This window comes from Vulpes vulpes, chromosome 12 (assembly GCF_048418805.1).
Source record: "Vulpes vulpes isolate BD-2025 chromosome 12, VulVul3, whole genome shotgun sequence".
NCBI lineage: Eukaryota > Metazoa > Chordata > Mammalia > Carnivora > Canidae > Vulpes > Vulpes vulpes.
Genome location: NC_132791.1, coordinates 144,053,254 through 144,185,469, shown reverse-complemented (window position 1 = coordinate 144,185,469; position 132,216 = coordinate 144,053,254). Strand labels below are relative to the sequence as shown.

The following is a 132,216-nucleotide window of genomic DNA, read 5'->3' as shown; positions in this document are numbered from 1 at the left end:
CAGTGCTCCCCAGAATCCTCTGAGCATCTCTGCCTCTTGAGGGCTGCCTCCTCCCAGGAGCCTGCCCAGCTTTCTCCTATTACACCTAGACCTCTGCCCTGCCCCAACCCTCAAGTCCAGGGACCCTTGAAACGTGAAATGGACATACTGCATGCACAGTTTAAGCCCTTCCGGGGCAACTGTGAGGACAGAGGCCCAGAGGCCCAGGACCTGCCACCTTCATCTCACCCACACCCCTCAGCCTCCTTGTTCCAGACAAGGTCTGCCTGGCATGTTCATAGCCCAGGGCCTGGCACAGAGTGGGTATGCAGTAAATGTCTGCAAAATGAGAATGAATGGACAAGGATGGAGAGACCCAGATGATCACAGGCTGGCTTTCAGCAGTAAGCCTTGCCTCCTCCTCCAGGTAGGTGGCCAGGGTCCGGGGCTCATCCTGCCTCTCACTCCAACCTCTGAGAAGGGTGAGAGACCCGGGCCCAGCAGGTCTAGGATCTGCATTTCTTATGGGATAGATAAGGCCCTGGCTGGAGGTCAAGAGCCACAAGATTGCATTCTGATGGAGCCAACAGAGAAGGAGAGGCCTCCGACCACCTAGGCAGTGAGCAGCAGGGCAGGACCAGGACCTGGGAGTCCTGCCTTCAGCTCAGTCTCTTCCCTCAGTGCCAGTTTCCCTACGACATCACTGTACTAATGACGATGATGGTGACAATGGCTGCCACTGATTATACTCTTGGCATGTGCCATGCTTTGGGTTAAATGCCCATATGCATGGACATTTAACCCTAGTTGTGGGGCATATGGATGCCACCCCAGTCGGTGGACGCAGAAATGATGCCCAGATAAGTCAGAAGGAGGGACTGCCTGGGGTGGCCGTGAGCTGCTCATGCTAGAGGTGTGTAGGCCAATGCTGGTGTCAGGGGTTCTGGGGAGGGGTGAAGATGCCTGCCAGAGAGGTCGAGAAGTGACTGCCCTATGCCCTCACAGCCACACGGTCCTCCCAGTCCCCAGGCACCTGCAGGCCCTGGGCTGACCCTGCAGCATTGATTTGAGGAAAACAGAACTTCAGGAACGGATGGCAGCCCTGGAAACAGGACACTGAGTAGCTCCCACCCGTCAGGAAGCAGGCATTGATCCACTCAGCCTGGCTGACTTATTCCCCTCTTGCACAGGCTCTGATACTCGCCCTGGCCACCTCGGCCGGCCCCTCCCCTCTGCCTCCCATGGAGCTGCAGCTGTCAGGAGGATGCACTAATGAAGGCCAGGGAGATAGGGCCAGTGACTCTGGCCCTGCTCACCCAGCATCTTCTGGGCATGAGGCTGTTTGGGTCCTGGCCACGAGACTTTAGAGGCCTCCGTGGCCCACACCGTGGTCCACACCCACCCATGATTTGGGCCCCTCTCCTGGGAACCTTGCTCTTGGGGGACCCACCCACCCATGCCCCATATTCTCTTCCCCGTGCTTCTGGGAGGCTGGGACCATCCCCAGGGCCCAAGGGTAGCAAGGGACCTGGCCCTGGCTGGGAGCTTTACTATGATTGGTTGAGGACAGACATGTGATAGAAGTCAACCAATGAGAACTGGCCCTAGGATTTTGGCAGGATAAGCTGGAGAAAGAGCTCTACTTCCCAGGGGCTCCTTGGGATGACTTTGCCTGAAGTGGGTGAGCCACCTGAAAGGAGACCCACCCAGAGGAAAGCAGAGGTGAGATACTGACAGGGAAAAGATTCCAGACATGCCCCTTTGGGGCCCTTAGATCCACCCCTGGACTTCTGAGTTCTGAACTGTTTTTGAAATAATCCTTTTTCTAATTAGGGAGATTTTTGAAGTAGATTCTAATACTCCTCTCCATGCCCTCAAGGGGCTGCTAGTGGAGGTGGTGGGTTGAAAGATCAGCAATGCCTCCTAAATGTCCTCCAACTTTCTAACCCTCTTTCCTCATCTCTAGCGTGGGGTGCTTGAGAGCCACCTGATAGAAGCACGTGGGGGTTAGGCATGCAGGTGCAGGCCGCGTGTTTTCTCCCTCCCTTCCTGTTCACTGTCTCCCTTGCCTGAAAGGGATGGGAGGGCGGACGAGGCCTGCAGGCCCCAGTATGGCAAGAATAAAGGGCAATAAAGGGAGGGAGGGAAGTCGCTTCAGCCTCTCAGAATTAAAAATAGCTTCCTCCAAGGAGGCCTCCCTGCTGGGATAATCCGGCCAATTACTGGCCCCCTCCACCCTGGTGGGCTCAGCCTGCCTCTTCCCTATGTGCCCCCCCCAACCATCACCATCCCCACGGGGCCATCACTTCCCACCCCCATGACCAGCCGCCTTGCCCTCAGCAAGGGAGCAGGGCCTGAGTCCTGGGAGTCCGTTTCCTATTCTCTGAGTAGGGCCTGACTCCGAAAATGAAAGAGATCTGTAGGGGCCGACAATGGAAAACTTATTGGCCACGACATACTGTCTCCCCTCGCCACCATATCACGGAAGGAATCAAGAGGCAGTAGAGGGTCTAGTACATGATCCTATTTATGTCAAAAAAAAAAAAAAAAAAACCTACAGATATTTTTGCGTTCGCAAAGCAAACAATCTGGAAGCTTGGAGGTAAAACTGCTGGCAGGGTGCTCTCCTAGGAGAGGGCTGTGTTCCTCATTCACTGTCATATGAAGGCAAATGTCTGTATCTCCTTCCTAAGGGCTCTGCACTCAGGCCCACCTGGCGGGATCCCTGTCTCAGCAGGAGCTCAGCCTCCATTCTGAGGAATGAGAATAGTTTGCACGCCTGGGACATGTGGGCTATTGTACATCAGGTCTATTTGGTTCAAATTTTGTACAGAAAACACTGATTACTTGAACCTTTTTTTTTTTTTAAGTTAAATTATCTGTCAGTGTAATAAAGCCTGACTACTCAGCAACAGGGAGGACAACCTTCCTGGTGTCCTGAGGTCCATTCCCGGGAATCAGCTGGGCCAGATGCTCCGATTTAAAGAGCATCCACAACCTGGGCCATTCTCAGGGATGGGGCGGGAAGTGAGACTGGATTCCTGGAGCCTCAGCTCCTGCCTCCTCCCCCCGAGCCGCAATTTCCTCAGCTGTAGAATGGGTAGGATGTTCCCCTGTACTGTGCCCAGCACCTAGGAGGTACCCTGGTTATTCATTGGATAAGTGATGTACATCTCCAAGAGGATAACTTCCTAGAAGGGCCCAGCACTGCAACAGACATGCAGCAGGTGCTCAGCGAAAAGACCTCCTCCCCCATGTCCCAGCCTGTGAGGCCAGGCCCCATGCCAACTCTAGGCACCCACAGCCTCCCAGGCTTCCCTGTCACAGCTCTCCTGCACCCTTAGGCCCCACCAGGCCTGCTTCTCCCTCCAACAGGGGACTTCTTGAAGGCAGAAGGGGCTTCTCTCCTCTCCTTCCCCAGGCACATCCCACCTCTGGCCCCCAAGTCTCTCTATCAGCATCAGCACCACATCCCTAAACCCTGAGATTTCAACCACCACCTGGTGATATCTGGCCAAGTTAAGAAGATCCATCCCTTTATCCCAGGAATTCCATGTCTAAAAATTTATCCCCACTGATATGCTTGCACTGGGGTATCAAGATGTATTTCCACGGTTCCTCACCGGGTGACAGTGACAGGCTGCATGACATCCTCACGGAGGGAAAACACAACATGGCATGGCAGTGTGGCAGAGCAGTGCACAACTACGGGAAAGCCAGGCCCCAGCCCCACGAGGACACACAAGAGCACTTAGCTCAAGAAATATTTGCCCAATGGATCTAATGGGAAAAGGTCTTTAAAACAGAGTGGAAAGCATGATATAGAAGAGAGAGGATGGATGACATCGCTGGGAATTTTATTTTTATAAGTAGAAATATACACACATACACACACACACACACACACACACACACACAGGTGTTTGGTAGAATGTTCTGGAAAGAGATACCAGAAACTGGTGATTGGGAGAACTAGGGGCTGGTGAGGGGGCAGGAAGGAGGTGAACAGTTCTGTTCAAGTCTGCTGTATCATGTTCAAGCATTTTATGTGCCTCCCCAGAGTAATGAATTTTTAAAATAGCCCAAAGCTGAGGGGAAAGGGACACTTCCCCATTCTGGGACTCCCCATTGCTCTGGGAGGCTGGTCCAGAAGGCTGTCCTGAACAACAACTCCCTTCCATTTTTCTATGATGACGAGCTCCTTCCGGCTCCGGACTCCCCATGGAGCTGCCCGACCCCATCCTGTCTGCGGTGATTAATAAACACTCCGTGATGACCTGAATCTCACAGAAGCTCCTCGGGGACAGCCTTGCCTTGTGCCCGTGGGCCCGGAGGACTTGCGGGGATGCGACGTTTGCCTGGAACCCCCCCAGAGGTGCGTAGGGTCCTGCCACCAACCCACACTGTTTCTTCGGCCCGGATTGCCCTCCCTGCTTCCATGGTGGCCTATTTCAATCCTCACCCCAGGTTTGGTGCTGTTTGATGTTAAAGAATGTGGTCCTAGAGCTGGACGGAACCCTCCCCCCAGGCAGGCCCATCCACAGCACGGGGGCAATTAGTATCGACTCCATTTAAAATCCATTAACCTGCCTAGGGATAGGGATGATAAATATAGAACCAACTGGAAGTCCAGGGAGCCCAGCCTAGCCCCAGGGAGCAACCCTCCTGATCACAGAGGATTCAGCAACCACCCTTCCAATGAACCAAACATTTGTTAACCCCCAAGTGTTTGCCAGGCATTCTTCTGGCTGGCGGGGTGGACAGCCTGGAGAGGGAGACAGACTGGGGTTCCAATCCTGACAGCAGCACTCACGAGCTGTGTGACTCTGAGCAAACCCCTTAGCTTCTCTGTGTGTCACTGTATTCCCTGCACACTGGGGACTTGCTGGTACCTGCCTTGCTGGTGATAAGGATCAGACATGCAGAAGGTCTTCACCCAGTGTGTAGCACAGAGCAAGGCCTCCCCAAAGAGCACTCGTCGCCCTTTGTCACCGCTATTCGTGGACCGAAGCTTTATGGGTGTTGCTGCTGTCATCTTTCCTGGTGGAATGCAGGAACAGGTGAGATGAGGGGGTCGCCCCATCCAGGCATTGGAATTGGGGGAAAGTATCACTATTTTCAAGAACGTCCAGCTGAAATTTAGTGTATCCTTTAACTATACATCGAGCCAGCAAACCCTGGTATCACCAGCAGGGCCTGGGATTTTTGTCCTCAGGGAAAGTCTCAGATGTTTCCAAATCCCTCTCTCAGTCTTGCAGACCTTTCCAAATATCATGTATGCTCATTTCTGGCCTGAAAGTATGATTGGGATTTAACGGGTCATTCAACTTTATCATCCATGCATTCATAAGGAAGCATGCAATACTGAGTGAAATAAGTCAATCGGAGAAGGACAAACATTATATGGTCTCATTCATTTGGGGAATATAAATAATAGTGAAAGGGAATAAGGGGAAAGGAGAAAAAATCAGTGGGAAATATCAGAAAGGGAGACAGAACATGGAAGACTCCTAACTCTGGGAAACGAACTAGGGGTGGTGGAAGGGGAGGAGGGCGGGGGGTGGGGGTGACTGGGTGGCAGGCACTGAGGTGGGCACTTGAGGGGATGAGCACTGGGTGTTATTCTGTATGTTGGCAAATTGAACACCAATAAAAAATAAATTTATTATTAAAAAAAAGAAGAAGCATGCATTTACCATCCCACAAAACTGCTTTTAATATTTATTTATTTATTTATTTATTTATTTATTTATTTATTTATGACACACAGAAAGAGGCAGAGGGAGAAGCAGGCTCCCTGTGAGGAGCCCACTGCGGGACTCAACCCCAGGACCCCAGGATTACAACCTGAGCCAAAGTTACACGCTTCACCAACCGAGCCCCCAGGGGCCCTTGATGCACAGAAGACCAGAATTCTGAGGGAGGGCCCAGGCACAGAAAAGGGCCAGAGGCCCCAGGGGAATGACACCATGGTGGTGGTAGACCCAGCGACCTGTGGCCCCCTCCGGCAAGACCTTATGACCCCCACCTGGACCTATCAGCACATGCCGTGGGTCCCCACACCAGCTCTTCTTCATTCTGGGTCGTGCACGTCCATCTGCACAAACTCTGGTGTCTTACAACCCCTTAGGGGGATCAGACCAAGAAGGGGATATCTGAGCTCTGGGCCAGGGATCTGAAAAAGGGTGTTGTAGCTGGGGGTGCCTCCACTCCTGTGTGCCCTGAGAGGCCTCATATGTTCACAGCCGGAGGCTTGATTCGCAAATCTGCCTAGAGAGCCCAGCCACTGCCATCTGCAGGCCTCAATCCCTCCCTAGAACCCAGGCTGGGTCTTCTGCAGTCTCTGACCTCTGAAAATGGCCCTCAGAAGATGGGGAGGAGGTGACAAGAAGAACTGGCTGGGGTCAGCACCCTCCCAACCAGGAGGCTGGAAAGGCAAGGTGGGGCAGCAAGGGGTCATCCGCAACAAGGGGCTCTCACATGGGGAAGTAGGTCGCAGGAGAAAGCAGCCATTCCTCGCATCCCCAAAGCTGGGAGCTTTGCTGAACTTGGTGGCAGGAACCCCCAGCTCCTCAGTGTGGATCAACAACCTCAGGGACCAATGAACTGCAGGCTCCAGGCCTCTTTTCTGTCCACACCTCCATGCCCATTAGAGCATTTTTGCCATTTTACAGATGAAGGAACAGAGTCACAGAACACTTTAGTCTGAGGTCACTTAGCCATGGAGTGGCTGACCCTGGAGTATATGCTCATAACTGCGGCACTGTGCTCCCTTCACCTTTGCTGCCCGAGGGTCCAGCATTACAGTAAGCAGGGAGCAGGGAGGACAAAAGTGCTGGTGGTCGGACCCAGGGCTGCGTGTGGCCAGGGCAACCCAGGTTCCTTGGAGGCCAAAGCTCAGCCTCTCTCTGCACTGACGCAGAAGAAAAAAATAACTTTTCCTACCATCCCAGCAGCTCAAAGCCAAACCCAGCTGCCCTGGGAGGTAGGGAGCACCACATCACAAGAGGTGTCCAAGTACCAGAATGCTTCTGTCCCCCGGTAGCAGGCCTGGGATGTCTGGGCAGGGGCTCTGGTCAGCTTGTCCTGTGTGTGAGGTTGGGGGTGGGGGGGGCTGCCAGAGATCAGGCCCGTCCAGCCATTGGCCCTGAGGTCAGTGCCCAGAGCTGGGCCACCATTGTCCCCGGATCCCTCCCGGGCCTTCGGCCTAGCCAGGGCTTAGGCACAAAATGGGTGCAGTGAGGGAAGCAAGATGGGGAATTCGGGGCTTTGTGTCAGCACATAGCTCATGCTGGGAGAGGCAGGCGCTGCCCCTCCTGCCCCCTGTCCCTGGGTGGGGCCCCTTTCAGCCTCTCCAGTCTCAGGGACTCTGAAGATTAGATGCACTGCCATCCCCAGCATTATTTGGGGAACACAGGGGGAGATTGAGGAAGGATTTTTATCATTTTGCTTTTGCAACAATTTCAGTGTATGCCAGGGTATGCTGTGCACATCCTTAGGGGCTCCTGCCTTGGGGAACATGTGGACCACAACCTGCCTCCAATTGGAAAAGATCAAGCTTCTAAAAGTGATGTGGGCAGTGCTGTGGGCGTGGTGCTGAGTTCAGTGGAGCCGCTTTCTGGCACATGCCTTGGTACCCACATTCAGTAGCCCTCTTGCTTTTGGAACTGGGAACCTAGGTTTGGGATCTCAGGTCCCAAGCTGGGTGTCAGTGAGGGAGCTGTCTACCTGCTTGAGCCCCACGTGCTCTTGGGGTTCTAATGCCAGTTCCTGCCCAGATCCCACGAGAAGGAAGTCACCAGCTCCCTGCAGTCTCCACAGGGGCAACCAGGCGGCAGGATGGAGCGGGGCTCTGGGGGGCTAGGGCTCAGCCACTAAAGGGCCCGGGAGAGGCTCTGCTCTGGGGATGAAACCAAATGTGCCCCTTCCTTAACACAGCACAGTTTGGGGAGCCCCTCAAACCTTCCCAAGCCCCCCGGCTGAGCCACAGCTTCAAGGCTCCCCCTTGCCCTTCACCTTATCTCCTATCCTCCTCAGCCTCCTTGCTGTGCCTCAAACACACCAGGTCCTGCCCACCCTGGGTGCCTGCACTTGCCTCTCCCTTCACCAGAATGCTCTTCCTCTAGATCTCTGCAAGGCTCTAACTTGGGTCTTTGTTCAAAGATCTCTTCTCAGAAATATCCTTTTCTGGATAGCTTATTTTAAATTGTGCCCTTCTCTCATGCATCGTCCTTTTCCCAGATTTACTTTTCTCTCTACGGTTACCCTCACTTGATAGGGTCTGTAATTTACGTATTTGTTATGTTAATTGTCGCTCCCAGAAGACAGGACTGTTTGTCTGTTTCACCCACTGCTGTCTCCCTATCATATAGAATGGTGCCCATGGAAATAAATCTTTGTTTAAAGAATAGAATCTTCTTAGCAAAGCTGCAAGGTAGACATCTGCTTTGCCATTTCAAAGAGAAGGGAACTGGGGTGCCTGGGTGGCTCAGTTGGTTAGGCCTCCAGCTCTCCATCTCAGCTCAGGTCTTGATCTTGGGGTTGTGAATTTGGGCCCCGGGTTGGGCTCCAGGCTGGGAGTAGAGCCTACTTAAAGAGAAGAGAACCGAGGCTCAGAGCAGTGACCTGCCTAGGATCCCCTGTAAGGACGTGCCAGAGCTGATTGGAATCCTCATCAGTAGAAGCTACCTACCCTGCCATGTGCCAAGCACTTTGCATTCATCATCCCACTCGAGATGAGGACACCCGGTTTCCCCTATTAGACACCAAGGCTCTAAGCAACAAGGCCTGGGTCTTCAGGGCAGGCTGGGGCATAGGCCTGGGGTTCATGGTGCTGGCTGGATTGGGCACTCTTTGTGTGAAATGAGTCATGCCAACCCACATCCCACCCATACCCCCTGCCCCATAGCGGGGCTGCCGGGTGCCAGTGGCATGTGGAGGACTGTGGCTGAGCTGCTCTGGTCCTCACTTCTCTGGGGCCAAATGTATCTATAAACATCAGGTTGGACCTAACAGAGCTTCATGGATACCTCCTTCTCCAGAGGTGAGCTGGTGGGATCATCAGAAATGCCCAGATGGGTTGCCTGCCCCCAGAGGGTGCCCAGAGGGTGCCTACACATATGGTGGGCATGACAAGGGTGCCCTGAAGGCTAAGCTGACCTGGGTACAAATCTGGCTTCAACCCCTCCTCAGCTGTGAGGACTTAATAAGTCATTTCAAGTCCCTGAAACTCAATTCCCATCTGTAAAATGGAGACACAAATGCTCCTCTCATAAGGTGGTAATAGGAATGAAATGAGATTGGCTACGGATGTGTAGGTAGAGCATGCCAGAAGCACTCAGTAAATAATGGTGGTTTATCATCAGTAGCAGCAACTCCATCGTGCTAGCCATCCACCCACCACTGGCTGATCCATCCATCGATTCGTTTGCCCATACGTCCATTCATGCACCAATTCATTTGCCCATCTACCCATCCATCTGTCCATTTATCCACCCGCTCATCCATCATCCTTCCATCCATCTGCTCCTCATTCATCCTCCTACCCAACTGTTTCCTTTCTTCACTATTTATAGAATCAACATTCTCCCTCTTCTCTCACCTCCAGAGATTTTTCTAGCATCTAATCCCAACCTGCCCAGTACAAACTCTCTCTCCACCTCCCACCACAGACAGAGTCAGACCCAAACTTCAAACTTAGCTGGGTCTTCACCCTCTACATTGGACCCAGCAGAGTCATTGGGGCTTGTGTGCTGGAAGAGGAGGGCAGCTGCTCACTCTCACCCCTTCCCACTCCTCTCCAGCCAAGCCTAGACTGGCAACATTGGAGCAGGGTGCCCTGCAGGCAACTGATAATGCATTCATTCATTCATTCATTCATTCATTCAGGAAATACGTGTTGGGCACCCACTGAGTGCCAATTACTGCATCAGCTGTGGAGACAGAGCAGTCAACAAAACAGAATCCTTGGGATCCCTGGGTGGCTCAGTGGTTGAGCGCCTATCTTTGGCCTAGGGCATGATCCTGGAGTCCCAGGATCGAGTTCCACATCGGGTTCCCTGCGTGGAGCCTGCTTCTCCCTCTGCTAGGTCTCTGCCTCTCTTTGTGTGTCTCTCATGAATAAATAAAGTCTTAAAAAAAAAAAAAAACAGAATCCTTGCCCTTTTGCAGCTGGGGCCCTAATGCAAAAGATTGAATAAACAAGCTAAGTGAGGAATTAGAATATTGGGTGTTATGGAGAAAAATAAACCAGGGCGAAGGGATGGGGTACAGGAGTGCCATTTTTGGTTGGACCACGAAAGTTTCACTGAGAAAACACCTGAGGGAGGTGAAGAAGGAGCCATGAGGCTATTTGGAGAAAGTGTGGTCTAGGCAGTGACAATAGCATGTGCAAAAGCCCTGAGGTAGTAGGACTTATCTAGTGAGTTCCAGGAGAAGCCCATGTAGTTGAGCAGAGAAAGCAAAGGCAAGACACGAGGAGGCTCGTGTCAGGGGGTCATGGTGAGCCTTGAGGTCTTTGGAAGACTTTGCCTTTGTTTCTTGATAGGGAGAGCCATGGGAAGGTTTTGAGCAGGGGGTGCGGTGACCTGAGCTGACTTAGGTTTCAAAAGGGAAGCAGGAGAGGCTTCTGGAGCAAATAAGTGAGCCTGACCAGCAAGCTCCTTTTGCTCCTCCCCCAAGACCGTGGGGTGGCTGGTGGTTGTAATTGTGGATTAATCCTGAGGGATCCCTGGGTGGCGCAGCGGTTTGGAGCCTGCCTTTGGCCCAGGGCGCGATCCTGGAGACCCAGGATCGAGTCCCACGTTGGGCTCCCGGTGCATGGAGCCTGCTTCTCCCTCTGCCTGTGTCTCTGCCTCTCTCTCTCTCTCTCTCTCTCTGTGTGTGTGTGTGTGTGTGTGACTATCATAAAAAAAAAAAAAAATCCTGGACAGTGTTTGCCTCCCTGACCTGACTGAAGGGGCCTAAGGACAAAGCCTGTGTCTGTCCGGTCATCCCTAGCACTCAACATGAGGTCTCGTGCACAGTAGGAGCTGGGGAAACATTTACCAACATCAAGAAGGGAAGGAGGGAGGAAGGGGTGATGTGAACAGTAATAAATGAACTTGGGAATGAATGAATGAGTGAGTGAGTGAGTGAGTGAGTGAGTGAGTGAGTGAGTGAATACCCAAGGACAGAGGCTGGGGGCTCTTCTCCTCTTCCTCTCATTCTCCTGTTTCTTGACCTCTGAGGCCCCCACTGCCCACTTATAAAAAGGGGGCAGTGCCCTCAACCCAGGGCTGCAGGCTTGGGGCCCCTGGCAGCCTCAAGCTGTAGCCCTTGGCTTTCACCACCTCTGAGGATGGCACACCTGTCCTCTGCTGACTCCTGTTCCTGCTCCTTTCCTGCCACTCCAGAAGCTGCCTCCAGATTCCCGATCCTGGACCAGGGAGGGATGTTGGGAAGAACTCCAGGGAACCCATCCTTGCCTGTGAGAAACTGCACTGTATGCACACGTGCTCACATGCACACACCCCTCCACTGGCCCTTCCAGGCATTTTCAGCATCCCTGAGACTCTGTAACAGCAGCTCAGCTCCCTGGGGGCATTGGCTCCAGGACCACGAGGGCATGTCCATTTCACAGATGGGGAAGTGGAGCTCCTGGAGCCAGCTCCCGAGACCTCTCAGCAATGATTCAGCCTCAGGTTCCCATTTCCCAGCCCCTGTTCCATTCCCAGACATACTTGTGAAGGCAAAAAAAAATTTTTAAGTAGCTTGCAATTAAATTTTTTTAAACATAAAATGGACACAGTAGTATCTGCTGTGTGTCACTCGCCCTGACCACCTGCCAAGGGCCAGGCATTGCTGGGGACAGAGTCCCTGCAGGTGTCTGATCTCTGGCCAACTGCTGTGGAAACCTGTTCTGGGCCTATAGCTCCTCTCCGGTCACTGCAGATCCTGGTGCCCAGAGTTCAAGCATTTCAGAATCCCAAAGTTTCAGTCCCACACCCCCACTGGATGGATGAGTTAACCGAGGCCCTGGCAGCGGCTGGTTTGCCCAAGGACAGAAAAGGGACTGACTGCTAGCCAGACAGGCAGAGAAAACACCCAAGAGGGTCACTGAGGAGAAAGCAGTTGAGGCACACCTTGAAAGATGACGTAGGTTTTGCAGCTCTGGACACTAGGAGGGTGGAGGATCCAGGCAGCTGGCAGGGCAAAAGGCGTGGAGGCAGACAGCTCCCAGGCCCAGTTAGGGGCAGCCTCTGATGGGGGCCCAGGGAGGGCCTGAGGAGGGGCCCCAGGCCACAGGAGCTGGGACCCACTCAGGAGAGCAGCGGAAGGAGCCCACCCAGGCCCCAGACAGACAGACAGACGTGCTGTCCTTCCCTGTGTGCACCGGCCCAGCTCCCCGCGTCTACCCCCTTTTCTACCCAGGACAAGAGGGGGCCCGGCAGCGGCTCCTAGATGCACAGCACCACATCCCCAGCAGGTCTGAAGTCCTCCGTGGGTGGCTCCTTGTGGAGGGAGCGAGCAGTGGGGCAGGGGGACCTCCCTGGGCCGCAGGGCGACTCCTCTCCACCCGGAGAAAGAGCTCCCCTCAGCCCCCAGCATCAGCACCCCCTCTCCCTACTGCAGCTTTGCGAATGTTTGTGGCTCTCTCTTCACACTGGCGGGCTTATTATAAAATAATTGAGCACTTGTAACAGTTTTTCTCCTCGAGGATCCCAATTAAGACATCACTTTACGCTCTTCCTCCCTTGAAGACCGGCTCAGTTCCCCTCCCCTCGCAGGCAGGGCAGGCAGCTGGCTAAAAATACCCTGCCAGGCTGCTCTCTCTGCCTGCCTTCCCGCCCTCCTCTCCCACCCTGTCCCCCCAGACTTGGGCCCTGAGGGCACGCAAGATCCATCACTGGGCCTCAGTTTCTTCATCCACAAAATGGGAACGACAATGCCATGCATCTCATCAGGTCCCCGTGAGAAGCAGACAGAGTATTATTGTGAAGGACTTAGAACAGGACAGGCTGACTCGCGGGGCCTCCCTTGCTTCGAGGGATGCTGGGTGACACAGTCTTTTTTTTTTTTTTTGACACAGTCTTTAGCAGCTGGCTCATTAGGGCCACCAAGGCATCTGGTGCAGGGTGGGGTGGCAGGAGCAGGTTAGTTTTGGGGGCAGCTCGGCTGAGATTGTCAAAGCTGGAGCTCAGAGAGGGGCTGTTTTGGAAGGGGGGTACTGAGGCTGCACAAGAGCGATCAGGTCCCCATGAGCTTCCTGCCAGCTTCTAATGCCAAGATTCTATGAGGCTCCTAATTCTTGTTCTATTTAGGAGAGTCTAATTCTAAGATTCATGAGGCTTCTAATTCCTGGTGACTCAGACTGCCAGCAGCTCCGCGGCCATCCCTCCACTGTCCCCGCCCGCCCCAGGCCCAGTCAGAACTCACCCGGACACCACACAGGAGCGGCTCTGCTGCCCTGCACACAGCCAGAGCACCCTCTGAAATTCGAGCCAGATCATGTCCCTCCCTGTCCTGGATCCTCCAACAGCTGTCCTTTGCAAAATAAGTAGAATCCAAACTGCTAGAGTCCCCTTATTACCTCTCCTTGCTCCCCCATCTCTCCTCCACTTCCCGCTGGCTTCCTCTTCCTCACCACAGGAACTTTGCCTGTGCGGTTCCGAGTGAGTGTCTTCACCTCACTCTCTACCCACCAGGCTCCTTCTCACCATCTGCACCCCAGGGCAAAGGCCCCTTCGTCAGGGAGGCCCCCAAATCCTCAGACTACAGTGGCCGTCCCAACCTTGTCTCCCAGGATACTGTGTTTTGTCTCCCCTGTGGCCCTTTCCTTCTCTAAGTGGTCCCATTTGTTCCTGCACGTGTTCACTTTCCATCTCCTCCACTAGAATGTTTGTCTCCCTCATTGCTGCATCTCAGGCCTTGGCACACAGTGGGGGCTCAACCAGTGTTTGTTGGTGAGTGAATGCATTCTGTAACGTGGAGAGTCTAAGTCTTTGCCCTCCTGCCCAAGGTCTGATGCTTTGTGAGCTTAATAGACATTTGTTGATTGACTGACTGACCTGATACAGCTCCTCCTGGGTAAAAGTCTCTTCACATATGTTGGGCGGGGTTGGGGGAAAGCAGAAAAGGAGCTCAGAACTCTCATTTGGCAAAGGGGCAGAAGGGACTTTGTGATACGTGGTTGGGCCCGTGGCCCACACTTCTAAGGGGCCATCCCCACCTGCTCACTGGGTGCAGCCTCCAGCTTCCACCTGCTGGGCTCTCCCTTGCCTTGGACCCCCGCTGGAAGGGCCAGCCACCACCTTGCCCAGGCTGACCAGGCCTTGACTGTGGATGGGGCCTCTGAGACCTGTTGGTGTGAGGGGCCAGAAGCTCGGCCAGAAAGCACAAGGCGAGTCCTGAGGCTGGAGTGGGGGGCTTGGGGGTGAGAGGAGATGGAGCTAATGGGCTGCTAATGGCCTCACAGAGGGAACCCAGTGATCCCTGGCTCCCCAAGGGCTATTAACAGTGCTAATGGGGGCGAGATGCTCCCTCCCACAGCAGGCCCTCCCTCCTGGTCCCAGGTCTTCAGGGCTGTTAAGTGGATAAGTGGCAGGGAGGAAAGGGAAAAGCAAGCTCCCCCCCTCCACCTGGCACTCTGGCAGCTTAGGGAGCTGAGAGACCAGCTCAGCATGCAGTGGAAGGACGTCGCAGGTAGGCAAACTAAGACCTAGTACACGATTCGGCTCCGTTTATCCCCCTTACTTCAGCCCCCATGATCATGGCTTGCCTCTTCTCCTCTGGGCTGCAGAGCCCCAGTCACAGATCCTTGGAAACAGCCTTCACTCTACAGCAGAGGGACACGGCTAGGACAGCTCACTCCCATTCCTATGGTCCCAAGCTGCCAGTATCAATGGTGGGAGCAGTGAGTGGAGAGATGAGATAGGTTGGCAGGGTCTGGAAGCCCAGCTGAGTTTGAAGTTTGGATTGGATCTGTCATCCCTGCTGGGAATTCGAGTCAGATGCTAGGGAAGTCTCTGGAGACAAGAGATGAGTGCAGAGACTGATGCAGTAAGTAATGAAGAATGAAAACAGATAGACGTGGACAGATGGACAGAGGACTGGTGGTTAGATGTGGTTAGCAGGTGGATCAAGAGGGCTGGCTGGGCGGCTGGGTGGGTGGCTGGGTGGGTGGCTGGGTAGACAGGTTGAGTGGGTGGATGAATCAACAGAGTAGATAGGTGGACTGGTGGACTCAGATGGATAGAAGCACACGTGGATAAACAGGTGAATGGATAATGAGCAGATTAGTATTCAGCTTTAAATCCATGCAGTCAGAATATAATTTTTATTATTTTTCATGGAGGAAGGAATTCATGGAGCTCATTAAGAGATGTTGGGAAGAAGACCATGTGACCATAGTGCTTGAAAGTCACAATGTGGCGCTGGGGAAGGCCTGATGACCTACCAGGGGTCCTGTTTTCCCACTCTCCTCCCTCTAGCCTGGCTCAGCCTCTAGGAGGTTTTGTGTTCTCTACCTCCAGGTCCATGTGTCAGGGATACTCCAGAACCCACACTGCCCACAGTCTCTTCCTCCAGGAAGTCTTCCGGGGTTGGCTTAGGGCCTCGTCATCTGCCCATGTGGACCAGAGCCCTAGGGAACTGGGGAAACAGCTCCAGCAATCCTGATATTTCCCAGGCCTTGCCCAAGTGCCAGGTCCCTCGTTACGGTTTCTTACCATCCGTGGGAAGAAGACACTGACACGGTACCCACCCTCCTGATGAGGAGACAGAGACACAACCAGACGATCAGCTTCAGCTCAGTAAGTGGCTGGACCCTTACCCGGCCTCTGGATCCCTGCTCAGAGGGAGTGGGCCTGAGGTCCTGGGCAGCAAAGGAGCAGAGGGGGAAGGGTTTTGAAGGCAGGACCCAGGGACAGTAATAAAAGAGTAACAGAAAGAAAGATGCAGCTTCTACAATCACATCTGCTCTATCCCTTCCTCACTCTGTGGCCTTGGTGAACTTGCTTCACCTCTCTGAGCTTGTTTGTTCACCTGGAAAATAAACCCCAGAGGGCCAGGGGGGTCATGATTAATGGACGTCTGGGTGCTTATGGGACCCTTCCTAATTATCATCACCATGTCCCCCAAGTGGCCTTCTTGGTTCCTCCCAAGTTTGGGCGGCAGAGTTGGTGGGAGACTCCCAGGTTGAACCCACCCAGTGTTAGTCTTGGCTGCGGCACTTGGCAGCCATGTGGCCTTGAGCAGACAGATGGACATATTTGTAGTGAGTGTGAGAGTGGAGATGGGGAAGGGGCTAAGGGTAGGGACAGTGGAGAGACGGGCCATCTGAGGCCAGAGAAAGGCCTTGAATGTCATGTCAAATGGGGTGGCCTTCATTCAGGGGGAAGCGGAGCCACGAGGGGTACAGGCAGGACAGGATGCCACCACTCCTTCACCAAATGCAAAAACAGTGGAGTTCAGCAGACAGCTCATTGGAGGTATTGGAGGCAGGGCGGCTGAAAACACCAGGAATGGTCCTACCTCAGGGCCTTTGCTCTTGCTGTTCCTTCTGCCATGAACACGCTTCCCCAAATGGGTTCTTATTTAATCCTTCACTGTGTCAAGTCTTTGCTCAGCTATTCTCATAGAGGCCTTCCTGGACCACCGGATTTAATACTGCAGTCCCTCCCTGTCAGATCCTAGCAGTCTGGGCCCCTCTCTCCTGCCTTATTTTTCCAAGGCACCACTGCCAACTGATATGTGTCAATCCCCAAACTCGAATGTCAACTCCACAGGGCAGAACCATGGTTTTGTCACCACTGGGTCCCTTGCGGAGGGACTGGCACACAGTAGGTACCCAGGAAGTACCATAGAATAGAAAGAATTGACAGGGGGTGGGTTTAGGGGGCTGAAAGTCAGGGAGTGGGGAACTGGCAATCATTCATTCATCAAATCCACCCATTTAATGTGTTTAATGTGCCTACTATGTGCCAGGCACTGTTCTGGGCATGGGGGCGGGGGGTGAGCAGGTCAGACAGCATTCCTTTGTCCTGGAGGCGACATTCTAACAGGGAAGACCAGTGCATCCGCGAAAGACAGGCCCACTCAGGCAGTGCTCGCAGCCAGGAAGAGAAGAAGCAGGGCACAGGGTGCCTGCTACCCCTTGATCCCACACCAGCTTTGAGTACATGCTCCCTTCACAGACAGAGGTTTCGAGGCAGGGAACCCCCCCTCGTCTAGAGCCTCACAGCTTTCTGGGGCAGAGGCTCAGGATTGGTGCGGACCTCCTGCCTCCCAGTGACCCAGTAACCCCAGTGACCTCTCATTCTTTCCTGGTCAGTGCAAGCAGTGGAGACTATGACCTCGTCCATTCGCCGCTCCCAAGCAGTAGGGGTGATCTGCTCACGCATGTGCAGGGCCTGTGGGTTCCTCTGTCCAGAGTACACCCAGATTTCTCAACAGCCCCTGTGAGACCTCCTCCAGTCCTTAGTGCCCAGAGAGGGTAGGCCTGCTTGCAGGCACACAGGGAGGATGGTTCGGGCATGAGGCATAGCCTAGGCCCAAGGACAGTCAGGGAGGCATAGCAGCCACTCCCCAGCTTGGTCTCTTATTTGTTTGGCCCTCAGACCACCACCTTACTTCCTGAGCTTCAGTTTCCTCATCTTTAAATGTGGCTATGAGGCTGAGCTGCAGAGGTTTGGGATTGCAGGGTTGGGCAGCCCCTGAAGGTCCCAGAGTGGACTTCGGAGTCTCCTGGACCTGGCCTCGAGCACCCCAGTTGGAAAACTTTGGATCAGATCTTGTCCTCTGTGCTCACATCTGGCAAATAGAGATAATAAGTTTCCCTGCCATGAGGTTGCTATGAACAAGGGTGAGAGCCCAAGTGGCAGCATGGGCACCTCTGTGGCCACAGAAGCTTGGAACAGGACATGGTTAAGGGAGGGAGCAGGTGCATGGAGGGACCAGCCATGAGCAAACGTATAGATATACTCTTTAGCTTTCGAGACCTCACTGGCACGAGGCTAGTTGTGACCAGAGGGCTTAGAACAGATCTGGACCCTGAAACATGTGGCTTGTCTTCTTTGTGCTCCCCATCAGCAGAGGTGTGCAAGTACAGACGTGACAACAGACCACTGGGGGCCCCGAAGCAATACAGGCATCAGATGGAGCAGGATTTGCCCTTTTACATCCAATCTTAGAGATGGGGCTAGGACATCAGATGGTGCCTGAACATCCAAGAGGATCTCCACAGAAGTGGGGGAGGGGGCAAGTTGTTGCAGTGATGGGAGGGGGCCCAGGTCGCTGGCCAAGACAGTTCCAGCACCAGGTAGGCAGGGGCAGGGAAGAGATGGTTGGGTGGAGGCTGAGGTTTCCAGCCAGGACAGCACAAGCAATGTGAGCCTTCCCAATGTGAGCCCATCAGCAGGGCCCTGGCTGATGGAATGCCGAAGAGTGACACAGTGTGCCCAGCACAGCCCCTCACACCAGTCAGTGCCCCAGCTCCCCTTTAGAGATGAAGAAACAGGGATCCCTGGGTGGCGCAGCGGTTTGGCGCCTGCCTTTGGCTCAGGGCACGATCCTGGAGACCCAGGATCGAATCCCACGTCGGGCTCCCGGTGCATGGAGCCTGCTTCTCCCTCTGCCTGTGTCTCTGCCTCTCTCTCTCTCTCTCTCTCTGTGACTATCATAAATAAATAATTAAAAAAAAATTTAGAGATGAAGAAACAGGTTCAGAGAAGCCACCCAACAGCTGCCAGGTGGCAGAGCCAAAGCAATGAGCCAGACCTGACTCCAGCTCCTACCCCTGGCTGGCCGGTTGCTTCATGACCTTCCAGAGCAGGAGCTGGGTGGGCGGGTCGCAGGACTGCTCCTTTCTGCTCTCCACAGCCCTGAGGGCCAGGCCAAAGACAAGCCAACACAAGGAATGAGCCAGGGCGCAGGAAGAGAGGGTGCTTGGATGATGGGCATGGAGGCAGGGGCATCCCCTGAGGTCCTTTCCCGAAACCCTTTAGAGAGGGTTTTCATGGCTGCAGCAGAGAGAAAGTTGCACCCCCATTGTTCCATGCACACTCTGGGTCTCTTCCAGGGTTCTGGGATGGAAGGTAGGAAGGAGCCCACTGGGTACCCCGTGTGGCCCTTGGAGGCAGGAGGCAGCTTTGGTGCTACTCACCCAAATGAAATAGCGACCTAGGGACGCCCAGGTGGCTCAGCAGTTGGGTGTCTGCCTTTGGCTTAGGGCGTGATCCTGGAGTCTTGGGATCAAGTCCCGTGTTGGGGTCCCTACATGAAGCCTGCTTCTCCCTCTGCCTGTGTCTCTGCCTCTCTCATGAATAAATAAAGTCTTAAAAAAGAAAGAAAGAAAGAAAGAAAGAAAGAAAGAAAGAAAGAAAGAAAAGAAAAGAAAAGAAAAGAAAAGAAAAGAAAAGAAAAGAAAAGAAAAGAAAAGAAAAGAAAAAAAAGAAAGAAGGAAGGAAGGAAGGAAGGAAGGAAGGAAGAAAGAAAGAAAGAAAGAAAGAAAGAAAGAAAGAAAGAAGGAAAGAAAAAGTGACTTATCCTCATAGAACAAGTTCAGGAGCCTTGGTCAAGGTCTCCAGCCTGCTCCCACCACCTCAGCATGACCATGAGGACCAGTGGAGGCCAGACCCTGCCTGCCCTCCACCTGGGATCACACAGGTGTGCAAGTGGGGGCCTGGTGACAAGACCTCCCCCCTCCCCTGCCATCTGGCCCCAAGTCCTGTGGCCTCACAGTCCCTGCTGGTCATCCACTCGGCTCCAGCCACACACCTAACTCCTGAAGCACCAGGATGAGACACAGCTCCCGGACCAACGAGACACGTCAGAGATGTTGCCATCTCAGTAAGATCTTGCTGTAGAGAGCTGACCATGGAGCCCCACAGCTCAAGCTCCAGCTTCGCCTCACAGACATGGGGCCATCATCACAGGGCCCACACCTGGTGCATCACAAGCACACCAGCCACCCCGGGCACCCGGGGGAACCCTGCTTTGAGAAACCAATAGGCCCCAGCCATGCAGTGGCTTCACAGACTCCTGCTGCTCTGCCGCTCGTTTCACCTCCAAGCATCAGACAGGGACGGTGGCCACCAAGTGGCACAGCGCTTGGCCCCTTGCTTTTCCCAGCTTCCCTCGCCCCTGGGCTTGGGGGCTGGGGTGCCCTGGTCTGGGGAAAGGAGCCCTCAGGGGGTGCCCTCAGGGCAGTGAAAGACCCCCTGAGGGCTGCTCAGGCTCCTCACTGAGACCTGGTGGAGCTGCTCTGAGGATTAGCGGAGGTGCAGCAAGTCCAGCAGCCTGAGCGCCACCCACCCAGAATGATACAACCTCAGTACGGGCTCCCCCACTTTGCCCACCCTCCCCAGGTGCCATGCCGCGACTTTGCTGGCCTTCCCCTCCGAGCTTGGGTCTTCTACTCAGTCCTCTGCCAGGATCCCTGAGGTTCTGGGATTTAGGGGCTCCTCCCATCCCTGTGGGCCCCCTCTACTGTGCTGATTGTGTTGAGCGGAGATGGAGGAGGGGGACGTTCTCAGGCCTCAGCCCCAGTGCTTGACATGGACAAGCGTGGACTGAATGAGGGGCGGCACTGGAGTTGGACTCTGGTCGGAGCCCCAAAGCCTGTTTCCCTGAAGCAGGTTGGCGGCTGCAAAGAGCCTGGGAGAAGTGATGAGAGATGAAAGCAGCTCCGGCTTTGGCCTGCTCTGAACTCACCCCTACCTGGTGCCCACAGTCCTCCACTTCCCTTCGGTCAGATGGGAAGAATAATCTTCCTCACTTCCTTGGTGTGGGATGCTGATGGTGCCCTTGCCCGTCTCTGAACCTGTTTACCCAAATGCTCAGCAAGAATGGACCTGTGGCTTCTGGCGTGTCATTCAGAGCCTGGACCAGCACCCACCCCCACACCCAGGCAGGGAAGGGGCCTTGATGATGGGGGAGCGAGGCCAAGCCCCAGCCCAAAATAGCCTGGGATGGCAGGATGATGGAGGCGGTGCCGGGCCGGGTGGCAGGAGCTGGTAATTGATGGCTCTGCGCCGGCCATGAATAAAACATCAGCCTCTGCTCCGTTCTGGGTTCATTATTTGCTAAGGGGGACAGGCTTCGTTTGTTAGGGTCGCCCCTGCCCGCCTCCTCCTGGGTCCTCCCTTCTCCCTCTCCTGACTTGGCTCCCCAGTGCCCGGAGGACACCCTGAGGCCCTGGAGGAGATGGCCTACCCTCTCCCCGGCTGCTGAGCCAGCTGCCCCACTGCCGCCTGCCCCTGCCCTGACTTCCATCCCTCCGGGCCTGGGCCTGTGCTCACTCACCGGCCTGGGTGCCTTTCCCGGCTCTCCCGCCAGAGGGAATCCTCCAGGCATCACCAGGCCCAGCTATAGTAAATCCTCCAGGAAGTTTTGTCTGTCCTTGACAGGTGCCCTGGACACCCAAGGACCCTTGCGCACCCTGAGCACGGACAGTGCTGTCCTATCTGTGTGAATTTCAAGCTACCTGGAGGTGCCCTTGTCGCCATCAGATTGGCAAAGACTTCAACATAGTGGAGGAACGTGGGCACCAGATTCGTCATGGCTGGACAGCCACCTTAGAGGGCCATTTACGCAAGCTTGCCAGAAATCACTGGCCCCAGGCCCACTAAAGTCTTAGCTCACGGGTGTCCTCCCACATGTGTGAAGCAAGGCTGCTTACTATAGCCTGTTGGCAATAGCACAAGGCCAGACACCAGGACGCCCAGCATGGGGCACCGATGTGATAAATATCAGTAACATCAAACCATAGAATGTTGTAGAGCTGAGAACAAGGTGGCGTGATTGTCCCTGACATGGGACACTTCTATGATATATCATGTTAAAAGAGAAGTGAGGTGCAGAGCAGCGTTCACACGTGCTACATTTCCTGTTAAAAATAAGAACCACGAAAAAGATTTCATATCGGTTCTGTGTATGCGCAGAAGCCTCCAGAAAGACACATAAGAAGTCCAGCAGCTGGCCCCACTGCATCCTACTGCTCTGTGCATAGTGCACAGGACCAATTCCACAGAAAAGTGAGACTTGTGGACCCACCAACCTGGGAATTTTACAACCGTGCCCAAACCCTCTGGAAGTAATTCTTAGGGGTGCTGCAGCAGCATTTTTTAAAAATTTATTTAGGAAACACACACAGAGAGAGGCAGAGACATAGGCGAGGCAGAAGCAGGCTCCTGCGGGGAGCCCAATGCAGGACTCGATCCCAGGACCCCGGGATCATGACCTGAGCCAAAGGCAAACGCTCAACCACTGAGCCACTCAGGTGCCCCTTCTCCATGGTTTTGAGAATGTATCCTGTTGGTGGAGTATAGAGACCTGCCCTAGGCTCACTGCCCTGCCCTGGCTGAGGCAGGACACCCAGTGTACCCTGAGCTTCTCCTGACGCAACCTGTGCTTCGTCGAGGCGCTGGGGGCAATATCTATGAGCTTTTCTGTGTGTGCCCCTGTGTGCATGTCCTCCCTGCTGGCTGCTCCAGGACAGGCCACGTCCCAACGTTGCTGTCCCCACTACTAGCCCATCCTTCAGGTTGCCATCCCTGGAACCAGCCAGTTGGCTCACATTAGCTGCCCTCTCTCTGGACCTAGAGATGGGGGGACCCCCTTTAACCCCCACATAATTGAATGGCTCCCTGACCCATGGTGACAATGGCCATTCATGCTTCTTAGTCCCACACCCACACTGAGAAATCCATGAGGGAGAGACCCAAGGCTCATGGGAAGCTTTTAAAGGCTAGTCACCCCCACATACTGCACTGTACCCCCTCCTCCCATAGACAGGGTCCCACATGGTATCCTTTGAGGCATTGACCCAGCAGAGCCAGCAGATTCTTGTTGCTTGAATTCCCACCAGTTGCTTAGTGCCGTGTGACCATAAGGTCTGGTGTGACCCCAGGCAAAAAGGCCACTTTCAGCTGGAGACCTCCCACCTCATTTAGCCCCAGATCCCGAGATTCTGGGGAAAGAAGGGAAATGGAAAGGAGCAAGGTGTCTAGAAGGCATGTGGAGACTGTGCACAGTGAGGGCAGGTTCTATGTGCACAGTCAAGTGGCTCAGCCTCTCCGGGTGGCCTTTCTCTGCGTGCATAACAGGACCCCATGAGCTTACATGCCAGGCCTTTGCAAGACTCCCAGAGCTGCCTGTGTGAGAAGGCCCTTCCAGATTTGACCACATGCTCTGGTGTGCAGAGTCAAGGCCAGTAAACAGACCCTCTTAGCATCCCCAAACACCTAGCCCTAAGAACAGCCTGGCTTTAAGGAATAAGTCAGGCCTGAGAAGTCTGAGGGTTCTGAGTCCATAGAAATAAGAATGAAAAGGTGCTCTGGGTCTGAGGCCCCGAGCCCTTCACATCTGTACCAAGGGTGGGCAGCAAATCAAGGCCAGGCCCTGGGGTCTGGGCCAGTCCTCTCTCCCCCAGACACTGGAAGACCAGGGGTCTCCCATCCAGCCTCCTTTGCTGCTAGGAGAGCACACTGTGGAACGTGCTCATGCCCATCACCAGTCCTCAGCTGCCCAGGCTAGGGGCTGGAAGGACAAGCCTCAAGCCCCTCTGGTCTCTACACAGTTCTCTGGCCACTCTGTGTCTGTTCCAAGCCAAAGGCTCCAGCTGACTGTGGCCCATGGATTGGTGGCCACACAATGGTGGGGGCGGGGGGATCTCCAGCAGGCCTGGGATTGACTTGGCTGTCACCCTGAAACATGTGCAGAGCCCTGCTTTCTCTCATTCATTCATTCATTCATTCATCCTTGAAGAAAGTCTGTGCCAACATCTCCTCCCAGCCCAGCTGTACGAGCGAGCCCAGGCTTAGATCCACAGCCACCATGTGGTAGCTGTGCAGCCCCTGGCAAACAGTTCATCCTCTTTGTGCCTCAATTTACCTACCTATTAGACACAGGGAGGGCTCATAGAGTACCCAACTTATGGCATACTTGCAAGACAAAAATGATTAAAATATGTAAGTGCCACTCCGTGTCATTCCCGGACGCCGCCAACCCGGAAAGGAAGTGGGCCATCCTCATCCTTGGGATGCTTACAATTCTGAAAAAAAGGAATGAGACCTGGATCTGGACACTCTAGTTTGTGCAGCCAGGATGTGGACCAGGGGAAGCAGGCACGACGAGTCCAGGAAACAGGAGCCTCTCCAGGTCTCCTGGTCACAGAGATGGCTTCTAGGGACTGAATCCTTGGGTAACAAACGCTCCGAGGAGCTGAGTAGGACATGGGACAAGGGTGGAGCCGGGGTGGGGGGCCACAGTGAGGCCCTGACCTCCAGGCGCCTGACACATGACAGGTGCTCAAAGATACGGTTGAACAAGGACAGGAGGTAAAGACCCAGGAGGAAAAGAAGAAAGAAGAGAAGCAAACGGGATGCAGGGCTTCCAGATCCTGGGGTCTTGGATGCCAGGTTGGGTTTGGCTTAAACCTAAAGGCTGGCGTGTTCCCAAATCTTCTCTTTTTTGACCCTGAGTTGAAAATGAGTAAGATTTTTAGCCCTAACATATCAAGGTCCCTGGCTGCTCCTCTTTCTGTCCTGAGCTAGAAAGGTCAGTATTTACACCCATTTTCCATACAAGGAATTGGAGGCACAAAGAACTAGAGAAGCTCAGGTGAGTGACAAGCCTATTGACACAGGATTTGATGGATGGGGCGGCCCAGGCACACGATGGGGCTCAGTCCAGAGGCAGAGAAATAGCCCTGAACCACCAGCAACAGGAAATGACACTGGGTAGACTTTCAGTCCTGCCTCATTTGCTGACAACCGTGCTTCAGTGTTCCAACTACCAATTTCTCCCCAGATGGAATGTAGAGAAATAAGACCAGTGATGGCAGCCCAGCCAGCGTCTCCCAGGGCGTGCAAGTGATCCTTGCCAGGGGCCCACAACTGAAATCCTACGGACTCCGTTGGGTGGGAGAGTGCATGAAGGCAGAGTAGATGACGAGACCTGAGAGTCAAAGGCCTGATGCTGTTTGACCCCAGATTTCCAAACCAAGGGCACAGGCTCTTTGGAGCTTCCGTTTCTTAGGAGAAGCTGGGAATCTGGAGTTTTGATAGGGAAAAGAAATCTCAGATTTTAAAACATCAGCCTTTAATTCAAAACTGCAAAGCCATCATGAGAGCTAACTCTCCGAAGGCCAAATAGAATGTGGCTGTGGGCTGGACCAAGTCCGTGATCTCCACCAGTTCTTAGGCAGCTTCTTCAAACGTGCCAGGCATGGGCCAACCTCCAGGCCTTTGCACTTGCTGCCCTCCTACCTGCAAAGTTCTTCCTTCAGAAGAAGGGAGTCTTCAGATGTCCCTGCTCAAATGTTATCTTCTCCAAGAGGCTTTCCCTGACTTTTTTCAGCCCATTTCTTTGCATTGTTTTTCTTCATGGCGCTTACCTGCACCTGGCATTTTAGGATTGTTTCTTTCCCTGAGGAGAACTCAGCTCCATGAGATCAGGGCCCCTGCCTCAGGCAAACCCCAGAAGCGGAAGGGCTACTAGCACCAGGTTGACACTCACTCAACCTTTGTCAAATGGGTGGTTCATCCCCTCCCCGGATCCTGAGGCACTCACCGGGGCTCAACACAGGAGCTGGTCCTCGTGGGCAACAGGAGACTCCCGATCCAGGACTCAGGAACATGGCAGCACCGGGCCGCAGCCTAATCAGAGGAGGCCAACTAACTAATGCCTGTGCTGGTGTGCTGGTGCCCGATGAGCTGGTTCCCACCCCCTCCCCACCCCCATGGCCGTGGTGGGTAACTTTGGAAAAACCCAACCCCCTGGAGGCCTCCATTTCCTGACCTGCACGGTGAGGGAATGGCAAATACTGCCACCTTGGGGGGGCAGGCATGGAATCCCAGATGGCCCCCATCACCAGCCGCCCAGGCCAGAGGGACAGACCCATTGATGGGGTCAATATTTGTGGAGTGTCCACAGTGCTCAGAAGGGGACAGGAGGAAGGAAAATAAAGCCAGGGTCCCAACAGATGCAAAAGCCAGTGGCAAGAGGGCCATGCCATACACGGATAGGTCTCTTTCCTCGCCACCCTGGGGCTTCAGAGAGTTTCGAGCAAGCTTGAGGCAGTCAGGCAGGGGCAGGGGCAGGAGGTTGCCTCCTCTCTTTGGGAGAGGGAGGGGATGGCAAAGATGCTACTGACACACACACCCTGAGGAGGACTTCTGGGAATTCTGTTCCAATTTTAGAAGGTGTGCTGCTGAAGTGAGCACCGTCTAGGGGTTTCAATCACACCCCTGACACTGAGCAATTGAGGGCTGCAGGCTGTGGGTTCTTGCCATGTCTCCACCCATCCAAGCCGGACTTGTCTTGGACACTTCCGACCAAGGAGGAAAAAGTCTTGTGATGCTGGCATTGTGCTGCAGAATCCAGTCGGGGTTTGTTTTCACATGAAAGTGTCTCATCCTGACTCAGATCTTCAAGGAAAGCTGATGCCCCAAGAAGATGGGATGTGAACATCCTATGGCTCAGTTGTATTCAGGAGTAAAGTCCCCGTATGCAGTGCCATGCAGTGACAGTGAGAACCAGGACTTGGGTCCCGTCGGCCTGGGGTCAAATCCCAGCCCGTGTCCTCCTCGCTGGGCCAGACCCCTTGCCTCTGTGGACCATGAATTTCCACCTATGACCTGGTCCTTCAGAGCCCTGGGCTCCTGGCCAGAGCCCTGGTGATAAGTCGGGGAGGCAGCAAAGCACAGCTTTGGCAGGAGACACAGCGCTGGCTTGCACCCGTGCGGGGGGGACACACACGCCCGGTCAGGTCAGCGAGGGGAGGAGAAGGGAGAGGTGTGCTTCCAGCTGAGCTCCGTACAGGTGGTGCTCAGGAGGATTACTGCCAAAGCCTCAGCCAGCAAGTCCTTGAAACACCAGGGCTACGACCCTATCACTCCCCTCCGAGGTCTCTGCTCCAAAAGACTGAAACCCACATTCACACAAGACCGTATGTGAGTGTTGCCAACGGCACTGTTCGCAACGGCCAAAAGGTGGATATGACCCAAATATCCATCAACAGAAGAACAGGTAAATAAAATGTGGACTCTCTACGTGCTGGAATATTACGTGGTCATAAGAAAGAATACAGATCTGACACCTGCTACAATGCGGCTGGACTTTGAAGACAGGATGCCAGACCCACTGCATGATTCCGCTTCTATGAAAGGTCCAGAAGAGGCCAGTTCGCAGAGGCAGAAAGCAGGCTAGAGGTGGCCAGAGGTGAGGCGAGGGGCCGGGGGAGGACCTGCTAATGGGTACAAGGTGTTCTTTCCAGGTGAGGAAAATGTTCTGGAACTAAACAGTGGACATGTTTGCACAACACAGCAAATGTATTCAATGCCACTGGACAGTATGTTTTAAACTGGACAGCTTTATGTTAGACTACTTTTATCTCAGTAAAAGGGTGTGGGAGCATGGACCACCAGGGACACCGCAGGACTGTAGCAGAAACAGCAGCTGACACGGTGGGCAGACTGCCCAGGCGCAAATGGCTCTCCAGCCACCTGCCGGCTGTGTGACCTTGGGTACATCTTTTTACCTCTCTGAACCCGTTTCTGCATCTGTAAAGTGGGAATGAGAACAGCGCCTGGCCCAAGGCTGCTGAGATGATGAATGTGTGGGAGCATCTGAAGCAGACCTGCCCTGCCCAAAAGCACACATTATCTTTCTTCCCCTGATGAGTCACAGCCACCACCCGTGGGGTGACAAGCCTGGCTGCCCAGGGTGGGTGAAGCTCCAGGGCTGTCCCAGACCGTGTCCAGGGCAATACACAACCCCTCCCAGTGGCCAAGGCCTGAGCCAGAGCAGCACCTCTCCGTATGTTTGGTCAGCTCATGTCTCCTCCCTGGGCCTTGCCCACCATCTGGGAGGGGGTAGGCACCAGTGTTCTATGAAGCTCCTAGCCCTGGAAACTTTCTGCTCCTGGAATCTGCAGGGGAGAGCAATAATGAACATGGAGAGAGAACAGGGCGGCTAAGGTGTCGTCTCTGGTCCCCCCTGCCCAGGTTCAAATTCCAGCTCCAGCACTTCCCAGCCTTCCACCCCTTGGGCCCTGCTTGTCTCAGCCAGCTGGACTCTCTGTGCCTCAGTCTCCCCATCTACAGAAGTCAAATAATAATTGCAACTCCTTTGTAGGGTGTTGTGAGGATTGAATGAATCCGTTAGATCAGTGCCTAGGCCTACAGGGCACATTCCTGTGGTGTCTGCTGCTCACAACAACCCATTCTTCCGATGAGGAAACAGAGGATCAGGAGTGGGACTGGCTAGAATGTGGCAAGGGTGAGTGTTGCTAGCATACACCAACTGTGCTCAGCCCAGGAGGGGGCGGTGGGGGTGGCCAGGAGAGAAACTCAGGCCAGCAGGGCCAGGAAGGAAGGGGAGAGGGAGTGAGCCGGGGAGGGAGCTGCCCTCCCACAGCACAGGAAGCCCGGAGAGGGGAGTGGGGAGGGGGGCGGTGTGGCCGGTGCCAAGCACAGATTCAGCCCTACCAGCCACACTTTATAAATTTTGCATCATCCTGGCTATGAATAGCTTCCTCCGCAGCAAGACAGACAGTTCAAAGGGAAAAGAAGGGCCTGAGACAGGAGGGGGAGGGGTGAGATGCACCCTAAACCCCTACCTCAGGCTCTGGAGACCTGGAGATCAGGGGCCCTGGGACAAGAGCGTTGGAGGCTGGGAAAAGCCTCCTGGCACATCCCACAGGGGCCAGGTGCAGGCCCTGGAAGGCTTCCGAGCCAGGGCGCAGGGGGAGGCCCGGAGCCTAGACTGCCACCTGGAGATCCCCATCCTTCTCCAGCCCAGTGAGGCTGTAAGGCCATTTCTCATGCACAACAAGGCCCAGGGAGGTCACCCTCCATCGAGGTCACACACACCAGCCCAGGCCTGGGGTGAATGCATGAAGTGGCTGGTGGAACCGATAAGGAGGGAAGAAAGATCAACCAGAGGGGCCTGGCTGGGCCCCAGGGAGGGAGGTCTAGTGGGGCGCTGAGAGGGCACTTGGGAGACCGTGGCGAGGCTAGTGGTGTCACAGGGACTTCCATCGCCTCTGTGCCAGAGAGCCTAGGTTCAAAAAGACACATCAGCCCATCCTGGCTGGGTGGCCTTGGGTAACACACACACACACACACACACACACACACACACACTGCCTGTTTCCCCAATAACAAATGTCTAATGAAATAATGAAAGTACCCACCACATGGGGGGGCTGCTAAGTGAGCCCCCTGCCCCCCACAAGGGTTCAAGGCCCAGTGCCCCGCTGACCCGCTGTGCAACTTTGTCTCCCAGCTCGATTTCCCCATCCACAGAGGGGGCTGACGCTGACGCTTCCTTCCCTACGGTCGTGAGAGCACTAGGTGAGGATATCCAGCATTTGGAACAAGCTGCCTCAACCCAGGGACCGCGGGACCATTTACCACGACTGTTAATCTTTGATCAGTGAGACTCCACAGGGACCCTCCCGGAAAGGAGACCGTCCCCACAGGGCAGTCTCCACTTGCCACCAGGGGGCGCCCCGAAGTGTGCGAGGCAGGCGAATCTTCCCAGACAGGCCAGGCCGCTGGGGTCCCCGCAGTGTGTGAGCGACCTGCTTCTGGCCCCAATGGGTGAAGCCGGGCCATCAGGCTCGTCTGTTCCCTCCGACAGGGTGGGGTGGGGGAGGCGACAGGGCCATGTCTTCCTGGCACTGGGGGTGGGGATGGCCCTCACTGCCCACGGCCCAAGTGGGGAGCACAGGCCGTCTCCTTAACCCAGTCCCTGGGTGCTGGTCTGTAAACTGAAGAGTGTAGGAGAGTGGAGCAGCCACCTCCTTGAGCTACAGTGAGGACCCCTCCATGCCACTTCTTGTCACTGGCACTGTGACAGCCAGTATCACCAAGCACTTACACGTGCTGGGCTTGTGTCCTTCTACATACTTGATACATTTAACTCAGGGATCCTCTGAGGCAGGTGCATCCCACTTGACACAGAGGGAAACTGAGGCCCGAGGAGGCAAAGGAACTTGCCCAGGATGTGGGGCCTCATCCTTGTCTCTCCATCAGCATTGACACCTGGTATTTGGGTCTTGTCTCTTCCATTCGAGTGCCAGGAGACCAGGGTGAGACCTTGCCTCTTCTCGGCCCTCAGTTTCCCCAGCAGTGACCGGTCTGAGGTGAAGAGAGCATGATCATTGTGCAATCCCCACCCAGCCCACCCCTAGCTACCTGGGGAAGTGAGTCCTTCACAGTCTCTGCCTTTGTTTCCTTCTCTGTAAAACGGGAGTGGGAGCAGGTCTTGCTCCCCAGACTCAATGAGGCTCAGTGCACTGAGCTCTTAGGGCAGCAGCTGGCACCCAGGACGTACCCAGGAAATGACCTGAGGTGAGTATTGGATGGTTGCTGTGAACTGATGGGTCTCAAAGACCCCTCCTCACCTGGAGACCCCAGACAGGAGGACAGGAAAGTTCCAGGCAGCCAGGGCCACTCAGAGTAGAATCTGCAGCCAGCCAGGTCCAGCTTCCCTGCATTCTTCCCACAGCCTTCTGTCGGCCAGAGCTCTGCCTCACGTGACATTTCCTCTTCCCTCCAGCCAGGTCAGAGGAGACCCCAAGGAAGCAAAAATTCAGGAGAGAACTTTCCCCAAAGGGAAAAGTATCCTCATGGATCCCTTAGGGCTCCGCTCCCCAAGCACCAGCTAACCAAAGGACCTGAAGCCTGGAAAGCTCCTAGCATGCCTGCTCAGACCCAGGAGTCTTCAGAGTTCCACCTGCTTGGGACCAATTAGGACCTCTGTCACTTACCTGCTGCGTGACCTTGGGCCAGTCGCCACACGTCTAAGACTGCAGATGATAGCAGCCCCCGGGCAGAGGTGGTTGTGGAAGTCCAGGGCCACGACACACATAAAGCAGCTGGCTGGGTCCCACCGGGCCCGACAACCCGGCTCCTGAACCTACTCAGCCTCGTGGGGATGAGCAGAGCCCTAGCAGTCAGACGTTCCCTGGTCCACGCCCTGACTCACTGTGTGACCTTGGGTGAGCCACTTTCCCTCTCTGTGCCTTGCTGTCCTCATCTGCAAAACAGAGTTCACGACACATACCCCAGGATGTTGTCAGGAGAACAAAATGAGGTAACCCCAAGACAGCACTCAGCAGACGATGCTTGTGAATGATATTGCCTCCTGAGTCAGGGCCCCCACCGAACACTGTCCACTAGTCACCGGCAGCCCAACCAAGCCTCTCTCAGATAGGCCCCAGCCTGAGCAGCAAAGGACCTTACAGTTCTCCTTAGACTGAACCTTACCTCCACAGGTGACCAGGAGCAGGTGGCAGATGCATCTCTGTCTTTCCCACACGCCACATGACAAACACATGAGAAAGGAAAGGAGGACCATGAGACAGCCAGAGAGCTCAGTGACAAAATGGGGCAGAGCAGGGGTGGGGGAGCAGATGGCTCCCACAAAGCAGGGCTTGCCTGGGGCCCCCGGGTGTGTCTCCTGGAGACTCGCTTCCTGCCTGTATTTTGGGGGCTCTAAATGGGTCTGGCCCAGCCTCTGTGCCCAAGCCCCAGCCTCCTGCCTCCCTAGCCATACCTGTATCCACACAGGCCTCACTGGCTTACTTGGGAAAATCTCACCTACTGCATCACTGGGTCCAACAAACCCAGTTGACCTGGGACAAGTGCAAAAAGCCAGACACACTTAGACTCCAATCCTAGACCTACCTCAGCCTATGTGACCTCACCTGCTCTGGGCCCCAGCAACACCCAGCATGAGATGGGGGAGCTCTGAACATGCTCATTGATTGAATGCCTGACTCCTATTCACCGCGTGTCACCTGCAAACAAGGCCCCAGATTGTTTGCAGCTACTTCCACTGAGAGATAGAATTTCATCTCCTGTCCTCCTGAACCATGGGATCTGCAGTGCCAACAAGATGAGGCCAAGGTGATGCCAGGCCTGGTCTAAGATGAGGTCTCAGAATGCCTTGCGGCTTCCACCGCTGTGCTGGCGATCCTTCTGCCACATGGACTAGCCTGGGCCGGGCCCGCTGGAGAGTAAGAGACCTCCTGGAGAGGGAGGCCCCGCCAGCCCAGCTGAGGTCACACATGGTGAGCAAGCCCAGCTGAGAATGGCTGAGCCCAACCCAAATCACCATAGAATCGTAAGCTAAATAAAATCATTGCTGTTTGGTACCTATGAGTGGAGAGGATGTTTGTCACAATGCACCAGCTGCTGGATATACTCCATAGCCCCACTTTAACAGTGAGGAGATGAAGATTTTCAGGGGCCACAGCTCCATCTGCCGAGGGACCCACAGGCCATTCTCCCATCGACAGGAAATTGTGGCAGGAGTGAATGAGAAGTACACCCCCAGGGGATGGGTGGCCATCACTGTTTCTGCCAGCAGTTTTGGTTGCATCATTAAAAGCGTCATTAATAAAGATGTATTGTGGAAGGTAAAGCTCATGCCTCCTAATTGCTCCTGACAGTCTTACACGGCTGCTCAATGACTGAGTGGGCACCCGGCCCCCACCACAGAGAATAAAAGAGGCAGTGACAGGCTCCTCCCTATTGATTCAGGGGCCCCAAGGAGGGGGCTTCTCCTCTATCTGGAAAGTCAGCTGTGCTCTGAATAGTGACAAAGGGAGGAGAGAGAAGGACTCAGGGCCAGGGGGCCTCCCCCTGGCAGGCAGTGACTTCCCCCTGTGCCTGCAGCCCTGGGGCAAGAGCAGCATTTTCTGCCCCTGCCACATCTTTGCACCTGCTCTTCCTTCTCCCTGGTGCCCCCTTTCCCCTTTCTTTACTAGGCCAATGCCAAGTCCTTTGCAATCCTCAAGGCCCAGACAGGTTCACTTCTTTTGTGGCCCTGCCCGCTTTCCTCTGATTTCAGATAGGATCCTCCTCTCTATGACCCTCTGGGCCCCAGCACTGAGCTAAAATCATCAGCTCAGCACCCTCTCTCCCGTCACCATGGGGAGTTCTGGACGGCAGGAGCTGTGCTCCTTGAGGACAGCTAGATTTGCCTTGACCCAAATTAAAGGAAGTTACAGGGAATTCAAACCCAGGCACTGTCTCTGACTGCACTTCTCCCGGAAAATGCATTTCTGAGGTGCTGTGTCTCTTCCCACCATCTCAAACCCAGTTGTGGGTCTGAATTACCAAGTGGGGTCCAAGGGGATGGAGGTTGAAAAAAAATCATGAATCAGGGGCCCCAGGGGGCCCCCACTTCAGACCACAAATCAAACTCCACCGGGACGGGGCTCCAGAATTTGTATTTTAACAAGACTGGCCCTGTCCCTCCTGTGCCAGGAGGCCGGTGACTCCCACACATGGCCAGGGCAGGGATTGGCTGGGCTGGAACAAGGGTGACCCTGCCAGCCTGGACTTCCAGGGGTCTGCTCATTTAGCCACCCTAATCTCTCTCCAGTGCTCCACTAGACCTTGCTTGTACCTCCCTGCATGCCTGGTTCCTCCTCATCATTGAAGCTTCGACTCTATGTCACCTCCTCTGAGAAGTTTCCCCGCACATCCCAGCCAAATGCTGGAGAGCCGCCCCTACCCTCTTTCCTCTCCTCGAGCACCTCTTAGAAATGTCATTATGAGCATGGATCTCTCTGATGTCTATTAGCTCCACAGGGGCAGGTTGTGTTCAGGACTGTGTCCACAGACAGTCTGCTCTCAGTGGGGCTGGAGGGGACATGTTGAAGGAGTAAATGAATAAATGAATGGATGGCCAAACCAAGACCCCCCCCCCGCCCCCACCCGGAGATTGCAAGAGGAATGCAGGTCTCCAGAGCAGAGGCAGAGATAGACAGGATGAGGGAGTGGGAGCTGTGGATGAGCAAGGATCCATTTAGGAGGAAAATAGCACTGCCAGGAAAGTTGCTGTAGAACCAGCCTCACCTAAAGGATAACGGCTAGGGGCTCGGGCCACGAAGCAAACCCCTCCCCGGCCGCAGATCTTTACCCTGCGCTGGTACCTTACCTGCCAACAGCCGCTGCCTGCACAGTCGTGGAATTGCAGGCTGCTGTGGAGAGCTCTTAGAGCAGACCTGGCTGCACAAAGGTCACAGATGTTTTTGGGTGTCGGCCATGTGCAGTGGTGAGGCTCAGCCCCACCCCAGGAGGTCCTAGGTCCCATCCCGGGTCAGAGGTGGAGCTAGGATTCGAGCCCAGTCCTCACTACAGAGCCCAAACGCTTCCTCCACCAAAGGAGAAGGCACTGGAGTCTGGCGGGTTTTCAACCCGCAGCTCTGCCCTGCACACACACACGCATACACATGCCGTGGGACTGTGGCTGTGTGGACACCTTCTGAGCCTGGACATCATCGAGGCATGGCTCATGGCCCCGCCCGACTCCCTGGGAGGCCTGGTCAGCCAGATGCCTCTGCCCGCCACCTCGCCCATTTATCCTCAACTGATGGCACAGAGCAGCGCTGTCTTCTCAGCTCGCAGCCAGCGAGGTTAAAAATATACCCAAACGATGTTTCCATTGACTTTCCCCTGAGTTATGGGCTGAGGCCTGCGGCTGCCTGGAGCTCCAACTCCAGAGGCCTCAGAGGAGAACGTGCGCGCTCTGGGTGAGCCAGACCAGGTGCGCATCCCAGCTTCCAGCCCAGCGGGACCGCCTCACCTTTCTCACCTGTGAGAGGAGTTAGCGATGCGCCTCCCTCACGGCGGCTCACATTCACATTTCCCTGGATGACTCATCTGCAGTGGGCTCCTCCGGTCCTCTCGGGTCTGCTGGGCAAAGGCAAGTTTAAAAGTGTGATTTTAAAGGATAAGGACATTTGGGATCAAGGACATTTGGAGCGATGCTGCCATGTCAGCTCCTCCGTAATTCCTCAGGGCCTCAGCCGGAAAGACCTGAAGAGGGGTTGGAACACTTAGCAGAAGCAGGAGGGTCCTTGGAGATACTGCAGAGGAAACTGTGCTTTCCATAGCACTCAGGATGGGGCTGGAGGTCTCGGAAGTGCTGAGACCAGCACACCCACCAACTCATGAGGTGAGTGTCCCCTTAATCCCCATCCTGAGGAAAGTTCAGAAGTCTCTGAGGCCACACAGGCTCCCATAATACCTCTACTCAGCCTTCCCCAACACACAGGCCTTTGGTTACCCTCTCAGCAGCTGCCTCTCTCCTCCCCGGATAAACCAACCCAGACCTTATTTCACCAAAGGCAAGGTGCTCACTCTAGAGCTCTGCTGTCCATTACAGTAGCCGCTAACCACATGTAGCTGTTTACATTTAAATTAATTGAAATTAAATTTAATTAGAACTCAGCTCCTCAGTCCCTCTAGCTGCATGTGGCCAGTGGCTACCATATTGGACAGCACAGCTCTAGAGGACAAATACTGATTGGCTTAAGCCAGCCACGGAATCCCATTCCACATCGCCAGTGGTTGGTCTGTGGTGGGCACGTGACAGTAAGACTTACAGGGAGTTCGGGAAATATGCACCTCCTGGCACAAAGAGAGAGATGCAGGAGGAGCAGACCCTTTACCAGTGGCCACACCCTTGCCTCCAGCTTTTGGAGGCCAGAGTGAAAGGATATGGTGGCCAAAACTGAGACGACCATCTTGCAGCTATCAGGCAATAAACCTGAGAAGAGAAGCCAACACACTGATGGAGGTTAAACTGAAGGCTGGAAGGAGTTGAGGCTCATTGAGCTCTGAAACCAGCTGCCTCTGAATTTTTCTTTATGTGACTATTTGAGCCACTGTCATTGGGGATTTCTGTCACCTGCTGCTAAATGCTTTCTAAGTGACAAAGTAAGAAATGATAGCTGCATTAGACTTTCAGGCCTTTGGTTATGTTGTTCCTTCTATACCTCCCTTCACATCTCTCACAAAGCTGGAAGTGACCTCCTCTGATCACACACTGGACCCTATCTTCCAGCCCTTGGCACCAGTCCCTGGCAGGGCAGGCTCCACATCCATCTTCATGCAGCTGCACACTCTGACCCTATGAAGGTTCCCCACAAGTAGCAAGTACTCGATTCTTACTTAGTGAATAGAAGAGGTGTTTTCTTTAAGCATCCCCATATGGTGTAAGCTTACACTAAAGCTTATAAAGTGGAGTGAATTTCTCACAGTTCTCAGAAGTGGAGAAATTCAGAGTAGGCTGCCTACCCCTACCTCACACCATATACCCATACATTCCTATTAAATTATGGAGTCAAATGCAGAAGCAAAGAGCTGACATTTGTATTTATTTCTGTAAAATTCTGAGGAGTCCATTGATGGATGAATGGATAAACAAAATGTTGTATATTCATACAATAGAGTATTATTTAACCTTAGAAAGGAAGCAACTTCTGACACATGGTACAACATGGGTGAACCTTGAGGACATTAGACTAAATGGAATAAGCCAGTCACAGAAAGACAAATTATATGATTCCACTTATATAAAGCACTTAGAGTAGTCAAAGTCAGAGAGACAGAAAGTAGAATGGTTGTTGCCAGGAGCTGGGGGGAGGAGGAGGAGGGAAGTTGTTTAATCAGGACAGAGTTTCAGTTTTTGCAGGATGGAAAGGGTTCTGGAGATTGGTTGCACAGCAATGTGAATATACTAAACATGCTGAACTGTATACTTATATTTTATGGTAATTTTTACCACAATTTAAAAAATGTTTAAATTTTACATGGAATATACACACAAAGGATATATAAAATGACTGTGTCCTGTTTAAACCGGAATGCTAAGATGAACCCCACTGGGTCCACCACCCATCAGAAGAAATAGAGCATCCGGGTCCCTCTAAAGCCCCAAGTGTCCCTGCCTGGTGTCACCCCACCCTCCCCTGTAGAAGAAACATCCCTTTAGAATGCCATTCATTTCCTTGCTTTCCTTTACATTTTTGTTTAAATAATATATAGCTCAGCTTTGCTCAGTTTTAACCTTTGCATAAATGGAACAAATAAAGCAAATGCTGTATCTCTTCTGTCACTTGTTTTTCCCCCCGATTATTTTTGGGATGAGCATTTTTATTGTTATGATTTGTTAAACTTGCATATGTGCCATAGACTCTTTGGTATGCCTCATAAATTTCACAGTTACAAAATAAATACACAAAGTGCTAAATGTAAAGACTGAAGTTCTTTTAAAAAATAAAGAAATCTAGGTGACTATTTTTATAATCTTCAGATGAGGAAGGCCTTTCCAAGCATAACACCAAAGACCGAAATCATAAAAGAATCAGTTGACATATTGGATGACAAAACAGTTTAAAACGTCCATGGGTAAAAATGCCCTGAGCAGAGTTTAAAAAGCAAAACAGAAACTGTGGAAACTATTCACAACACATAAGACCAGAAAAGACCAATATCCCCATTATACGAAGGGGTTTTTCAAATTACGTAAGAAAGGGGTGAATGTGCTCCCACACTGCTGATCCTGATAGGAGTTCGTACAGCAGTCTAGGAAGGTGATATATGTCAATATGCGCCCGAAGTCTGAAGCAAAGTTTGTACACTGTAATCCAGACTAGCCACTTTAGGAATTTCACCTGAGGGAACCAGAAGAGAGGTGTGCTACAATTCGTGTACGAGATGTCCTTCACAATCATTTCTACAGTTGGAGAAAACTGCAAGTGACCTAAATGTTAAACAACAGGGAATAGTTTGAACTATCTAAACCCCTGAAGTCATGTTTTGGAAGAATGTTTCCCTTTGGCAGGGTAATATTAGTTGAGATAAAAAGCAGGTTATTCTCGGATAGATGAATGACTGAAACACAAAGTGGTATACCCATGATGGAACAGAGTCTCTTCTATCAACCACAGGTTTACCATATAACCCAGAACTTATACTATTAGAAATTTACCCAAGAGAAATGAAAACACGGCCACAAAAACTTGGGCACATGGGTTAATGGAGTTTTACCTATAGTCGTCAAAAACTGGAAATAACTCAAATGCCCATCAGGTGTTAAGGAGATCAATGTTGTGTATCCAAACTATGGAGTACTAGTCAACAAGAAAGAGGAACAAACTTTTGGCTGGATCTCAGAGACATTATGTTAAATGAATGAGTCTGGACACCAAATGCTAGATACAGTATCATTCCATCTATACAGCAGTCTGCAACAGTGACAGAAAACAAATCAGTGTTTATCAGGAGCTGGGGATGAGAATGGAGCTCAAGTGCAAATCACCAAGAGGGAACTGGGGGACAAAGGAAGTGTTCTCCATCTTGATTGTGGTGGGCAGTGGTCAAACTTGTCAAAATGTTGCTTAAAATTGGTGGATTTTATTGTCAATAAACTATACCTCATGAAGCTGTTGTTTAACAGTTTTTTCAAGTGTGTTTTATTAATAACATGGTAAGTAGGGTCTCATTTTTGTGGAAAAAAAAGTAGTACACATCTCTGTTGGTCAGGATAGCCTAAGATATGCTATGGTAACAATTCCCCACAGTCTTGTCGGTGGCTTGACCAAACTAAGGTTTGTCTCCTACTCATGTCTCAGTCTCAGAGAAGCTGGAGGATTGTCCAGGGCAGCTCTCAGCCACATGGTGCCTCTGGCATCCAGGCAACCTCCATCTTGTGGCTCAATCATCTCGACACATGATTTCCACAATTACCAACAACAAGGGAAAAAGGAGAGTTGCAGTTCTTATCTGTGTCAACTTGAGATTAACCCAGGTCACGTCTGCTAGAAGTCCTCTGCCAGAACAAGTCATATGATCCCACCCCAATGGCAAGGAAGACTGGAGACATGAATCTTCAGTGAGTGCTAGTTGTCTCTGGCTTAATACTCCAAATACCCCTGGCTCCCTCCTTCCTACACCCAGAGCACACCTCCCTTAAGGGAAAACATGTAGGTCCCACCCAGCCATTGCCTCCAGCTGGGAGTGCAAGATCTATGAGCAACATGCAGTGGTCATAGTTTGTGTGTGGCTCCTCTTTGTCCAAAGCTTTCTGACCTAAAAGCACAAATCTCACACCCCTTTCCACAGCCAATATACTCCAGTGAACAGGGATCAGATAATCACAGTAAGCATTCCCACTTGGAGTCTATCAAGACGTTTCAAAATTCATCTAGAATTTCTAAAAAAAAAAAAAAAAAAAAAAAAAACTTCTAGAATTTCAAAAATTATGGTGACCTGTAGAACCCACCAGGCACACTTTGTACAGCACCCATCTTGAGGGTGAGAAGGTTCTCGACCTAAGCCCTGAGTCCTCTCTCTGAGGGAATCTCCAAGTCCAGGGTCCTCCATGGCCCCTCACAGTGCCTTTTGCAGCTGTGATTTATTTTCCTTCTTGGCCATATCTGGAATAAGCTTTCTCTCTTCCTCTGTGTGCTTCCTGTCTTCTAGAAGGGGTAAAGACTCAAACATCATTTCATGCCATTTGAAGTCTCAAATAATTAAAGGCTTTTATAGGCCAGGCATGGGATTTCATTGGAATTATATTCTGTTTATAAACCTAGCAGGTGGGGCATACCTGGGTGGCTCAGTTGGTTAAGTCTCTAACTATTGGCTTCAGTTCAGGTCATGATCTCAGGGTCTTGGGATCGAGCTGCGTCTTGGGCTCCGAGCTGGGCATGGAACCTGCTTGAGCATGGAACCTGCTTGAGATTCTCTCTCTGTTCCTCCCCCACAATTGCAAACAGGTGCTCTTTCTCTCTCAGTCTCAATAAATTAATCCTTAAAATTAATTAATTAATAAAAAACCCTGCAGGCATCCGATCTACTTGCCTCAGGTATGTTCTATGTGCTGGTTACTACTCTTGAACTTCTTGACAAGAACTAATTCTCACCTATATGCCTGTGCTTTATCTCCTCTGGGCCTATTTCTCTCAAGTGAATGGTTAACACTGTCTGACATGATAGGTGGGAAGGCCACACCCTACTGTAATATTTATCCTCAGTTACCTGAATCAAATGAGAGATGTTTTGGGGTTTCAGGCCCAAAGCCTTTTAAATGCCATCTACAGCTGTTGGGAATGGAGCAGCATTGAGAGTATCATGTCAGCCTTGCTCTGTCCTGAGCTTCTCGTTTATGTCAACTCCTGTCCACTCCTCTTGAGCTGCTTTCTTCCTTGTAATCCTTGCCAAATGTAGCCAATAATAGCAAAGAAACTTTACGTGCATCTTCTTTTCCAACCTCTTCCCCAAGAACTATAAATCCCAGAGTTCCTGGTGCCTCCCAAATTGTCATTGGAAAGAGCTCTGTGAAATGCATAACATGGATCTCCATCTTTCTAGTCTCTGATATCAGATTCCTTACCAGATGCTCCTAAAGTACTATGCCAGTGCCCCCTCTTTCAAGAGTTTGCAATGGCAGTGTTTCTCCTTTGTATCAATTTCTGTGTGAGTCAGAATAGGATGTTCTGTGTTAATAAGCCCAAGAATTTCAAAGGCTTATTGCTATAAAGTTTACTGTTTGCTCACATATGGTCTGATATGGACAGATATCCAGGACTCAGGGGTCCAGGCCCTCGCATCATAGCTGCAGCTGTGTCTTCCAAGAAGACCACAGTAGTGAAAGAAAGAGCCAGAAGGGCACACCTGGTCTTAGCTGCTTCACCCCAGAAGTGATATGCCTTTCAGAAACTGGATGTACTTACCCAGCACTTCCAAGTGTGGATGAGCTCAAGTGGCCCACAGAAAGAGCTGAAGGTGCTGGAGCAGTGCAGGCCCTATCAACTCTCAATACTAATAAACTAAAAGTCCCTCTCAGGGAAGGACCTCACTGAGAGGGATTTGCTGGAAGTAGAAGACAAATTGGGCATGATCGAGATAATAGGAACCAAAAGATAGAAACAAGAGAAAGGGAAAGAGAAAGAGAAAAGAGAGAGAGAGAGAAAGAGAGAGAGAGAGAGAAAGAGAGAGAGAGAAAGAAAGAAAGAGAAAGAAAGAAAGAAAGAAAAAGAAAGAAAGAAAGAAAGAAAGAAAGAAAGAAAGAAAGAAAGAAAGAAAGAAAGAAAGAAAGAAGAGAAGGTCTAGATAGAAGGAAAGAGGGGATATAAGACTTTTTTGAACATTTCATAGACACAATAGAATAGGAACTCTAGAGCTACGAGGCTTAAAGATGGATTCTGGTCCATCCTTCCTCTGGAAAGTTCAAAAAACTCCTTTCATATAAAAATAAAAATCAGAAAAAGATTGTCATTAAATCCCACAAAAAATTATCTTCATAAACATGAGAATTATAGGCAATGTCGCCATGGATAATGAGTGCATCCCAGAAAAGTGTGTCCATAGAACATATGCCCAAGAACCTAAAAACCATATCTTAATATTTAAAAAGGAGTCAATAGAAGTTTTAAAAGTCATAAAAGATACAAAAGAATAACAAACAAAAATGAAAAGACCTCAGAAAAGATGTGCTAGAACTGAGGGGAAAGTTAGAAATAAAAGGAAAACCTCATGAAAGAATAAAGCCTAAACTAAAAGTAATAGGAAAGCAAATAAACACACCAGATGCACCTAAGAAAATGAGAAGATAAGTGGTAGGGGTATTTTAAAAAAGTGATAAAGATAACTAGGAATCATGAAAAAGTGCCTATGCAGAGACTAGCAGAAAGACATAACATATGTATAATAGGTCACTGAAGAAGTTAAGCAAAGCTGAAGAATCAAAGTCTAAACCCTGTAATTAAACAATGACGACAACAACGAAAAACCTTTCCTGAGGAAATAACTAATCTGAAACAACATTGGATACCTGGAAAAACTGACACAGAATATCCAACAGAGAGACACATTCAAAAAATGCCTTTGGGAATCCAGGCAAAAGAGATATCATCACTTATCAGTAAAATCAGGCTGCAGTCAGACTTATCTACATCAATACTTCCTGCCAGAAGCAACTAGAAGTCTTACTTACAATTAAGGGAGATGGCATGAGCCAAGGATGGTATATCTAGCCAAACTGATGTCCAAATATAATGGTTATAAACAGTTATCAACAATGAGAACTCCAAGGATATTGTTTCTGTGGGCACCTGCTGAGGACCCTCTCAGAAAAGAAGCTCGGACAACTGAGATGACCAGAGACACACGAACAAAAGGTGGATTGTATATAAAACACATAGTTACTTGTATAGTTAAGACCAAATAATGGTTATAACAGATATAGTATAGGGACACCCGGGTGGCTCAGTGGTTGAGTGTCTGCCTTTGGCTCAGGTCACGATCCCAGGGTCCTGGGATCCAGTCCCACATCGGGGTCCCTATACAGAGGGGAGCCTGCTTCTCCCTCTGCTTGTGTCTCTGCCTCTCTCTCTCTCTCTCTCTCTCTCTCATGAATAAACAAATTAACCAAAAAAATGCCATAGTATGATGCAATACAGTCATCAAATATTTGAGGGAACACGAGAAAAGTATATAAAAACTAGAATAAGCTCACTGACTACCTTGTGGTTAAAGTCTGCAAGTAAAAGGATATTAATCCAAATCCATTGCTGTGGGAAGAGAATCATAGCAAGTTTCAATATTGCTCAACGTAGAGAACCAATGGGCAAAGAGAGGGAACAAGAATATTTCATCCAGAGATGAGTATAAAGGTAACAACTGGAGCAATATACAAACCCTCCTAAGTACCAAAAAGATAAAGTCAAAGAGAGGGAGAAAAGAAAAACCATATTGAAAGACAATTTGTTTTAAAAACTTACATAAGTATAAATGTATCATAAAACATGTGACAGTACTGAGACCAAATGTATTGATTATATGGTCTCAACTCACCTATTAATAGAGAAAAGGTTTTTAGGTTGGCTAAGAAAGGAAACTCCAATACTATGCTTTAAATCTCTCTGGAGTGATGGCCAGAACATACTGTCTAGTGAAAAAACTGTGAGGGGGAGGAAAGTCACTATGGTATGCTGCCATTGATCTGATAAAGGGGCAGGGTACATGCAGATAGGAGCCAGCTTACGTTAAAAAGATGAAAGGAAGAATGTTCTGGTTATCCGCAGTGCCATGACTACCCCAATGTTAGGCTTAGACAATCGGTTTATTATCACATGATTTTGTGAGTCGGGAATCCAGGGAAGGCTGGCTGGCTTTTGCTTCCCCACATGGTGTTGATGCAGGTCATTCTCTGGCATCCAGCTTGAGGTGAGCTGGTCTGGAAGATCTGTGATGGCTTTACTCACATGACTGGTGTTTGGGGGGCCCGGCTGGAAGGCTGGGCTAGCTGGGGGCTGTAGGTCGCTGTGCCCACACATGGCCTCTCCAGCAAACGATCTTGGAGTAGTGAGGAGTCCAAGCACCAGTGTCTTGAGTGAGTCAGGATCAGGCTCTGTGGTGCTGTAAGACCCAGCTCAGAAGGTCCTGAGCATACTTCTGTCACACTGTGCTAGGGCCGAAGCAGTCACAAGTCACCCAGAGCCAAGGGGACACACATAGACCATTCATGCCCCAATGGCATGAATGTCCAAAAACTTCTGGCCATGTTTTGCAACTGCCACCAAGGATAAACCATGTATTTTTGTAATGATTACCTACAGGCGAGAAACCTGCAGTAAGGGTAATTATCACAATCAATCAAAACATATAAAATATCTTTGAATCCATGCATTCATAATTGTTTTTTATTTTATTTTTATTATTTTTAAGATTTTATTTATTTATTCATGAGACACACAGAGAGAGGCAGAAACACAGGCAGAGGGAGAAGCAGGCTTCCTGCAGGGAACCCGATGTGGGACTCGACCCCAGGACCCCAGGATCACGCCCTGAGCTGAAGGCAGATGCTCAACCACTGAGCCACCCAGATGTCCCCATAATTATTTTTTTAATCCCTACTTGATCACCATTGGAAGACCAGTGTAACTTAGAAAACTATTATAGGGACTACGTTATCCAGTATCCTACCTTTCCTTTATAAACTGTAGCACCAGGTAGCCACATAGGCCACCTAGCAGAAGAAGGTTAAGTTTCTCTCCATAGGAACACAGAAATACATCAAGCATTGAAAATAGGATGAGCATATCGCCAGTCTGCAACCACTAGTAAATCCGCAGTCACCGACGAGCAGCAGAGACAGTGGGATACGGTGCCTCCCGGAAGAGGGACACAGCTCTTTACCAAGAGTTCTTGCCAAAAAAGAAAGAATAAAAAATTCCAACCTGAATCTGCTCAAGTCTCTAGACCCAGCTCCCAATTTGCAGGAAGTACACAAACCATAGGAAACTCTACAGGCCTTTCAACCCAGTTTCTTCAACAAGTAAATTACAAGGAAAAACACATGGCAGGCCAACCTGGAGATGGAACACACTTGGGAGATCCATCAGCCAGTGTGACATGGGGACCTCATACAGATCCTGATGCAAACCATGTTTTGTTGCATTTTGACATTTCTGAGACAATTCTAAGTTTGAACAGCGAATGGATATTTGTTAATATTAAGGAATGATTGTTGCACATGAAGTATTAAATAATGATGTTATTACTATTTTTAAGGACTAATCCTTCATAAGTACCCTCTGGAATATTTGTGGATAAAATTATTTGATGTCAGGGATGAGTGGGGTGAATGCCCCAATAATTTGAGAGGTAAAGTGGGTGACAGTAGAGGCAAGACTGGCATGCATAAGCCCTCTTAAAACTGGGTGTCAAGTACCTGGTGGCTTGTTACGTGTTCTAATTTTATATATGTTCGAAACTTTCATAATAAAAGGCTTATGCGTGTAATTTTTTTGTACAATAAAAATTTTATAGAGAGAAAGGGCTGGAAAGATACACATCAAAAGGCTACCTGTGCAGTTAAACTTACACAATGTTCTATGTCAAGTATGTCTCAATAGAAATAAATTCTAAAAAATGCGAACCATACATTTGTTCCGGCAGATGGGATTATAGGCAAGTTTTCTTTTTAAATTGTTCAATAGCTTCTGAAATGCGTACAATGAACACAGAGCACTTTAAAAATCTGGGAAAGGAAAATTAAACCGGACCAGCACACCCTTCCCAGGGGGCGAAGCTTTCTCTCGGGCTCTGCAGGTGTACGGGTAACTTGGCAGAAGCGAGCCAGGAAGCCATTTGGCTGCACACACCGTGGCCCTTACAGGCAAATGTGCTTCCCTCTGCCCCACTTCTCTTCTGGGAAGCGTGCCCAGGGAAATCATCTAAACTCTGAACCGCCAACCCAGCTGCCAGCTCAAGGATGTCCACGCCGGGGTTAGTCAGCGGAGTAGACACTTGGAGTCAGAGGCCACGTCCAACATCGGGCGATTGTCTCAGTAAAGGATGGCTCATCACGATGACGGAATGCTAAAAAGCCATCAAAACGGTGATTATTGGCCAGAAAGCCTCAGACTTAATGCTGTGTCAACCAAGGATGCACCTTTGTATGTCTGACACTATTCCAGCTTGGGAATCATACGTGGAAAATGAACAGAACCAGTTCTCAGCCTCAAAACGGCCCGTTCGTATTTTTAATAACAAGGCCATTCCTCTTAGGAGGGAGATTCGGTTTTCTCCGAGCTCCTCTGGAAATCCCCAGGAGGCAGACGGCTTCTCTGGTCTCTCCTATCATCCATTTGGCTTTGTTTCTCGCAACCATCCGCACCGCCTGCTGGGGACACTCCCGCGGCCGTGTGGCTCCTTCCCCTGCCTCTGGAGCCCCTCGGAGCTCCGGGGTGTCACGCCCTAACTGAACGGCATGAGGGGATCCTCGCTACCGGCAGCTCCCCTCTGGCCACTTCTCGTCCCTTCCTCACCAGCTCCTGGTCCCAGGATGCCCTGATGCACCCCACCCGCCTCCGGGAGACTTCACAGCCACAGCACCGCCCCCCCCCTCCGCCCCGGGCCGTGGCGGCTCCCTGATGGCAGTCCCCTTTGCACATCCACAGATTCCTCAGTGTGTTTTCTTACAGACCATTCTCACTGCAAGATGAGTGTTGTGCCGGCCTCAAGGTACTATTTGTGCCCTTATTTGTGGTGGGACTTGACAGATTTCCCCCATCTCTCCTCCCCCTCCTTCTGCAGTCACAGAGCCCCTGGTGTCTACATAGCACCCTGGCTGCCAATACAAAAACTACATTTCCCAGCGCCCCTGGCAGCCACAGATGCCCATGTGACTGAAGTATGGCCAATGGGATGTGAATCAATGATGCACGGCTTCCAGGTTATGTCCTTCCAGGGAGGGGATATGCCAACCTCTTCATCTCTTCCCCGGTCCTGCCACCCGGAACATGGGCTTAGGAGCCAAGTTACCATCCTGGGTCATAAGGACGAAGGCATCAAACAGGGTAGGAATAGCAGAGCAACAAGATGGAAGGAACCTAGGCTTTGAGACCATGAAGCCGCCACTGTTGCCCATTTCACTGTCCCTCGACCTGTTGTAGGAGAGACAAAAATAATCATCTGTCTGGATTAAACCATCATCAATTTGGTTTTGTTGTTGTTGGCATGTTATTGTTGTTAATAAGCAGCCAAACCTGGATCCTAATTGATGAACTTACTCTATAAAAGTGCACCCATGGGCAGCCCGGGTGGCTCAGTGGTTTAGCACTGCCTCCATCCCAGGGTGTGATCCGGGAGTCCCAGGATGAGTCCCACATTGGGCTCCCTGCATGGAGCCTGCTTCTCCCTCTGCCTGTGTCTCTGCTTCTGTGTGTGTGTGTGTGTGTGTGTGTGTGTGTCTCATGAATAGATAAATAAAATCTTTTTTTAAAAAAGTACACCCATAGTACCCAGTGCCAGCAAGCTCCCTTACGTCAGGTTCTCCCAGATGCAGAGCCTGAGACAAGGATTCAGCTGCAGGTGCTTCATGGAAGAAGTGCTCCCAATAGAAACCAGTAAGGGAGGGAGGGAAACAGAAAGCAGCAGGAGAAGCCAAGCAAGGGTGCATTTCTGTCCTGCCCAGCACCTGATCCCAGGGAGCTCTGGGGTGTAGACTATACCTCTGAGTCTGTATGTCTGAAGGCGAGGGGCTGCGCTTGCCTGCTGCATTATATTGGCTCAGGGGACCCAGGGATGTGGGCATCGACTCTCAGGTGCTTCCACTTTGCTGTATGGGGTGAAGAAGGCCCAAGAGCCATTCCCTGAAACAGGCCTGAGATGTGAATGGTCAGCCAGAGGGGATCAGAGCAGAGGGGATCAGTTCTACGGTTCCCATAAGGAGGCCTGCAGGCTCTGGTCAGGTACCAAGAGTGCTCCATGCATAGGGAGGTGAAGCCTTCCAGGTCCTTTGTGATTCTCACCCTGTCTACCTCTTCCCCCAGTCTGGGCCCATCCTCCTCATGCTATGGCCCCAAATGAGATGAACAAGGACAACCTCAAAGATATTCCCCTGGCACTCTTAGCCAGGAGTGCTGATAGATGCCATGAGGCTTACAATTCAGTTGCCCAGTAAACCATGGTGGCGTTTGCCCAGAGAAACCAATAGGTCCCGGCACATGGGGCTCAGAATATGGAGACTCAGAGAGGTACATCCACTTGCCCCAGGCCACACAGCTAAAGTGGAGGGACTGAGGCAGGTGGGTGAAGGGAGGAGCAATGTTACAGAAAAGGCTAAAGCTGTGAGAACTTGGAGAAGTAGACCCAAGACTCTGTGGGGGAGCCAGGAGAGCCGCTGGGGGCAGGGTGGCCCCACATGGGGTCGGAAGAATCAATAAGGACTTTGGGTGTCATTCACCTGAAGCACTTCTACAGACTAAACCCCGACCTCTGTTAGCTCCTGCATCCCCCACTGTAATTGGTGGAGGCACCGTCTCCTTAGGCTCCCCCAGGAGCGGACTCAGAGAGAAGCTCTTGGGAGCAAGGCATCCTGGGGAGTATCCCAGGCGGGAAGGAGCCGATATGGGCTGTGTTCTCCCCGCAGTGCCCCGGGGCTCCTGGAGCTCCATGTGGCGGGGAAGCACGGGCCTGCCGCCCGCAGAAAGGGCCTGGGCAGAGCCGCGGAGCGAGGGCGGCTGGGGGCGAGGGCAGGCCCAGCGGCTGCTTGTGGCCACGCTGCTGGGAAACCCTGCCAGCCAGGTCCCTTTGACCCAGGGCGCAGGATCTTCCCACTCTTTCCAGCTCTTTCTTCCTCTCAGTTCTGAAAATAGCACTTGCCAATGTTTTGAGACCTGTGCGTTCTTTGTTCTTACAACTTCGAGACTTGAATGACACAGAGCCTCTCATTTAGACATTGGCATTATATTTACTCGGCTCCATTAACCCACTCTGGGGGGGAGGGGGGCTTTCAGACTCCTGTGAGGGGAAGAGCGGCCAAGTCCTGAACAAGGGCCGGACTCTCCCTCACTTGCCAGCCCTCAGAGCCGGGCTACCTGGGTTAGGATCCCTTCACCACCCATGTGATCTTGAACAAATTCCCTAGCATCCCTGTGCCTCGGTTTCATCCTCTGTAAAATGGGAAAGGCAATAGAAACCACTTCCGAGGGCTGTTGTGAAAATTAAATGCAACAAGCCATGCACAGTGTGTGGGACGGTGCGCAGCAACAGGTAAGTGCTGAATAAATGCCGGATCAACCTCTGCTTCCAGGGAGCGGAGTCTGATGTAGGAAGCCGGCTTGGACATGGACATGGCCACCCACTGTGATTGGGTTTGGGTAGAGGGAAATGAGGGGCTGTGGGAACCCTGAGAAATCAGTGACAAATGTAGGAAAACCGCACAAAAGCAGGGCTGGAGGCAGTGGGTTTTGACAGATGAGTAGGAGTTTGCAGGCAGTTCCCAGGAAGGTATCTTGAATATGTGTGTTGGGGCAGGGTGGCTGTCCAGCATCCACAGCTCTTCTTCACTGGAGGCAGCTCCCATATAAGCAGTGTCCCAGGTAAGCAGTGTCCTGTTTCGTACTACAGGTTGTGAAAGGACCAGACTTTGGTTTGGTCAATAGGCCACTCCTGCCTGGGACTTTGAAGCTTATTGTTGGGCCAGGGCCACAGCAGAGTCCTAATCAGGCAGGTTGCCATGTCCAGGGCCCTGTATCTTCCTTAACCACCAAGAGCCCTCCCATCCACTCAGTAAGCCCTGGACTGAGCGAAGAAACCCCCCCTTTACCTCCGATGACAGTTACCTTCTGTTGCTTGCAACCAAGAATTCTGAAGGGAATTGCCGGCAGAAAGACCAGGGTGGGAGAGATAGCTCCAGGGATCCTGGCCCTGAGCCCTCTCCCTGCCCAAAGCCCGGCCACCAGGGTTTCATGGAAACCACCTACAATCCTACAAGACCAATGTCAGCACCCTCAATTTGCAGATAAGGAAACTGAGTCTCAGAGAGGTACTGTGACATCTTCAAGGTCACACAGCCTGGGGTGACAGAGTCAAGGGAAGGCTGTCTGACCCATGAGCTGGGGGTGAGGGCTAGATAAACCTTCATGGAGCCAGGGGCACAGAGCAGGGCTTCGATGTCAAAAGGCATTTATGTAGCAGAGATAAGGACAATTCAGAAAGGCGTTATTGTTCTTCTTCATGTAAGTCTGACTGTATGTCTCTGCTGCCTAAAACACTCCAACAACTCCCCTTAGCCCTGAAAACAAAGTCTAGACTCTCTGTTGCATCCTGCAGCAGAGGTCACAGGACCCCAGGTGATCTGCCCCCAACCCTTGATTCTCTCTTCCGTGGCACCAAGTCCCCTCCCACCTCAGGACCTTTGCACAGGCTGTTCCTGGCATGCTCTCTCCACTCTTCACCTACTTAATTATTCCTCCTCCTCCTGGTACTCCCCTTACATGTAGCCTTCTGAGGCTGCGGGTTCTCTCCCATGGCCAGAACCCAGTAAGGGTCCCATTCTCACCTGTCCCCTTTTCTCTCTCTCTCTCTTTTTAATGATTATTTATTTATTTATTCATGAGAGACACAGAGAGAGAGAAGCAGAGACACAGGCAGAGGGAGAAGCAGGTTCCATGTAGGAAGCCCGGGTCTCCAGAATCATGCCCTGGACTGAAGGCGCTAAACCACTGAGCCACCAGGGCTGCCCCCCTTTTCTTTCACAGCACTGAGTGCAGTTTATAATACTCCTAGCTGATCCTTGGGGGAGAGAAAACAAGACTTCAATGGTACAATAATTTGTGGCCCTACATGACAAAATCTTATCCCTTAGTACTGTATCTCTCATTAGGGAGAAAGTAAATTTAAATAATTGAGTTAATTAATCACTTTTAATTACTTAATTATAATTAAGTTTAACAAATGTAAATGATTTGATTAATTAATTAATTGAATTTGATGTTTCTCCTTAGGGAGTGATAATGCAGAAGAAGTAGGAAAGCAGTTGCTTTAAGTATCTGTGGGTTTGCTTGTGCCATGTCTGAAGCCCTCGCTGAGCTCACTGAGGGCAGGCCCAGGTCGGCCTCGGCCCCGCTGGAGCTCCAATTCCGGAGCACTACCTGGTACACAGTGGGTGCTCAGATGACACCTTCTGGGTGCCAAGCCTTACAGTGAAAGATCCAGACAAGGCTGTGCCGTAGAGAGTCCCTGCTGAGCCCCTTTGCCTGGACCCCACAGGGCAATGGGGAGCCATGGAAGGGACAGACTTCCTGGGCTGGTGCATCCTAACCAGAGGTCACAGCTGCCGCCGCCTCCCAGGCCCCCCTTCCACCCAAGTCTCGCGGCAAGGCCGGCCCAGGACAAGAATAGAGCAGCCCACAGCTTCGGCAAGGCTAGAGGGGGTGGATGCAGCTAAACCTGGCTTGGCAGGTGGCTCGATCAGGGTAGGGCCAAGCTTGGGCTGCAGTGGGGGGCAGGGCAGGACTCCCGGGTTTCTGGGTTCACCCAGCTCTGCTTTACCGTCTGGGGTCCTGGGGCAGGACCAGACCCTCACTGAGCCTTTGTAACCTCCAGGAGAACCCGTCTCCCAGGCATAAGGATGCATGAACTACGATAAACATAGCACAGCTCATGTATATATATACCCTCCCACCTGGTTTCCAAAAGGATTCGAAATGGCTTTCACAAGAGGCAAAGAAATGAACACTTACAGCGTGCCAGGGTTTACTCATGAGGCCCTCACGTCACAGGCCTCGGGGAGTAGAACCAGGACAAGAAGAATCTCTGATCCCTCCAGGAAGCACATCTAAAGGAGAATGAGCTCCCCATCGCGGGAGGTGTACAAGCAGAGGCCACAGACCCTGGGTGGTGGGGCGGGGGGGGGGGGGGGGGGGGGGGGGGGGGCGGGAGTTGGCTGGGAAAGGATCAGCACAGCACAGGAGGGCTGGGCCAGATGCTAAGTCCCTGCTGGGAGAGGAAATGACAGCAGCCTGCTTGCTCAGTCACCGCCCCTGCCCACAGGCAGCGGGCCCAAGATAAAGCTGGGGGTTGGGAGCCATTTGCTAGCCCCTCCCTCTTCCCTGGGCCCGAGTCACCCAAACAGGCTGACAAACTAGAGCAGGGACTCACCCTGAATCGAGGTCCTCTGCAGCATCACAGGGAGCCCTGCTCTCAGACACAGAGCCAGGCAGCTGATGTTTGGGAGACACCAAGTGAGCACTCAGCACCCAGCTTTGCTGCTGCTTGCTGGGTGGCTTTGAGCTATTTGCTTCGTTCTCCGAGGTGCAGTGTCCCCAGGCAGTACAATGAGGGGGTGGCCTCCCAGGACCTATGCCCCAGAGTCAATACAACTGTGGCCCCATCCCCCCACCCCCAGACCCAGCGAGGCTGAGCTCCCCTGGCCTCACTGCACTGGTTCAAGGTTCAGCCTTGAGGCCAGAGGGCACCGTACCTGCACCTGCCATTTCCTGTCAGTGACCCCTCTCTATTCCGGGCTCTGAGTAAGACAGCCCCATCCAGGCCCTAGAAGACCTCCTGGTGTAGGGGGAAGAAAATATGCTAGGGTGACGGGATAGAGTGACAGGGCATTCAGAGAGGCCACATGTGGACATCTGAGTCAGCCAGGAGGACATCTTGGGAGACTGTTCTGGGCAGTGAGAATAGCCAGTGCAAAGGCCCTGAGGTGTGTTTGAGCACTGTGTGTCTGACGTCCAGGGAATAAGTGGGAAAGTGATGATAGGGCGGGCCAGCTGGTGTGGGTGTTGTGGGCCAGCAGGAGGCTTGGACTAGGGGAGGAGGGAACCGCAGCCCCGTTCTCACGAGGAGAGACTGGGCTGACATATAACAAGGAAGGCTGCCTTCCCTGGCGGAAGGGAAGTAGCCAAATCCTCCCTCAAAGGCTGCTTTCCCACTCCCGACCAGGCCTGAATGCTGCATTTTAATGCTACCTGATGAGGAGCCTCTCAAAACTGTCATTAAAACAGGAAGTCCACTGCCTCTGCCACCTGTTTCTCAGTCCAGTGAGGCTCATTGGCCCCAGGAATAGGCACTGTGCAGACCTCGCTGCCTGGAGAGAAACGGAGACATCCCACCCTTAGCAGAAGGGCCTCTGATCTCTACCTCACAGCCTGGGGACAGGGAAGAGGGGACCCCGCCACTTTCAGTGAGGAGCAGGCAGTAAGCCTTCACTGAGGTCATAGGTTATATAACTGCCAAGGGCCCGTGGACTGAGCATGTCCTTTGTGAATGTCAAAATTATCTGCACACGGGCATCTCCCACTTGGATTCCTGGACCCCCTTTGTAAGAGCTGGAGGATCCCATAAATAGTAACTGAACCCTCAAACAACTGGTGTTCGAACTAATGTGTGGAGGAATCTGCAAACAATAAGGTGCTTTCTAATGAGGGCCAGTACTTGGCAAACTGTGAACTACTTGGTAAACTACAAAATGCTTTCTGATTCAGTACAGGGCTTTGCAAACGTAAATTGCTTTGCAAGTTGTTTTGTAAAGAGCTCTGCAAAGTCCTTCGGAACTGTCTTGCTCTCTGTGAACTGGGGAGCCATTTGCCAGCTACAGAGCGCTGTGCACCCACAGGATGCTGCAGACGAGTCAGGCCTCTGCCGGGTCCCTGTCCGTCAGGCCTGGAGCGCCCACCCCGCCCTATGCGCGCAGAGACGGGTGGGGGTGCACAAGCCAGCCAGTCGGGGGGACCAACCGCGCCCCGCCAGGGTCGGAGCGCGGGCCGGAGCGGGGGTCAGGGCGCTCCGAGGCTGGGCGGGGCTCCGAGGACACGGGGTCAAAGTCGGGGCTCTGCCGCCTCCTGGTGGCGGCGGGAGGAACGACGGGGGCCGCGCCCCGGGGCCTCGGGTCCCGCCGGCCGTGAGCGCGCACACACGCGGGCCTGCGGGCGGTCCGCGCACGCGCCTGCGTCCACGCGCGCACCTACAGGCCGGGCTCCGGAGTTCATTCACGCCGGCCTCCTTCCCCCCGTAGCCATCCATCCATTCACTCGCAGCCTCATTCACCGGAGGTTGGCGGGACGCTCGCTGGAGGCCGGCTTGGGGACACGACAGTGGCAGGGCGCACGCACCCAGGTAAAGCCGGAGAAGAGGAGCTAGCCTGGCTGCGCCGGACGGGGAGGCAGCCCACGAGCGGGCCGGGGGTGCCAGGCAGCCCCGGGAAGGTGCGGGAGGGGCGCTGCAGGCCGATGGCAGAGCCGGGGGCCACTGCCTGCCTGAGGAAAGACGGGGCCACACAGGGCCTGGAACTGCCGGAGCGCGGTGCCCAGGAGGGATTCGCCGCAGAAGCCTGTCCCAGACTGAGGACCACCTTGGAGCAAAGAGCAGACTTCCCTTCCGGCTCAACCGAGGCCGAGAGGAGTGTGCACAAAGGCAGAGGACAGATGGACCCCAAAGAGATCCATGCCTCCCTCTGGGAGCGCCCCAGTTCCCACCCACGACCCAGGGAGGCCCTGCTGGCAGACCTGGAGATGTGGGCGGGCTGACTCTCCCACTCTGATCCTCCTGGTCTGTGACTGGCAGGAGGACCTGGCATGCGACTCCGGGGAGCCAGCCTGGACACTTACACTGGGGCTTTGCTAAGCGGCTGCGACTTGTCCCCACCAGGGAAGTGCAAATCCGAAACCCAGACACAGGAAACCAAGCTAAGGGGGACACGGATTCTTAAGGATATGAACCAGGCTCCTTGATCTAATGATGCCTGAAGCCCACCGCAGTTCTTACATGAGCATTAAAAAAAAAAAATCCCTTCTGCTTCAGTCTGTTGAAGGAGGGTGTCAGCCCTCGCCCAGGCCTCAAGGATCACAGGATTGCGGGGCCACACTGGACCCTGGCAAGGAGCCTTCCTTGAGCTGCCCCCCAGGCCCCTCAGAGGGGACCTGTATCTGTCCCCAAGCCTCAGTGTCTCAGCCTTCCAAGGTATACGGCTTTTTCTCAGCTTTCTGAACCTGTTTTCACATCTGTACAGCAGGGTAACAACATCACCTGAGCCAGTAACACAACACCCTTGATGAGGTGACCATGTCAAGGCTGGGGTGCAGTGCTTGGCACATGCTCATCCCTGTGTGCACCTGGCAATGCAGTCTTCACCAGTGGGGGACAGGCGCATCCACCAGTGGATTGGGCCTACGTCTGCTGCTCAGCCCAGTGTCCAGCACAGGGCCTAGAGCCTCAGCTGGGAGCTTCAGCATCCTCACATGTGCACGGGTCTGTCAAGTGCAGGGCCCTGAAGGGTTCAGCAGGACCTCTTTCCCTGACCACACTGCCCTAGCCCTGACCCTTCCTCCTATGGGCCCCACATCTTCACCACAGAGTGGAGCTCGCCGCTTTGATACACAGTCTCACACAACTGTTGTTCTACTTTTGCTTTTTTTTTTTTTAAATTAAAACAGCAATCAGGTAACTGCCCCGACCTATCAGGGATAAAACCCTGGGCAGTCCTTTCTTCAAAAAATATATATTTTCTTTTTTTTTTTTTTAAACAACACCAAAAGCAAATCCACAGCCCCTGTTGAGCCAGTCCCCAAGGAGAGTGAGCTAAGACAGCTCCCCTAGCACCTCTCTGAGCAGAGACCTTGGGCCCATCCCCCTAGACCCCAGACTGAGCAGACACAGGGATCTCCACCTGCTGGTCCCTAGGGAGTGGGAGAAAAGTGATCGGCTCCAAACCATGCAAGAAAAACCAGCCAAACCCACAAAGCAAAAGAAAAAAAATCAAGAGGATAAATTAAAAAAAAGTGAAAACCCCCTCCCGAGGCAGTGGGCGGGAGCTAGGTTGAGCCCGTGTGCCCTTAGAGGCCTTATTCGCCAGTGCCAGGGTGAAGGCTCGGGTGGCTCTGTTGTCTCACTCATGGGGACTCAGGAGGATTCACATGGCTCATCCCCCGAGTGTGTCTCCCCCCAAATACTGAAGCCAGGACAGAGGCATGGCCACCCTAGGCCAATGTGTGCAAAGTCCATTCAGTCAAGAGATTAAAAAAATATACAACTTGGGTGGCATCCAGGGCTGGGCCACGGCAGTTTCCCGCACACGAGCACCGGCGGCCTTCTCTGTGAGGGGCAATAGGGTCTGCCATCCGGGCCCCTCCAAGTCCAGGATCTCGGGGGCTGGAGATGGGGTCCTTGAAGCAGCAGGGACAGAGGCACTGGTGGGGTCCACAAGGGCCTGGCTGAGGGCCCCAGTGGTCTGGTTCTTTGGCACTTGGGACCAATGGCCTGCTATCGAGCCAGGCAGGAGCAGCCCCCTCGATTCTTCCCCCAAACACCCAAGGCTGGGGTGGCAGTAGCTTCTGGGCATGGGCAAGCACTGCCCCAGCAGAAGGGGATGTAGGGTGCTGGAGGGCCCAGTGCAGTCCATGGCCCTGCCCCCTATGAGTCCTCCCCCAGGATCTCCTTCACGAAGGCTGCAATGTCCGTCTTCTTGGTTTTGTGCAATGTGAAGAATGGGTGCTCCTGGTGGGACAAGAGAAGACAGTCACCTTGGGTAAGGGTTCATTGGTGAGGCAGAGGGGTAAGGAAGTGACGTAGAGATGCTCCTACATTCCCCAAAGCACCCCCGGCACCTGTGTGCTCCTGCCCGGGACACTACTCTCTCTGCCTGACGGACTCCTACTCAGCCTTCCAGGACCTCCATCTTCAGGAAGCCCTCCTTGCTTGAGACAGCGTCGATGGCTTCCTCCCCTGCCCTCCTGCAGCCATCCCCTGGCCACACTGAGCTCACTCTTCCCCACACAAACCCCTGGCCAAGGGGAATGCCCTCTCCATCAGCAGGTATGAACCCTTGTCAGTCCTTCCAAGCCCAGGTCAAATGTCACCTCCCCTGTGAAGCCTGCCCTGATACCTTTGGATAAAGTGGCTCACCTCCCTCCCCCCGCCCCCATCCCTCTGCACCATCTGTGGGAGCACTGCCTGTGTGCCCCTCCACCAAGCCTGGTGTGGAGGAGGGAGGAAGGAGCCAGGGTATGTTTGAGTGAACTGAGTACCTGAAGGAACGAAGACAGAGGCAAGCCGAGGGTGCTGCCATCCCTGTGCACAGGTATGCAGCCCTCGCCCCCAGCCCCGCCAGTCCACCGCTCGCGCCCCACACTCACCATCAGCTCCAAGTAGCTCATGCGCTCCGCGGGGTTCTTCCTCAAGCTAGGAGAGAACAGGGCAGGCTGGAGCCAGGCTGGCATGACAAAGGTCTCCAGCCAGCCAAGCCAGGTGGGCTCCCCGCTAACCAGGCAGTAAGGACACATGTGCTCCTGGGGCTCTGGGAAGCAGGGGTGGGACTGTCCTGGGGAGCCTGTGGGGATGGAGTGGGATCTGGGGGTACAAACTACAGACTTGGACCAAGCTTCTCTGCCTCTTGGGGTATTTGTTTTCTTATATCTAGAGCGATCCAGGAAATCCTCAACGCTCTGATACCAAATGATACTGAAATGCAGTAGATAACAATCACGCACACATGGGGTCCATAATCAGGAGGGAAACTCCTCATCACGGGTCCTGGGGCCAGGGAGGCCCTGTGTAAAGGGTCAAGGTGACAAGCCGGTCCATTTGCCACGCTCATTTGTTTTCGGTCTTTTTTATTTTCTCATAAAAGAAATAAAGGATAGACATTTTCCTCCAAGCATCCCTTTGCCCACGATACACAGATATGTCGATGGTTTCTGTCCTTCACTTCTGAATACCTTGTATTTTTATTTTTCAAATCTCTGTCAAAATCCAAGCCTTGGGGGACGCGTGGATGGCTCCGATCGGTTAAGTGTCTGCCTCTTGGTTTTGGCTCAGGTCATGACCTCAGGGTCGTGGGATCCATGCTCAGCAGGGAGTCTGCTGGAGATTCTCTCTCCCCCTCTGCCCCTCTTCACCCTTCCCTCTCTCCCTCCCTCTCAAAGAAATAAATCTTAAAAAAACAAAACAAAACAACTCCAAGAGTTGGTCAGAAGAATTTACTTTGCATTACCACATATCTCATCCCTCTGCAGTTACGCACTTCTTGTTTGATGTAATTATGGGCAGGGAACATGACCTGGATGACTCTGCCTTCTTCCTTTTCCCTGTTTCCTTTTCAATCTCGAACATATTTTTTAAATAGAGCTCCCATGGGCATTCTTTACCTTGGTACAAAGTTCTACGCGTCAATAAAGCAACTCTGTCTGCTACTCAAGTCCTCCGTCTGCTCTTTGTTTTCTTTTCCTGGCTGCCTGGTCTGTCCGTCTCTAGAAGGACTATTAAAATCTCCCCAAGGACCATAGTTTGCCACAGTTTCCTTATGCTCTATTAATGCCTTGCATATTCTGATGCCATGCTGTTCGGCGGTTATTTGCTAACGGAGGAGGGGACTGGGCACCAGGAGGAGCTGGAATTGGGCCAGAGTAGGGAAGGGTGCCACCTGGGGCTTGGGGGGGCCCAGAGCCAGTGCAAGGCTGCAGACTCACCACTGTGCAGTGAAGTCCACGAACTCAGGAGAGAAACGGTCAGCCGGGAGCTGGGGAGATGGCTCTTCCACCACCTGCTTCAGCTGCTGGAACGGAGTCCCCCAGGATTCATACGGAAACCGTAGAATGGCCATCTCAATCTGCAGTGGGGGCGGTAGCTCTGGTCAGATGTGCGCACACTCTGCCCCCAGGGCAGGGCATTTGGGGAACCTGTCTGGCCTGGCTTGCCACCCAAAGCTGGGCCATAAGGCAGGTTGAGGGGCAGACACATGACATCAAAACGAAGATGAAAGCCAGGGGAACAGCAAGCGTTGCTTCCTCTGACCCAGCCTGCACACACTGGCTCAGGAAGCAAATCCAGCTTAGAGTTGTGACTGGTTTGAGCATCATCAGGCTTTCAAACAACCTAAATTCAGAAGGCTTTACATAAAAACCCAAGTGCCAGCTAATCTGGAAAAATCAGAGGCGCTGACACCCTCCCCCAGGGCAGCAGTCGGCAAAGGCGGCAAAGGCGTGTGGGACAGGCAGCAGCTTCCCCACTCACCACACACCACCCCTCCCTAACGTCTCCACAGGGTCTTAAGTATCTGCTGCCGTTTATTTGGGTAGTTGTCATTATGCCAGAGCAGGCAAAGGGGAAATGAAATTATCCCCGTCAGCCTGCCTCTCCCCGAAGCTGGAGATGCTGAGACCTGCGTTTGGTCAGCTCCTTCACTTTGGCAACGGCCCCCTGGGGCCCCATCAGACACTGAGGTTTGCAGCTGCTCCTTCTACTCCCCCCAACCCTCATCAGTGGCCAGCAGGACCCATCTCCAAGGCCCCCTCCTCCGGGAAGACTTCCCCCTCCCTGCGGACCCCCTGGACTCCCTGCAGGGGACACTGAGGCCGCCTGGCCTCTGCACCCGTGCCAGACCCCTAGCCACATGCCTTGCCTACAGTTGGTGGGAAGTCATTTGTGGAAAATACCAGCTATCTAACAACAAACTCTGGGTTGACTCTGACTGCTGAGTTTAAAAAAAAAAAAAAAAAAAAAAACAGGTCAGCCCAGGCCCCCCGCCTGAAACAGCAGAGAGACTTCTCACTGACAGGCCATAATCACCATAATGAACACAAGAGACCTCAGCTCAAACAAATGCTTCGTGTTGGCAACTGGCGCCTGAACAGCTTACTAATTATTGTGCTAAGAAAGGGCCTTCCCATTAGGCTAAAGGCCCCTTTCTAGCCAAGATATAAACATACCCCACAGATGGAGGGTGTGCAAAATGCGGCAGGCACACTTGTAATCTGGTGTGGGCTTTCACAGGACAAATTCAGGATACTTTTTCCTAGAATTGTCACCGATTCCAAGTAGCACAAGTTAGGATCCTGTGTGGGTTTCCAGGAAAGGACCTAGGGTCCTTCCTACCAGACTTACAATTAGGAAAACAGAAAATTGTCCAGACTCTTGACCCCGTAATCCATTTTCCTGGTAATTTTTTCTAATGAGCTCAAAAGATAAAAACAAAACAAAACAGGCTCTGGGCAGAAAAATGCGTGGTACGGTGTGATCCGTAACAGTGAGTATTAGGAAGCAGTCTAAACACCCAGCACCAGGGACTGGCCTGCCATGGGGCGGCTGTCTCAGCCATGACCATGAGGGCCATGCTCAGAGACCCCACTCAGGAATTCATGCGATCAGCACTTGACCAAATACTTGTTATGGTCAAGAGCCTTCCCAAATATCATCCCAGGTCCTTATGTTGGTGGCTGTGGTCAAGTGCCCACAGAGGGCTACCCGGCGGGGGTTCTGAAAGAGAACCACCCAGAGGGGCAGGCCTGGCACCCAGTGCCTCAGAGGTCACTCCTCCAGGTCAACTGGGGATTTCAGATGGAAGGAAAAAAAAACAGAAACAAATAAAACGTCCTACATTAGGGACTGGCTGAGTAGCTGGTGGCAGATGGTTGTGGCATCTCTTGAAGAGATGCCTACAGGGGTTTCTAACAATCCAGAGAAACATGAGTGATGTGATGCTAAGTGAGAAAAGCAAAATAAAAACCATAGATGTTTTTTAGAAAGAGGCAAAATGTCTAGAAGGAAATGCACAGTGTTGGCACTTGATGGTAGGGAGAAGGGGCTATGTGTCTTTGAATGGAACCATGATGATTTTTTTTTCTTCTTTTTACTTTCTCTCTGTGTTTTTAGAGAATGTTTCTATTACTTTTGTTAACTTTTGGGGGAAATACCTAACCTCCACCATAGCAGCCAGTCTCCTACACCACCAGCACAGCTTCTCCTATGTGTGCATGCTAGTACCCATCCAGACACAGCCTCTATCTCCCCTTGACCCTGGCATGGCCTATGACACTTTGACCAACATAATTAGAAGTGACACTGTGCCAGTCCTGGGACAAGCAGTTCAGAGCACTTCTCTCATGGAAGCCAGGCACCCCAAGACTTCAGTAACCCTCAGCACCATGCTCTGAGGAAGCTAGCGGGCAGCCAGCCAGGAGGAAGTCACATGGAGGCCCCACATCTCTAAAGCCTTCTCAGACCTTCCAGCCCAGCCCTGACCCCAGCCAGAGCCAGGTGGCATAGAAGAACGGCCTGGCTAGTCCAGCCCAGAATGCAGAAACGTGAGAAACAATGAACTATTGGTGCTTTACGTCTCCAGGCTGCGGAGCAGTTTGTTACACAGCATCTGCTAGCACACGGGTGCCCAAGTTCTACCAGAGACATCAGAACGTCAATGGGATGTGGTGGGTCCCCAAGAATGACAGGTGGATGGATGGATGGGAGGAAGGAGCGGAGGGAAGGGAGTGGGGGTGTGCATGTGGCAAGTGCCCAAGTGGGCTCTCTAACATCCAACCAGTTGTGTATAGTCTGGAAATCCAGCAAGAATCTGCTCTTTTTTTTTTTTTTTTTAATTTATGATAGTCACAGAGAGAGAGAGAGAGAGAGAGAGAGAGAGAGAGGCAGAGACATAGGCAGAGGGAGAAGCAGGCTCCATGCACCGGGAGCCCGACGTGGGATTCGATCCCGGGTCTCCAGGATCGCGCCCTGGGCCAAAGGCAGGCGCCAAACCGCTGCACCACCCAGGGATCCCTGCTCTTATTTTTTAACTCAGGAGTTGGGAAACTCCTATCTGCAGGTATAATGTTCGCTTTTAGACTTGGCACGTTCCCTTCTGCTCCAAAAAGGAAAATGTGTAATTGAAAAATGATAGTGTTGGCAGTAGTAAGAAAAATTGAAGGTATCACCCAATTCCCATTTTCTGACAAAACAATTTTGCTTTTGATCCTTTCCCACTCACTGAGCATAGACACCACTTGCATGAGGAGGGGGATTAGGATAATAAAACTGCATTATCAGGGCACGTGAGTGGTTTGGTCAGTTAAGTGTCCCCTTCGGCTCAGGTCATGATCCCAAGGTCCTAGGATCCAGCCCCACGTCGGGCTCCCTGCTCAGTGGGGAGCTTGGTTCTCTCTCTCCTTCCTACTGCTTCTCCCTCTCTCTCTCTCTCTCTCTCTCTCTCTCGTGTTATCTCTGTAACTATCTCTATCTCTCTCTCTCTCAAATAAATAAAATCTTTAAAAAAACACACCAACCTGCAACATCTGCAAGATCTAAAACATCTACATTGGCCCTGAACTCCCACCCACCTCTTCTCTGAACTCCCCTTGAATGTAGCCCCACAGGCACACACTAGGCACACCCCCACCTCCTCAGAAGCTTGTGCTGCTCTGCTCCCACCCGAGTCTCTCCTCTCCACACCCCATCCCAAAGGTATTTTACTGGTCTGGTTGTTGATTACTGATTGTACCCTGTCCCCAACACCAGGAGGCCAAAGGAGCTGGGGCAGGGAGGGTGCTGACACCATGGAAATGTCGACACCAAGGACACTTCCCATTAGTTCGAATGGCTGGGATGGGGACAGAGGCCAGTGACCCCTCAGCCAGCTGAGTCAGTCCCTTGTGCATCCTGGGGCCACCATCACAGCAACATTTTCCTGGGTACCCTGGCGGGGGACTAGCATCCTGGTCTTTTTTGTGTCCCTTCAGCCCATTCTCCACATGGGTACCAGAATGGGCTTTCTAAATTCATACATAATTAAACCTTGACCCACTTCTGAGCCAAGCCCTGACTCAGCAGGGGCAGAGATTCACTGTGCAGTTCAATAAAGAAGGAGAGGCACAAAGGCTTAGCCCTCCTCCTGGACCTCAGATGTGGCCAGGCACCTGCCCTCAGCTCTCCCAGTGCCTACAGCCCCAGGACTGACAGTCCACCCACCCCAGCCCACCACACTCCAGGAAATTCATGACGACCTCACGAGTGGCAATGTTTCCACACTGTGAAAAACAGTATTCTTAAGATTTTTTTCCATTTTGCTTTGTAAATTATTCGGGTACCAAGAATTCATTGAATTTGGAATTGGCTGTGATTTATCAACAAGCACCATGAGCTCTGGGGCAAGTCTAATAAACCACTTATCACACCTCCCCCCTCAGGAAGGGGTTAACACCACTATACATACTCCCTTAGATACAGCATCATTTTTGATGACACTTTTTCTTCTCAGATTGTGAAACCAACACTTTTTTCCAGGCCTAAACTATTTGATGGGCCTGCCTGAAGCTCCTGGACTGAGCATGCCCCACCCCCCACCTTGGTCCCCAGGCCCCACCCAACCAGCAAGGGCCAAACCCAGCTCCAAGTAGTTACCATGGTGATGCCGAGACTCCAGACATCGGACTTGACATTGTAGCCCTTCTGGTTAAGCTCCGGGTTGATTCTCTCGGGCTGTAAAAGGGATCAGTGAGGCATGAACACCCACCCCACGGTGAGGGGCCAGATAGGGACCACGCAAGGTTCCCTCAGCTAGGTCTTGCTTCTCTAATCCCAAACAGAAGAGTCAGGCTCATCCTATCCCCCTCCCCACTGCTCCTGAGCAGGTGAGAGAAGTGAGGCCAGTGAGCACCAGGGTCTGGTGGTGAAGGCCCAAACCATCCTCACTGGCACCGCTGCCCACGGAGGGAGGGCACCCTCAAGACTCTGGGAGAGGGGTAGGGCCTACACTAATCCCACAGGTTACCTCCCTGTAAGTGTTCATGAAACTTATCCAAATGGGCACATTGGGGCACAGCTAATAACAGGTGAGAGAGGGGCTGCTTGGCCAAGCTGGGCAGCAGATTACCCCTGCTGTGGTAGGAAATAGAGAGCCTCAGGGAGGCCTTGTCCCCAATGGACAGAGGACATGGCCTGAAAATGCTCTCCTAGGCACGTGCCTCCTGAACCTTAGCTGTGGCTGGGGACTCAGAATAGTATGGGGACCACTCACAGCCATGTAGGGCTTGCAGCCGGCGTCCAGCGTCTTGGCCACAGAATCCACCAAGTAACCACTAATCCCAAAGTCGCACATCTTCACGTGGCCCTCCTTGTTGATGAGGACATTGGACGGCTTCACATCTGCCAGGGATAGAACACATCTTCTGTGCCTTCAGGGGTTGTGGGGCATTGCAGGAGGCCAACAGGCTCCTCGATGCCCCAACCACCGCAGGAGCACATGATACCAGGGCTCGGGGAGTAGAGGAGACATGAGGTTCTACCAGGTGCTCTCCCAGTCCCAGGTAGCAAAGATGGGAGCAGAACAGCAAGAACACGCCCTGGCCACTGGCCACAAGTGGGGATGGACGTGAGCTTCTACCTGGACCCCATCTTTGTGCCTTGTCAGCACTTTGGACCCAAAGTCCAGAGGGGGAGGCTCATCCCAGCTGTGCAGCCAGGACTCTGCCTGTTTCCTGGTGGAACCTCTAGCCCCGGGGTCCTCCTGTGCTGGGGATCTGCTGGGGGACGGCACCACTGACAGGCTGCAGACCCAGAAGCCCCCCAGTGTCCAGGCTGAGAGGCTGGGCATTTCAGCCAGGAGGCACAGGGCAGCAGCAAAAGCACGGGACATGGAGGGGTCTGTGGAAACACAGAGCCCAGGCTACAACTCGAGGTCCATGCAGAGCAGGCTACAGGGCATACAGCAGGGACTCTTCCAGCAAAAGCATATACAATACACGAGCAACCTCCATCCCTTCCTACAGGGCATGGGCATAAGGACAGAAATGCACAGGAAAAGGACCAGCAGGTTCCATGCTGACCTGCCAACAGTGGTGACCTGGGGGCAGGGGCTGGGGTGGCCGCTGAGCAGTCAAAGCCGGCTCGGTCTAATGCACTTGGTGAAAAGCAATATGCCTGGGTGAGTGAACCACTCAGAGTGAAAGGGAAGGATCTACCACACACACATAACCCACGTGAGCCTCAGAAACATTAGGCCAAGGGAAAGAGGCCGGAGAGAGGCCATGTCTATCTATTTATGCGAAGTTCAAGTACAAGTAAAACCGATTTGCTGTGGGAAACACCAGACAAGATGTGGAGAGGGGACATAGGGGCAGGGTCTGACCAAAAGAAGCACGGAGAACTTTCTAGGGTGGGGTAGAAGGTGGGACATCTTGCGTCTTGAAAGTGGCCAGGGTTATGTGGGTGTAAACTGAACAGATTCATCAAATGCTATGGATCTGTGTGTTTCATGATACATAAACAATATGTCAAAACAAATTCAGTCAGCGTTCCCAGGACGACAGCCCCATCATTGCAAACCACCGAGGGACCTCAAGACAACAGCTAGTAGAAGTGACAGTGGCCTGGACTGGGAAGCAGGCTCAACTCGTGACCCTAGTGGGCACACCACTACTTATCACCTGAGGTGGCACCCTCCTTGCAGCCTGCAGACCCCTCCCACACAGTCCGCGGTGGGGCACTGACCTCTATGGATCACCGACAGCTTGCTGTGCAGGTGCTCCAGCGCCCTCACGATCTGGTGTTCAGAGCAAGAGGAGAAAAGACAAGGCTGCTATTATTCCTAGTTGCATCAAGCACGACAGAGCTGTGAGACCCCCTAGCTGTGCCCATCTGTCTCCCTCTCACCCATACACACCCACCCCGCAGCTTGCCGGGCTCTTGCCCACATCCCAACCTTCACCCTGGTGCGTGGCCACCTCAGTGCAGACACACCCAGCCTCCCACTTTTCTCCCACCCACCCAACAGGTTAGGGTCTCAGGTCCAAGCCTTTACAGGGAAATGATGTACCCGGACAAGTACCCCAAAGATCCTGACTCAGTACTCTGGTATGGCATGTTTTAAAAGTTCCCAGATGTAGTCAGGACTGAGAAGCATTTCCTTTTTCCTTTCGGCTACCAGGATGCTCAAGCCCAGTGTAATTACACTGCTCTAGAAACATCTTACCTCAAAAGGCAAACACTGTGGATGCTAAGCTTCCTCCCAGCATAGCTTGCGCCTCTAGGAACTGCCTCAGGGCATTTTTGGCAGGAGGAAGTCGTAAATACTAAGTCATTTTGTAAAAAATAGTGTAGACAGCTCAGGAGTTGCACACAAAAGCTAGAGACCTGAGATCTGCCAAATCGGTGTGTCTCTGGTAGCCCTAGGCTCTGGGGTCTCCTCAGCAAGAAAGTTCTATGCAGGGTGGGAGAGCTGGCTCCCTGCGGGGCAGTTGCCCAGGTGCAGGGCCCTACTAGGGATCCAGCTCTGCCCAAGCTATCACCTTAGTTTGGGCTTTGCACTTGCTGGGGTAGGGCTGGGGCCCCTGGCTACATACCTGGAACCCCCAACCCCTCCCAAGCCCAAGGCCACTTACAGACACAGCAATTTCCCCCAGGATGTCCTCTGGAATGGTCATGTTTTTATCGAGCACCTTCCGGTAGAACTTGTCCAGGGATGTGTCCATGAGCTCCATGCAGATCCACACATCTCCCTGTGGAAGGACACCCTGGAGGTCAGCCTGTGTCAGCCCGAGGCTGTACCGGTGTCTGGTCAGCCTGTCTTGGTGCCGAGTCCGCACATGCCTGGCTCTCATCAATGGTCAGGCCCCTCTACTTCAGCCCACAGAGATTCACCGAGCTGGGAGGTTTACCTCCTACTCTGCACCCCAAAATTTTCTACTTTTTTCTCCACCTTCCATGCTTATGTATACTAGTGGGCAGTACACCTGCCAGCCTTACCCAGCTCTGTTGCCTCTGGTCTCCTGCACCTAATCCCTAATTCCATGGTAGTTTCTAGAAAGAAATGACTAAAATACACACCTAATTGCGTCCCTCCGAAAGCGGGCTCTCAGGCCCGGCTGCAGCTCGGGGCCATGACCCAGCCCTGCAGACGCTCCTAACCTCAGCCACTGTGGCCCCCAACACACACGGGGTCATCCTCGCTCTGGCCTTGATAGACTGCTCCCTTCTTCTTCTGCAGAGCCCGGCCTCCCCAACTCCCAGCTCCCCCACAAACTCCTACCTATCTTCCAGGACAGTGTTTTGAGAAGGCTGGGTATGGCCTCTCCCTGGGGGACTTAGGGATTATATGGCCCACATGCCTCCCTGCCAACTCTGACCCAGCACACAGAGAGGCCCAGGTGTGCATCTCTTCCCATCAGCAAGATGAGCAGCCTGCACCTGGCCCACAGCAGGTGCTTAGCCAACCAGACAAGTGGACAATGAGGCGCTGACCCACCACTGGATCCACGGCACCAAGCATGCTTGGGGACAGGTAGATGCTCAGGGAGCAGCCAGCAGGAGCCCGTCCTTCCACTGCAGCTAGCCACACTCCCTGGCATCACCCTTGACCTCTCTCTCATCCCACAACCCATCCTTCCCACAGACCAAGAACTGGACCTGCACACACCTCCTTGGTGCCCTTGCTCGGAAGCCCATGCTGCTAGCCTGGATGCTAGTGAAGCAAGCAGGTGGTGCCAGAGGCAGAGGGAATGCCAGGCCCTAGATCACATCATTTTATCTTCATGCAACTTTGTGAGGTGGATATAATTACTGCTCATTTCACAGACAAGGAAACTAAGGCAGGAAGCAGGAGAACCAGACTGCCTGAGCTCCCAAGAACCCTGCATGCGCCATCTCACCCACTGCTGTGCCTAGTACCTGGCACACAGGGGACAGGGGTGCTGAGCAAGCATCTGCGGGGGGCCCAGCATGAGCAACAACAGATTGTAGGGTAGCCAGAGTGGGGCAGGTGTACAGAAGGAAGGTGGGATGGGGCAGCCTGAGCCCCCAGCCTGCAGCCCAGCACCCACCTCCCACCCTCCCACCAGGGCCGCACCTCTCTGAAGAGGGCCCCATAGAAGGTGACGGTATAGAAGCAGTCGACAGTCCGCATGTTGATGTCCAAGTCCATGAGCAGACGCTTCTGCTCCTGTGAGTTCACGGTGGCCCGGATCCGCTGCGGGAGACAGGGTCACAGATTAGGGGCCATGAGGCAGAGGGTAACCACCTCACCATCCCCTATAGGAAGACTAGGAGCTCCAACGGGTTCCCACAGGCAGTACCACCGGCTCGGCCCTCATGCTTCCTCCATGAAGCTTCCCCTCCCAGGTATCCCGTGGCCTGGAGCTCCCTGGCTGGCTGGGGCAGGGATGGGGTGGGGCCCTGCTTACCTTCACGGCCATGATGGTGCCACTCTGGGCATGTCGCACCTTCTCTACCACCCCGTAGGCTCCTCGGCCCAGCTCTGAGATGGTCACCAGGTCATCGGCCTCCACCTCAAAGTTCTTGGGGGACAGATAAAAGAGAGACCACAGTCAGGAGCCTGGAGTCACTCTCCCAGTGGAGTGCTTGGGCAGCAGGAAGAGGAAGCAGCCAGTCAGTGAGATCTGAACTCAAATCCTACACCAACCACCTTCTGCTGCATGACCTGGGGCAGGTCACTCAACCTCTCGGACTCCTCACCCTCTATAAAGCAGGCATAGCCAACGTCCAAGGCTATTGCTAGGTAGAAATAAGACCGCCTAAATAAGATGCCCCCAGCTGGCACCAGGAGCTCAAGAGACGCCCTTTTCCTCTTGCCCCCCACTCTATTCAGGGGGTAGGACGGGATCATTCGCTCAACTGGTATTTACTGAGTACCTGCTGTGTGCAAGGTGTTTTAGGCCCTAGATACAGAACAAAACAAAGGTCTTGCCCTCACAGTGAGCAGTGTGGCCTGAGGCCACCTGCTCCCCCCTCCTGCCCTCTACTGTAAGGCAGACAAGAAAAGGATAAGCTATTAGATGAGCAGGACATTGCACACTGACACATGTCAGGGAGGGACATCAGCCTAGGAGAGGCCTCCACAGCGGGGTCTCTACCTGTGGGGGAAGCAGAGTCCCTGCAACGGGATCTCAATCCCTGGTGACCAAGCCATCAGGAGGTGCGTGTGCAAGACAGGTTCCCGGGTGCTGGTTGTGAGGACAGAGACAGGAGGCCACATGTTCGATACCCCATTCCCGCAGGTGACATGGGCACTGGTGACCCCATGACCCCAACTCTGAGATCAGGAGCCTCCAACTCTGGCTCTCCAGGGCCCCGAGAGGCAGGCCAACTGTCACCATTCCAGATGAGAGGGTCTGAGTGGGCAGCCCAGGGCCTCACAGCCAACATCTGGGGAGTGAGACTCCTCGCCAAAGCCCAGCTCTCTCTGCCACCCACAGCCACCTCCCACTGGCCCTATAGGGTCAGCTTGGGCCCATTTATCAGACGAAGACACTGAGGTTCAGATAGGAAGGCCCTGCCCCAGGGGTGCAGCTGGTACCTACCCTATCTCCAATGGTGATGAAGGTCCGGGAGTCGAGGTTCCGGGGGGGTCTGTGGGGAGGAAGCAGACCCAATGAGCCTCAGAGAGAACCACATCCTTCCCTGAGAGAAGGAGCAAATGAGCCCGGCATAGGAGACAGAGACGCATCCCGCCCTAGGGAGGCAGCCCAAGGGACGTGGTACTTCTCAAGGCACCCAGTCTCAGTCACTGAGCCTCTGCTAGGCCAGACACAAGGCGTGGTCACACAGCCATGGCCAGAGCCTCAACCCTACATCTCTGAGATGGGCGAGAAGGGGACTGAGAGCAGAGTTATAACACCTGTGAGATCCTGTGGTCGCCCAGTTCATAGGAGGTACTCTCTGGAACATGCTGGCCCCTGCTTGCTCCCCACCTCTGGGCTCCCTCCAGGAAGCCTCTCCCAGCTGAACCAAGGGAGAAACTGAGGTAGACTCACGTGGGGTTGGGTACAGGTGGCTTGGACATGCAGGATATCCGTAAATCCTTCTTCCTCTTGGATTTCCCTAAAACAGAGAGAAGGTGAGACATCTGGTCAAAGCTCAGTCTATCAGCATCCCCTGAGCACAACCTGGGCTGGACAAACCTGGGGACAGATGACTCAGGCCCCCTGCCCTTAAGGGGCCCCAACCACAGACACAGACGCTGAGCGCAGTGTGGGCAGTGCTCTGATGGACCTGGGTGCCCAGAGGATGTTCCTGGCTCAAGCCCCATTTGCCCTCCTGGAAGCTGGCCTAGGTAGTCACCCCCACAAGTGCCTGAGAAAAGATGGTGCCTCCATCACATACCTTCAAGGAGGTCCCTCCATTAAAGATCTGCCCCTGGGGGGCACACCTCAGGCTGCCACTGAGCACCCACCTGAGGGAGCGGGGCCAGGTCCAAGCAGCCAAATGTTTGCCAGGGCCTGTGCTCCCCCCCGCCCCCCACAAAAGGCCTGCATCCTGAACGTCTGGTAAGGGCTGAACTGTGCCCCTTGAAGATCCGTGTGTTGACATCCTAAGCCTTAGTACCTCAGTGTTACTCTATTTGGAGATGGGGTCCTCACAGAGATGATCAACTTAAAATAAAATTAGAGCCCAGGGTGGGCTCTAATCCAGTATGACTGGTGGCCTTACCACGAGGGGAAATTGGGACACAGAGACAGATATGCGCAGACGGAAGACAAGGTGAGGAGACAGAACGAGAAGACGGCCACCTGCAAGCCACGGGGCTCCTAAGGCTACCAGAAGCTAGGAGAGAGGCCTGCAACGGGCCCCTCCTCACCGCCTCCGAAGAAGCCCGCCCGGCGGCACCTTCATGGAACTCCCGGCCTCCAGAACTTCAGACAGAAGCTTCTGTGAAGCCTTCTGTGAAGCCAGCCTGTGGTGGTAGCCAAGAGCCACAGCCTCCTCCTCCCACCTGTGGTGCGGACCTCGCTGGGGGGCATCTGAGGTAGACGGAGCTCCTTTCACGTCCCGCCTCGGCTGCCACCCCTCTGCCACCTTGGAGCGCAGACGCCCACCTCAGGGGTGGCTGGGCAGTCCGGAGCGATGCAGGCCGAGGAGTTGCCGAAGCCTGGTGCCTACTTCTCTGCCAACCCCACCAACCTTTTGCCTTTGCCGCCATGTCCAAGAGCATCCCAGGAAGCCAGCTTCCCGCCCCAGGGCCCGGGACAGGCCCGAGTCTCCTAAGGACGGAGACAGGCTTCGCCGCTCCAAGGCCCCGGGCCCGCGCCTCCCGGGCTCGAGACAGAGGGTGGCCAGCTGCGCACGGCAGCGGCGGCTTTCATCGGGGCCGGCGCCCAGGAGGGCCCACGGCATCTCACAGGCAGGAGAGCAAGGCTGGGACACATCACAGGGCCCGTGGGCGGGGAGGCAGGCTCGAGCCCACAGGCCCTGCTCCCAGGCGCCGGGCCGGGGCTCCTTTCTCCAGAGGGGGAGGCGGTTTGCCCAGGTCACTGAGGATGTGGTGGCAGAGGTGGGGCCTGACCATGACTCCCCGAGAGCACACAGCACTTGCCAGCTCCTCGGCGGCATCCTTCCCACCGCCCAGGGGTAACCCTGATACCTGTTCTTCCCTCTGTGCCTGTGTCACCCGGCTGCCACCGAGGCACCACCAGCCACCCAAGGAACCAGGAGCCGTCCCAGGCCCGGAGCCACCTGGCAGGAGCGTGCACAGAGCACTGGGAGACTGGAGTCCCAGGAGCCACCTCGGAACTGGGTTCAGATCCAGCTTCCACCACACCTCGCCGTGTGGCCTCACTGCCTCATTCATGAACCTGGCTTGGACCCAGCAGCTGGGCAGGGCCCGACACCACTGTCGAGTGATGGAACAGGGTCGTTATTGTCACGGGGAAGGCGACGCATGACCCTGACTGTCCTCAGAGCATGATGAATCTCCAAGAAATAGAACAGCCCCAATGGGAATGGGGTCCCAGGGTCTGCATTGGGGTGGGTGGGCAGAGCACCAGGGATGATGCAAGCAGGCACCTGCAGCCTGTCCAGAGAAGCCACCCAAGTACACTCCCACCGCAAGATGCCTGGCTCTGAGGTAGGTCTGCCTATGCCCTGGCCGCCAGTGGCACAGTGGAAGGTCCTGACCCAGGTGGTCCCAGTGCTCAATGCCAAGAGCTGGGTGGGAGCTCTCCTCACTGCACACCAGCCTCAGCTCTTGGTGTACCTCTGTAGCCAAAAGCAATGCTTCCTCTGCCCCAAATTAAAATTCCACCTTTGCCCCTTAGAGGCTGGGTGCCCTTAGCCAAGTCCCCATTCTTCTCTGAGTGCCAGGATCCTCATTCAGACAATGGGGATAAAAAGCACCTACTTGGTAGTCATCACATAAGGCACTCAGGCCAGCACTCTGCTGGCATCAGAGCTACTTGACCCCAGCCCAGGCCTGTCTGGGAACAACCCAGTGGCCACAGGAAGTTTCTACAAATAGAATTCACTGGGTGCCACCAGCCACTCCCCTGGCACTGAGGTATACCAGTTGCCTAATCATGAGCTCAAGTGCAAGCCTGAAGGGTGTGGGTGTTTGTTTTTTTTTGTTTGTTTGTTTGTTTTTAAGTTTTACTTATTTATTTGAAAGAGACAGAAACAGCACCCAAGTGGGAGGCGCAGAGTGAGAGAGAGAGAGAAAAAGAGAGAGGATCCCAAGTGGACTCTGCAATGAGCACAGAGTCTGATGGGAGGCTCAATCTCACAATCCCGAGATCACAACCTGAGCCATAACCAAGAGTTGGACGCTCAACCAACTGTGATACCCAGGCACCCCTTTTTTTTTTTTAAGATTTTATTTACTTATTCATGAGAGACACAGAGAGAGAGAGCGGCAGAGACACAGGCAGAGGGAGAAGCAGGCTCCATGCAGGGAGCCTGATGTGGGACTCGATCCCGGGACTCCAGGATCACACCCTGGGCTAAAGGGAGGCGCCAAACTGCTGAGCCACCCAGGGATCCCCCCGCCCAGGCACCCTTGTGTAGGTGTTTTCTTCCCATTTTACAGATGAGGCAACATGGCCCATTGTCAGGGGCTGGGTGGGTCTCTCTCTTGTCCAGCAGCAGCCTGCTGACCACACAAGTGGCCCTTCCCATCTATTCCAGATGTTCCGACAACCCTAGGGAGAGGAAATCTTAGCCTTATTTTACTCGAGGAACACAGATGCTGCACAGTATGACAGGGGTCCAGCCAGGAGTGGCTCCGAGATTTGTTGACTTGGAGACCACGATGGGCCAGGCCCGCTGCTCCTGGCACCCCCTCCTGCTGGAGCTTCTCCTGGTGGCAGGAGGGACTGGCCTGTTATACTCCCCCTGGGGAGTGCTGTGACGTCTCCTGCAGAACAGGAACCCAGACGCTGCCCTGGGTTTCCTAGAGCCTGGCACATTCTCCGTGGCAAGAGGAAAGCAGAGAAGCCAAGGTATACAGGGCCATTTCTGAGGCCACTCCCAGGCTGCTCCTGGGTCCAACTAAGTGACCACTGAGCTCTGGCATGGGGTGCAGGGGCCCTGGGATGCAGGGCCTGAGGATTGAGGAGGCCAGGGGCCAGGCCAGTGTTGCTAATACTGCAGTTAGCATGTGGCAGCCTGAACAAGTCTGGCTCTACCCCCTTCCCGAGACCTAGCAGATACCCTCCTCTCAGCCCTCAAGTCCTGCATCTCCGAAACAGGGCTCCGAGAAATGGGCTCCTCCGCCAGTGCTCGGCACAGGCTCAGCGCACGGTAGGCAGGCCTATGTGACGGCCCATAACCACTCAGTAAGAACCACGCAGTTCTTACAAGCCTCTCCACAGGGGCGAAAAACAGCCACCCTATGTGATGAGAATTACTGGGAGCTTTTATTCTTCGCTTGAAGCTTTTTGTAACCAGAAAGTAAAACATTTTATGTTAAAAATGAACAATGCACTCGGGGGTCTTCCGGGCCTCAGGACCGCACCCCGCCCCACACCACCTGCTCTGGGCCCTGCCTCACCCTTCTCTGGCCCTAACCTGCACACCCATCCCCCACCCTATGGTCCGCAAACATGGTGACATGGGCTCCCCCTACCAGGCCTCAGTTTCCCTAGCTGTCAAGGGAGCTTCTCCAGCTGCAGCCAGGCCAGGCGGGAAGGGGTCAGGTGAAGAGGACCAAGACACTGGGTAAATGTGAGCTCCCACATGCCCCTCCTCCTGGGCGTGGGGAGGGACCAAGGCTGTTCCGAGCACATGGGCTGGGTGCTCAGGAGGAGTACGGTCCTGGCCTCCTCACCTACCTGCCCATCAGGGTCATCAGGCCTGCGTAGGGAGTGACACGGGCTCCGTGGGCTGGCAGCACAGCCGTCAGAGGGAGGGGGTGAGGCCTCCGTGGAGACAGCTCAGAAACAGGCCGCAGGCCACCGGCCGCTGCCAGGTCCGCCATACACGTCAGTGCTGGGCCCAGATGGCCAGGCGGCCCGGGGCTGCCCAGGTGTGGGCCCAATGTGACGACCGTCACCACAACAAACAGACGTTCACAGGCTGCCACCAGCAAACCACAACAAGCCTGCCAGCCTCAGCTTGCAGGGCCTCTGGCACAGGTGGGCACAGGGCCAGGCGTCTGTGTGTCCTCGGCCCTCTCCGGCCTCCCATGGCACCACAGGCAGAGGACAGGGAATCCAGCCGCTGACCTACAGGACAAGACTGCGAAGAGAGGCAGCCCAGACTCACCAACTCCTACCCTGGACCCTGGCCTGGTCCCGCTCTCATCTCGTCCCACTCACCATTCCCTGAATAAGCCCCCTTCTCTCCCAACTCAGCACCTTTGCACATTCTGTTCCCTCTGCCTAGGATGCTCTTCCCTGCAACTCTCCGTCCCAGCTGGTATATGATCCTCACCTTTTGCCCAGTCAGAGAGGCTTTCCTGATCCCTCCAGCTAAGCTGCCTTGTCCCTGGCTCTCCCTGTATCCAGCTGGCTTGTCCCCTGTCATGTATTACCAGTCACTACTTTAGGGGCAGCTAAGAAAATGCTTATGAGTACTGACTCTAAAGCCAGGCAGCCTGGGTTCAAACTGCAGCTCTGGCGCTGCCTAGCTGTGTGCCTTCAAGCAGGTGACTTAACCTCTCTGGGCGACAGAGACTCAACTGTGACATGGCGATAACAGATCCACAGTTATCCTAGGGTTATCAGGCGTGTCCTGCGAGGTTATCAGTGCTGTGGAGGTGCCTGACAGGCAAAGATTAGACTGAGCCATCTGGAAACCCACAGAACCCCAAATAACACCAGGCCCTCAGCCCCAGACAGCCATTCTGTATAGGAAAGTGTTTCCTGTACCTATGCCTGTTTCCCATACCTGTTGTACCAAGGGGGTCAGAGAAAAGATATGACTTGACCAAGGTGACACAGTGAGTGTCTGGTAGGGAGCAGACATGAGGACAGGTCTGTGTAGCTCCAATGACCAAACATCAACAGAAAGCCTGAGAGAGGGGTCTCCTCACCCCCTGCGTTACCCCTGCCTGGGTGCCTTGGGGAGATTCCAAATAGACTGGACTGTACTACCCTCTCTCGGGGTCCCATCCGTGGTGGGGGCGGGGATCGAACACCCCTCATTGGATCCTGCTGGGGCTTCCACTCACAAAGGGAGCCCCCCATACATCGTTATGTGTAGTCACACCCCTGATTTCTAAAGCAACACCTGCTGTTCCCAAATTATTCTCCCCACCCCCTACCTTTGGGGCATTTTAGGTGCTTCTTATGATTTCCAATGCCATTGGAGAAGTCCTAGGTCCCGAGTGCCTGTACCCACCGTGGAGGTAGGGGAGGCCAGATGTCCCAAGGCCACCCATGCACCCTGCCCCATTTAGCTTGTCACTTCTGTACTATGGGGGGTCCTTCAAAGAAAGATCAACTGGACCAACCTACTGCTACTGTGCAGGTAACTAATGGATGGCTGATGCTTATTGGCTCTGACAAGCCAAAACCGGTGCCCAGCACCTGATCATCTCCTCTCACTGCAGACTTCACAGCAGCCCCAGGTACTGGGGTGAGTCCAGATGAGGCACTCAGAGCAGGACTCAGAGCAGTTCACAGACAGGACCAGTGAGGCTCAAAGATGTTAAGCAGGAATAGCAGGGTCAGGTGCTCAGTCCCACAAATGTCTGAGGCTGAAGTCTCCATCCCCCACCCTCTCCCCCACAAAGAGGCCCCGGAGGAGCTTTTGGGGGCCACCACCACCAAGTGTTGACAGGGAGTGAGGACAGACCTGGCTCCCCCAGGCAGGGGACCAGTTGGATCGCCAGTGCTGTAACACCCTATTCCCAAGGTCCCAAAACAGATGAAGGGCTCTCTCATTTACTGAGCACCTGCCAAGGGTACCATGTACTCCATCCCACAGGTTAGCAACAGGTTATGTCGTGGGGGGCACTCAACCCCATGGCCCTACCCTCTCTCCTGCTGTGTGCTGGCCTCCCGTGTAGGTCGTGGCCTCTGAGCAACCCCCCCCCCCCCACTTCTCTCTACCTCTCAGGGCCTTCCTCATCTGCAAAGCAGGTGGGAAGGATTCTATACCTGCCCACCTCACAGCACCCATCCCTTCTGCAGTGAGCAGACTGGACCCTGCCCTCCCAAGGTTATGCTCCAACCAGAGACACGTGGCAATGTCTGAAGACACTCTGACTGCAGGGGGTTGCTACGGGCATCTAGTGGGTAGAGGGTAGAGGCTAGAGATGCTGCTCCACAACCCACAGTGCACACCCAGCCCTGACAACCAAGAAGGATCCAGCCCAAAATGGCAACAGTGACAAGGCTGAACCCGGAGCTGACAGGAGAGACAGGACCACAAGCCAACAGCAAACTAACAAACAGAGCCAGTATGTGTAATGTTTACACAGATTCCAAGCATGCTAAGTTCTTAAAGAATAAAGGAAGCCAGGGACACAGACCTTTCTGGGGTGGGATTTGGGCTGAGGCTGATATGGCAAGGAGAAGGAAAGCTCTAGAGCCAAGGGGGCCCACACAGAGGAGGCAAGTACACAGGGACTCAGTCCAGAGATGGAGGGAAGGGGAAGTGGCTGGGCCCAGCAGGTGTGAGGAAGGAGGCCTGGTCTCACCTGAGGAGATCTGAGTCCACCTCTTCAGTGCTAATAGTCATATGAGCTCACAGGGCAACCCAGTCTGAAGGCAACTCCGTGCTATCCAGACACCCACTGACCCAGAAAACCCACCTCAAGGAGCTCATCCCTAACATACAATTCTCACAAGAGAAAATGAATAAATAGCTGCCAGCGTTTGGTGAGCACCTGTTGTATGCCTGGACCGTGCTAAGCATCTAATCACACCTCACTGGATTGTTTCAGCCACCCCAAGGAGCTGGGATGAACAGGATCTCCATTTTACAGATGAGGACACTGAGGCCAGGGTTTGTAAAATCGAGAGATTGGCCAGGGTCCAGTGGGCTCCTAGGCAGGAAGACAGGCTGAGCGCTCTCTATACAGGAGAAGGAGCATAGATTTTGTGAGGGAAAACAGTGGTCCCTTCACAGAAGGAGCAAGAAATTGCCTTTCTGCACGTTTGAGATTATCCTAGCCACATGCAGTGTCAACTAGTTAAATGTTAAGTAATTTAAATAAAAAAAATAAAAAAAAAAAACAAGAAAGAAAGAAGCCTTGGGTAAACTTGTGTCCTGGGCTGCTATGGGTTTGGGCTTCAGTCTCCTTCTCCATCTGAAACGGGGAGCCAGACTCACTGGTGCCCCTCCCGGGGGCTCAGAACTGGGGACCAGTGTGGATACAAGGTTCAGGGGCCCAGAGACTCACATGGGGTCACATGCAAGGACTTGAACCAGAGCCCAGCTTCCTGGGCCAGCTCTTCTCCCTAGGCCACAGATCCTCACCCCACACAACCCACCCGCAGCCACAACAAGCATCTCCCAAGCCACTATGGCAGAGGCCAATAGACAGTGAGTGCAGAAGGACAGGCTTTGGCACCAAGGTGCCATATGACCACGGACTAGCCGTACCCCCTCCCTGAGCCTATTTCCTCCTCTGGTGTTCTGGGGGGTGCAGTGGCCTTGACTTCCAGGAGAGGATGAGCCCTAGTCAGAGGTTGTTAAGACAAAAGTCCCAGGACAGATCTGTGTGACCTTGGGCAAGTCATTCCCTGCCAGGCCGGTACACTTATAAAACTCAGGAATGACAACACACCTGTGTTACTAGGTAACCATGACAGCTAAATGAGACAATGCACATAAAACGTCTGGCACCAAACGGGTTGGATCAGTAGCCACCCTGGCCCACAGGCCTTCGGTCGCCTCAGTGGGCCCCGGACTGCCAAGTGAGCCCCTCGAAGGGCAGGGTGGACCCCTAGACTGCAGAGCCCAGGCTTCAAGAGCCCATGATTAGGGAGGGACATTTCCCGAGTGACACCTAAGCTTCCCAGAGCCTCGAGGAAACGGGACACTCCTCTTGCTCGGGCTTGTGGGCTGAGCTAGCACAGGTCTCCACCTGGGGCCATTGTGAGGTCACCCAGGACACCGGGAAGCACTGCTGGGCCCCATGCTCCTGCTCCTGCAAGATCGTAAAAGCACCTCTCCCTACCTGTTATCATCATTTGTATCAAAACAAAATCTTACAGAACACAGGGGGGTCGAAGAGGAGAATACCTTAAAAGGTATGCTTGGTGGTAAAAACCCCAATCTATAGCTCAGGTTCCAAGACAGCACTGTATGCACACCTAATGGGTCCCTGATTTCGACAGGTCTCATGACTTCTCACCCTCAGCAGTAGCCTGAGAAGTGTTTTCATTTTTCCATTCCCCTCATTCAGATGAGGGCACTAAGGCCCAGCGGGTCACAAAGGGAGCAGGGCAGAGCTGGGCCTAGAGCCGGCCCCTTGCACCTGGCCACCTGGCAGGGGTTCCCACCCCCCACCCCCAGGCCCACCCAGCAGGGTCCACCCGCGCTATCTGGGGGTCTACCCCAGGCGGGCAGGGCGGGCAGGCTGCACCAGTAGTAGGAAGGCGGGGGTCCAGCAGAAGGCCAAGACGCAGACACGCTGGAGGACGGGGAGGGCAGGGAACGTTCCCCCAGGCGCACACCCACGGTGGTCACGGGCAGGCCTCCAAGCACCAGCAGGGACGGGGCACCTATTGAGTGGGCATGCAGAAATGCTCCTCAGCTCTCTACATACTTCCTGGTAGTATCCAAACATCCCCACTGGCATCCAAGGCCCCTTACCAGTCGCCTCACACCCACTGGCTTATGCAAGTGTAGGACACACCTATGAAGCCAGTGGCATCGGCACTGTGGCTGGAGGAGGAAAGTCAGAGCTGTCAGGCTCCAGCTACGCAGGCCACTCAGTGCAGTTTGGGCCAGGAGTGTAAGATCCACACACAGCAACAAGAACAGCTGCAAACACTCATCTACGCTGACTCCGAGCCGACCCCACACTCAGCACTTCCATACACTAATGCGCAGAATCCTCACCACAACCCTGCAATTTAGCTTCTAGTATCATCCCCATGACACAGACTGAGGCCACATAGCTCATGAGTGGGGGAGACAGGCATGAACCTCGCCGGCTGGTGGCAGCCTCTCCCCCCAACACATAGTGATGTAGGCCCCAAGGGCCACAGTGGGTGCCATCCCAGGGATCCTGAAGGACAGTGAGCGTAACCATACCCCTTGTACCCCTTTATTAGTGAACTAATAAAGAAGTGATTGATACAAAAGTCAGGGCAGTTATTAGGAAGGTACAATTCTGGGGGGGTACTTTGGGCACAGTAATGTTTAATTTCTTTAGCTGGATATTGTGTACACGGAATTCATTTTATTTTTATTCATTAAAATACAGAGGTACACTTATTACATCTTTTTGGTGTCTGTAATGTATTCAAAATTCAAAAGTTTAAAAGGAATGGAAGGCCCCACCTGCCAAGAGGTGTCAACGGGGTCAGTGCAGAGCCGCCAAGGAGAAGGACAGAGAAGCCAGGATGGCCCCTGAAATGCCAGCTCAGCCATGACACCCCCGAAAGGGACCCTGAGGGCAGGGAGAGGGTGACAGGGACCCATCGGGGGGAAGAGGGATAAAAGCCTCCTCCGGGGTGAGCCTGGTGACCCTCTCCCTATTGGATACAGCCCCAGGTTTGGGGTCTCTGAGCTGCAGATGGGCCTACCAGGCTGCCAGCACGCAGCCCTGAATGTTCTTCATGCCCTTCGTATGAAGCTTTTTGGGATTTCCACAGTCAGTGCTAAGAAGGACACATGCCCAGAAGCAGCTGGGCAGGCAAGCCTGCCTTCCAAGGGCAATGCCTAGATGGGAGGCCAAGGGGAGGTACGGATGGTCCCCAGAGGGCTGTAAGCCCCAACAACAGGAGCTGAGCTCAGGGCAGGCCTGCCTCATTGCCCCATCTGGCCAGTGGGGAGGGGGGGCTCTCTCCTCTGGGCTGCCCCCAGTGTTCTTCCTCTGAGATGAACACTGACACACAGCACCCGCCCTGAGACCCTGACAATGCTCTGCATGGCTGCCAAGGCCCCTCACCCAGCCAAGCCTATGTCCCAACTGCTCCCAATCACCTTGGGCTCCCATCCACTGACACACCTGACCTTGGATCTGGACTCACCACCGAGACCTTCTCCAACTCCTTAGGTGGAGCTCTTTGAGAATCAGGGTGCTCCTCACCCACCCCATGTCCCCACAGCCAGCACCATGCCTGGCACTGATGAAGTTCTACCCACTGAGGGGCTGGCCTAGAGGCTCCCATTGTCCTGATCCTCCACCCCACACTTCCCTGTGCTCAGGGGAGGCAGAGCTGCAAAAGGGGTCAGTGCCCAGTCCTCTCTGTTCCCCACAGGCCTTCCCCAGGAAGGCCCAATAAGCAATGGGAGGCCCCAGCTCCAGCCTGGGGACCACTGAGGAAAGACCCTGGAATATTTCAGCTGGCATTACAGAAATCCGCAGCCAGAGTCTTCGTGTCATAGGGCTTAGGAGCTCCAGAGATCGGGGTCCTGTTTACTCACTCATCACCGAATACCTGCCACAGCCATAACAATAAGAACATAATAAAACATATGGCTCATTAGACACACTGTCTCCAGTCTTTGCTACCACCCTGCAAGGGAGTGTTTATTCCCATGTTACAGAAAAGGAGACTGACTGTCGGTCAGAGAGGGCACAAGAGGAAGTCAGGAAGCAGTGAGGAAAGTCAGACTCAGAACACAGGCCTGTCTACACACTGAGCCCAGATTCTGCACCTCCTTCCCGTCTTGCCGAGGTTCTCTGTGGAGTGAGGACAGTCTCGCTGGCCCACTACCCGACACTTAGCAAGAGTAGAATGAGGCTGTCTGCATCTATCCCTGTGGCTGCCAGCAGGACAGGCAGGAAAAGTCCTTGTCCCCAATCTGCAGGTGAGGAAACTGAGGCCTCTCACTGGAACGGTAGGCCATGCCCAGGGCACTGAAATCATTTACAGAGCACAGTGAATGTAACTTTGCCAACATCACACAGCCCAAGAGCCTGAACTGAAATGTGGCCACAGTCACCTCTCCACACAGAGAGTGCAGGCCACCCCCGTACCACCTCTCCTCCCTAGCTGCCCAGAGCCTCCAGCGGTTCATCTGAGCCTGAGGAGTCCCTGGGCTAAGGACAGTGAACAGCCGCCGCCACCTGCTTCTGTTCCATGAACAAGAGGAAGCGGGGCCCTTGCCTAACAGAGGAAGTTCCTGGGCGGGGCGGGAGCCGAGCCAGGAGGGCCTGCCCAAAGATCCCAGCCCAGCCTGAGGTCCAGGAAGGGGGCCACCTCTGATGCCCAATGCGGGCTGGATGCTGACCGGCAAGGCTGGGGCTCACAGCCCCCCTCCCACCCACCAGCCAGCAGGCATCGCCCCTTTAAGCAGCAGCCAGTTGGGCTGGCATGCCCAGCGGGTGAGTCAGCACCCAGTGCCCGCTGACTCACCCACCGGAAGCCTCCCGCTGCCCCAGCCCTCTCCCCACACAGGCAACTGAGAACTTTGCTCCTTTCAGGCCTCCAGCCATGGGCTGGCTGATAGAGAGTTTCCTGTGCGTCACGCCAGGGGTGGGGGAAGTCCCCAAGGTGTCACCCCCCAGTCTTTCCGACAGCAGGGACGGAGAGGACAGGGAGCTGGGGTGGGGGGGCGGGGGGAGGGACAGTGGCTCGGGCAGGCAGGGCCAGGACACAGACAGTGCTCCCGAAGCCTCAGTGTCCCCACTGGGCATCCAGGAGCCATGTGAAGATCAACCGTGCAGTGCCTGTGTGGGCGGCACTCGCAGTGCAGCAGGAGCAGTGACAGGATGCACATGGTACCCCCAAGGACAACGTGGCTTGAAGCAGCAGACCCAAAGCATGCCCTCAGCCTCTGACCCCAGCCAAAGATGGCCTGGGGGCAAGAAGCCTGGGGAACACCAGCAGAGCTGCAGCACAGAGGATGGAGCAGGGACCAGCTGCAAGGCAGGAAGCTCAAAGGTAAAGCTCCCTTAAGGTCAAGTGCCAACCACGCCCTGTTTTGTTCAAATTCCTGAGAATGTGGAGAAGAGCACAATGCTGGAGGGCCCTGGCCCCAAGATGGGGGGGGCGGGGGCACAGGTGAGAATCCTGCCTCTGGGGAACTCAGTCTAGCCACTCCCCTGTCTGACCCCAGTTCTGTCATCTGACAAGTGGGTCGGACTGCACTGATTATAAAATGTGCCAACTGTAAAGGACTGTGTACACAAGAGGCATCACCCCTAGCTCAGTCCCCACTCCAGGTAAGGCCAGGCCTGGAGGAGATGCAGACTAGACAAAGGCATAACATAAGGTCCCACCAGCTGGGATGGCGGGGTGGGGGGATGATGGACGTCCCATTAGCTCTGCTGGAGCATCAAGGACAGGAATGGGACATAAAGGAGCACGGGGGAGACCTTTGGAGATATACAGTCCTGGATAGAGACATAGCTGCACCTGTCACAGCTGTATGAGCTCAGGCAAGGCACTGACCATCGCTAAGCCTCAATTTCCTCATCTGTAAATGGGGCTTCGAGGAATAAATGGGAGAGCACATGGAACATGGAAAAAAGCTTGATAAGTGGCAGCTCTCAGATTTTTTTGGTGAGGGGGTGTTATGGCTCCCCACCACATCTTTCCACAGACCCTAAAGAGGCTGACAAGGTCCCTGAGCTTTGCATAAGTACCTGTCCCTCCATCTAACCCACACACTATCAGGTATTACCTGGACCCACAAACTGGAAATTCATCTTGTTAATCTCTGCAGAGAGGCTCAGAGAGGGCAACACCAGGATTCAAGTCACACAGCACACAGGAATCAAGCAGTGCCTCCCCCAAGTTCCTTTTCCCTTCACACCTTTGACCCCTCTCCCTTCACAACTCTACAACTTTTATTGTGATGAGGTATTCCCTGCCTGGAAGCAGCTGAATGAGCACCTGAGCATCCAAAGACAAACACTGCTTCCAACCGTGTCCTTCTGCCCATGAAAACACTGTGGCCCAGAGAAGTTGAGGGACCTGCTGGAAGTCCCATGGCACTGACCAAGCCAGGCAGAGACCCCACACTAGAGAAAAGAAGTGTCTGGGGTCCTGGTTCTCCAAAATGGCAAAGCATATGATTTCCCAGTTCCCAAGCTCCACGAGGTCCGTGCAGGCCAAGTCCCTCCCCAGCCACCTCCCCCCTTGAGTGCCTCCTGAGTTACTCACAGTGGTTGGGCAATGGTCAGGGATCCGGCCTCCCACTTACGTAAGACGTAATTACCCTGCCCACCGGGCCGGCCAGGCTCTGGCTAACAGCCACCGCAGCCACAGGCAGCAGGGGTAGAGATGGACCCACACCCTCCCTGGGACCCCTCAGCCCTCCTGCTGCCTGAGCCCCTCTAGAGAAACAGAGGTAGGATCAAGCCCTGAGTAGAGGCCCACTGAGTGACATCAGTTACCTTTCTCCACCTCACTCTGCAGCTGCAATGCAAACAGAGCCAAGGCCTTGACCCCACATGGCTGAGGAGAACGGTAACAAGGTGTGGGCAATTACTGTCCCTGGCTCAGCACCTACTGTGTGCCAGACATCATGCTGCACTCTTCTCCTCGCCCATGCTTGCGTGAAACTCTTTAGTATTTGCTACCTCATGTCATACCCAGCAATCCACACAAGGTATGTGCGATTACTTCCATTTTACAGATAAGGAAACTGAGGCCCAGAGATACTCCTGCTGTTGGGGTGAGGAAGAGGCAGGTTTAGAGGCCCAAGGGGCAGCCCATTCATTACAGCTATGTCCGGTTTGGAAATCTCACACAGCCTAGCCTGCTGAGGCTCTGACGTGCCAAAAACATCCTTTCCTCTTCCCCGTGCACACACACACACACACACACAAAATCCCCCTTTCACCCTCCAAGTTTCGCCCCCCTCCCCCCGCCCCGCATGACAAATCCTGCTGCTTTGACGCTGCAGCCGCCACCTCACAAAAATTTCCAGGAAGGCCAGCTACTTGGAGAAGACTAAAGTGAGCCCATTGCACAGCCAGCACCCTGGCTTAGGGGCTGACCCAGAACCCAGAGGCAGCAGGGACAAGTCCAGTATCCATCAACCCTGGAGATACAGGGGAGCAAAAGGGGGTGAGCTCCCCAAGTGCAGAGAGAAGCTTGCAAGTCAAGACAAGGAGAAGCTGAAGGAGAGGGGGGTTGTGTTAGCATGGGGTGGGAGGCCAAGAGAGGCTCCTGGGGGACAAGGCTGCAGGGCTGCAAGCTGGCCAGGGATGGGGCCTATGTGGATGGAGAGAGTTGGGGAAGAGGAGTGAGTTCTTGGCTGGAGTGTAGCCACATGGGGAGGCAGGGGTGTACAGTGAGATTCCCCCCCCCCCCCCCCGCAGAGCAGCACTGCTGGGGCTCAGATGGGGAGTCATTTAAATCCCAGCGTGGATACAGCCCTGGGACCAGGGGAGTGGAAGGGGGCCCTGGGTGCAGGATCCGAGTGATTCCCACCTGGATCCAGCTGAAGGACCCAGACGGGGAGAATTCCTGTTCTGGGTGCAGTTAAGGCCTAAATGAGGAGGTCAGAGTGAGGTTTCTGACCTGGAGCGGGTCACCGGAACGAGACCGGGTCTGAGTGCAGTCCCCAGGCCCGAACGGGGCGGGGGGAGGGGGGGCCCAGGTGAGGTCCAGGCTGAGATCGAGACCCGAATGGGGAAGGATTCCGAGCCGGAGTGCTGCCCGGGTCCCGGACGGGGTTGCAACAGGATCCCACAGACAGCCTGGGGTTCGTGGTCCGGGCCGACAGGGGAGCCGCGCTCCCCCCGGGCACTCCTACCTTTGGGCTGGGGCATGCTAGCGGGCTGACTGGAGGCGGGGGACTCCATGGTGCAGGCGGGTCCAGGAGCGGTGGCAGGAACTAATCTAGAGGGCGGCGGGCTCTCCCCGGGCGGAGAGCGCTCATGGCTGCGGGCAGGGGGCCCGGGCGCGGCGGCGGTGCGCAGGCGGGGGCGGCGAGAGCGCGTCCGCGACGGGCGGTGCCGGAGCCAGACTGGGCAGCGCCGCGGGGGCCCCGGCCGGACGGCGCCGACGACAGCCCCGCCCCCGCGCGCCGATTGGCCCGCCCGTCTCCGGGGCCCGTCCCCTGCCTATCCGAGGCCGGCCCGGCGTGCCCGTCAAGCGCCCGCCTCGCCCCTCCCCCCGCACCCGGCTCCTCCCACTGCCTGTCGAGCCCCGCCCTCCGCCCGGGAAACCCGGGCCCCGTCGGGGCCAGCGCCGGCCCCTCCCGCTGCCTGTCAAGACGCAAGCCCCGCCCACTGCCCGGGATTGGCCGAGCCCGGCTCGCGCCCTCAGGCACCAGGCCCCGCCCGCGCCCGGCCCGCCCCGCCCCGCCCCGCCCCGCAGCGCCCGGCCGGTGCGCTCCGTGGGCACCGCTGGGTGTGTGGCGTCCCCTGGGACAATCCCCGGGTATCCCAGGGTGGCGGGGCTGGGGGACGGGGGGTTAGAGTGCGCCCCCGGGGCGAGCCCTGCGTCCGATCCCTACCTGGCCACTCTCCAGCGCCGTGACCTTGGGCAAGCCAGGGAGCCCCTGGAGCCGAGCTCAGTCTGCCTCTGTGAGAAGGCGACCGGAAGAGCCCGGCCTCCCGGCGCTGCGCGGGGGAACCGGGCGGCCCTTGCAGGCAGTCCTGGGGGGCCCAGTGTTGTCAGGGCTTCGGCACAGTGCCCGGGGTCCGCACCTCTCTTCCCTGCGTCTGCAAACCTCCACTGAGCGCCCGCCGGGGGTCAGGCACCCGGGAAGGGGTGGGTCACAGTGGGGAACTTGTGCTACCTACCGAGAAGCCAGTACAGGTAGCGCTAGGGGGTGGGTCTTCAAGGTCCCTCCTCTACACGGGAAACGGAGTCTCAGGGGGAGTAAGGTGGGCCTTTGGTTCTCTCCTCCTCTGCCCTCCGGGCCTCCTTCTGGGCATACAGACTGCATAGCATGTAATAGCCACCCAGGCCAGTCCTCCCTTCTCCCCTGTGAAGTCCAGGGGGATTTTAGGAGCCACCGAGCAATCTGGCCTGGGGATCAGGTGACTCAAATGCAAAGCTATGGGCTAGCGAGGGCAGGAAGCGCCTGGCAGAGGTCAACAGGTCAGCCCCTCGCCTCTGGGCAGGCATGAGTGTGCCGCCTGCCAGGGACCTCACGTGAGGGAAGCAGATTCCACCACCTGCTAGAAATGCTTGGAGCGGGGAGCTGACCTCTGCTTGCCCATTAGTAAAAAGGGGTGATTCCCTGCAAGACCCCACCCACACAGTGATGGAGAGGGCCTGATGAGATAAGGAAGGGGGGGATACGTTATTTATGTTATCATTATTCTCTTCCTGCATCTCTTGCTCATCCTTTCCTGGCAGTGGGTGAAAAGTCATGATCTTGACGGGTATGGGATCAAATGCCAACTCTGCTACATACTAGAAGTCATGGAACAGCTCCATGCCTCAGTTTACTGACCTATCCCATGGGAACAATGAAGCCTCTCTGAAATTGGTGCAACTCCAAGCTCAGGCTTGGAAGTGCCTGGCTTAGGGCCTGGTACTTCTTAAGTGCCCAGGAAATGTTTGTAAATATACTTCAGGCCACCTCCTCCAGGAAGCCATCTCAGCCTAACCACTCCTGGGTGTCCAGAGTGCTCTATTCTCAATAGGCCCTGTGACCCTGGACTAGTCATTTCACCTTGGGACCTGCTGCTTATCCATCTGTAAAATGGGCACCCAGCAGCTGCTGCCTCCCTACCAGGACTGCAAGCCTGGTCCCGCAGTTTTCCTAGGTTCAGGCTCCTGCCATCCACTCGGACTTCCACACTTCCCATGCTCCGCCTCACCCTCTCTGTTCCTTGTTGTGTTCAAGGGTCTTACTGCTGACCCTTGAACGTGCCAATACCAATCCTGCCTTGGGCCCTCCGCCCTGACTGTTTCCTCTGCCTGGAGCACCTTTCCTCCCAGGATTCCTGTGGCGGTTCCCTGCCAGCCTGCAGGCCTCCACTTAAATGAACTCCTCTAAAAGATCTTCCTGTCATGCCCCCAGATCAGTTTTAATTCTCTGCGCAGCACTCATGCCACCGATGCCTTTCCCATTTGCTCTGTCTTTTATCCAGCTCTCCTTCTAGACCATCAGCCTTTCCTGGGCAGGAATCTTGCCAACTCATGCCCTGCTGCAGTCCTGATGCACAACCCTGGGCCTGGCACATAGTAGGTGCCTAATAAGTACTTGAGGAATGAACAAAGGAAGGATGAAAAGCGTGCCACAGACATCAATGAAGTGACTCTCATCCCATGCCAGCCTCCCGGGCACCCACATGATTCAGGCAAGGCCCTTCAGCTGCAAGAGATGATGGTTAGTCAGGGAGCCTGACAGCCCAAGAATCACAAAACTCCATGTGGGGCGCTATAAATAGACTCATGAGCAAGAGTCTCCGGAAGGTGCCAAACACCACCTGGGTGAGGTCAGGGAAGGCTCCTCAGAGGAAGTGACTTTGGTACTGGACCTTTAAGAATCAATAGGAGCTTGTCAGGCAGAGAAGCAAGAAAGAGTCTTCCAGGAAAGTGTTGGAGGTGCTAAATGGGCCCCATATAAGGGCCAGCACGGGATGCAGAGCTGCATTGCTGCCAGGGGAGGAAGCATCACATGACAGCTTCTGTTTTTCTTCCTCACCAGTTGTAGCAGTATCTGCTGGCTTCCCTCTACCTCGAAAGAGCCCGGGGAGGGTGATGAACCTCATGATCACTCAGAAACCAGAAGGAGCATTTGATGGGATCACAGCAGGTTGCTGTTTACCCTGACTCTGAGAAGGAACATCCCAAACACCCCTCTCTGTGCACCCAGGGAAACAGACACAGGGAGGAAGAGGGTGTGGCTAAATAGGGTGTGGGTGTGAGCCAAGATGGGAGGGACCCCGGGATGACAGAGGACTGGAAAGAGAAGATGGCCAGAATTCACAACTGGGGAAGTTCACTCACTCATTCATTCAGCAACTATTTATTGAGCAGTTAGTGTGCCTAGCACTGAGGACACAACACAACATTGAACAAGACAGACACCACTCCCTGCCCTCAGGGAGGTGATGGTCTGGTGGGCAAACCAGACAAGCAAAATGCCTAGGTTGCATCATTATAGCCTATCAGAGGATAAGTGCTATGGGACGAAGGATAGAAGGCGATGGGGAGTGCGTCCGGGTGTGGGGACTATACTTTTAGAGACAGAAGTCAGGAAAAGGTTCACTAGAAGGTGACATGTAAGCAGAGAGCTGAGGAAGTGAGGGAGGAGTCATGGGATGTCTGGTGGAAAAGCATGCAGGCAGAAGGAACAGCATGTGCAAAGGCCCTAAGGTAGATGACTTCTAGGGGAATAACAGTGTGGCTGGAGTAGTGGGAGCTTGGCGGGGGGGGGGGGGGGGGGGGGGGGCTGTTCTCACCTATGGTACCTCTTCTACATCTGCAACACACTCTTGCACAAGCAAAACCCCACGAGCCTCCTTTCACACCTGTGTAGGTCCACACAGCCCAAATACACATGTATACGTGAACACAGCAGGGTGCACAAGTGTGCACATACATGTGGAATGGCCACACAGTTGCAGGCACATTAACAGACTCCATCCACACGCACAGCTGTGCCCACTCACCACCCGGCACTGGCAGGGGTCTCCGCGGCCTGCTGATACACAGCGCCCTCTGGTGACCGTTTCTGGCATGGTGGCTGGATGTGAGCGGGTCACTTGAGGGAGCCCCGGGGCAGACTCAGCCACCCTCTCTACTCTTTCCGTCCTTTCCTTTCCTGCCCCCAGTCCCTCCACACTGCAGCCAGAGAGAGCCTTCCAAAATGCGGGGCTGGCCGTGCTCCAAACCCTGCCTGGGCTCCCTCAGTGGGGAACTTCCCCCGGCATCTTCCCATTCCAGCCACTCCCAGCGCAAGCTTTCCTCCCTGAACCTGTGTTCGCAGAGGCTGCTCCCTCAGCTAGGGATGTGCTCCCTGCCTTCTCCACCTGACTCAAGCCCTCCCCTGCTTCACTGCCCAGTTCTGAAATCGAATGGGGAGGCTTTTCCTGACACACACCAGTAGCACCTCTACCCCAGCCCTCTCATCGAGGACCGTGGCTCTGCCAGCGCCTGCACCCCATCAGCCTCTCCTTCGAACCTGTGGCCCTCCAGAGCAGGAGCTGGGACTAGTTCCTGCAGGCCCAGCACGGGGCCAGCTGCAAGTGATGCTCGGAGGCAGTAGGAGTTATCTGGAAGGAGCACGGCAGCGGGTGGGAGCCTCTCACTCAGGATCAGGCTCCAAAGTTGTGGTGTATGGAGAAAACCGAGAAGGCAGGCAGGGGCTCACTTGCCTTATTTATTTATTCATTCATTCATTCATTCATTTATTCATTTATTCATGAGAGACACAGAGAAAGGCAGAGACATAGGCAGAGGGAGAAGCAGGCTCCCTATGGGGAGCCCGATGTGGGACTCAATCCCCAGACCCGGGATCACACCCTGAACCGGAGGCAGATGCCCAACCACTGAACCACCCAGGCGTCCCTCACTTGCCCTATTTAAATTGTGACCACCCTCAAGTATCAAAGGGTGAATTCCTACAAGCTAGATGACTCTGCTAGCAAAGCAGCAAGTACTATTTTTAGAGCACCTGCTATGTGCTAATCCCTCAAAGCACATTGTCTTGTAGACTTATTATGATGCAAGGTGCATGAGGGCAGGGACTTTACTTTGGTCACTGCGGTGTCCCCAGCATCCAGCAGGCACTTAGTGAATAATCATGGAGGGGAGAAAGGCTTACACAGCTCAGAAGAGGCACACTAGCATCACCATGCCCATTTAACAGAGAAGGAAACTGAGGCCCAGAGAGATACCTGAAGCAGTTAGTCACAGTAGAATCAACTGTTGTTGAAACTGTCAGTTGGAGACAGAGTTTTCCCTGCCTTTCTCTGCCCGTGCTTTCATTAAATGGTTTGCAACATCCTTCTACTGAGCAAAACAAGTTGTCCTTGAGCTCTTGCCACTGCTCTCTGGAAAAATGCCAAGCCCTTGCTTGGAGCCCTTGGGATGGAGCCCTTGGGGCTGTCCAGCCCAATGTTCTGCAGGGATAAGCTCAGAAACCCTGAGGCTGCCCCAGGGACACATGCAGGCACCCAGGGGCTCTGGACCCCCAGGACCCCCAGGACCCCCAGTCCAGAGCTTGTCTGTCACCAAGTCCTCACACATGGCCCTGCCTGCCCAGGAGAAAGGGATGGGTGTTGATTGACACCTGTCTCACTCCAAAGCTGAGCCTTGATGTGACCCAGTGTGGTCAACATGGTTAGGCTTTCATCTTACACAAAAGGAAACTGAGGCCCGAAGCTTCAAGCAGCTTCTGTGTTCTCACTGCCAGGAAGAATGAAACCAGACTTTTAACCCACATCATTGGAACAGCCTACTATGTATTAAGCAGTTTACTAGAAGGCTCATACCTGTTATCTCACCTCCAGGAACTCAGAGTGGTCCTTATCACTGTGGCATGGTGTTTGCAACAAGTGCAATGACAGAGAAAAATAAATTGCCTGTCTAGACCAAGGAGAAGAGAGGCAGAACTGCATTCAGATCGGGCTGACTCCATGACCTGAGCACACCCCAATGGCTGCCTGCAAAGAGCTGTTTTTGGATGTAAAGGCGTCCTGGCTTCCCCAGGAAGTAGCTGAGTGACCTTGAGCTAACCACTTGTCTCAGCCAGGCATTGGAGATTAGCGCATCCGCATCCGTTCTCGTCAATGCTTCTGTGCCCTTTCAGCCATCTCCAAGCCTTGACTTCCATCCTTCCTATGACAGGGGTCTCATCCCCTCACTAGAAGTGTCTTCCATTCCCGGGGAATTCTGACCATCACCTGCTTCTTCCTGAGGTCATACTGAGGTTTGCCCCTCTTGGAGATCCCAAGCTCAAATCCACCCATCCATTCAGTATATATTTCCTGAGCATCTACTTTTGCCTGACACCCATTAAGTACGGAGGAGACAGCAAAAAGCAAGACATACAAGGTCCCTGACTTCATGGAGCAAACTTCTGGGGGAGGTTGAGAAGGAAGGCAATTCATCATATGTTCATATGAAGTAAATACATCAAATAATTTCCAAAAATGAGGGCTGTGAACAAAAGCAAAGTATGGTGATGTGGCAAAGAAGCACCATTAGGAAAGTCAAGGAGGCCTTCCTGGAGGAAGTATCTTCTCAGCCCAGACTTGGGTGGAAAAAAATGCCCATGTGAAACTGGGGGTAGGAGCTGACATAAAATAGACCATGGTACAAAGTAGGTGCTCAGAGAAAAAGATGAAGGGGATTTCTAGTTAACCATGAACTGAATGGGGATATTTTTTCCCTTCCCTCCCCAAACCCTTCTAAAATAACAATAGAAAAATATAAGATAAAATAAATCTTTGAGGCACAAGCTCACAAGGACAAAGAGACAATTTGAGACAAGGGGAATCCACAACATCTTTAAAGCTAGCCAATGAACAGACAAATAGAAACTAACTTAGGTAGTGGAAGGAGGTGAAATCAAGTCTGGAGAAGGAGGGGGCCAACCTCAGGCCAGACCACTGACCTGACACTCCCTCAGAAATACTCAGCCCGGGAGGCCCCAGGTTCCCCTGGAAGGGGAGGGGCAGCTGGGGATGGAAACCCAATGAGGCAAGAGTTTATAAAAGGAGCAGTTAGGGATCCCTGGGTGGCGCAGCGGTTTGGCGCCTGCCTTTGGCCCAGGGCGCGATCCTGGGGACCCGGGATCGAGTCCCACATCGGGCTCCCGGTGCATGGAGCCTGCTTCTCCCTCCGCCTGTGTCTCTGCCTCTCTCTCTCTCTCTCTGAATGAATAAATAAATAAATATTAAAAAAAAAATAAAATAAAATAAAAGGAGCAGTTATGCCTCCCAACCTCCCACAGACAAAGATCATGAACCTCCAGCCTAGAAGGATCCCCTGAGTGCCCCCCTTGACATAAAAAGGAAAAAAATCAGCTGCTAACTCCTAACAAAACAGATCACACAAAATAGAGGATGTACATAAAATACTCCACAGCTCAGATGGGAAACAATATTTCCATAATCACGATACTGTAAACACCAAATACTGATGTAGCCACACATTTTGAGCACATGAGGTTGGGCACTTGGGGGAGGAGAAGCACAGGAATGTGCATGTAAGAGAACGAAATCTTCCCCCTCCACCCTAGGAGCTATCAGATACTGTCTAAAATGGGAAAGAAAGACAGAAATGGCCATCTAAGCATGTGATGGAGAAATAAGGAAGGAAGAGCTAAAGGGGTTGCAAGCAGTCACACTAGAATATCAGCTGCGGGCAGGAAGGGACTTGCTCTGCTGGGGACATCGCAGAGTCCCCAGTGCCCAGAACAGAGCCTGGCACACACCGGATGCTCCATCCTATTTGTCCATGGACAGGCAGCTGCTGGCTTCTCCTTGTTCTTCTTACAAGCCTGGTCGTGCTGTTTGACTCCAACACTGTGTACATGCTTTGCTTTAGTACGAAGTGGAAGTCAGCTTGAAGAGAAAAGAAGAAGGCGAGTCATCTAGAGCCTGGCTCCAGGCATGAGAGGATATGAGGGGAGCAGGCCCAGGTCGTGGAAGGCCGAAATGGAATAGGTTTAGAGCACCTGCCGTCATTCCGGGACGCTCTGGCCTGCCAGCCACACACTCCCCAGAAAAGCCACAGGTCCCTCCGCAGAGCCATGTGCTTGAAGACCCCACAGGGGCCTCTGCTGTGGGATCAGTGCTGCAGCCACGCCCAGCGCCCCCAGTCCTCCCGCTGCCTGCCTTCCACGACTTGGGGCACGCTGTCTGCTGGGTTGTGCCCGGGTCCTGGTGTCCCATGTCTCCAGTGGAGGCAGCTCTGCCCTGGAGGGAGGGAACATGCTGGAGACCCCAAGCCAGCATCTGCTGCAGAGCAGGCAAGAAAAGGACACATGTACCCACCCAGGGGGACCCTGGGCAGGACAGGCCACTGTGTAGTGTCTGGCTGCCCGCCCCGGCCTTGGCTGGGACGCGACCTCGAAGCCGAGGACCACTCTGAGGGACCCGCTGTGGAGACAACCGGGACAGCACAGACATCCAGCCTGAAGCCAGGCCTGAGATCTGTCCCGGCCGGTTCCCAAGTGGTGTTGAGCATGGCCCACCTCCCCACGCAGAGAGGCCTCAGGGGAAGCCTCCTCCGGCCCAGCTGGGCCCTGTGCAGGCCTAGAGTCAGGGCTCTGCTGGGGAAGCTCCCCTGCGTGAAATGCCCTTGGCTGCCACCCACCGCCAACTCCTGCTCAGAGTCAAAGGCTCAACCATCCCATCCTTTGAAATGTTCTGTTTCCAGACCCTTCCCAGCACCCACAGGTCTTCCTGGTATAAGGAGAGAAAGGGTATTCAGGTGATCCATGTTGGGGAAATTGTCATTTGAAGGGTCACAGACATTCGTGGGTGGAAAGAGGAGTCTGTCCTGGAGGGAAGCCCCAGTGAAAGATTGAGATTGATCAGACATCTGGTGGGCCGGCAGCCACGATGCCCCCGGCCTGCCAAGACCAGTGGCTTCCTTTGCCCTTCTAGGGATGGATTTGCTCTGCCCTGGCTCTGGAAGTGATTGCTTCTGCTCAGGGATGAGAGAGCCAACAAGTAGCAGGGAGGATGTTGGGTCTCGCACACTCAGAGGTGCCCTCCGGCCTCCACCCCACGGTGTTGTTCTGTGAATGATTCAGATCTGAGGCCACTGCAGGGGGCGCTGCTGTGATGACCAAGTCCTTAGGGGCTATGCAGGGGCAAGGTTGGAGAGCACCGAGCCACATGGCCTCTTTTGTGGTAGGAGCTCTCCCCTCTGCCAGCTGGTCTCTGCCTCGCATGAGCCACCGGGAAAGTTTGCTCAAAGCTGCTGCCTGGACCGAGTTGCTCTGTGGGAATGTAGGAAATAGTCCCAGCAGGTCAGCCTTGGTGGCATCTGGGCGAAGAGATCACAAGGAATGTGTTTGTCTTCTTTATGCTTTTCCATCGAACGGCTCTGTAAGAACCATGTGTTATTTTTAATATATATTAATTATGTAGTGGTTTGATATGTTTATAAAGCCAATTAATCTAATTGATGTTTCTCTGATTTTTAAGATTTTTTTTAGAGACAGAGAGTGAAGGAGAGCAGGGAGAGGAGAGTGGGAGGAGGGGCAGAGGCAGAGAGAATCCTTAGCAGGCTCCACGGCCAGACGGAGCCCCACGCGGGGCTGGATCTCACCACCCTGAGATTGTCACCTGAGCCGAAATCAAGAGTTGGACACTTAACCGACTGAGCCAGCCAGGCACCCCTATTTGATATTTCACTGTAAACAAACAAAATATCATCATTATTTTTAACACTACCTTTCTTTACACCTCAGATCCTGCCTTTTACGTGAAGTCTTCCTGAAATACCCAAACCGAGAGCCTCACAGGACTTGACACCATCTAATGACTCAAAACTGCAGACTCTGGTAGTGTCAGGGGCTGGGTGTGTATGGTGGTTTGGGGGAGGCAGAGGGTCACAGCCAAAGGTCCCTGGCTCTAATCCAGCCTGGCTGTTTCACAGATGGGGGGTAAACAGTGTCTCTCATGTCTGACCCAGGCTGAGTTCCAAGCCAGCACTGCCTCTGCAGCCCCCGGCTCCTAAGTCCCAGAAGATATATGTTGAGAAAGGCATCAGGGTCAGACACAAGGAGTCACCCCTCCACTTATTTCCTGCTGAGTTTCAAGCTCCCCTAAACTCAGTGCTGTAGAAGAACCATTTTATCATGCTCAGGGCACAGCAGCGGTGGCCTGGCTCTGACCCATGACATCTGGGGCCTCAGTGGAGTCGCCTGGAGCCCCTTCACTTCAATATTGGGTCTGGGGGCCTGGCAGGGTCTGTGGACTGGAGCACCTCTGCCAGTGGCCAGGGCTTCCTCACAGCCTGGTGGGTGGAGAACTGGGGTGGAAGTTCAATGGCCATGTCCCATGTGGTGTTAGAAGTCACCCGGTATCACTTCTGCCTTACTGTATTGGCCAGAGAGCCCACCCTGTTTCAAGGACAAGAGGCATAGACTCTGCCTCACGATGAGAAGAACATTGGAGAGCATGCAGCCATTTCTGTAAAAACTCACAGCCCCTCTGCCATTTCTCGTGGACTGTAACCATTGGAAGAGCCACCTACCACACTTCCCAGTATGTCAGCATCTCTTAGGGCCCCTGTGGGGACCTTCTTCCTCCAGTGAGGAGGCTGGTACAAGTGCAGGCGGGCAGGGCGAGGCACATGGTGGCAGGATCTTAGAAAGATGCAGACCTCAGTAACTGGCAGGAAGGGGGTGGAGGCTGAGGGAGGAGGCCAGAGTGATGAGGCTTCAAGCCTCCCATAGGTTCAGGAGAAGGGTGCCAATCACAGAGATAAAACTGGGCTGGGCAGTAGGTGTGAGAAGAGAAGATAGTGAGCTTGGTGGGGAACATGTTGAGTTGAAGAGTCTGACAGCCCTCTCATCTTTCTAGGCTGAGTGACAGCACCACCTCCCCCAGAAAGCTTTCCCTGCTGCTCCAGGTGGAATTACTGCTCTGTCCTCTGGGTTCCTAAAAACCCTGTGTTGCCCTCATCATGCTGGACTGGAGCCCACAAGCCCAGGCCTAATGCAGCTTTGGGTCCCCAGCCTCATCTAAGGGCAAGAGAAGGGCACTTCCAGGCTAAGAGGCCTCCCGGCAGGTGGAAACCCCACAGATGGCCAAGAGCCTCTGGGATGGAATTCCGGCTCCACCATTTACTGGTGTGTGACACCAAGCAAGTTATGGGATTGCGTAGCTGCTCCATGAGCCTCAGTTTCCTCCTCTGTTTGGAGGTTTTACTGGTACTCACTTTAAAGAGTCAGAGGGGAACTAGAAGGCACCTAGCACGTAGGCAGAGCTCAACCAGAGCTTGGATGTGAAAGCAGCCCACTCCTGAGGCCTGGGGACGGGAGGAGGCCTCAGGATTTGGGCCAGCTCAGTGGCCTCCTGGGTTTGGAGCTGGATACATGGGGTCCCCTGAAGGATGCATCTCAGCCTGGCCCTTCCCTCGGGGGCATCCAGTCTGAAACAAAGACGAGCCTTGGGCAGGTGGAAGGTGGCTCACAGAGGGGGCAGCTGGGGTGAAGGGCAGGTGCATCCTAACACGGCTGGGTCCTGCCATAGGCCCTCCCCGCACCGCGGCCTCTGAGAAGTGTCTGAGCCCGCCTGTTCCCACCAGTGAGATCTGAGATCCCAATGAATGAGGGCGAGGCCTGGGTGGGGAGGACAGTTGGAGAAGCAGCACTGCATGCAGGAGGACTTGGAGATGGGGCGTCAGTGAGCTTGAAGGGACAGGGGAGGGGCCGGTGGCAGGTGAGGTGGGGATGGCACGATGGACTTCCCAGCAGCCTTGTGGCGCTCAGCGAGGACGGGCACATACTGGGCCCAGGAGCACAGAGCCGCCGGCCACACAGGCTGGGCAGGCCCCATGGCAGGCACTGAGGCCACGGGCCCAGTGTGGCCCAGCAGACAAGCACTCAGGGCCAGGAGACACTGTGCCCGCATGTAAAGCCTGCTTGGCTGCTATTGCATCCAGTGAGCCACTTCATCTCCCCAAGCCTCAGTTTCCTCATCTGGAAAATGGGACCATAGCAGCCACTGCCCACAAGGGGCATAACTCTTGCAGGCACGGACAAGGTGTTCAGTAAACAGTCACTGTTTGCCTCCAGTTGTTAGCTCAGCGCACCCAGGTCCGTGCAGCAGAACCTGCCAATGTGCCTCCGTGCCACCCTGTCTGGGCTGTGGGATCTTGGGTGGCCCTATCGGCTCTCCAAGTCTCAGTTGTCTCTTCTGGCAAACGGAAATAAGATCCTGGGTGCCCCAGTGAGGCTCAGAGCAGAGAGCGTGTCCATGCGTACCGGGCACACCAGAGTCGTGGCTCTGGACTGGGAGATGGGGAGGCATGTGGCTTTGCCCGGTTGGCAGGGCGGGCAGGCCGAGCTCATGTCCGAGGTCTCCTCTAGGGCACCCTCCCTTCCCAGGAGCAGCCTAAGCAAGCAGCCTAGGCCAGCTGGTTGGTTTTGATAAGTCAATAGTATAAGCAACAAATCGCACAGAGATGTCCTGGGTGCTGGAGGAGGCCGTGTCTCCCTCAGGCCTCCTCCTCCTCCCACTCAGGAGGGGACCTGAGTGTTGGGTTTGGCAGCCCAGGGAAGCCTCTGTTGGCAGGTGCCACTGAGAGTTCTGGACCAAGAGGCATGAAGTTTTGTTCTATCCACAAGAACAAAATAGAATAATAAAGCAGCAGTAGTAATAAGAATAGTAATGATAAAAGCACCCACTTATTGAACATTTATGATGTTATTGAATTCTCAAAACAAGCCCAAAAGAATATATTTGCAAAACACATCTCTGATGAAGGGCTTGTACCCAGAATATACACAGAATTCTTACATACAAAAATAAGAAAACAAACCACCCAATAAAAAATGTGCAAAAAAGGGCACGTGGGTGGCTCATTTGGGTTAAATGTCCACCTACAGCTTGGGTCATGATCCCAGAGTCCTAGGATCAAGCCCCGTGTCAGGCTCCCTGCTCAGTGAGGACCCTACTTCTCCTTCTCCCTCTGCCCCTCCTCCTGCTTGTTCTCTCTCTCTGTCTCTCTCTGTGTCAAATAAATTAATTGAGTCTTTTTAAAAAACGTGCAAAAGATCTAAATCGACACCTCACCAAAGAAGATACACAAATGACAAATAAACATGTGAAAAGATGATCATCATCATTAGTCATTAGGGGAATGCAAATTAAAACCACGAGGTGCTACTACATATCAATTAGAATGACTAAAATTTAAAAGATGGACAATTCCAAGTGCTGGACAGGATGTGCAGAAACCTTACCTCAGCTCAAGACTTGATCTCAGGGTCATGAGTTTCAGCCCCGTGTGGGCTCTATGCCGAGAGCCTGCTTTTTAAAAAAGGGAAAAATGGGGGGGAATCCCTGGGGGGCTCAGCGGCTTAGTGCCTGCCTTCGGCCCAGGGCATGATCCTGGAGACCGGGGATCGAGTCCCAGGATTGAGTCCCACATCGGGCTCCCTGGATGGAACCTGCTTCTCCCTCTGCCTGTGTCTCTGCCTCTCTCTCTCTCTCTGTCTCTTGTGAATAAATATTTTTTAAAAATAAATTAAAATAAATTTAAAAAGGAAAAAAATCTGCATGCAATAGTAGTTGTTTTCAATATAACCAAAACCTAGGAGGAACCAAATGTCCATGAACTTGTGAGTGGAAAAACAAATTATGGCATATCCATCCATGGAATACTATTCGGCGATGAAAAAGTTCTGAGCTACAGACAGAGGCAACAGCACGAGGCAACAGCACGGGTGACTCTCAAGTGCATTATGCTGAGTCAAAGAAGCCACGCTGGAAAGGTGACATCGGATATGATTCCATTTGTGCGCCGTCTGGAAAAGGCAGAACTAAAGAGACACAAACAGATCAGTGGTTGCCAAGGACCTGGAGTGGGAGGATTAACTGCAAAAGGGCATAGGAAATTTGGGACTGAAGGAAATACTCCCCAGGATGTTTGTGATGGTGCTTACAGGGCTGTATACTTTTGTCAAAAGCCATTAAAATCATATTTAACATGTATGAATTTTATATGAATTTTATAGTATTACACTACACCTTAAAAGCTTGTGGAGGAAGAGGGAAGCCAGTTCAATAAAGAAAAAAAGCCCTGAGCAGCTGGCATGGGGGGTGGGGGTGGGGGACGGACCTGATGCTCAGAGGATGACATCATGGGTCCAGGCCTTGTGGCAACTGTGACAGGAGGAGCACACGGAGAGCTGGGTGAGGCTGAGGGCAGTGGCAGCCAGGTGGGTCTGGGCTCGGGGAAGACAAGGGCTGGAGGAGGCAGCAATGGCTTTTCAGGGCAGGCTGGGGGCGGGGTGTCACAGCTGGAGATTCGGAGATTTGGGGAATTGCAGGGGCAGAGGGACATGTGGTGGCTCCAACTGTTCACAGGACAATGGGTCAGGAGCCTTCTCACCCATTACCTCCTTAATTCCTCACCCCAAACTATAGCTCAGAGAGGTTAGGCCAGCCTCCCAGGTCACACAGCAAAGCTGGTGGCAGAGCCTGGCCTGTTGACTCCAAAGTCAGTGTTCTTGCTCAAGGTGTAGAAGGGAAGCCAAGAATCTCTGAGGACCAGCCTCCCTGCCCAACTTGATATGCAACTCAATCAAGTCACTTCCCCTCCCCAGGCCTCAGTTTCCACCTCTGTAAAATGGGACTCTAACAGAATCATTCTCGTAGAGCTCTGGTGGGGGAGAAAGAAAAGACTCAGGGATAGGAAGTGCCCTACTGCCACTAGCCCAAACACCTACCCTCACACTGGCTGAGGAAAATGAATTAGGAAGGTAAAGTGGCAATAAAAATGGGGCTCCTTCCTGCTCCCTGGGCCTCAGTCTCCCCATTTGGCATGAGGGTTAATTGAGTTAAGTGACAGGTGGGAAACAGGGGGCTAGTTTGAACACCCACACATATTTTTATTATGAAAAATTTGAAGCACTTAAGCTGAAGGCTGGGGGTGGCCGTTGCTAATGCTCGGCTGTGTGTTCTCCTCTCTCCCCGCTTCTCTCTCGCTCCCACGTGGAGGTATACATTGCGGTCTGAATCACTCCAGGGTAAGTTGCTGCCATCACAACCTTTCACTCCTAACCCTTCAGCATGAAGAACAGGAACATTCTCACTTGTCACCACTATACGATTATCCCATCAAAGAAAAAAGCTATAATTCCATCTAATACGTAATCCATATTCCAGGCACCCCATTGTCTCCAAAATATCTTTTATTGACTGGGTTTTTTGTTTGAACCAAGATCCAGCCCAGATTCACTTATTCTATGTGGTATTGTCTCTTCTTTTCCCATATTTTTTTGAGAAAATTTTACATCTCCAGAAAAAAAAATGGCCTTAATTGCACAATGACTGTGCACACAACCTTCACCCAGCCATGTTGGTTGGTTGTTAAACTCCCCAGATCCTCTCTCTCCCCATCAACCATTTGAGAGTTAGCAGTAGAAACGCATAATTGAAAAAATATTTTTTAAAAAGAAAAAAAAACATGCATAATTGTGTTTTCTAAGCAGTTGCCGTCATTTATATATAAGAAGACTTGACTTTATTATTTGATTTCCAGCTCCTGTTGAAAAACCAGGACAGCTTTCCCATGTAGGATACTCAGTGAGTACCTGATGCCGCTTTGGATGGGGCAGGAAGTCCCCACTCTGCCGCACTCCACACTGCTCCCTGTTGTCTGACACCCATCCCGTCTCCCTCAGTCACATAACCTGCCTGGGCGCCGCCGCCACTGCACTTTCGACTCCGATCTACTCCAGATGATCGCTGAGAGACTTGGTCTTCTCAAGAAGGAGCCATCTTTGCCCTTGGGAAGGTCTTGTCTGTCAGGCCCACCTGGTGGCTTGTCCTCTGCTTGGCGTGTCAGACTCTGGACTCAGCCTCATCTGGGTTCAAAGCCCAGCTCATGACTTACCACTGAGGAGGCTACAGACAGTTCTCAGCCTCTCCAAAGTCTCGTCCCCTCATTTGCACAATCCCTGCTTCCCCGGGTAAGTGTGAGGATTTAATGGGATCACACAGCACTCAGCGCAGTGCCCGGCATCGAAGGAGCACTCCAGAGATGCTGCTGGTAGCAGATGTATTTTTGAGAAGACAGTTGCAAAGGTAGGCAGAAACATCTGTACAAACATTCATGTCAATGCAGTGGAAAACTGGAAGTTGACCTAAATGCCCAACAACAGGGAACTGGTTAATTACTGTACCTTTAAGACAGAAGAATCAGCAGTGGAGACAAAGATGCTATACTTAGAAATGACCCAAATAGCCATCAATAAAGGACTGTGTCTAAGAGAATGGTTAGGGTCTCGTCATCTGTTAGTGACATCATGAGATTTTGTTAATGAAACAGTGCGCAGCTGTAGAGCAGGGACACAGCGATGTACTGACACGCCTGGGCCTTGGGGAAATCCTGGTAGGTGATATGCCCCACTTCGGGGTTATATGCTCATTTGCAGATTAAAAATGGGAAAAAAGAAGAATATATACTTGTATTTACTCAGGTTTCTGTGTGGAGAAGTCTAGACACATTAAAAAAATAAACAAATAAAACTGCTTCCTTATGTGCAGTGGGGAACCGGGCACATGGAGGACATGGCATGAGGCCGATTGTTCCTGGTTGCCCTTATGTATTTTACTTTAGTTTTTCACACATGTGAACATATTGCTAAACTAAATTTAAAAATGCTTTTAAAAGGGGCACCTGGGCAGGGGTGCCTAGGTGGCTCAGCAGTTAAATGTCTGCCTTCGGCCCAAGGTGTGATCCTGAAGTCGGGATGGAGCCCCACATTATGCTCCCTGCATGGAGCCTGCTTCTCCCTCTGCCTGTGTCTCTGCCTCTCTCTCTGTGCCTCTCATGAATAAATAAATAAAATCTTTAAAAAAATGAAAGGTGGGACGCCTGGGGACGCCAGGGTGGCTCAGCGGTTGAGCGTCTGCCTTTGGCTCAGGGAGTGATCCTAGGATCCGGGATCCAGCCCTGTATCAGGCTCCAAAGGAGCCTGCTTCTCTCTCTGCCTGTGTCTCTGCTGTTCTCTGTGTGTCTCTCATGAACAAATAAATCTTTTTTAAAAATTGGGGGGTGTCACCTGAGTGGCTCAGTTGGTTAAGTGTCTGCCCTCAGCTCAGGTCACCAGCTCATGGTCTTGGAGTCCTGGTATCAAGCCCCAGGTCGGGCTGTCTGCTCAGTAAGGGGTCTGCTTCTCTCTCTGCCTCTTCCCCTACTCAAGCTCTCCCCCCTCCTCCGGCAAATTAATAAATAAAAATCTTTTAAAAAACTGTTCTTAAGAATAATCTGTGGTTTCCATATATTAACAAAGGAAAATGTTCACAGTTTATTGTTAAAAGGGAAAAAACCCACTACAAAACAGTGGTTATGATCTGATTACATTTTTGTTAGAGAAAAGTCTGTGTGCAGAGCTCCAGGTGAGCAGGAGTTTCATCCTCCTTATTTGTTACTGTTCTCAGCACACACAGGAGTGGCTCACTAAACATTGAATGAGCAAGTGAATGAATGAGTGAGTGAAGGCCGGATGTCTAGGACACGCAGCCAACCTGTGAGCATGGTGGACTTTGGAGGTAGGTTTCCGAGGGGCTTTTATACTGTTGAGATTTTTTTGGTTTATTCTGAAACTTTTAAATGAGCACCCCTTGTGCATCTAGTCAGGAAAGAAGAGCAGTGAAGGCACCCACCCCACCCACACTTATTCCATGCAGGCCTGGCAGAGATGAGGTCCTGGGGGTTAGCTAAGGCTGCGGGAAGGAAGGGGAGGCCCAGAGAAGGCCTGTGATTGGCTAAGGGTCCCACAGTGGGGCCCAGATGGACGAGCCAGGCCTGCTCAACCTCCAACACCAGGAAGTTTGGATACTTGGTGAGGTTACTCGTACCCATCAACTCCATTTCACAGATAAGGAAACTGAGACCCAGGGGTATGAGTTAGAGGGGCTAAGAGCACAGGTTCGGAGACAGACTGGCTCAGATTCTAAATCGGTCATTTTACCCCCAGAGTCTCCTCCTCATGAAGCTTCAGTCCCCCTGGCCTACGCACTGCAGTGGCGGGGGGGGGGGGGGGGGGGGGGGGGGGCTAACGCCCACGAGCTACCTGTGACAACCACAGATAGATCTTAGCACTGGCCATTGTTGCCACTGCTTGCAGTGGTGTAAGGGTCCCCTGCCTCTCAGCTTTCCTTTCCATGGTCCACCCCTGACTAAAGAGGCAGGAGCTTCCTCACAGGGTCATTATGCAGTTCCATGGAATGCTCCAGAACCTTGGAAAGGAACAGACTGCTGACATGCATAGCACCCTGGGCACATCACAAAGACGTCATGTCAACTGACAGAGGCAGCCACAGCCACATATTGTATGATTCCATTTCTATGACATGCTGGAAAAGGCAAGAGAAGAGGGGCAGAGAACAAATCAGAGGTGGGAGAGGTTTAAAGGGGCTCAGAGGACTTGGGAGGATGATAAAACCTTCATTACTTGGTTGGGGGGAAGCTATGGGAGGGTATACATTTGTCAAAACTATACGCTGAAAGGCTCATTTTTTACTATATATGAATATGATCTGAAACTTTTTCAATTAAAAAAAAAAACCCAAAACAAAAACCTCAGCCATGATGGGTACGTTGGGCTTCATTTTACTATTCAATGTATTTACATCTACCGTATGCTTGAAATTTTCCGATATTAAGAAGAAAAGGAAAAAACCTAAGACTGCATCCCTGATCTGCTCAAAATGTTCCCATAGCTCGGTCCTGGCTCAAACTAAAAGCCAAAGGCCCCATTGTGGCCAGTGAGGATCCTCAATCTATCCCCCAGACCCCTCAGCCTCACCCCTCTCCCCAGCTCACTTTGCCCTAGCCCCACTTGCCTCAATGTGTTTTTAAACATACCTCAGGGCCTTTGCACTAGCTATTGTCTCTGCCTGGACCGCTTTTCCCCACAACATCGCCTGACTCACTTTCTTACCTCCTTCAAATCTTAAGAGACCCCAAATCATTTGAGGCATATGCTGGCAACCCTGTGAAATTTCCTTCAGAAGCATGCCCCATTTCCCTCCCGGCTGAATCTCTGGGGCATTGGTCTCCATGAGATGGGCCATGTAGTTCTTTCTTTGCTTATTATCTCTCCCTCTGCTAGAATGTAAGCTCGTGAAGGGCAAGGAGCTCAGTCTGTTTTGTGATGTCCCCTTAGAATAGTGCCTGGCACACAGTAGGTGCTCAATACATATTTGTCAAATGAATAGTGCTCACTTTGGCAGCACATATGATATTTGCAAAATGAATTAATGATTGACTGAATAAATAATATCCTCATCCATAGGACCTGGTCTCCATGTGGCCCCAGCAGTTCCCAGCCATAGGGTCTTTAAGCACCCCCAGCTCATCTACTGGAGTCTCACTTTCATTCAGCAGCCCATCCCCAAGGTCTCTTTCATGGCCAGCATGCTCTAGGGTCAAAAGATAAAGCAAATCCTTTCAGCTTGGGGTGTGTTAACTGCTCACTTTACCTTTTATTAAGCTACTGCCTTGTTTCATAAAGGACTTCTGCAAGTTTTAAAGACCCAAGCAAGCTAATAGACATTACAACCCAGGAGAGAAAGAAAGGAGTCAAAAACAGGGTGGATCCTGGGCTTTTCCGCTAGGCCTCATGTGCACTGGGTTCTGCCAAGGACTCATTCAGAGAGGAATCTCCCCTGGACCTAGGCTGACCAGGAAGCATCAATGAGGGCTTCCTGGAGGAAGTGATGTTTGAGCAACAACACAAGCAAAGGCCCAGAGTAGGAAACAGAATGGCCTGTTCATGGAATGTCCAGAACAAGCTCTTTGGAGAACAAAGAAGTCACCTGAGACATATATGAGGTCACATCTTGCTTGCTCAGGATTGTGGCCAGCCCTGCCTCAGGTGAGGTCAAGGCCCTCTCTATCCCCAGAATCTGTCTCCTTGTACATAATGACTCACTCCTCAGCCTTGTTTTTGTTTGCAAACTCCATGATATAATGCACTCTTGTTAGAAAAAAATTCTCCTACAGTATTCTCAGTAAAAATATCTGGCAAAGGACTCACAACAAGTTATGGGGGAAAAAAAACTCCCATAAATCAAAAAGAAGAAAAATGAATGGGCATAACATTTAAGCAGGTTCTCCACGAAACGGGCATCCAAGTAGCTAAGAATCATTTGACAAAGGCTCAACGCCATCAGTCTCAGGAAAATGCAAATGTAAGCCATCGAAAGACCACTTCACACTTATCAGAATGGCTAAAGTGAAAAGGATGGCAACACCAAATGGAACTCTCAAGATTATCATTAGGAGGAGTATAAAATGGTGCAAGCACTTTGGAAAAAGGTCTGGCAATTTCTCTTATACCTTCTATAAGATCCAGTATAGCATCCAACAGGAGTGCTACAGTAGAGACACCAAAAGAGGGTTCAAGACTGTGTTCAAAAGACGTGTTCAAGATTTAGTCATAACAGTCAAAACCTGAAGGCAACACAAATGCCCACCAACAGGTGGTTGGAGAAATAAATGATGGTGGGGCACCTGGCTGGTTCACTCAGCATGTGACTCTTGATCTCAGGCTCTGGAGGTCAAGCCCCACCATGGGTGTGGAGCCTACTGTAAGAATGTAAATAAATTAATAATAATATTAATTAAATAATTATGGTATATGCACACAATGGAATACCTACCATTCAGCAATGAAAAAGATACACCAACATGAAAGAATCTCCTACATAAAATGTTGAGCAAAAGATACTGAACACTAAAAAGTGCCTACTGTATGATTATGTGAAGTTCTGGGAGAATCAAAGTAGTCAAGGACAATGATTGGAAGGGAATGAGGGAACCTCAAGTATTCTCTACTGTGAGTTGGGTAGTGGTCACGTGGGAATGAACCTCAAGCTTCCATCTTAACAAACTAGTAAAAGGTAACCTGTAGTCATGTGTTTCCTAAGCAGCAGTGGTGGGAGGGGGCGCTGCTTTGGGTGTGAATCAGACGAGGGTTGGGGAAAGGCTGGTCAAGTCCCCTTTTGAGAAAAGAAGTCTGCCAACACCCCCCCCCCCCCCACCATCCCCCACGGTCCTGTGAGTCGTTGAGAAAGTCTCTGCTCTCTTTCTGGAGCTCAGTTTCCCCATCTGTGGGGTGGATCCCAGGATCTCCAAAGCTCCCTCCTACACTTCTGCCTCTTTTGGGGTGAGGCGGCATTTCACCATCCGCCCTATCGCCCTATGGGCTACCCCAAACAAGGCTTCTCAGGTTTGACCCTCCTCGCAGTCACACCTGCGTATAGGTGCCGCATCTGCAACATCAACCGTCCCCCTGCTGCTTATGAATTGCAGCTGTGTGCCTTGGGCCTCTATTCCTCATCTGTAAACTAGAGTCAAGCAGAACTATTTTCCAGGCTCGTGATAAGAATGTTCACTGAGCGCAGGTGTAGCTTACCAGGGCTTAGCCCCGCACCCGCTGCGCACACAGCAAGTGCTTAATAACTGGTGGCTTCGAGGGGAGGATTAGAGTTCCCCGTATATAGGTCGTTTCATGTTCTTGAGAAGGGGTCCGTGTAGGGGGCCCAAGTGGCTCGCGGGTCCAACGCAAGAGGGCACAGCGTCCCCGGGGCGGACGCGGCTCGCGTTGTTTTGTTTGGAGGGACGAGTGGCACGCGGCCAGGGAGGCGCTCGGCCCCTTTAAGAGTCGGATGGAATGTATCAAAACAGAAAGGCCGCGTGCCCATTGGCCGCGCGCCGCACGTGACCTCACAGCTGATTTCCTGGCCCCCCTCCTTTTTTTGTTGCTGCCGCCGCCGCGGCCGCCGCCGAGTGTCAGTTTCTGCGCCGCCGCCTGCGGTCCCCCGGCCTCCCGCGGCCCCCCCGCCGCCGCCGCCGCCGCCCCCCCGCCGCGGGCCCGCGCACCTCTCCGCGCGGCCGGCCCCGCCGAGCCGGCTCGGCCCGAGGGTCCCGGCGGCCGCTGCCGGCGCTGCCCCGCGCGCAGATGGCGCACTCGGCGGCCGCCGTGCCGCTGGGCGCGCTGGAGCAGGGCTGCCCCATCCGCGTGGAGCACGACCGCCGGCGCCGCCAGTTCACCGTCCGGCTCAACGGTAACGCGGCGTCCGGCCCGCCCCCGCCTTTTGTCTGCGAGCGAGCGGGGCCCGCCGAGGCCGCCCCCTAGCTGGGGCGCGCGCCCTCGGCCCCGGGCCCGGGAGGGGCGTCGCGAGCGCGCGCCGCGGGGTGGCCTCCGCTGGGCCCCGCTCCGCTCCCGCTCCGCCCCGCGCTCCGGGAGCAGGCCACGCGCTGTGCCCGCGGGCGAGGCGGGGGCGCGGCCGGCTCGCGGGGCGGGGGGGGGTGGGAGGGGGCCCCGGGGCAGGCAGAGGTCCAAGCAGAGCCGGCCCGGGTCCTCCGCCGCCAGCACCCAGCTTCAGGCCGCAGGGGACCCGCACCTGCTCCAGCGCCGCCGTGTCCCGGTGTTGGACACCCCCTGGGGGCTGTTGTGGGAGTCCTGGAGAGTGAGTCCACCGTGACCTCCTGCCTCTCCCTGGTGGCCACACGGCTTCTGGCCGCCCCTGGGAACTTTAGCTTTTCTGCACCCGGGTTGGGGGCATCTCCTGGGCAGACCTGGGGTGAGGGAGAGAGGGGTGTCAGCTTCACGGGGGGGGGGGGGGTGCGATAGAGGGGAAGGTGTCACCATCGGTCCGTTGGCTCTGAGACTTTGGCCAAGTGACCTCCACTCTGTGTGCCCCGGTTTCTCCATCTCTACAATGGGAGTGACACCAGTGCACACCTGTCCCCTGGTTGGAGGGACAAAATGCTGTAATAATGAGAGTAAAGAAGCCTTAGAATAGCCCTGGCAGAGCAAGTGCTGCTCTACTGGTGGTGGTTTTGAAAACCAGAAAGCAAAGTCTTCATTTCCTGTAAAGAAAGTTTCCACCACTTACTAGCTTGTGCCCCCTCCCTGCTAAGAGGTCTGAGGGGACAGAAAATAGAATGATAAGATCTAGGATTACGAGCTCTCTATGCACCCCCTCTCTGCATTAATAACTTTTTCTTCCATCCCAGCTGGGCCCCCCTGCGGCAGTGTCCAAGCCAGAAGGGCCCTCAGAGGCCATTGTGCCCATTTCTGACAAGGGAAGACAGAGGCTCGGCAAAGGGAGAGGCTCGCCTGAGGTCAGGCAGTGAGTTGGGGCAGAGCTGGGATAGGATCCCCTCTGGTGTGAGCCCTGGAGCTGGGCTTATCCAGCCTGTACTTGCACGGGAGGTCAGGAGGGGCTGGGGCAGGGACAAGGACAGACCGCATCCCTGCTACAACATACCCTTCATGTGGGCATTCTCACCCCATGTTACAGATGAGTAAACTGAGTTTTGAACGGTAGGGGAGGAGTGACCCCCAAAGTGCCAGAGCTCAAGCCCAGGCCCGACTGACCAGGCACCGTGTTCTTTCCGTGTGGACGCAAGTCCTTCCACCACTGTGGTGCTCACTGTGGTCCAGGTGACCTTGACACTCCAGTTGGCCACTTGTGTGGAGGGTCCTTGTGGCTTTTCACAGCTTCTTTTCTGAAGTTCCAGGGAGGCCTGTGTTTCACTAGGGGCTCAGGAGGTTCCTCTGTACAGTCAGAATGTTTGGGGTTTTCCTTTTTGTTGCCAATCAGTCCAGCCAAAGGACACCCCTCCAGGATTGGCAGTGGTCAAGGCTGGATGTGCCTAGCCGTATTTCTAACCTTGTCTCCTGCCCTTCCCTGAATGGCTAACTCCATCATGGACTGGGGCTCCCCAGCCAAGCCCAGGGAGCAGTGGGAGGCCACCAGCTTCTGTCCAGCCTGGGAGGGGGGTCTGGCTATGTATATGGGGAGTAGGGTGAGAGCATCCGTGTCTGGGCCTGGGCCTTTCCTCAGCTGCAGAGGGTAACGTCCTGCCATAGAGCCCCCCCGAACAGCAGGGCAGGCCCTGGAGACTGGCTCAGGGTGCCTACCGAGGGAGGTGAATGCTCAGCCTGAGAGCCAGAGCAGCCTCTGGGGCCATCCCCCTGGCAGAGCTGTACCGATGAGTTTCTGCGAGCTCTGCTTGTGGGCGATGGCAGAGGCTGAGCCACTGCATCCGAGTCCTTGCGTCCCGGGCGGGTTCTGGGCATTGGGGGGGGAGGGGAGTGAGGGGAAACTGCTCTTCCTGTTTTATAGATGAGGATCCCGAGATACAGGGGAGTGACTGGCTTGCTCAGGGTCTTGTACTCAGAGGTGGGAGAACTGGGATCCCTCACACAAGCCGTTATTGAGTGCCTCCTGTGTGCCAAACATTGTTCTAGGTGCTGAGTACTGGTAGGCTGACAGTCTAGACGGGCGGTGGACAATACGTGAAGTGTCAAGTGTCCTAGAAGGCAAGGGCCTGGTTAGGCAAAGGCTGCTGCCTAGAATCCAGGGTCCAGGAGGGCCACTCTGGGAACGTGCCAGTTACTTAAAGACCTAAAGGAGGCAAGAAGGGAGAGCTCCAGCAGAAAGAGCATTCCAAGTGGAGGAGGCAGCAAGACCGAAGGCCCTGTATGTCACAGGTGGGGACACCAGGGCACACAGCCAGTAGGCATCTAAGGCAGCACCGAGCCCCTGTCCCTGGGAAGTCCCTCCTTGGCCTTAGCTCTGACCTCCCAGCCAGGGCTGAGTGTCCCACGTGTTGCAGGGAGGAAGGTCATCTGGGTCCTAGAATCCTGGTGCTTTCTGCATGCTCCCTGATCCCCAACCCTGGGGCAGGGTAAGCCCTGACTTCCAGTCCCAGCTCTGCCGAGTGACCTCAGGCCAGCCAGTCCTGACACCTCTGTGTCCCAAGCACTTACCTGTCCCTCCTAGGACACTTGCTACACCCTCCTGGACCTTAGAATCACCTTGAGATCATGAACTGTAACTAGTTTTGAGAACAGTTAAAGCTGCTCCACTAGTGAGGGCCCTGCCCTGGCTTTCTCCACTCTGGTACCCTCCACCCAGCCCCAACTCAACCCCAAAGTCCCCGGGGAAGTTATCAGGAGAAGCGGTCACTGAGAAATTGTCTTCCCTGGCAGGTGGGAGGAGGAACCAGGACTCTGCTTGGTCCGGAGGCCCCCAACGGCCAGCACCAACCCCCTTGCTAGTGAGCTGGGAGTTCTTGGCAGCTCACCAAACCCCGCCCAGAGAAGGGCCTGGGGCCTGAGCAGGTGACAAGGACAGCTTGGCAAAGGCTGGGGCAGGTCAGGAGCTGGGCGAGCTTGAGGAACAGCAAGGCCAGTGTGGCTGGCCCGGGGCCCTGACAGAGGACATGCAGGATCCAGTGGGTGGATGCAGGGAAGCCGACAAGGCAGCCAGAAGGGAGTGCCTGCGGAGATGTGAGCAGTGGCCAGATTGCAGGCACGTTGTGAAGATCATGTCCGTGGACCTATTCAAGGGTCAGATCAGAGTCTGAGATGAAGGCCAGGCACAGAGGACCTTGAGGATCTTGGCCTGAGTCACAGGAGGATGGCCATGTCCTAGGGCTCTCCAGGGCAGTTTGGTAGGGTGAGGGGGATCAGGCTGTGTCAGATAGGGGGGTTGGGACAAGGTGACCTGCGCTGCCCCACTAACCTGAGGTGCTGGGCCACAGAGCAGGTCCACAGAGCAGGTGCCCCAGGACTGTGCACTAGGGGTCTGGTTCCTCAGCCTAGAATGCTGTGGCCTGGCCGGTGGAAGGGTTCATTATAGAGCTTTTCCCTCACACGTAGCCTACGCCCACCCTGGTGACCCAGATGGCCTTTAAGTACCTCTTACAGCCAGAAAACTCAAAGTGAGCTCAGCTCCACATGCTGCCGGGCTGTGTGACTGCCTCTCAGAGTCTCCATTTCCCCATCTGTAAACAGGGCTGTAAGAATCTCACCCACTTTGTAAGATTGTGGTAAGGCATAGTGTATGGAGAGAGCTGAGCACAGGACTGCCTGTTGCAGCGCCCCATAGGGGTGAGCTGCCTTTCGTCTCCCAAAAAGGCCAGCCTGGGAAAGCCAGGACCCCCGCGTGGCTTCCTACTGCTCTCCCTCCCTCATTCAGGTTCAGCCCTGCCCACTCACTGATCCTTGAACATTCCACCTCAGGGCCTTTGCACATGCTGTTCTTGCCACCTGGACAGCTCATCCTCCACATCTCCTTTTGGATCATTCACCTTCTCCAGGTCTTTGCTCAAAAGAGGCCTCCCTGTAGACTCTAAGATGGCAACCCTCCCCCCTTCTCTGCTGTATTCCAGCTTATCACCTTCAGGTTTCGATTATTATCACAGTATTATCTGTTTTCCTCCATGAAGGAAGGTGTAGTCAGTTTTCTTCACAGCTGCATGCACAGCACTCAGAACCCTGCCTAACACAGTCAGCCCTCCATGGGTTTTGGGGTACTTCGGTGGCCTGGGCATGCAGGCAGCAGCTCCGTCAGTGACTGGTGACCAGCTCAGGCCCAAAATAGCCTCCTGATCTCTGCCCTCCTGTATTGGGTGCGGTGAATTCACTCCTTGGGACAGAGGCAGGAGCCAAGAACCAAGTCCCATGGTGCAGGGGGCCAGCTGGGGCAGGTGGCAGAGGAGGCCATGGCCGGACCCTGGCCACATGGCTCCGCTGGAGCTCCGGGGAGAGGCAGAAAGCCGCCCACCTGGGACTGGAGTGTCCTGCAGTGTCCGGCTTGCTGTGAGACGCTGGTCTGGTCATTGAGATCTCTTGGCCTGTCAGCCTTCCACACTCGCCAGGGGCTGGGAGCCCAGGCAGCAGTTAGGGACGCATTCTCTAGGATGCTTTAAGTTCAAGCACATGAAAGACCCTTGGCTTTAAAGATTTTAGGGCAGCCCCGGTGGCTTGGTGGCTTGGCAGTTTAGTGCTGCCTTCAGCCCAGGGCATGATCCTGGAGACTCGGGATCAAGTCCCATGTCGGGCTCCCTGCATGGAGCCTGCTTCTCCCTCTGCCTGTGTCTCTGCCCACCGCCCCCCCATGTGTTTCTCATAAATAAAAAAATAATTTTAAAAAATCTTTAAAGATTCTAAAAAGACGCTTGGCATCTCCATGCTCTCTTTTAAAGCCAGTGAATTGTGTTTTCTAACCTCAGGGCCTTGCCGTTGACCCTGTCCTGTCTGTCCCTCCCTCAGGCACCACCTCAACTCAGAGGTTTTCTTGGAGGATCCCTGGGACTGCCTTGGGCTACATGGCCCCGTCTCGCCCCCAACCTGCTTTTTTCTTTCCTTCGTACACTTTGTGAAATTATAGACCGTGGAGTTGTCCTCACCCTGTCTTTCTCTCATTTACCATGTCCAGGTCACAGGCATGGCCTGCCAGCTACGCCCTCACACCACCGGCAGAGCCTGGTGCCTTCCCGCACCCCTGCCTCCACCTGGCCACAGCCTTGGTCCATCCTGACTCACCTGGCTAGTGCAGCCGCCGTCTCATTGGTCTCCCTGTTCCTGCCCGGGTCCCCTCTCGCAGCGGCCAGAAGGATCCCTGAAGTCATGAGTCACCTCCTGCCCCTCCCTTGCCGAGGACCCTCCTATGGTTCCCAGCTCACAGGGATTTAAAGGCTCTGCCGGACCTGCTCCTGTCACATCCCCGCCCTCCTCACCCCCCACCCTCCCCTTTGCCCACACTGCTCTGGCCACCCCAACCTCCTCACTGTCCCTCAAACACACCAGACCCCCGCTGCCTCGGAGCCTTTGCATTGGCTGTTCCCTCTGCCAAAACACGGTTCCCCAGACATCCTGTGACTGACTCCTTCTCCTTCCTCTCTCTACCCAGCACTCCCTCCGCCCCTGCCCCACCCCTGGCCACACTACACATTGACTTGCTTTTCTTATTTATTCTGTCTCCCCTTTTAGTCCGTTCCAGGAGGGCAAGGCTCTTTGTTTGGCTTGTTTGTAGCTGAGTCTCAGTACCAGAAACAGTGCCTGGGGCTCAGTAAACATCTGTCAGGTGGAACAGATGGATACAGGGACAGATGGACAGAGAGGACAGCTAGGTAGTGGGTGGCAGGGTGGGTGGATGAGTGGGCAGACGGCTGGAGGTGTGTGGAAAATGATGAACACTGCAAAGGCTCATGTGGGGCTCAGTGTACTCTAGGCGGTGCTCCCAGCATCTTGTAGAGATGACTCCTTTAATCTTCTAAACACTGTGAGGAATGCTTTATTATATCCCCACTTTATGGGTAAGGAAACTGAGGCACAGGGAGGTCATTCAGAGTCCAACTCCAGCACTCAGGTTCCGCATCCCTAGCCCTCTGTTTGCCTGATTAAGCCCCAAGAGGCTCCAGGGCCTCACCTGTTCTCCACCCTCCCTCCACAGGATGTCACGACCGGGCCGTCCTGCTCTACGAGTACGTGGGCAAGCGGATCGTGGACCTGCAGCACACCGAGGTCCCCGACGCCTACCGCGGGCGTGGCATTGCCAAGCACCTTGCTAAGGTACCGCGGGCAGAGGGTGGAGGGTGGGGAGGGGGCGCTGTCCTCTCGTTCAGCTAAACCAGAGCCCTGGGGGCCGAGCCAGGCCTGTTTCTTGGCCAAAGTGCAGATGGGCGCCCACCTTGCCAACAACTTACTGCTGGGAGTGGGCAGTCGGCCGGCCACACACTCTGCCCTCCCCTGGCTCCTCTGGGGTGGGTGGTGGTGGTTCTGGGCTGAGGCCTGGGGTTCCATGGAGCTCAGCTTACAGGGCCACCGACACCTGTGTGTCAGGAGCTCACTGGCTGAGCCCAGCACCCAGAATATAATTCATAGGTGCTCAGTAAACCTTTAGTGAGTGAGTAGATAAGCGAAGGTCCAAGTACGTGACTTCTGTCCCATTCCCTGCCCCTGAGGCCCTCCATCCCCACAGCGCCTCCAGCCAAGGCTGGCTGCAGAGCAGGTTTGGGCTTAATGCAGAGAAGTACAGCCCAGAACAGAGAATGGCCTTCCACTCATGCCTCTGAGGGCTGCACCAGGCCCGTGTTCCTCCCCGGCCTGCTCTAGCCACCTCCACCCCCGCCTTGAGCCTCTGTCGCTCTGCTGCCCTCTGCCCTGAAGCAGCCACTGGCACCAGGACCAGCAGCTCATGCCCATGTCTGGAAGACAAAGTGACCTTCTTCCTTTACATGGGATCAGCCTCTGCACTGCTCTGGGGGGCTGTCCCAGGTTGCCTCTGTGGGAACTCAGAGAGTCACTGACCTGGAGAGAGGGGAGGTGGGCCATGGAGCTGCGGAGCCCTGGCTGGCCATGGGACCCACCGCAGGCCCTGTCTGGGGCTCCCCTGAGCCCCGCCTGCTGAGGGCATGGAGGTGCTTGCTGTGTGGCCTCTGACTGCCACCTTCTGGGGCCTTGAGTTTCTTTTTCTGTGAAACGGGAGAATAGACTGGAATCTTGTCTCTCGAGGGTCTCAGGGTGTGAGCCCCAAGGTGGGGTGTGGACGGTGAGACACAGCAAGGCCTGCTCGGGCGTGTGGAGCTGGAGGTTCAGACTGGCTGACATGTAAGCACAGGGTCCCTGGTAGGCGCTCGGTACATGCTGCGCCCCTCTCATCAGACCAGCCAACCCTACCCAGGCTGTCCTCCACTTTGTTGTAGCAGACGTTTATTAAACACCAGCTGTGCGCAGGCATCCTGCAAGGTGCCGGAGAGCAGGGGGTGCACTGGGCACACCCTTGCTCTCCAGGGCCTGAGCACCTTCCTGAGAACAGCCATGGGTGTGAGGAGCGCCACCTGCTGGCACCCTCATCGCTCCCCCCATGATCGGCTTCAGGAGCCCTAAAATGCCCACACTGACCTCTGCTAGGTGTAGGGAGCCCTGGGGGTTGTGGGAGCCACAGGCACCCCTCACCCAGCCAGAGGGTGAGGTTCCAGGACCAGGCATCAAATGAGTGGCCACATGAAGATGAGAGAAAAGGAGCCATAGGCAGTAGGCACCTTGTGAGTGCAGAGGCGGTGAGATCGGATCGGAGGGTGTGCTGGGTGCCAGGCCTCGCACGTGGGGTGTGGGACAGGCAGGACGTGGCATGGGGTCAGGGGTTCTTTGGTTTCATGCCCACCTGATGCTGTGCCAGATGCACAGGGCTGCGGCCCCTTGCTACTCGGTTCCCTGGCTGCCTGTGTGCAACCTGCTCTCCCAGGGCCTTGGGAGAGCATCCTGGTTTATCTGCCTCAGTGTCATGTGGCCTCAGGCAATTTTGCCAAAGCTTTCTGCCTCAGTTTCCCCCACTGTGAAAGGAGGGTGGCGGCAGCACCTCCCTCCTCCTGTGGCTGGCCAGATAGGACCCTTGGCCGGTGCAGCCAGCTCCAGCCCTCGGAGGGACCAGGCTGGGAGGTGTGGGGGCTGGGCTCGGGCGGCAGGCACTGACGGCTTCTCTCTCTGCCCCGGCTGCCAGGCTGCTCTGGACTTTGTAGTGGAGGAGGACCTGAAGGCCCATCTCACGTGCTGGTACATCCAGAAGTACGTCAAAGAGAACCCCCTGCCGCAGTACCTGGAGCGCCTGCAGCCGTAACCCCGGCCCCGTGGGGCAGGAGCCTCCACGCCAGACCTCTCCTCGCGGCCTTTGCCCGGCCCTCCGCGTGCTCTCAGGAAACCTGGTCCCCACCAGGGACAGACTCAGAGTTATTTTTGTAAGGACACCTCGTCGGTGGCCCTGGGAGGCCACTGGCCGATGATGGGCCGTAGTCCAGCTCCCGTGGAGCAGGGGAGGCCAGGCGGCCGAGCTCCTGGCAGCTCCCCCTCAGCAGATGCCGGCTGGCTTCTTGCGAGGGCCCACAGCCGGGTCTGCAAGGTGGCCGGGGTCATCCCTGTGGCCAGTCCGGGTGCCACCTGCTCTTCCTGCTCTGTGATGGGCAGGAGGGCTGATTTGGGGCCCCCTCTGCTGCCACCTAGGGCTCTGTCCTTCATGCAGATGACGAGGGGCTTCCCTGAGTGCAGAGGAGCAATAAGAAACCTCGTGTGCCAACCTCCCGGGGGCGTAGCACCAAGCCACGGCTGCCACCAGTGCGGCCCCTTCTCCTCCTCCTCCTCCGACACACATGCCCCAGGCTCTGGGGGGCAGGCCAAGGCGAGGGGTGGCCCTCCTTCATGTGCAAAGCCTGGGATGCACAGACTGGGCTCCCACCATGGCTCAACTGTGCACACGTGAGCACACATGCACACGCACAGACACGCAAAAGCTCACACACACGGGACACTGCAGGGCTGTGCATCAGTGGAGTGGCAGGTGGAGGGGGCGCTGGGTGTTCTGTCCTTGGCACCCATGTCCTTAACTCCTTGCCATTGTCTGTCAGCTCTGCAGCACATCGCGGCCCTGTCCCCTGTGGCTGTCCTCCTGTCTCCCCGCAGCCTGCAGCCAGCCCCGTAGGTGGCCTGAGCACTGGCAGCCACCCTCCCTTTGCTGGCCTCTTGGCTGCCCTGTGGGTGGGCTTTCTCAGAGAGGACCCTTTGGAGCTTAGGTGGGAGGGAGGCAAAGTGTCCTCAGAAAACTGTCCTCACCATCCAAGGGGAAGGACGTTTCTGTGAAGGGGATTTCCTTTGTGGACATTGGACATCCGAGCATCTTTCTTTCATGGCACACTTACGGCTGGGCATGTTCTGTTGCCTGGCTGGGATCCCAGACCAACTTCCTTGGTAATGGCCCTGGAGGTGCACACCGGCACCCTCTGTCCTGCAGGCCTTATGAGCTGGGTAGGGCTTGGGGTCCTGACCACCTGTGCCCTACTTCCCACAAGAATCAAGTCTATGCCTCCCTCTCTGTGGGGCTGGAGGGAGACTCTGGAGGCAGAGCCCCTGAAGGGCTGAGACAAAAGTTAACAGCACAGTGCTCGGGGTAGTGTGGCCCCTCCAGGCCTCTGGCTGGCGTGGGCTTGGGGAGGCATGTGGGATGGGGCTGGCGACCCCTCCTTTTCTCTGCTTTGCTGTAGCAGGCCTTGGCTTGGGTTGCCTTTCCACTCACCTCTTCCCTCTGGGTCTCGGCACCAAGCTCACCACAACCACCAGGCCAGCTTGGCCGCCCATCTCAGATGTTTGCACAGACACCTTCCCACCCAGCGGCAGGAACACTTAGATCAGGACGCCTGACAGCCTACCTGTGTGTGTGTGGGGGGGGGGGGGGGGTGGTCCCAGAGCCCCAGAGAGGCAGTGTCTTCAGCATCCCCACTCCCATGTGCTAGCTCCCAACCCTGCTCTGGCCTCTAAGAATTCTCCTCCCCAAGGGCTGGGGGCACCTCTCACCTTCCCACCATGCTCCTCAGTTCTTTTTGCAAAGGGCTATTCTGAGGAGCCAGAGAAGCCCCTGGGCCTCCACTGTGCTGGGAGTCCCTGGCCAGGAATAACTGGCACGAGTAGGTTCTGTTGCTGAGTCCCCTCCAAGCTGGGGGTGTCCCCTCCCTGGCACAGCTCAAAGAAAGGGGGTTGTTGGCCTGAGCGTGGACAGATGGGCCAGTCTGGGGTCTGGGCCTTCTCCCTCTGGCTCCTGGGGCAGTGGGATTATGAGTCCCCTTCCTTTCCCACTCCCCACCCACACATGCCTTCCCAAGGTCAAACACAGACTCAGTCATGAAAACTCCGCAGTAGCTCAGAATCCCGTGGCCTGCAGAATGATGGGAACCAGCTCCAGGAGGGTACTGGGCCCCAGCGCCCTCCCAGGCCATCCATGGGGGGGCCCTACAAGCAGTAGCACACGGGACCCCAGAGAGGTCCCCAGGGCAAGCAGGGTTTACAAGAACAGAGAGCCACGTGGCACGGAGAGAGCAGGCCTGTCCTGGTCCTCAATGTGTCCACCTGTGTTCTTACCGCAGGTGACGTGCCATATCTGGCCAGCAGACACACAAAACACTTACTACTTGAACCAGGAGATACGCAGGGTCTTGGGGGACTGGTATCAGCCCTGGGCTGGGGAATGGCTTGTCCCCACTTCCTGCAGGAGCACCCTGGAGCCTGCCCATCTCCCGGATGCCTTAAAGTATTGCTGACCCCACTGCAGTGGCCAGCCTGGCCCTAAATCTCCAGCAGGGCCTCAGGGCAGCAACAGCCTGCCCTCTCAAGGCCCCGGAGCCCCCAGCCCACCTCCACCGGCCTCCCTACCCCCTGGTGCTACTCTGCCTGGCGGTCCAGCATCACCCGCACCGTCCCTGGATGCTCCAGTAGCCCTTCCTCTGCAGGCAGGTCACGTGGGCCACCCACAGGGGCAGGGGGATGCTCTGGGATCCCACCCTGGCCCCCCTTCCAGCAGAGTGCCCCAAAGGCCCTGCATTCTCCCGCCACATCTTGCTTTGTGGGTTTCCTTCTCTTGCCCAGTCAAAATAGGTGGTAACTCATGTGCCTTTCCTACTCAGGACCTGTTCCAGGTGGCGCCTGGGCCAAGGCTGGTCTTCAGACCTGCTCCCGTTGTTACTTCTCAAACTCCTCAACAGATTGCATGGCATACATTTCAATAAAAGGTGTGACCTAGTGCTCTGGCTTCCAGAAGTGGCACAGGGGCGCTCAGGCCAAGGGGCCGTTCCCCCCCACACCGTGGTGCTCTGTCCTCTACCCCCAACGTCCCTGCGCCGGTCTGATCACTGGCCCCCGCCTTTCCTGAGGAAGAGAGAAGTTCAGGGTCAGGATCCATGGGCATGAGTAAGGAGGGGAGAAGGCAGGCTTGGCAGGCACCCTCTGCTCTTCCATCCCCTGTCCCTGGCAGCAAAGCCCCCATTTCCTGGTCAGGAAGGCGAGGCTCTGATGGGCCCCGGGGGCCTGGCTGAGGTCTCCCAGCCGGACAGCGGTGGCATCAAGGTCTGGGGATTTGGCCATCCTTTCTTTCCCTTGTTGCAGCTCCCCCTCCTGAGGCTGCAGCCATGCTCTCAGCAATGCAGCCCGCAAAGCAGGGGAATGAGGTTTGCCAGGAAGAGGCTGTGATGTCCTGTCCCGTCCCGTCTCAGCCGTTGCCCTTAGACCTGCTCCTCTCCCCACTAAAGAGCCTTCCCTTGGGGCTTCTGGTGCAGTGGAGAGATGCAGGCTCCCATGTAGGCCTGGGGAGGGGGGGCAGGAGGCTGTGCTCTGTGCTTGAGGGCCATGTGGCCACAGCATGTGAGTGTCCCCCTCCCTAGGGGACCCCTGCATGGGGAATTTCCTAGTTTACACTCAAGATGACGACGCTACCCCAAACGACAGGAGAACAGGGCGCTGCGGTCACCAGGCCTTTTGAAATCTTGTCTGGCTTCTCATGGCACTGCCATGAGATCCCAGTTCTTAGGCCTACTTCACAGATAGAGAAACTGAGGCCCAGAATGGGGCGGGGAGGTCGTCACTAGGCTGCAGAGCACCAGGACCCACACCTCGCTGGTTGTCTCAGTCCTGCAGCCACAGGACATCAGAGAGGGGCTTTCCTGGCTGCCAAGGATGCTCCGGAGCCAAGTCTACAGCTTCCGTTCTGCTGACCCCGCTGCAGCCCCAGCATCCCGCCCATGCGGCGGCATTTGGAGCTGTCTGTCGTCTGTCCGGTGACTGGGGACAGCAGCCAATGGGTCTCTGAGCTCTGGCTTCAGGAGGCGCCTCCACCCCCAACACCCCTCCCTGAAACTAGGAGAGATGTTAAGTAGCAATCTTGCCACCACGGAGTGCTGTGAACCTCCAGGGTCTCCCCTGACCCCAGGGGGCAGTGAGGTCATGACTGCCCCAGCCCAGTCGGATCACACAAGCATGCCTGGTGCCTGTGTTCGAGGGACTGTTCCCTTGGAGGCCGTCGCTCTGACCCAGAATGACATGGGTTCCTGTAGAGATAGGAAAATGCAAACTGCACCAGGTGCTACAAATGGGATTTAATGCAGGGGACTGGTTACCAAATTGTGGGAGGAGCAGAAGGGCAAGCACAAGAAGGTGACCCAAACATTGGGAAGTGCAGGAAGCTGCTATGACACGAGTGGGGGCACAGTGTCACAGCAAGCCATGATCACTGGGCCTCTGCTAGGACCTCGCTGCCTGGATAAAGCCTGGAGTGCATGTGCCCACCCATCGCTGCTGCCATGGCCATTGAAAACACCCCCAGGTCCAGAAACTTGCCCGCACCGTCTCCTAGCCTTGTGCCACTGCCCCCCTCGGGCAGAAGCGAACGGGCAGCCACTGCTAAGGGCTCTGCGGAGTGTGGCTTGCAGGCATCTCTTCCCGGTGTGATCCGTGGATGCCCCCAGACAAGTAGTCAGGATGAGATATTCCTGCCAGCTAGGGGCAGGACATCTGATGTCATGCCCATCTGTCTACACCAATGGCTGAAGCTGGCCAGCATGATCGAGAATGACTGGTCCCGATGCCAGACCGACCCAGAATGGCTGTTGGAATGGCAACTCATGTTTGGAGGCACTCAGTCTTCATGATGCTGGTGTGTCACGGGCTGGGGTGTCCTGAGCTTGTCGTAGGTGAAAGGGGACACTTGCAGGCTGTGAATCAGGTTTGGGTGGGAGATCTGTGGATGAGATTCAGCAATCTTCTGAATTAGGGAGAGGGTGGAACACATGAGGTCAAAGGAGGATCCTTCAAGAGGATTCTATCAAAAGGCACTTCACGGGCAGCCCGAGTGGCTCAGAGGTTTGGCGCTGCCTTCAGCCGAGGGTGTGATCCTGGGGACCCGGGATCGAGTCCCATGTAGGGTTCCTTGTGTGGAGCCTGCTTCTCCCTCTGCCTGTGTCTCTGCCTCTCTCTCTCTCTGTGTCTTTCATGAATAAATGAATAAAATCTTTAAAAAAAAAAAAAGGCACTTCACGATGAAGTCACATGTTAGATGTGGAAAGATGCTGAGATGGAATGTGAATAAGCCTCTCCATGGTTATTCTGGAATTTAGAATAAGGAGAGTCGGGGAGAAAAGAATTTACCAGTGTTTTATCTGCTAAGACCAACAGGCCAATTAAAGGTATGAACTAGGTCATTCAAATTTCCCAAGCTGCCTGTGAAGGGAGAGTCTTCCTCCTACGTGTGGAGACCCTGCAGTTCAGAAGGCCAATCCCATTGCCCCGTGCAGTACCCAATATGTATTGAGTGAAGATATAGGGGTGACCAAGGCAGATGGAGCTCCATCTTCAGGGGACCCTGCACCCAGTAAGAAGACTGTGACAGGGCTACTGGTGTACACAGGCAAGGTGCCCACCCCAATGCAGAGGGCCCTGGAAGGCTCTCTTGAGGAAGGAATATCTAGATTGAAAGCTAAAAGGTAGGTGGGCTTTTTATAGGAATCAGCACACAGGCCCCATATGAAATGGTCCTCGTGGCCTCTGACCTCAGCTCACACCACTCTAGCCACACAGGCCTCCCTTCTGTTCCTCATACCCGTGAGGTCACTTCCACCCCAGAGCCTTTGCACGTGCTGTTCTATCAGTGCAGGATGCTCTTCTCCCAGTCATCCTTGGGTCTCCCTCCATGGCCTCCTTCAGGTGTGTACCCAACTGTCACTTCTCACTGAGGTCGCCTTTTCCAGATCCCACCCTGCCTTTAAGTTGCTACTCACCCCTCCTGATTCCCTTACTCTGCTCTAGTTTTTTAATCTTTGCTTTCTTCTTACATATTAACTAATGGATTTATGTTAGCTTATTTATTATGTGTTGTCTGCATCTCACTGCTAGAGTACAAGCCCCATGAAGGCAGTAGTTTGTTCGTTTTCCATTTTGCTCATTTCAATATCCCCAGATCAGATCAGTGCCTGGCACAGATTTAAGGCTCAACTATACTTGTTGGATCGATGGACAGACAGATGGACAGGTAGATAAGTGGATGGAACAGTAATGGGAACGAAAGCTCTGGGTAGACTACACAGCACAAGTGAAGGCCCAGCAGTGAGGCAGCTGACAGCACCTCTTGACCTTGCATGTGTCTGAAAGCAAGAGAGTCAGGAAACAAGTGTGGAGAGGAGAGCAGAGCCAGGTGATGGGGAGCCTTGAGGTGTGTAGAGGCTGCCCACAGCCGTAGCTGTTGCCACTCATGGACGCACAGCTGGAACTAGCAGCCTCTCCACAGCTGTTGTGCCCTGGGTCTGAGTCATTGCCAATGGAATATGTGTAGAAGTGAGGTGGGCTGTTTCTGGGCCCCGTCTTTCCCATCCACTGCTGGGTGCTGTCCATGGCAAGGCTCTGGGGGTTGTGAATCTACTGGTAAGGAACACAGGTTTCTGAGCTGCGGCATGGACACAACCCCCTGCCAAAAACAAACCCTTCTTTTGGCTTGTTCCATGAGCGAGGAATCCATGCCTACCATGTTTTAAGCACTCTGACTCTGGGGGTATGTATGTTACAACAGACAGTGCACTAACTCTAGGGTGCTTCTGTTCCTTAAAATCTGGTATTTGTAGCACTGGCTTGGCGGTGAGGCGGCGGGGGACATGGACATAGATACTGCAGAGTGGAAAGTTGGAGATCCACGCCATGCAGGGAAAGATGCAGAGCCGGCTCCTACTAAGCCTGTGGCTCCCAGAGCAATCCGAGACAAGCTGACAGCAACGTGAGCTGGTGCCTCCTTCAGTTTGCAGCGAGGGGTGAGGAAGGGGTGTGCAACAGAGGAGATGGCCTGCAGACGGTAGGCCGGGGGTGGAAGGGGTGTACCACCCCCACCCCCAGTGCTGGCGAAGGCAACTGCTACCGGCCACAACTAGCAGGGACTCGAACTGAAAATGTTTGAAGCAGCAGCGGCCCATCACAACTGTCTCGATTCTGTAGACAAAGCCTTGGCTGCCCGGCAAGATCAGATGCAGGATCCGCTGGGCCCGCCAGCTAGTTGTCTGAGCTGCTTGGGAGGTTAAGCATCAGTAAACTGAGGCAGAGACAGACAAGTCATTATAAAGCAAAGAGATGGAGCCTCTTGAAAGCCACATTAGTCAAGAGTGTCAGGCTCAGTCCTCCAGAACTTCCTGACAGGGAAGGTCCCTAAATTTCAGAGGGAATTATGTGGCCAACAAAGTCAAGAACTGGTGGCCTCGCCCCAAAGCCAGGCCCATGCGGGCCAGCTGCAGAAAGTGTGCAGAGCCCTCCTCAGAGGTAGTCATGGAGGAAACAGGACGTGGGTACAGTCCTCCCAGAGACTGGAGTCCAGGCCCCACAACACCTGCCCCTCAGGATCCCGTTGTCTCTGGCCCGGTGCGGCCACCTGGGACCCATGCTCCTGCTCTCCCTTCTTCTGATGAGAGTTTCACCAACTTTAATCCTGTGCCGTCCCACCATTTCATTCTGGCTTGGAGTGGGCAGTCATTTGGATTTTCCTCCTAGCTCCCTGGCTACTGCTGGTGGGGAACATGCTGCATCTCTAAGAGACAGGGGGCCTCAAACAGGAATGGGGTGTGTGTGGGGGGGTGTCCATCTGGTGAGGGTGCATGTGAAGAAGGCAGAGCACTGCTATTTGGTTGTCAGAGGACAGATTTTTGCAGGGACTCAGTAGGTCACCAAAACTCCATTTCCTGTCCTTCCTAGACAGATGGCATCTCCCAGTGTCCCTGGTCATTAATGGGCAGCAGAAGTGCACAGAGGCTTTCGGAGGATGGTGTCTCCCCTACCCCCACCTCTCTCTCACCTTCAGGAAGTGGCAGACTGCTGGGAGGGAGAACCCAGCATTGCCTCTCATCTCTGAAGCATTGTCGGTCTATTTGTTAGACTCACAACAACTTAACACACACACACACACACACACACACACACAGACACACACAGGCCTGATCAGGCATTTAGACTTGCGACTGAAGCTTATAGGGACTCATCGATGGCTCGTAAGCAGAAAAGTGCCATGTTCGTATTTGTTTTAAAGGAATTATGGTGGCTGGAGTGTGGACAGAGGATTGCAAGGTGAAGGCTGGGTGTAGGAAGGCGGCTTAGGAGGTTGGGGCAGATCCTAGGTGTCCTGGAACAGAACAGGGGGAGCAAGATTGAGAAATGGGTAAGTGTGAGGTGTTCACCCTGTTTTCCCAGAGTCCACAGCTGACAAGTGGCAGGGTCGGGACTCCAACTAGGGTCTGTCTGGGTGGAAGAGGGCCCTATGTGTTGAGGTGCGTGTGCACATGTGTGTGTATACGTGGCCCCCAGATTCCATCTCCCCTGCAGCCAGCCTAGGCTAGGGCCCTGCCCCTCACCTGACCTTCTGGTCTCCTGGCAGCTCTCTCGTGCCCTCTGGGCTGCTCTTCACAAAGTAGCCAGAAAGATCTTCCTAAAACCTCAGACCATGGCTTTGTCCTGCTCCAAACGCTCCAGTGCCCTCCCACTGCATGAAGGGTCCAAGCCGAGGACACTTGCTCGCCCATATCCCTCAGGTTCGTTACACTTCAGCGGTACTGACCCGGTTTCTGGTTTTCAACTCCCTCAAGCGTGTTCCTGCCTCAGGCCTTTGCACTTCTGTTCCCTCCTCCTGGAATTGTCTTCCTCCAATATTACCATAATTTCACCTTCCTTGTCACTTAGATCGGTTTTAATTAGACAGATGTTCAGCTGCTAGGAAAACCCAACTCTCAGTGGCATTTCATTGGTCCTATGTATTACAAAGTCCAGAGGATGAAGGTCCAGGGCTTGTGTGGAGGTACTATGATGTCACTGAAGGCCCAGGCTCTTTTCATCCTCCTTCTGCATCTCCTTAGTATGTTGGCTGTTGTCCTCCTGCTTGTTGTTTCATGGTCACAAAATGGCTTCTTACCTCCAGGTATCACAGCCATATTCTAGGCAAGAGGAAAAGTGGGTGCTGCCTGTCTTGACATCTCCATCTAACGTTGCCTCCCTGGGCACTCTTTACCTCGCTGCCCCATCTTATTCTGGTCCTTTATCACTCCTTGGAGTTTTCTTGCTTGTTGATCAACTCTTGTCACTGAAATAAAAGCCCCCAAAGCAGGACTACACTTGTGCTCACTGCTAAACCCTGGCTGCGGCACAGTGACTGGAACATATTTGTTGAATGAATGAACAATGAAGTCCCCTAGTTGGCTTGGTGCTGGAGTCGGGACTCAAACCCAGATCTCCCACCTCCTGGGCCTGGACATTTCACAGAGCGTCCCCAAGACCCTCTCTGTGTGAGGAGCTACCCAGTCCATTTGCAGGTTCCGGGCGTATGAACAAGGAGCCTGTGTTTTCAGGCCTGGATGGAGAGACAGAGAAAAAAAATCCCCCATGCCTCCCACTGGGATTTGGGGAGTCCTCCTTACTCAGAGTGTGAGGCAGTCTTTCTTCAGAGGCCGCTGGCGGGCAAGATGATCCTGGGCCGTGCAGAGCCCAGAGTTAAATGGCAACCCCTCACCTCGAGGGCAAGTGCTTTCTTTTTCCTGGGAGCTTTAGGGGAGTGACATCTTACCAGAATTTAATAACCTTTGTTGGGGTTTCTTTTCATTGTATTTATTTTTGCAGGATCCTACATGCAATATAGGGATTCGATTCAGATAGTCATACAGAGTTTCTCCTTTAAATAAATATATTTCAGTGTTCAAAGAGTGAACCCATTCAAAGAGCAATATTAAGAGTGGCCTAAAGATCTGGTACAAATGCCAATCATCACCTCTACCTAATTCCAAAACATTTTCTTCATCCCCAGAAGAAACCTGGTACATTAGCAGTCTGATTCATCTGCCTCCCCCAACACTCCTCTCCCGCCTCCCACAACTACAAATCTACTTTATGTCTCTGTAGATTTGTCGATGTGGGCATTTCACATACATGGAATCATACAGTGTAGCTTCTTTCACTCAGCGTATTGTCAATGTTCATCCATGTCATAGCACGTGTCAGTACTTCATTTTTTATGGCCAAATAATGTTCCATTGTGTGGATGGACCCTGTTTTGTTTATCTGCTCATCCATGGATGGACATTTGGGTTTTTCCATCTTTTGGTAATTGTGTATTATTGCTGCTGAGAGCATGGGGGTTCAAGCATCTGTTTACATACGACGTTTGATGGTCATGTTTGTGCTTCCTGCAGAGGCCTATGGCCAGGCACTTTTTTTTTTTTAAGATTTTATTTATTTATTCATGAGAGACACAGAGAGAGGGAGAGAGGCAGAGAGAGACAAGGCAGAGGGAGAAGCAAGCTCCACACAGGGAGCCTGATGTGGGACTCGATTCTGGGACTCCAGGATCACGCCCTGGGCCAAAGGCAGGCACCAAACCGCTGAGTCACCCAGGCGTCCCATGGCCAGGCACTTCTAATTCCACTTCCTGTGATAGCTGGCTCTCCGGCTCTTCTTTGAACCCCTAGGGATATGGTGACCCATCCTCTCGGCGGGGTCCCCTCATCTCTCCAGGCATTCCCTGGGGCAGGACAGCATTTAAAATGGTGTCAGATCCCTTCTCCCATCTCCTCCTGTCCAGGTGGGGAATGTACCTGGCCCAAGCACCAGCCTGGCCCTCTCTCCAAGTCCTACCCCCTTGGTTGCCAGCGCAGCTTCCCAACCTAGGGGACCCAGAGCAAGTGTCGTCACCCCACATGTCCTTGTCTCAAATCAATCTGTCCTCGGATCTCCAACTCCTTTTAGGCTGGATGTGGGCGATGGTCACCATCACAGAGCACAAAGGCTTTCTACATTTGGTGGCCATGGTTCAAACTGGGCAACGGGGCTCTGGGCAGAGTTGTGTCCCTCCAAAATTCGTATGATGAAGTCCAGTATCTCAGAATGTGGCTGTATTTGGAGGTAATCTTTAAAGAGGTGAGTAGAATGAAATGAGGTCAGATGGGAGGCCCCTGATCCAATCTGACTGAAGACTTCGTTAGAGGAGTCTGGACACACAAGGAGACACCAGGGTTGTGTGTGTACACGGGGAGACATGTGAGGACACAGCAAGAATGGGGCTATCTGCAGGCCAAGGAGAGAGGCCTCAGGAGAAACCAGCCCCCTAGCACGTGATCTCAAACTTCTAGCTCCTAAAATCATGAAAAGAGAAATGTCTGTTGCTTAGGCCCCCCAGTCTGTGGGACTTTGTTCTGGCAGCCCCAGCAAATGATTGGAGACTGTGTTTAATGTCCTGTGAAGCTCCAAAATCGCTCTACTTCCCCTGCGGGTCCACAACCCCAGCCAGCTTGTGCCAATGACCTATGAGTAAGTGTCTCCCCTGCTTCACGCTCCTGAGGGAGGCACCTGCTATAAAATGAACTATAAAAAGGCACTATTATCATCAAACCATGTTGGCCTAGTTTGTCCAGGAGTTCCTCATATTGAAACTGGGACTCCCGTGTCACCCTTCGCTAACCCCTCAGCCCTGGATCCGGGGCTGGCCAAGTGGGCTAAGGAAAGGCAGGGACCTTGTCGACATCCTCCTCTGTCACCTGGGTTTTTGCACAACCTGGCATGGAGCAGGTACTCAGCAAGAGTCTGGTGACACGTAACTGAGTAACACACCTCGCACGAATATCTATTACTGCTGAGCGGCCTCATGCTGACGGTGATGGGTCTTCAGCGAGGAGGGCATGAAGACAAAGTAGGGGCAATCTGTGCCTTTCCCAGACTCGTGTTGGGAAACCGTGGGAACTGGTTGATCTTCACAGGCACCTGCTTGTGTTTCCTTAGGACTGTGGTTTGTACACAAACCAGGGCCTTTTCTGTGTCTGAGGTGGAGTGCTGATAGGTGGGAGGATGGAGGCCCCAGGAGCGTCCTGGGACACTGGCTGGTTGCCACTGGGTAATGACTGGGCTTCTGCTCCAGTGAGCACTGGTAGGCCAGCTTTTGTCTCATGGAGGGGAGAGCATCCACCAGGATAGGATTTTAGGAGAGCTTGTTCCCGTTGTGTGCCACCATGTCACATGCCACCTCAAAACACAGTAGCATACGACAACAGCCATTTTTGTCTGCTCATGGAGTCTGGGGGTCAGGAGCTAGACAGGGCATGGCTCTGAGCAACAGGGACGCTCATCTCTGTCTCTGTATGTCCAGGTCTCGGTAGGGATGTTGTGAAAACTGCTGGTGAAGCTGTGGGAAAACAGACCCTGCTGGTGGGAGTACAGGGCCATTCGGGGAGATTTACCAAAGCGATGAGCACCCCATACCTTTGACCCAGCAAGTTGTTTTTAGGAAATTATCCCACAGGAAGGTTTGCACACGGGCACCAGGAAGTTGTGCAAGCACACGTATTGCAGCCCTCTTTGAAACAGTAAAAGACTACTGGGAGGCTGGCTAATAGATCATGGCATACCCAAACACGGGATGCCAAGAATGGTTAAGCCCAACGTGTGCGCAGAGTGATCTCCAAGATGCAGTGAACTGAAAACAAGTCACAGAGCCGTGTGTGTACAGCGTGTGCCCCATGAGTGAAAGAAAACAGCCATTGTTAGTAGATGTATACATTTGCCTATGTCTGGGTTATCCACAAAAGACACATAAGAAAGATACAAGCAACAGCTCTGGAAGCTGTTAAGGACTAGGTAATGGGGGGATGCCTGGGGGGCTCAGTGGTTGAGCCTCTGCCTTTGGCTCAGGTTGTGATCCTGGAGTCCTGGGGTTGAGTTCTGCATCAGGCTCCCTGCATGGGGCCTGCTTCTCCCTCTGCCTGTGTCTCTGCCTCTCTGTGTCTCTCATGAATAAATAAAATCTTAAAAAAAATTGTAAGTACAAACCTTTGTGTAAAAAACATTATACAAAAATGTCTTTGTTTGCCTCCTTGGATGCCTACTATGTGCCAAGAAGCATATGAGCAGGCGTAATTTGTTGAACACACACTCGTTTCTCCTCCCCAAAATAGCTGTGCATGGTAGCGGGTGAGTGGTGTCTGCTGCTTTCATTGCACACTTGCCTTTTTAGACTCTTCTCTGCAGCTTGGACTGGAAGCCTGCAAACCACATTTCCCAGACTCCCCTATCAGGTGACTCTGCTTATAGGAGGCATTGGCAGAGGTTCAGACGACAGGAAGGAGAGAGAAGCTACCCCAGTCCAGGATTCTGTGGCACCACAGGCCGCAGTGGTGACAGCAGCTGTGTCAGCAGCATCCCCAGGAGAGTGGCTCTCAGCTTCTGCTCAAGCAAGCGGGGATCCTGGTTCTGGGAAACACCACATTTTCTTTTGCTCCTCCAGTCTTCAGGCCACAGCTGTTCCCTCTACTTACTAGTCTGTGGGCGTCCTCATTGTCCCCTTGCTTCTCCTGCCCTTGCAACATCTCTGTAAATATTGCCCTGTGTTAAATTCCTTCTGCTTGAAATACCTAGGGTGCTTTCTGCCCAAACTAGACACTAACACACAAATTTACCCCCATTTTGCGGATGAAAAAATTGAACCTCAAAGACAGGAAATGACTTACCCAAAGGCAAACCCACTACCGCTCCTCCCTCACCCCAAGCTCCAGTCACCTTGGTCCCATTTCTGGAACACATCAAGCTTGCTCACACTCCAGAGCCTTCACACATACTCTCTCCAAGAAGAACATTCTGTCTCCAGCTTTACATGTGCATACTCTTTCTTTCCATTCAGGTCCCATTCCAGGGTTACCTCTTGAAAGAGATCTCCTGTAGCGACCCATAATCTCCAAGTAACCCTATTACATCATCCTGCTTCGTTTCTTCTTAGAAATTCTCTGAAAATACTTACTTGGTTGTTATCTCATGAGACTGAAAAACCCAGGAGACCAGGAACAGTGTTTGCCTTACTAAATGCTGTGTCTCTACGCCTATGAGTGTGACACTGAGTGTGTACTCAATACTCATTTGCTATAAGAATGAATGAGAGACACCTGGGTAGCTCAGCAGTTGAGCATCCACCTTCAGCTCAGGTTGTGATCTCAGGGTCCTGGGATCGAGTCCCACATTGGGCTCCCTGTGAGGAGTCTACTTCTCCCTCTGCCTGTGTCTCTGTGTCTCTCATGAATAAATAAATAAAATCTTTTAAAAAATGAATGAATGAAAAGGGTAAACGGAGAAGTGGCAGATTATTTTTGACCACCAGTTAGGACCCACATCTCTCGCTGGCCATCTGCCTGCTTGCAGTTCAGGGGTCTCTTCAGGAGGCTTGACTGCATGGGAGGCCATAGGAATTCCAATTTCCACCATTCTGATTGTGCCCTTGGTGGGTGCTCAGTTACTACATGCTGAGCCTACTAACCTGCCTATGAACCTTCCAGAAGATGTGTGTGCAGTAAGAGTGATTAAGAGGCAACATTCTGTGGTGGGGAGTGGTGGGGGGGAGGTGGTTTCTCAGTTTAAGTCAGCAGACTGGAAGCAGATGGGCTGCTAGAAGTTTAGTACGAGAGCCGGAGAGATAGGAAGATCATCCTCGGTGCACAGCTATTTGAGTACTTGCATTTCCTCTGTGCAGTAGACATTGGCCTGAGATCTGTTCTTGTTGATGAAGACAATGGCGTTTCCAGAGCTCCTCCGGAGAGGCACCACAGCATAGTGTAATCTCTGCAACCAGACAGCTTAGGTTCAATTCCTTGCACCATTCCTGACCGGCAGGGTGACCTTGGAAAGTCACTCAGGTCCTCTGTGACTCGGTTTCCTCATTTGCACAATGAGAATGTTGATGATAAACAGCATCAGCTTCACAGGGCTATTGTGAAGATCAATAGTTAAATCACTTAACATAGTTTGAGCAGGGCTTGTTGTGATATCACCGTCGGTTGTTATTGTTACCTGTGTAATATGTACGCATAAATTCCATACATGTATCATCTAACATAATGCAGTCATGTGAGGAGAGGTACTACTATCACCTCCACTTTACAAACAAGGAAAGAGAAACAGGTTATAGAAGCAGCCCTAGATCCAGGATATGGAGCCATGCTTCAAATCCAGCTGTTCTAGAAACCCTCCTCATCACTACACTGGTCCAGAGAAAACCGGCCTATCCGTAGGTAATGACAAGGCAGCACAGTAACTCTTCAGAGGTCACTAAGTGAGGCAGGGTTGTTTGACCTGAGCAGGTACTTCTGAGGTACCAGACAGGCCTAAAATCTAAAGCATAGTTGGCTGGGAGAGAAAGACATTTTAGGGAAGGCACAGATTTGCTCTGGATTCGCTAGCCTGGCGAGTTCCAGGGAGGAAGGAAAAGCAGTTGAAGCTGGTGAGGAAGGCAACCTCTAAACTAGGGAGGGGGGATCCCTGGGTGGTGCAGCGGTTTGGCGCCTGCCTTTGGCCCAGGGCGCGATTCTGGAGACCTGGGATCGAATCCCACGTCGGGCTCCCGGTGCATGGAGCCTGCTTCTCCCTCTGCCTGTGTCTCTGCCTCTCTCTCTCTCTGTGACTATCATAAATAAATAAAAATTTAAAAAAATAAAAAATAAAAATAAACTAGGGAGGGGCTTCTAGATTGTGCTACGGAGCTTGAATTTCATCGTATAGGTAATGAGGGACTGGGAGATGATTTCAAGCAGTTAGGTCTATCGTAGAATGTGAGCTGTTAAGGAGCTACTGAGGAGTCCCACGGCCTACCGTGCCTCCTACGCCTGACGGCCCTCTGCCCAGGCGACTGACTTCCGCCAGACTTGGATGCTGAAGCAGGCATTGTGCTTCTTCCTCTCTCTCTGAATCTGAAGCAGATTTTGACATAAAAGAGTTGCTCAAATATTTATGGAATGAACTACTGTGTTGTAACATTGTGGAAAGCTCCGGGAGGGGAACTACAAGTTCCAACGCTGGGAGGGCTCCTCCCACCCCCAGAGTCCAAAGGTCCGTGGGAGCAGCGCCTAGGGAGTCCATCGTGCCTCCAGCCAGCAGCGTCCAGGCAGAGGAATGCCAGGTCTGGGGCAGGGCGCCCGCCTGGTGGGGTGAGGTGCCCAGCATACACCTTCAAAGAGACCGAAATAGGAGATTATATCCAGGTCCCCGCACGGAGACAGGAGTGGGATGTGTGGCGGAGACAAGAGGGCCCAAGTGGCCCGGTCTAAAATGGGCTTGTCCTGTATAGAAGCCTGTTTCGCTCACAGCAATGATCCCACGTGGTAGCTCTTTCTCTCCTGCGCTAGGAGACTCTCAATTCCAACGGTCTGCAAGCGGGGGCTTTCGTGGCAGAAGGGACCGCCTCTGTCTCGTCCCAAAGCATCCCTGGAGTCCAGAGAAATGGGGGGAATGCAGCGGGAGTAGCGAGTGCCTCGGAGAAAGGGCAGTGGCGCCTCCGGCCCCTCGGTGACCGCAGTGGGCAGAGGTGGCTGTGAAGGGCACGTCTGGCCGCCTTCGCGGACGGCGGGACCCGGGCGCGGGCCGGGCGCGAGGGCGCCGAGCGAGGGTAGCACCGGGAAGCGGCGGACTAGCCGCACGGAAAGCGCGGCGCCCCTCCGCGACTGCAGCCGGCAGCGGCCGGACCGCCTCCCGCGCGGCGCTCTGGGAGTTGTAGGCACTTTCTTTCCACTCTCCTTCGGCGCCTTTGCTCTTGAAGCCCAAGGCAGTACAAGCCTGTGAGCGCCTATGACTCCCCAGGCTGCGAACTCTGGGAATTTCAATTTCTAAAAAGGTGCCCTGACTACGACCCTTCCCAGGATGCCTCCCTCCACTCAACCCGGTTTGAGGACTACATTTCCCAGGCGACCTCAAGGAGGTGGGGCTTCCGAGCTCCGCGGTGCATTGTGGACATTGCAGTCTCCTAGGCACTCGATTTCCACTTCCCGGGCAGTCAGGAGCTGAGGCCCGGACTACATTTCCCTTCCGTCCGCCCACTATCCCGAGGCCGCCTTGGCGCGAGACATTTGCGAGCTGAGTGTCTCCAAGATGGCCGCTTGGGGAAGGAGGCGTCTTGGCCCGGGCAGCAGTGGCGGCAGCGCCCGAGAGAGGTGAGATCTCGGGGCCTGTTGCTCTCCCAGTCGAGTGGCTCAGGAGCCTGGAAGCAAGCGAGGCCTCCTGGGACTGCGCCGCTGTCCCTGCCTTCGTCCCCGGGCTCCCCTGCTCGCCCACCCGCCCTCCACAGACCCTGCGGGGCACGCGGGGCCCCTGCTCCGGCTGATCCAGGATCTCGGTGGGAGCCGGCGCCCGCTCTGGCTCCTCGCGGAGGAGCGGCCTCCTCGGAGGGCTCGGGGGAGGTGACGATGGCGGGGCCGGGCGAGGTGGGCCGCGGCCGTACGAGAGCCGGGCCCGGCCCGGCCCAGGCCACGCGGGAAGGACCTGGCGCCCCGCGCAGGCCCAGGGGACCCGCCTAGCATCCCGCGGCCGAGCGGCGGTCGAAGCTCCTGTCCCGCCGGGCCAAGAGAGCGTGGCCTTCTCGGCTGCGACCCCTGACGCGGTGAGGAGTAGCTCCCGGGAGGCAGAAGACAGGGAAGCCTTCACCGAGTGGGCCGGCTGCGGGAAGGGCAGTGCGGTCTGCACATTTCTCAGGGTAGCTTTAACCTTCCCCGCTTCGCCTCCCGGGCCGAAGGCGGGCCGCTTCCGTGAACCCTCGATTCCTGCGACTTTTCGAGGGTTCTCTGCAAGCGCCCCTGCCGTGGAAGTCCTTTAAAGTGACCTTCCCTAATGAATGAGCTAGGGGCTTGTTTATTCCAAGGTGGATTTCCATGTAGAGAACTGGTTTCTAGAAGACGAGATTCAAATACTCTTTGTGTTTCGTGTTGAATTTAGTTTTTGCTTCAGGAAAGCAGTTTCAGCTAGTAGAAGGCACTGGAAGCTGTCCAGGTACTAGAAATTTGGGGAAGGATGTGTATTGAGGAAGTCACCTGGATTCAGCTGC

At 53.9% G+C, this 132,216-nt stretch overlaps 3 protein-coding genes and 1 long non-coding RNA gene across 6 annotated transcripts in view; 3 read left to right on the top strand and 1 right to left on the bottom strand.

Annotated features, from left to right (window-relative positions):
- Positions 1 to 54,465: 54,465 nt before the first annotated feature.
- Positions 54,466 to 84,141, bottom strand: MAP2K3 (mitogen-activated protein kinase kinase 3). The gene is made up of 12 exons (XM_026005663.2): positions 83,892 to 84,141; positions 68,600 to 68,666; positions 68,147 to 68,195; positions 67,010 to 67,123; positions 66,676 to 66,795; positions 65,213 to 65,329; positions 64,323 to 64,374; positions 62,851 to 62,978; positions 62,235 to 62,312; positions 57,536 to 57,675; positions 56,204 to 56,249; positions 54,466 to 55,565 (listed from the first exon to the last, which is right to left on the bottom strand). The coding sequence occupies exons 1-12, from the start codon at positions 83,938 to 83,940 to the stop codon at positions 55,482 to 55,484; spliced, it is 1,044 nt and encodes a 347-aa protein (XP_025861448.1). The 5' UTR covers positions 83,941 to 84,141; the 3' UTR covers positions 54,466 to 55,481.
- LOC140594739 (uncharacterized) lies at positions 80,658 to 97,728 on the top strand. The gene is made up of 2 exons (XR_011995955.1): positions 80,658 to 81,067; positions 93,474 to 97,728. It is a non-coding gene; the product is annotated as an uncharacterized lncRNA (long non-coding RNA).
- Positions 97,729 to 99,987: 2,259 nt separating this feature from the next.
- Positions 99,988 to 117,118, top strand: NATD1 (N-acetyltransferase domain containing 1). 2 transcript variants are annotated; one of them, XM_026005661.2, is made up of 4 exons: positions 99,988 to 100,132; positions 101,185 to 101,295; positions 112,009 to 112,127; positions 114,058 to 117,118. In XM_026005661.2, the coding sequence occupies exons 2-4, from the start codon at positions 101,250 to 101,252 to the stop codon at positions 114,172 to 114,174; spliced, it is 282 nt and encodes a 93-aa protein (XP_025861446.1). In that variant the 5' UTR covers positions 99,988 to 100,132; positions 101,185 to 101,249; the 3' UTR covers positions 114,175 to 117,118. The 2 variants fall into 2 exon arrangements, with proteins under 2 accessions (XP_025861446.1, XP_072586682.1); XM_072730581.1 differs by lacking the exons at positions 99,988 to 100,132; positions 101,185 to 101,295 and adding an exon at positions 105,532 to 105,819.
- A 14,056-nt stretch (positions 117,119 to 131,174) lies between these two features.
- The window catches only part of TMEM11 (transmembrane protein 11), a 14,613-nt gene continuing 13,571 nt past the window's right edge, over positions 131,175 to 132,216 (top strand). The window contains exon 1 of one of the 2 annotated variants that reach the window (XM_026005659.2): positions 131,175 to 131,329. In XM_026005659.2, the coding sequence (XP_025861444.1) occupies positions 131,268 to 131,329 (62 nt within the window). In that variant the 5' untranslated portion in view covers positions 131,175 to 131,267. The remainder of the gene's footprint in view (positions 131,330 to 132,216) is intronic. The other variant, XM_026005660.2, reaches the window with a different exon arrangement.

Bases quoted from the DNA above. Each gene is read 5' to 3' on its own strand.
- NATD1 (XM_072730581.1), top strand. From the start codon at position 105,714: ATGGCGCACTCGGCGGCCGCCGTGCCGCTGGGCGCGCTGGAGCAGGGC. The intron at 105,820-112,008 runs GTAACGCGGCGT...CTCCCTCCACAG, and splicing joins GTTCACCGTCCGGCTCAACG to GATGTCACGACCGGGCCGTC. The intron at 112,128-114,057 runs GTACCGCGGGCA...CCCGGCTGCCAG, and splicing joins TTGCCAAGCACCTTGCTAAG to GCTGCTCTGGACTTTGTAGT.
- MAP2K3 (XM_026005663.2), bottom strand. From the start codon at position 83,940: ATGGAGTCCCCCGCCTCCAGTCAGCCCGCTAGCATGCCCCAGCCCAAA. The intron at 64,375-65,212 runs GTAAGTGGCCTT...TCTGAACACCAG, and splicing joins TGGGGGAAATTGCTGTGTCT to ATCGTGAGGGCGCTGGAGCA. The intron at 55,566-56,203 runs GTGAGTGTGGGG...TTGTCCCACCAG, and splicing joins TGAGCTACTTGGAGCTGATG to GAGCACCCATTCTTCACATT.